The sequence below is a fragment of the Dasypus novemcinctus genome, chromosome 8 (assembly GCF_030445035.2).
Source record: "Dasypus novemcinctus isolate mDasNov1 chromosome 8, mDasNov1.1.hap2, whole genome shotgun sequence".
Taxonomy (NCBI): Eukaryota; Metazoa; Chordata; class Mammalia; order Cingulata; family Dasypodidae; genus Dasypus; species Dasypus novemcinctus.
In genome coordinates, this window is record NC_080680.1 from 47,381,516 (window position 1) to 47,525,694 (window position 144,179).

Consider the following 144,179-nt stretch of genomic DNA (forward strand, 5'->3'; position numbering starts at 1 on the left):
CTGGATACAACTCCAGTAGTGAACAGTAGGAGTGAGAGCTGATCTCAGTGGGAAGAACATCCAGTCTTTCACCATTAAGTATGATATTAACTGTGTGTTTTTCACACATGCACTTTGTCAGGACGAGGAATTTCTCTTGCACTCTTAGTTTGTTAAGATATTTTATCATGAAAGGATTTTGCTAAAAACCCTCTGCCTCTATTGAGATGATCATGGATGTAGTTACTGTCTTTTATTCTACTGATAAGGTGTATTACAAGTTTGATTTTTGGATGTTAAGCCTCCCTTGTATTACCCACTACCACCAATAAAACAACATCCTTCTTTATTAGCCTTTTAGTGATTTTCTCTGTTAATGGAGATAATTTAAAATTTCTAATTATGCTGAAGCTCAATATTTACCAAATAATAGGTCAATGAAGTAAATTAACATTTCCATGTTGAATTCTTGTAGCACACATTAAAATAATAAATTATACCTACATGAACCAATGAGGTCTTTTAAGTAGCAATTTTGGGGGGTGAGGGCAGGCTTTAAAAAGCTCTGTGGATCTGATATAAACCCGGCAATAAAGATGGCCCTACAGGGCAATGTGAGCAATGAATCTGTTAAAAAATACCAACCAGTATGTTAAAAGTTTATTTCAGTAACATTGTAAGGCAACAGTTAATCTTCAACAAGTCAATAAACCAGTGAAAAGAAATGGACAGACATAATCATTCTTCCTAAAGCTAAGTCTTCCTGAGTCAGCAGGCTAGCTTGTGACCCTCTCAGTGGCAGCATCTGATGGAATCTTATCATGCTTTATTTATATCTGCTAATTTTTGGGAACCAAAATGCTTCATACAACAATCATTCTTAGTACAGTAAATTTTAACAAAGAATTACTTTGAAATCACAATTCTTCTCCCTTGTCTGAAAGAATGTAATACTGTGCTACTTACAGTCAAATTCTTAGAAAATAATGCATTCATTAATGAGTTGTTATAGCTTGAAGAGATCCTTTCAGAATGAGTTATTCTAATAATCAGATATCCTTAAAAAAAAAACATCTATCTACTTCATTTACTTTGAGGTTGCTGATCTGATAGAACAGTGTGCTTATTAATAGAGCCATGAAAACTGTGTTTGATTACTTGACCTTGGGCATTAAAACAGCCTCCCAAATTATTAAGCATGCCCTGAACCTAGTGGGCATCTTGTTAATGAACTTCCACAATATAAAAGCTCCATAATGCTAAAGAAAACCAAAACAAGAGAATAGTTTGCATAAGAAAATATCACAAAGGCAAAAGGAAAACCATGATTATTACTGAAAAGACCTTACCAAAGGCAAAAATCACAGCAAATAATGTTTTCGATACAATGTCCTCAACACTTGAGATTTTGCTTTTTTCTAAAAATAATTTCTAGTAATCTATTTCAGATTAACCATAGAAATAGGAAATATGTCCATATTTTGAAATTCATTGAGATATTACTCTCACTTTTTCCTCCACAACTGTGATTCTACACACCCCACAAGCATTGTAAACTATATAAGACATGACAAATTCAAAAATCTCCTGGCCTAACTGATAAGTCTGGTAGGATCCAGACACTTGAGGCATTTGAAATTGGTAATAATCAGTTTCTAAGAAGTCCAGGGAGAGCAATGGCTCCAGTGAGCAACTAGTCAATGCATGTTATAGCCAACAATTCAGTACTGGCTAAAGCCCTGCTGTCTCCCTTTGATCCAGTTTTTACAGAGTCACAAATTAGGCAGGCAGTATAAGGAGCATGTTAATAAAGCACATTGGACATACTGTACAAGTAGCTTAAGAAAAGTTTCTTCTGCAACACACACTTTCCATGTTCTCGCTGTTCTGGCTGACCTAAGTGCTACTTTTCCAGGGAGGATTCTTCTCATTCTATCACCCAAGAGAAGTCTAAATCACTTTTTAAAATATGGCTTAAAAATTTCTTTTTTTAATTTATGCTTACTAAACTCAAAATGTGTCCAACTTTTTACATTTTTTAAATGGAAAAAAAAAAAAAACTTAGAAGAATTTACCACTGATCTCACCAAACCCCTTCATGCCAGAGCCAAGGAGTCATGGGAGAGTCTCAACACCACCAACAGCTTAGGTACAATGGTTTCATTCCAACAAGTGACTTCTTCAAGTCTCAGGAAAACCAGCCCCACAAGTAATTAATCTATTCAATTGGCCAGAAAAAAGACAAAAATAAGGATGAGGTACATCAATAAATTTATGTCCTAAAGGATTAACCTTGGGTAACAGAAGACTCCTACAAAAAAAAAGAGAATAAATATTTATAAAATACCCAGTCTGTCTATAAAATACCTCACTCCCCATTCTCCTCCTACCCCAGAAGAGCCACCATGGTGGCAGCTCAGTTCTCTGAGAAAGGAATTTAAGGTTGTGCACTGGTACTACCTTTTCAAATCTACTCCTGGCACAACAAATATTCTGAACATAAAGAGCCTGTGGAAACCCAGAGGAAAATGTAACTAGACAATAACCCACTTCTCAAATTGGTAAGATAAAGAGGGGCAACAATAATGTTTCAGAGGAAAACACTTGTCGGAAGCACAGTGAGTCACTGTTTGGCCCCGGGGGTGATATCACAGGGTCCAGGGTGTCAATACAGAGACATCAGCGCACTCTAGAGGCTGCCTGACGAGGCACAGCTTTTAGTGTTGCTGAGGCCTCCAAGGCCCAATGGTTCTTACCCAGTCCTAATTGCTGTCACTTTCCATTGAACTGCAGAGTTAGGTGTCAGGGGAATCACTACCCTGGTGAAAAATATTTTATGTACAACTGACACAACAAATGATCTTGGACTTAAATTGGAAATGAAAATTTTCTTACTAACAATGTGTGTAAGAATACCTTCTACATCTTTCATGATCCTGAGGAGACAATTATTAAAGTGGCTTGTTGGCCTTTGTCCATAAGGTCGTATAAAATTACATACATATGTAGTGGCAATACCCACATGTGCTTAAGTGCCAAAATACCAGCATTTTCAAGTGTCAAAAAACCATGCATCATGGCCCCACAGCATAACCCTTACAGTGCTTGGCCCTAAAGAGTTTTAACCCATAAAGCTCTTTGAATACATGCTCATTAAAATTCATTGACTTACGTCACAAACAGCCACATAACACATGGAGAAACCATGTCACATGTAGCACTCCACTAGGCATGTACTTAGAACTTATCCATAAGATTAAAACACAAAGAGATTATAGGTGCACACCCAGGCGGAGGGAAATGTCCAATCTGGGAACTTCTCCTTCAGAGCATCCAGCTGGGAGGATCTCTTGTCTTTTCCAAAGAAATAGTGGGCAGCTATAGCCACAGTGACAATTCCTTCAGGATTTTCTTCTGAGACCTAGCAGAAAAAATTAGTTAGTTCTTAAATTCCCTGATGCCTGAACGCTGAACCAAAGGCTCTTGCTAAAAACCACCTGGAAACCTAATCAAGGACACAAGCAATACTGAGAAATTCCCACCTGTAGTTCTATCCAGAACTGCCATGCAGAAGCCTGGAGTCCATGGGAGTAAAACACAAAGTAGTCTCCTCCTTTACTTGTGACCGGGGTGCCACTGCCAAGAGACCACTGTGAAAGCGATGTCCCTTTGTGGGTTCGGACATAGAATGACATATGACTTGGTCCTGCATAATAAGATGAAGAAAGAAAAGCTAAATTAATTTTAAAGAAAATATCAAGAAGAAAAGCAGTTAGCCTACCACCTAAAACTAGTTTTGAAGGTTTATTTCATGTATCTCTTTAAAGATCTCACTACAAAATCAAATCAAGCTCTGCCAGTTTGGATATTCTGTGTGCATCAAGAAGGGCAAATAATGAGGAAGAGCAGAAAAGGCACAGAATTTACAAAGAGAAAAACTGTGTTTAAGTCTTGGCCTTGTTATTTAATGGCTACAAGAAATTACCAATTTATTTAATCTCTGAGTCACATTTTCTTCATTTGTGAAATAAGATTTTTTTTGAGAGAATTATATTAGGAAAAGCATATTTCTTAAAGTGCTTTGGGAAACTGCCAAGTGCTATCTATACAAGTACTGAAAGAATGACTGGGGTTGCATTTTTTAGAGTTGATATTTACCTTCTTAAGTATTTTTTTCACTAGTTTTTCCCTTTTAGTCCTCACAATTTACCAATATGAAAAAAATAATCAGGGTCCTCTCGGAATCTAAAAACAATGGCGGTTGCCCCCGTCTAGGTTTCCCAAAATTTCATCCAAAAACAATACAGAACACCAAGAAAAACTAAAAATTAAAAGCCACACCCTCAGCCTAACTTGAAGAAAGAGATTCCTAAATTTCAAGATAACTATAAGTAAAAAAAATCTTATGGAACAATTTCTAATATTCCCATCTACACGTATAGCTGCAAAACTTTGTAACAAAGAAAGGTAGGCCAAGTAAGTCCACTGTAAGTCTGAAATTACTCCTGAAGTATGCAGTTGGAACGATGTTTACTGATAAGGAACTTAAAAGTACACATTTGAAGTGGTACTATGTAAAGGCAAAGATTCTGAAGGAAAAATAAGGTCAAAAAAGAAGGGAGAGGTACTGTTTGGTATTTGGTAAAGATAAAAAGAAACAAGAGGAAAAAATTTGGTTCTGCAAAACAAAAGCAAACCAAAAAACATGTAATCTGTCCCCATTCCCACCACCCAAACAAAACAAAATATTCATCAAAGAATCTAGCCTATAATAGACTAGCAGAAAAGGAAAACATTGCCTAGGAATCTTTTATAACACCTAATACCACAAAAATCAACATGAAAAAGTTAAACAGCTCCATACAGAGTTGTTATCAAGAAAAAAAAAGTCAGAAAATGATAACTGACACATCTCAACTGACAAAAATACTCCTGGAAAAAAAGAACCATGAAGCAGAAGAAAACTCAAAAAACTAGTTCAATGAAATCAAAACAAGCATTTGGGATTTAAAAAACAGAAAAAAAAAAAAAGTCCACCATGGATTAGGTATTCAAAATCTAAGAACAGAAGTAGGTAAAACATAGAGACAAATGAAGAGAATGACTGAACTCATAAAAGAAATGAAAGAGAAAGACAAAATTACCTCAGAAATGAAGACTAAATTAAAAGTGCCCAGGTCAGAATAGACTCAAATGAAAATTTATAATAACAGGCACATAAGAAAGGCAAGAAAAATATTGTGAAAATAAAGTGAGGGAAGTGGATGTGGCTCAAGTGACAGGGCCCCTGCCTACCATATGGGAGGACCCAAGTTCAATCCCTGGGGTCTCCTGGTGAAAAAGAAGAAAAGAAAGCATGCCCACATGGTGAGCCAGTGCCCACGTGGAGAGCCAAGGGCCTATGTGGTGAGGCAAGTGCCCGCATGGTGAACTGAGTGCCCACGCAGTGAGCCAGTGCATGCAGCAAGATGACACAACAAAGAGAGACGAAGGGGAAAGTCAAGATGAAGCACAGCAGAGACCAGGAACTGAGGTGTTGCAATTGACAGGGAACCTCTCTCCACATCAGAGGTCCCACAGGTCAAATCCTGGTGAATCCTAGAGGAGAAAGATGAGAAGACAAAAAGAGAAATAGATAAAGAAGATTACATAGCAAATGGACACAGCAAAAACAACAGGGTGGAGGATGGGGAGGGGAAGAAAAATAAAATAAAAGTGAGAGAGAGCAAGAAGTGAAAAAAGCCAGTGAGAACTTGGCCAAAAATGTAAGGCAGGTAAAAAAGAAATAACATTCATTTAATTGGTATCACTGAAGAAGAAAAACAAAACAATGGAATGCAACTAATATTTAAAACACTAATTCCAAGTAAACTTAACTGAAATGAAAGGACACCTGAATCTACACAGTGAGATGGCCCACTGGGTACCTTAGAAAATTAACCCAGAATGATCAACAGCAAGACAAAACTTAATAAACTATTAGATTTCAAAAATAAAGAAAAGACCCTCAAGTTCTTCAGTAAAAATACCTGTTTTAGTCAGCCAAAGGGGTGCTGATGCAAAATACCAAAATTGGCTGGTTTTTATAAAGGGTATTTCTTTGGGGTAGGAGCTTACAGATACCAGGTCATAAAGCATAAGTTACTTCCCTCACCAAAGTCTATTTTCACGTGTTAGAGCAAGATGGCTGCCAATGTCTGTGAGGATTCAGGCTTCCAGGGTCTTGCTTCTCGCTGGGTTCAGGGTTCCTCTCTTCCTGGGGCTTGCTTCTGTTTCCTCTGTGAGCTTACTTCCTAAGGCTCCAGTTTAAGGCTTCAGCATCAAACTCCAACATCAAAACTCCAACATCAGAAACCCTCATCTCTGTCCTTTGCCATGCCTTTTATCAAATGACAAGACCCAATCAAAGCCCTAGTTATAACTTAATCACACCCACGTACAGATCAGATTACAAACAGAATCCAATATCTATTTTTGGAATTCATAACCACATCAAACTGCTACATTCCACCCTTTGAATTCCAAAAAGACATTACAGGTGGCGGACTTGGCCCAGTGGTTAGGGCATCCATCTACCACATAGGAGGTCCGCGGTTCAAACCCCGGGCCTCCTTGACCCATGTGGAGCTGGCCCATGTGCAGTGCTGATGCACGCAAGGAGTGCCGTGCCATGCAGGGTTGTCTCCCACATAGGGGACCCCCATGTGCAAGGAGTGAGCCCCATAAGGAGAGCTGCCCTGTGAGAAAAAAACCGCAGGCTGCCCAGGAGTGCACCACACACACACAGAACTGACACAACAAGATGACGCAACAAAAAGAAACACAGATTCCCGTGCTGCTGACAACAACAGAAGCGGACAAAGACACAGCAAATAGACACAGAGAACAGACAACTGGGGTTGGGAGGAGAGGGGGAGGGAAGATAAATAAATAAATCTTAAAAAAAAAAAAAAAGACATAACAGTATTTGAAAAAACCTTAAACCAGTGAAAATGCAAGTACTAAATCATATCACAATCAACTTAAAGAAATACAGTTTGTCTTGGGGCAAAGTCCTGTCTGCTATAGACCTCTGAAACCTAGAAAACAATTCATCTATTTCTAATATGCAAACGGACAAAGGATAAACATTTTCATTACAATAGGAGAAATTGGGAGGGAAACATGAGTCATGGTTTCTCTACAGTTCAGTAGACCTGCAGGGAATCCTCTGTTTGATTTCAAAGTCTGGGAGTCATTCTTAAGAAGATGGTTTCTTCTCCTTGGGGCCATATGGGGACCCATCCTTTCCACATGTTTGCCCAAAGGCCATTTTCTTGGTTCCTCAGCAAGTATTTGGGTATTGACCAGGCTCCAGACCTCTCCCTCTAGAGTGTTGGGGTGATAGCCACACCTTACCCAATCTTTGGGTTAGGGTCTTTTTTTGTTTTTAAATGAAGAAAATAAATTTGTTATTTAACATTCATCCTTAAGTTACAATTATGTCAAAACAATCTGCTTCTAATGAAAGAAACCTCAGCAGTACAATTCTAAAACATACATTTAGTAAGAGCTTCTACAGTTCTGAATAAATTACATGCGTGATATACATTAACCAATAAGGAATACCAATATGAGAAATTCAGGACAGTTCTTTTTTTCTGCATGGAGAGTACTATACAGCACACACATACAATATAAACCCTCAAAGCAATGGTATGTAATAGGTAGTGAGAGACACTTAAAATAAGCAAATATAAAATACCTACAAACAGGTTTTTTTTTTTTTTAGGTAACAAAATATTTTCAGTCCTTGACACCTTCTCACACTCACCTAGCACCAGAGATGCAAGGACTTAAGAGTAAACATGTCCAATTTCATGCTTAAAACCTAAAGTACGCACTGAGTAGAAAATATACATTGTGATCTACTCTACATGAGTATGCAAACTTTGGGTTAGAGTCTTAACCCCCCTAGCGCAGTGATATGAAGACAACATTCCACCTAACCTTTAGCATACATAAAGTCTCAACTCTCTCAGAGCAATGAGTTCACCACCTGGCTTTGCCTAACCTTTGGCATAGAGGCTCAATCCTCTCAGAGCAAAAAGTTAACCACCTGGCCTTCCCTAACCTTTGGGGAACAAGTCTATCCCTCTCAGAACTGTGGGGTGCTGACCTTAATCACTCTAATCCTTGGGGAATGTGCTCCACCCTCTCTGTACCTTGGGGCAGCAAAACTCTCCCAGAACATCCAACAGGAACATCCACCTCTTCAACTGCTGGGGCAAACTCACCCTCTCTGTACACATGGGTGGGGTTCCTCTCTTGGCCCAAGGTGATGCCAAGTTCCAGATCTCAGCTTCCATGGTTTTCCTCTTAAAGCTGTTTCCTTCAATTTCTCCTATCCATACCCTTTTTATTCCAGGCTGACAGTGGTTTAGTTCATACAGCTCTCTCAAAAATCTTGTTGGTATAGCATGCAGGCAGCAGGGGTCCAAGGCATCAGACAGTAAGACTTTCCACAAGTCTTTCCAAGAGAACTGCATCTTCAATCTTGATTTACCAGTTCCAAGTTTAGTTAAGTCCTCCAATGGGACACTTTCATCTGGAAGCTTGATTTTCAGGGGCTTGGAATTTTCAGAATCAGTTTCTTTGTGCCTGACAGTTCAGTCCTCAGCATATCTCTTTTGTCTAGCATTTTTCTGTAAGTTGTAAGCAGAAGCCAAGCTGCATTCTCCAGGTTTACTTTGGAAATTTCTTCAGCTAAATGCCCAGGCTCACCATTTCCAAATACTATCTTCCATAAAACACCAGGAGTTAATCTTGCTAAGTTCTATGTAACTTTAAAACACGAATCAGCTTTCCTCCAGTTTCCAATCATAGTTTCATGGTTTACTTCTAAGGAACTCTTTAGCATCCATATTGGTTTCAACAGTCTCTTCAAAGCACAGTAGGTCTTTTCTTCCAAGCATCTCACAATTTCCCAAAAAAATCACCCCTTACCCATTTATAAAACTGTTTCAGCATTTTGGTAATTGCAAAAGCACTTCCCCACTCCTTGGTACCAAATTCTGTTAGCAGTCAGCCAAAGGGGTGCTGATGCAAAATACCACAATTGGCTGGTTTTTATAAAGGCTATTTAATTGGGGTAGGAGCTTACAGATACGAAGCCATAAAGCATAAGTTACTTCCCTCACCAAAGTCTATTTTCACATGTTGGAACAAGATAGCTGCCAACATCTGCATGGGTTCAGGCTTCCAGGGTTCCTCTATTCCAGGGTCTTGCTTCTCTCTGGGTTCAGGGTTCCTCTCTTCCTCGGGCTTGCTTCTGTTTTCTCTGTGAGCTTACTTCCCAGGGCTCCAGTTTAAGGGTTCAGCATCAAACTCTAACATCAAAAACCCTCAACTCTATCCTTATCCATGCCTTTTATCTCTGAGTCCCCAGCCACCAAGGGGTGGGGACTTAATGCCTTAATGACATGGCCCAATCAAAGCCCTAGTTATAACTTAATCATGCCCAGGTACAGACCAGATTACAAACATAATCCAATATCTTTTCTGGAATTCATAATCATATCAAACTGCTACAATATCCAATACTTCACAGGAACAAAGGAATTATACTAGCAATAAACCTTGCAAAAATTACAAAGCAAGGCAATAAATGAACAGCAATTTAAGAAAATTCAATGAAAGAAAGTGTGAGCCCCCAATTTTACACCTACCAAGTTATCAACCAAGTATGAAGGCTGTAGTAAACCAGTTTTAAACATAAAGAATCTCAGCATTCATGAACCCTTCTTTAGAAATCAAAAGGATAAGCTTATTCCAATCAAGAGATAACTGCAAAAACTTTAGCACAAGAACTGGTGGTGAGGATTCTTAATATGTATAAATATAATACTAAGACTAAAACAAACATAGAGATGAGGGTGGAAGCCTAATGTACAAATGTTACATGCTGTTGCAAAAGTAGAGAGGAAAAGGAGCAGGAAAGAGTATAGAGTATACAAACTATTGCAGAGGTGACAGGTGGGAGTTAAAGAACACCATAATAAACTGAGAAATATGGGAAGCAGATGTGGCTCAAGAGATTGGGCTCCCATCTACGATATGGAGGTCCAGGGTTCAATTCCCAGGCCTTCCTGGTGAAGGCAAGCTGGTCTGAGCAGACAGCTGGCCCATGCAGCAAGCTGGCCTGAGCAGAGTGCTGGCCTCAGCGGAGAGCTGGTGCAGCAAGATGTCACAACAAAAAGAGACACAGAGGAGAGACAATAAGAGATGCAGCAGAACAGGGAGCTGAGGTGGTGTGCAAGAGATTGAGTGCCTCTCTCCAAAGCCAGAAGGTCCCAGGATTGGTTCATGGTGGCACCTAAAGAGAAGACAAGCAGACACAGAAGAATGGATAGTGAAAGGATACAGAGAGTAGACGATGAGGGGGATGGGGAGAAATAACAGAAATAGAAAAAGGGCAAATAATAGGGAACAAAAATATAAATTTTAAATGCCAAAATTTTTAAAAATTAAAGAGCAATGAATACACATCTCATAAAGAGAGGAAAATAGCAAATAAAACAATACACATAATTATAAAGTACTGTGACAGAGTTGGGATCAAACTTATTCATAAAATAAGTGAACAGACTTAACTATTAAAAAAAAAATATTTTCAAACGGGCTTACAAATCCAGACCCAATCATATACTGCATTCAAGAAACAATCTGAAAGAGATTCAGAAAAGGTAAACATGAAGAGATGATGTCCTTCCATAAACTAGAACAAATGTAACATGATAAAGTGGTAAGAATGTGAAGAAGCATGGGAAAAACACAATTAATGTAACCTATAAACTATAGCTAACAGCAATACTGTAATATTCTCGCATCAATGCCAAGAATGTACTGTGGTATTAATGAGGAAAGGGTATGGAAAAAATATGCCAAATGTACTCTGTGGACCATAGTTAGTGGTAACAGTCTGATGATATTATCTCATAATTTGTAACAAATGTCCCATAGCAATGTAGTGTGCTGGTGGAGTGGTGGTGTGCAGGAATTTCAAACATGTACACGATTGTTTTGTAAATTCACAACTTCTCTAATAAAAAAAAATACATTTTTAAAAATGAAGGAATGGACAAGGTATTCCAAGCAAATGGAAACAATAAGAAAGCATTATCTGATGTTAGACAAAAGAGAATTCAAGGCAAAAATAGCAATAAATGTAGGGGAAAAAACAAACCAAGGATTTTTTTTAGGTACCAGGGGCCATGTATTGAACCTGGGAACTCGTATGTTGGAAGGTGGTCCTCAACCACTGAGGCACACTGGCTTCCCTGAATTGTCTTTTTTTTTTGCTTGTTGTTTGTTTTTATCAGGAGGCACTGGAAACTGAACCCGAGACCACCCATGTGGGAGGAGGGAGCGCAACAGCTTGAGCCACATCTGCTCCCCTGGCAAGGATACTTTTTTAATTCTAAAAGTCATGATTCACAATGAAGATATAAAAATTGTGAATATCTACACACCAAATAATATAGCAAACAATTTTTGAAGCAAAACTACAGGAGACACCAGAAGATTTATATATAGAGAAACACACAAATAAAAGATGTTAATATTTATTCCACTCACAGTACAAAACAAACAAAAAATTGAATAAAAAGAAAACACAGGCAATGTAATCAATAAAGTAGATTGCACATATAGGTATATATACACGTGTGTATGTATACACATGTATATCAAGCTCCTTCTCAGGCACATGCCACTGAATGTGTGGAACACATATAAAAGTAATTTATCAAATATCAGGTTCCCCAAAGAATCAGTAAGTTCTATAAAATGGGATAAATATAAAATGAAATAACACTCTTTGATCAAGATTCAATAAAACTTAAAATTATCAATACTAAAACAAAGCAAGGGAAGCAGACTTGGTCCAATTGATAGAGCGTCCACCTACCACATGGGAGGTCCACGGTTCAAACCGCAGGCCTCCTTGGCCTGTGCGGAGCTGGCCCATGCACAGTGCTGATGCACACAAGGAGTGCTGTGCCATGCAGGGGTGTCCCTCGTGTAGGGGAGCCCTAAGCGCAAGGAGTGCGCCCCATAAGGAGAGCCACCCAGCACGAGAGAAAGGGCAGCCTGCCCAAGAATGGTGCGGCACACACGGAGAGCTGACACAACAAGATGATGCTACAAAAAGTAACACAGATTCCCGGTGCCGCTGATAAGGATAGAAGCGGTCACAGAAGAACACAACAGCAAATGGACACAGAGAGCAGACAACTGGGGGTGGGGAGGGGGAGGCAAGGGGAGGGAAATAAATCTTTAAAACATTAAAATTAAAATAAATATATAAAATAAAACAAAGCAAAAAAAGTCCCTTCAAATGAGAATTTAAAAGTCTATTAAAACCTCATCTATGAAAGAGGAAATACAAATTAAAAATGCAATTGAAAAATATTAAAAATACTATATATAACAATCAACGGAATATATTTAAAGCAGTGTTAAAAGAAAAATTCATAGCAATAAACATTTTTTTCAGTAAAAATAATGAAAAAAAAAATGACAACTACCGATCAACCAGAGAAAAAGAAAAAGAATAAACAAAAAGAAAGCACAAGGAAGGAAACACTAAAGATAAAAGAAAAAATCAATATAGGACAGAACAAAGCACACCTAATTAAAAATTTTTTTAACCTGGTATTTTTTTTTAATTAACAAAATGGACAACCACTAGCTAATTTGATCTTTAAAAAACTGGGGGGCGGGGGGGGGAGCAGAGAAAACAAAATTATATAAAATGAGAAAAGAAGAAGGAAGATAACCATTTAAAAGGAGAAAAACTTTAAAAACCACAGACTATTTTGTAGACTTCTATGTAAATAAATTTGAAGACCGAGATGAAACAAATACTTTTCTAGGAAAATACAGATTACCAAAAATGAACACATTTACTAGTACAAAACCTAAACAGACCAATTTCCATAGAAAAAGTTATTAAGGAACTATTTTACAAAAAAGCACCAGGCACAATGGTATCATGGGGATTCAAACCAATTTTTCAGTCAGAAAGTTCTAATGTGCCATAGATTGTTCAAGGACACTGAAAATTAAAGAAAACTTTCTAATGCTTTTTATGAAGTGTAACATTGATACCTAAATCTGATAAAGACAGTAAAAAGAAAGAATATCACACATGAATACTGATGCAAAAATTATAAATAAAATCTTAGCAAACAAAATCCAACATCAAATTAAGAAAATAACATACTACAACCTAGTAGGAGTTATTCAATCCAGGTTGGTTCAATATTAGGAAATCCATTAATATTATACACTTATACACCATATTGAAAAATCTAAGAAGAAAAATCCTATAATTATCTTTACAGATGCAAAAACAAGCCTTTCACAAAATTAAACACCCACTCCTGATTAAAAACATTTGAGAAAATGGCAGAAATGGTAAAAGCACATAAAAGTATTTGTAATTAGCAGCACACTATATGGGTATGGCAGTGGTTGAAAGGGAAAGTTTAAGGTCATGTAAATCACTAGAAGGCAGGCTAAAAAATGACACATGGGACTATGTAGCATAGCAAACCCTCTCATGGAAAATGCATAAGGTTAATAGTGCATGTATAAGAAAGTTTTTCTCTGAAACAGAAAAAATGTACCTTAATATTATACAACATTAATATCAGGATGATATTTGGGCAAAAATACAATCAAAGCAATAAATGGACAATAGTGTATAGTAATATATTAATAACTTTCCATCAATGGTAAAAAAAAAAAAGTATGATAAGTGAAAGAAACTGGACAAAAAGTACTACATATTGTTGACTCCATCTATACAAAATGTAAATACAAATAGAGATGGAACTAGATTAGCAGTTATGTATGGCAAGAGAAGAACAGAAATTGAGAGGTAACTACTTAAGTAGAACGTTCTTTTTTTCTTCTTCTTTTGAAATGCTCTAATATTATGAAATAATGAATGCAAAGTTGTCATTATACCAAATGCCATTGATTGTACACTTTAGATGGACTGTATGGTTTATGAATACATTTCAACAAAATTGATAAAAAATTTTCAAGAAAATGAGAATTGATGGCTGTTTTTGTAACATAATACATATCTTAGTCTTAAAGCCAGTATTTTACATAATAGGAAAACACTAAAGACCTCTGTACCACTATCAGGAACAAGGCAAGGATGCCCATTATCTCTACAATTGTTCAACAATGTTCCAGAGGTATTAGCCAATCACAGAAAGAAATCAATTCTAGAGGCATAAGAATTGGGAGGAAGAAATAATACTATACTTGAAGATAAAATGCAGGGTCAACAAACCATGGCACAAGTTCTGTTTTTGTATGGCCCTCAAACTAATATTTTTAAAGCTGATTTAAAAGAAAATAAAGAAAAGAAAATGCAACAAAGATATATGTGATAGAGCTTACATTATTTACTACCTGGCTCTTTACAAAGTTTGTTGCTCCCTGGTATACCTACAGAAACCTAGAGTATCAATGATAAAAGATAAAACTAATGCAAAAAATGAAATAATTCAGTATGGTAGCAGGATATAAAATTAACATGCAAAAATCAATTCCCTTCATTAGGAAATACCTGTTAGAGGACATAATGGTAGAGAAAAACCACATAATAGCAACAAAGAGAATTAAACTCTCAGGAATAAACTTTTCAATAAATGTGCAAAACTTAAAAAAGGAATTTATAACATTCCTGAAAGACACAAAAGGACACTTAAACAAATAAAACAATATTCCCAGGTCATTAATAGGATGACTCAATATTATAATGTTATCAGTTGTACCTAATTTATAAATTTAAGTCTCCTCCACAAAATATCAATAAGCAATAAGCTTTATAAGAGTTAGACAAGTTGGTATTAAAGTACATAGAGAAAAATAAACACACAAAAATAGCAAGAAAAACACTCAAAGAAAATAAAGCTGCAAGGGAGCTTAAGTCTTGCGAACATTAAAACAAACTATAAAAGCTCTATAACTAAAAGTGTAATACTGATGCATGAACAGGCAAATAAGAGTTGTAAAATAGACCAGAAATAGACCCAGATACATAAAGAAATTTAATATATGATAAAAAGGGCACCTCAAATCATTAATAAATGCTGCAGGGACAACTGGGAAACCATTTGGACAAAGATAAATCCATACCTTATGTCACACACAAGAATATCCTTCAAATGGATGGTTCTAAATGAAAAGAGAGAGAGAGAGAGAGAAACTAACATACAAGTACTAGAAGAAAATATGGGTGAACTGTTCTTTGTCCTCAGTGTAGGGAAAAGCCTAACTATGGCCCAAAATCCAGAGGCAAAAAAGACTGGGTTTGCATGGTCAGAACCCACTATGAACAATCCAAAGACAACTAAAAAACTAGGAGAAAATATCTCCAGCATCTGTCACTGATAATATAAAGAACTATTAAAAACTGAGTGGGGGAGCAGATGTAGCTCAATAGTTGAGTGCCTGTTCTCTGTGTATGAGGTCCTGGGTTTAATCCTTGGTGCCTCCTTAAAAAAAAAAAAACAACCAAAAACTGAGTGACACCTCAGAAGCAATAAGCATACCTAAACACTTAGATCTTGGTTTCTAAATACCACTCTCCAGGGATTGATGAAGAAATGGCTGATTTATGGCTGAGGAATAGAAAACAAAAGGTTAAGTCCAAAACATCTGTAGTACCAGAAAGTAAGTGCTCAAAAAAGAACCACCAGTAACAAGATATTTTGACATTGTATAACCCCTGATAAGATGCACTGCAAAAGACACTTCTATGACATACTGGCCAAATAAGAATAATTTCTAACCAATCATGAGAAAACATTCAAGAAAAGGAAATTGAGAGAAATTCTACCAAACAACTGAACAATAATAAACAGATCAAGGCCATAAAGGAACTGTCATAGATTGGAAGAGATTAAGAAGATAACAATTAAACGCAATGTAGAAGGAAGCAGATGTGGCTCAAGTAGTTGGGCGCCCGCCTACACACGGGAGGTCCCAGATTTGGTTCTGGGTGCCTATTTTTTTTTCTTATTTCTTCCCCCTCCCCAACCCCACTGTCTGCTCTCTGTGCCCATTCACTGTGTATTCTTCTGTGTCTGTTATATTCTCATTAGGCAGCTCTGGGAACCCATCCTGGGATCTTCCGGAGTGGGAGAGAGGTAAGCATTCTCTTGCTCCACCTCAGCTCCCTAGTTCACCGCATCTCAGATTGTCTCTTCTCTGTGTCTCTTTTTTGTTGTGTCATCTTATTGCATCAGGTCTCTGTGTGGGCGGCAACACTCCTGGGCAGTCTGCTCTCCTGTGCGGGGCTGCACTCCTTGAGCAGGGGGCACCCCTATGTGGGGCAACACTCCTTGTGCATGGCAGGGCTCCACATGGGCCAGCTTGCCACATTGGCCGGGAGGCCCTGGGTATCGAACCCTGAACCTCCTATATGGTAGGTGGAAGCTATATCCATTGAGCCATATTTGCTTCCCTGTTTTTTTAAGATTTATTTTATTTCTCACCACCCCCTTGTTTTCCACTTGCTATCTGTTCATCTTCCTTGTTTTCTTTTAGGAGGCACTGAGAACTGAACCCAGGACCTCTGATGTGGGAAGGAAGTGCCTAATTGCTTGAGCCACCAACGCTCCCTGCTTTCGTTATATCTCTCATTATGTTTTTTCTGTCCACAGCTTTTGTTGTGTCATCTTGTTCTGGCAGCTTGCCGTATGTGTCCACACGTCAGTTTGCTGTTTTCTTTAGGAAGCACCAGGAACCTCTGCTTCCTGCTTTGCTGTGTCTCTCATTATGGTTTTTCTTTTTGTGTCTCATATTGTGTCAGCTTGCTGCGCTTGCCTGTCATGACAGCTCACTGTCTTCTTTAGTAGTCACTGGGATCCAAACCAGCAACCTCCCATGTGGTAGCAACCTCCCATGTGGCACACTTAAGCCACATCCGCTTTCCTGGTGCCTCCTAAAGAAGATGAGCAAGACAGTGAGCTGACACAATGGGCTGGTGTGGCAAATTGACACAACAAGATGACACAACATGATGCAACAAGGAGACACAACAAGGAAACACAAGGAGAGACACAATAAGCAGGGCGGATGTGGCTCAAGCAATTGGGCACCTCTTCCACATGGGAGGTCCTAGGTTCATTTCCCAGTGCCTCCTAAAAGACAAGCAGACAGAGAGCGCACACAATGAACAGACAGCAAGCACAAACAATGAGGGGGGAGGAGAAATAAAAATATAAATCTTTAAAAAAAAAACAACACAATATAGAACCCTAGAAGGGATCCTGGAAAATAAAAAAGGCCTTAAGGAAAAATTGGTGAGACTGAATAAGGTTTGTTGTGTGATTAGTAACATGTACAAATATTAATTTCCTTGTTTTGAATTAGACTACAGTTACGCAAGTTTTGACTCCATGATTAAGACATTACAACCTATAAATGGCCTCACAGTTCCTCATGCAGAGCTGCTTCAAATCACAGGCTTTCCACTGTGTGCTACTTTCAACTTCAACTATAAGATCATCCAAAAAGCTCTAGGCTTAAGCAAATGTTTAGGGTTGAGATCAAGGGAAAAAATAAAACCACCCTTCTCCTACCACCTCCCCCAAAAACCCACAACTAATCTCCAGAGATCCACAGCCTAAGGAAACCATATAATTTATCATCCTCACCAATATAACATTGAGAGTAAAAGGGGTAACATGTAGGCACCCTACACATACTGCTGAAACAATAACTTAAGTATCACCTTAAGAAGCTACAAGATGACAACAAATTAATGGAATAAAAGCAACAAATAAAATCAAAAGTCGAAAGTTGTTTCTTTGAAAAGATTAATAAAATTGATAAACCTCTAGCAAGACTAAATTTAAAAAAAATATAATCAAACCACCAACATCAGAGATGACCGGTGACATCACAACAGACGCCACAGACATTATAAAGACAACATGGGGCATTATTAACAACTGTATGGCACTACCCTTGACAACTTAGGAAAAAAATGTGCAAATTTCTTGACGAGCACAAATTACTTAAACTATTATAACAATAAATACAAAACCTGAACCCAACTTGGAGTTTCAGGAAGATGGCATTGGAGCGGGCAGGCAAGCTCAGCTCTTAAAGAAACAATGAAGGGCCAAAAGCTGTCGGAGGGACCTGTTTGGGGGCAGGCAGACCAGACAGTGCTGTGCAACTCCAAGCCATTTCCCAGCCAGTCAGCAGATGGTGCCTGTCAGAAAACCGTTTCCAGGAGGTGTTTCTTCTTGCTTCTCTGGCTCTCTCTTTTACCTCTGTATTCATTCCGTTTATAAAGAGAAAGGAGAGACTAGCAGATGTCACCATGTATGTGCCCTGCCTTGTGCCAGAAGAACCAAGGACTGCCAGCAGCCAGTCTTCAGGAAAACATCGCCTTTGTGATGCTTTGATTTGGACTTTTTCTCAGTCTCAAACTGTAAGCTAATGAATCCCCATTTTTTAAGCCAACCCATTCATGGTATTGTGCTTTAAGCAGCCTAGGAACACAACCAAGATAGTGTTTATTCTTGGAATGCAAAGTAAATTTAACAAATGAAAATCAATGTAATTTACCACATTAACAGATAAAAGGGTAAAAATCATACAATCATTTCAATAAACATGGAAAATGTCTGAATAAGTTTAATGCACATTTATAATAAAAACCCTCAGCAAACTAGGAAGAAAAGGAAATTTCCTCAACCTGATAATGGGCATCTACAAAAAAACCCTTCACTAACATCACACTTAATGGTTCCCCTATGATTAAAAACAAGGCAAAGATATCTGATCTCACTAGTTGTATTCAACATTGTACTAGAGGTACTTAAGCCAATGCAATTTGCATGAAAAAGAAATACAAGAATCAGGATGGTGGAGTGAAAGGCTTCAGGGCTCCAATTCCCTGCAGAAGTTTTGAACAGACAGCAATAACTGCCAGAAACATCTTTCTCAAAGCTTCAGAAAATAAAGGATGGTATTAACAGAGTAACAGAACAAGGGCCAAGTCAAGAAAATAGTCACCTAAACCTGGTATCATCTCCTGGCACCCTGACTGGCCCTTCCTCCAACCCTCACCAGCTCAGGGAGCCAACCTATTCTCCTGGTGCATGAATCCCTAGTCACAGTTCCAGACAGAAGAGAGTAACTCTCATGTACATACTAGGAACATGTACGTCTGGCCCCATCTATCTGGTGGTGACCTGAAGGACTCACAGTCCCAGAACTTGCCCTGTGTACAGAGGTGGTTCACCACACTCTCCTATAGAATTCTGTTGAAGATCAGTCAAGTCATGCTGCCTGAGGCAAGGGATTACTACCTGTCGGACATCAGTACAGTGCCCGTGACCACGAAGAAATTCTTTCCTAGGGAGGAAGGGACATTTGTATCTGTGTAAATGAGGGAATTCTTAGGGCCACACATATGTGCCTAAGATAAAAAGCATACACCGTAAGGATCAGGAAGGTCCCTACACTTTGGACTGGAGATATTCTCTAAACTCTTTGTATGGATAAGCCTTGACTCACACATGTCAATCTTCAAAGTCTGGGAGAGGTGGGAAGCAGATACGGATCAACGGACAGAACTTTCGCCTACCATCTGGGAGGTCCAGGGTTCGATAACCAGGACCTCCTGACCCGTGTGATGAGCTGGCCCATGTGGAGTGCTGCCATGCGCAAGGAGTGTTGCCCCACACAGGGGTGCCCCCCATGCAAGGAGTACAGCCCTGAACAGGAGAGCAGACCATCCAGGAGTGGTGCCACCCACATGAAGAGTTGACACAGCAAGATGACACAAAGAAGAGACAATCTGAGATGCAGGGAACTAGGGAGCTGAGGTGGAGCAAGAGAATGCTCACCCCTCTCCCACTCCAGAAGATCCCAGGATGGGTTCCCAGAGCTGCCTAATGAGAATACAACAGACACAGAAGAAGACAGTGAGTGGACACAGAGAGCAGACTTTGGGGGCGGGGGGGGGGGGGTATGGGAAGGGGAAAAAAAATCTGGGAAAGGTGTTCTCTTTTTTTTCTTTCTTTTTAAAAATTAGCTCCTGGCATTCAAGGGAAGCTGTCATAACCCTAGCTGTACACGAGTTTAATAAACAGATGTCTCAGAGCCTAAATTGCAGATACAACATGTTAAAATATCAAAATGTCAGGTTTCAGCAGAAGATTACAAAACATAAAAAGAAACAGGAAGTTATGGCCCAGGCAAAGAAGAAAATTAAAGTTAGAAATCAACAATGAGGATGACCAGACCTGGGACACACCAAAGATTTTGAAAATAATGATCCTATTTATGCTCAAAGAGTTAAAAGAAAACATGCACAAAGAACTGAAGGAAAACAGAAAAACAACAGATGAACAAAAACAAAGTATCAATAGAGAGATGAAAATTACGAAAAGGAACCAAAAAGAGCATGGTAACCAAAATTAAAAATTCCCAAGGGGGGTTCAACAGCAGATTAGAACTGGCAAAAGAAAGAATCAGTGGGGTTGAAGATAAGGTCATTGAAATCATCTAGTCTGAGGAGAAAAAAGAAAGAAGGAAAGTGAACAGCTTCAGTAAACTGTGGGGCACCATCAAGCATGCCAATATATGCATCATGAGAATCCAAGAAGGAGAAAGAAAGAAAGGGCCAGAGAGAATATTCAAGGATATAACTGCTGGCATCTTCCCAAATTTAATGAAAGACATGAATATACACATCCAAGATGCTCAGTGGATTCCAAACAGGATAAACCAAATAGACCTCACACCATGACATATTATAATCAAGCTGTTGAATGCCAAAGATAAAAAGAGAATCCTGAAAGCCATAGGAGAGAAGCAATGTATCACATACATGGGAGCCTGTGCCAATTTCTCATCAGAAACTATGAAGGCTGGGGAGGTGGGAACTTGGTTCACAGGTTAGAAAGATAAGGCTCAGCTCTCTCTAAAACAATGGACAAAGAGCCAGAGGCTGCCTTGGGAACCTGCTTTGGGGTACAGCAAACCAAGATACTGCTTCACAACTCCCAGGAGAGTTGTAAGACAAGCAAGCCAAAACAACTAATCACAACAACAAAGAAAGAGAATAAGAGGTACGAACTGTCAAAGTGAAACCTTACCACAAACACACAAAAACAACAAAATAAAACCACAGAACAGAGAGAGAAGCTAATCAACTGAATAAACCTATCAATATAAACAGATACTTAGACATCAACAAAAAATTACAAGCCACAATAAGAAACAGGAAGACATGGCCTAGTCCAATGAACAAACTAAAAACCAGGAAGGGATGCAGAATATTGAACAACTAATCAGAGATGTTCAAACAAATATCATGAATCAACTTAATGAAGTGAAGGAAGAGATTAAGAGTATTAAATCAACACTGGGAGAACATACTGAAGAAACTACAAACATACATAAAAAGATAATGGATATGATGGTGATGAATGGCACAATCCAAGAAATCAAAAATATACTGGAGGGAAGCGAACTTGGCCCAGTGGTTAGAGCGTCCATCTATCACATGGGAGGTCCGCGGTTCAAACCCCGGGCCTCCTTGACCCGTGTGCAGCTGGCCCATGAGCAGTGCTGATGCGCGCAAGGAGTACCCTGCCACACAGGGGTGTCCCCTGCGTAGGGGAGCTCCATGTGCAGGGAGTGTGCCCCATAAGGAGAGCCACCCAGTGCAAAAGAAAGTGCAGCCTGCCCAAGAATGGTGCCACACACACGGAGAGGTGACACAACAAGATGACGCAACAAAAAGAGACACAGATTGCCGTGCTGCTGACAACAGAAGTGGACAAAGAACATGCAGCAAAATAGACACAGAGAACAGACAACTGGCGGGGGGGGGGGAGAGAAATCAAATAAATAAATCTTTAAAAATATATATACTGGAAGCACATAACAGCAGATTTGAACAGGCAGAGGAAAGAATCACCGATGTGGAAGACAGTATATCTGAAATCAAACAGATAGTAAAACAGATAAAAAGATGGAAAAAACTCAGCAGGTACTTAGAGATTTGAATGACAACATGAAATGCACAAATACACAGATTATAGGCATCCTAGGGGGAGAAGAGAAGAGAAAGGGGACAGAAGGAATGCTGGAGGGAATAATGGTTGAAAACTTTCTAACCCTATTTAAGGAGATGGACATACATGTTGAGGGAGTGCAGCCCACCCCAAACAGTATAAATCCTAACAGGCTTACTCCAAGACATATACTCATCAAACTGTCCAATGCTCAAGACAAACAGAGGAATACTGAAAGCAGCAAGAGAAAAGGGAACCATCACATACAAAGGGGATCAGTAAGAATCAATGCTGATTTCTATCTGAAACCATGGAGGCAGTGGTATGATATAGTTAAGGTGTTAAAAGAAAAAAACTTCCAGCTAAGAATTCTCTATCCAGCAAAGCTGGCATTCAAAAATGAGGGAGAGCTCAAGATATTCAGATAAAAAAAATTAAGAAAGTACATCAATATGAAACTTACACTTCAAGAAATACTAAAGGAGGAAGAAATGGAAGAGACTGCCTTGCCACTGTACATACAGTTGATGAAAAACAAAACATCAAAAAAATTTTTATGGTATTTTTCATTTTTTAATACCCCAATTTATTTTTTACTTTTAGTTTTCCTAAATTATTACATATTCTATTTCTAACCTTTAACTTATCATTACTATTTCATTTTTCTATTAATTGAAATTGGCAATATATTAGACTTTATTTTTTAAGAAGTTTTGGATCAGAGAGGGGTTCAACTATGGCAGGGGAGAAGCACTGATGTGGGGTGTCATTGAGGGGAATGCATGGGTGGGAGGGAGTTCTCCAGGGCATGCATATAGGGTATACAGATGTTTGGATGTTTGTTGGGTATTGACATAGGCGGTAAAGTTTCACACGACAACTGAGGGAATGCTGACTTCCCATTCCAGGAAACTCTGTTGCAATTTCCAAGGGAACAGCAACAAGCCACCAAGTACAAGGGCAAGGACCAGTGAAGAAGGATGGTCCAATGATGGGCCCTTGATACCAATGACTATGCTATGAGCCTGTGTGCTTGAAATTTCAACTAGGCCTAGAGTTGCAGGGTGCGGAAAAGTTACCTCTTGAGACCCTCCATGTTGCTCAAATGTGGTCACTCTCTAAGCCAAATTTAGCATGTAAATGCATTACCTTCCCGCAGCATGGGACATGACTCCCAGGGATGAGCCTCCTTGGTGCCAAGGGATTACTACCAAGCACCAGCTGGTGATGCAACTAGAAAAAGACCTTGAATAAAAGGGGGAAATGGTAAAGATAAATGGATTTATGTGACTAAGAGACTTCAAAATGAGTTGGGAGGTCATCAGAGGGGTCGCGCTTACACACATCTCAGCAGGATCCCAGAGACAGCCCAAAGTAGATGCAATCCCAGGCAGTGGTGCTCCTGAGGGCTACTGAGACACCCAGGTCCTATGGTCATGACAATTGACTCTAGAGTTCAGTGCTTTGCCAGTGCTCCTGTGTTTGATAGAGTTGGACTCAGATATGACCTCTCTACTCATACCTCTTCTGTCACTTTTACAGAACCTGTGGTTTGCACTGGGGTTGGTGTATGCTCAGGAGATTTGAATCTCTGGACGGTCTATGTGCCAGCTGGGCCCTGAGCCTCAGCAGAGCTTCAACACCTACTCTCTGGTTCGTTGGACTTACCAAGGTCAGCTAACAGGGAGGTGTGGATGGTCAACCACTACACCAGGGACCCAACAGAGTCTATAGCTGCAAGCAGGAGAATTCCATCCATCAGCCATGTGGGATCTAAGCCCCTTCTTGATTTAGAGGTAGAGGTGCACATTGCCATCCCAGGGTCCTCAGGATGGAGAAATAAAATATGGATTAGAGTACACTTACTGGTATTCTACTGTAGAATTACTGTGACTCTAGCAACAGAAAAAATTATATCATTGATGTGGAGACAGCAGTCATGGGAGTTGCTGAAGGCAGGGAGAGGGAAAAAGAGGTGTGATATGGTGGCATTTTCAGGACTTGGAGTTGTCCTCAATGATACTGCCGGGATAAATGCGAGACATTATGTATCTTGCCATAACTCACTGAATGGACTGGGACAGAGTGTAAACTACAACATAAACTATAATCCATGCTGTGTAGCAATGCTTCAAAAGGTACTCATCAAATACAATGAAAGTACAATGTTAATGAAAGAAGTTGTCACTGCGGGAGGAGTGGGGGGGTGTGGGGAGTGAGATATAGGGGAATCTCTTATATTTTTTTAAGGTAACATTTTGTGTGATTTATGTATCTTAAAGAAAAAGATAATTTTTAAAAAGATAAAAGAAACACTAAAGGAGTTCTGCAGGTCAAAAAACATGAGAGAGAGTTGAAGGAGAGTATAAGATCTTAAAAAGATAAAAAGATAAATAAAAACAAAATATGGCATACATAAACCTAAAGAAAATATGGCTAATGTAAGTAATTCCTTGACAGTAATAACACTGAATGTTAATGGATTAAACTCACCAGTCAAGAGACACAGATTGGCAGAATGGACAAGGAAATAAGACCCATCTAGGGAGGTGGAGATGGCTCAACTGATAGAGCTTCCGCCTACCATATGGGATGACCTGGGTTCAATCTCTGGGGCCTCCTGGTGAAAAAGAAGAAACCATGCCTGTGTGGCAAGCCAGTGCCTGCACGAGTGCCTGCGTGGTAAGTCAATGCCCTGCATGAATGAGTCATGCAGCAAGATGATGACACATAAAAAGAGAGACAAGGGGAGAGTCAAGGTGAAGCACAGCACAAACCAGGAACTGCAGTGGCACAGCTGACAGGGAACCTCTCTTCCCATCAGAGGTCTCTAGGATCGAATCCCAGTGAATCCTAGAGGGGAAAAAAATGAGAAGAAAAGACAACACAGACAGTAAAAACAACAAGGCAGGAGGAGGGGAAGCAGAGGGGGAAGTAAGTAAATAAAAAATCTTAAAAACAAAAAGACCCATCTATATGTTATCTACAAGAAACCCACCTTAAACCCAGGGATGCAAGGAGGCTGAAAGTGAACACTTGGAATACAATTTTACAAGCAAATAATACCAAAAAAGGGAGTAGCTATACGAATACAGGACAAAATAGACTTTAAATGCAAAACTATTGTAAGAGACAAAGAAGGACACTATATATTAATAAAAGGGGTAATCTATCAAGAAGAAAGAACAATCATAAACATGCATCAAAATACATGAGGCAAACAGAAAAACTAAGTGGACATCAGATGCCTCTACAATTGTAGTGGGGGACTTTAATACACCATTATCACCATTAGAACATCTCGACAGAGAATCAATAAAGAAACAAAGACTTTGAATAATACATTAGAGGATCAAGACCTAACAAACATATGCAGAATATTACACCCAAATACAGAGGGATATACATTCTTCTTGAGTGCACATGGATCATTCTTGAGGATAGACCACATGCCATGCCACAGAACTCTCAATGAATTCAGAAAGACTGAAATCATACCAAGTAATTTCTATGACCACAATGGAATGAACTTGGAAATCAGTAAGGGGTTCAGAATCAGATTAGGCACAAAGATACGGAAGTTAAACAACACACTCTGAGACAAACAGTGGGCCAAGGAGAAAATCTCAAAAGAAATCAGTAACTACCTTGAAACAAATGAGAATGACAACACAACATATTCAAACCTATGTGATTCAGCAAAAGATATACTGAAATTCATAGCCATAAATGCCTACATTAAAAAAGAATAAAGAGCTAAAATTAAAGACCTAACTGCATACCTGGAAGAATTAGAAAAAGAACAGCAAACTAACCTCAAAGGAAACAGAAAGAAAGAAATAACAAAGATTAGAACAGAACTAAATGAAATTGAAAATAAGAAAGCATTAGAAAAAAATAAAAGCAAAAGCTGGTTCTTTGAGAACATTAATAAAATTGACAAATCCTTAGTTAGACTAACAAAGAATAAAAGAAAGAAGATGCAAACACATAAAATAAGAAATGAAGAAGAGGATATCACCACTGACCCCAAAGAAATAAAGAATACCACAAGAGGATACTTTGAGAAATTATATGCCAACAAGATGAGTAATTTAGAGGAAATGGACAAATTCCTAGAAACACACAAGCAATCTACATTGTCATAAGAAGAAACTGATAAACTCAACAGACAATCACAAGTAACAAGACGGAATTAGTCATCAAAAACCTCCTAATTAAGAAGAGCCCAGGACCAGATGGTTTCACAGGTAAAGTCTACCAAACGTTCTGGAAAGAACTAACATCAACCCTGCTGAAACTCTTACAAAAAAGAGAAGTAGAAGGAACATTGCTTAATTTATTCTATGATGCCAACATCTACCAAAGCCAAACAAAGATGCCACAAAAAAAGGAAAACTATAGATCAAATTCTCTAATAAGCCTAGATGCTAAAATCCTCAAGAAAATACTTGCTAACCATATTCAATAACACATCAAACCAATTATACACCATTACCAAGTGGGTTTTATCCCTGGTATGCAAGGATGGTTCAACACAAGAAAATCATTCAATGTAATACACTACATAAAGAGACTGAAAGAAAAAAATAACATGCTCATCTCTATAGATGCAGAAAAAGCATTCAACAAAATAGAGCACCCTTTCCTGATAAAAACATTACAAATGATAGGAATAGAAAAAACTTTCTCAACAGAATAAAGGGTATATATGAAAAACCCACAGCTAACATCATATTCAACAGTAAAATCCTAAAAGCTTTCCCTCTATGATCAGGAACAAGACAAGGATGCCCATTTACACTGCTTCTATTTAACAATGTGTTAGAAGTACTTCCTTGAGCACTTAGGCATCCAACCTGGAAAGAAAGAAGTAAAGATTTCACTATTTACAGATGACATGATCCTATACATAGAAAGCCCTGACAAATCGACAACAAAGCTTTTTTCTTTTAAAAGATTTATTCCCTTCCCCCCAGTTGTCTGCTCTCTGTGTCCATTTGCTGTGTGTTCTTCTGTGTCCACCTGTATTCTTGTAAGTGGCACAGGCAATCTGTGTCTCTTTTTTGTTGCGTCATCTTGCTGCATTAGCTCTCCATGTATGCAGCACCATTCCTGGACAGGCTGTACTTTTTTTGCGCTGGGTGGCTCTCCTTACAGGGCACACTCCTTGTGTGTGGGGCTCCCCTACACGGGGGACACCCCTGTGTGGCAGGGCACTCCTTGCATGCATCAGCACTGTGCGTGGGCCAGCTCATCACATGGGTCAGGAAGCCCTGGGGTTTGAACCTTGGACCTCCCAAGTGGTAGGTGGATGCCCTATCCATTGGGCCAAATCCGCTTCCCTACAACAAAGCTTCTGGAGCTTATAAATGAGTTCAGTAAAATTGCAGGTTATAAGATCATCATGCAAAAATCAGTATCCTTTCTGTACACTGACAATGAGCAATCTGAAGAGGAAATCAAGGAAAAAAATCCCATTTACAATAGCAACTAAAAGAATCGAATACCTAGGAATAAATTTAACTAAAAATGTAAATGACTTACAGAAAACTACACAACTGTTAAAGGAAATCAAAGACTTAAGTAAGTGGAACAACATTCCCTGTTCATGGATAGGAAGCCTAAATACCATTAAGATGTCTATACTACCCAAACTGATATACAGATTTAATGCAACCCCAATAAAAATCACCATGGCATTTTTTTTTTACCAAATTGGAAAAATTAACTATGAAATTTATTTGGAAGGCAAGAGGTCCCAAATAGCCAAAGACATACTGAAAAAGAAAAATGAAATCAGAGGACTCCACTGACTGACTTTAAAACATACTACAGGGAAACGGACTTTGGCCCAGTGGTTAGGGCGTCCGTCTACCACATGGGAGGCCCGCGGTTCAAGCCCCGGGCCTCCTTGACCCGTGTGGAGCTGGCCCATGCGCAGTGCTGATGCGCGCAAGGAGTGCCGTGCCACACAGAGGTGTCCCCCCGCGTAGGGGAGCCCCACGCGCAAGGAGTGCACCCATAAGGAGAGCTGCCCAGCGCGAAGGAGGGAGCAGCCTGCCGAGGAATGGCGCCGCCCACACTTCCCGTGCCGCTGACGACAACAGAAGCGGACAAAGAAACAAGACGCAGCAAAAAGACACAGAAAACAGACAACCGGGGGAGGGGAGGGGAATTAAATAAATAAAAATAAATCTTTAAAAAAAAAAAAAAACATACTACAAAGCTACCATGGTCAAAACTGCAAGGTACTGGCACAAGGATAGACAAAATGACCAGTGGAACCAAACTGAGAGTTCTGATACAGATCCTCACATATACAGTTGACTGATATTTGACAAGGCCACCAAGCCAATTCAACTAGGAGAGAATGGCCTCTTCAACAAATGGTGCTTGGAAAACTGGATATCCATTTCCAAAAAAAATGAGAGAGGAACACCATCTCACACCTTACACAAAAATTAACTCAAAGATCTAAATATAAGAATCAAGACCATAAGGACCTTGGAAGATAATATAGGGAAGCATCTATAGGATTTTGTATTAGCAAATGGTTTCATGAACTTTATACCCATAGCACAAGCAATGAAAAGAAAAAGCAGATAAATGGGACCTCCTCAAAATTAAAAACTTTTGCATCCTAAAGGAATTTGGCAAGAAAGTGAAAAGGCAGCCTAGTCAACGGGAAAAATATTTGGTAACCATATATCTGATAGGGGCCTAATATCCAGCATATATAAAGAAATCCTACACCTTGAAAATAAAAAGACAACCCATTTAAAAAATGGGCAAGTGATGTGAATAAACACTTCTTCAAAAAAGAATATAAATGGCTAAAAAGTACATGAAAAGATGCTTAACATCATTAGCTATGAGGGAAATGCAAACCAAATCTATAATGAAACATCATCTTACACCCATTAGACTGGCACCTATTGAAAAAACAGAGGACTACAAGTGTTGGGGAGGATGCAGAGGAATGAGAACCCTCATCCACTGCTGGTGGGAATGTAGAATGGTACAGCCACTGTGGACAGTTTGGTGGTTCCTCAGAAAACTAACTATTGAACTGTCATATGGTACAGCAATTCCACTGCTGAGTATATACCCAGAAGAACTGAAAGCAAGGACATGAACAGATACATGCACACCAATGTTCACAACAGCATTGTTCACTACTGCCAAAAGTTGGAATCAACCCAAATGGTCTTCAAAGATGAAAGGATAAACAAATTGTGATATACACATGCAATGGACTATCATTCAGCTGGAAGAAGAAATACAGTTATTAATACACGGGATAACATGAATGAATCTTGAGGACCTTATGTTGAGTGAAGCCAGCCAGGCATTGAAGGACAAATATTACATGGCCTCACTGATATGAATTAAGCAAATTAAGCAGGCCCACAGAGTTAAGAGTCTGGAAGACAGGTTTACAGGAAATAGAAAGGGAGAAGGAGGTTGTGAGCCAATGCCCACATGGGCAAAATCTATGATAAGGTAAAAGTGTGTAGTTGTACAGTGGAGGGGCATGACAGTGGTGCAATGATACTGTTGGGTTGGGGCAGTGCTGGTTTGTCAGGGGGGTGGGGTGAGGAGGTTGGGTTGGACTGTCCATGGAACTCGGGGGAGGGTTGGGGGAGGAAGCAGGTGAACACAGGGGATTGGCAGGTATATGGTTGAAACCAAAATGTTGGGAATGTTCTTTTGGCAGTATGGCAAGTAAGAGTTGCTGGTTTGGGGTGTTGGATGTGGGGGGCATTTGGCACAGGGTGGATCTGGGGCAGGCTTCTAGGGAGTGTCTGGGTATTCATCTTGCCATAGTGTATTATATCAGTTGGTGGAGAGCCACATGAATGAGCAACAAGGTGGTGGACTCCCATCCTGGGGAGGCCTGCTATGTTCTCAAAACAGAGGGACGGGAGTCTCTTGAGAGCATGAGTGGTGCCTAATAGGGGAGGACAGACCAGTGAGTCAAGCCCTCAGTGTTGTTGCAAGTAACTATGAATCTTGTCTCTCAAGGTGGTTGCCATGGGTCCCGAGGGGAAGGGGAGGGAGAAAAAGAACAGAAGGAACAGGGAGAATTTTGGGGATGATTGCAGTATTCTACATGATGTTGCTATGATAAACACAGGCCATGCTGAATTACATCAAAGTTTACAAAAGTATATGGTCCGAAATATAAACTATAATAGAAACCACTGACCATGGTTGGTAGCTATGTTTCAATATTTGTCTATCAGTTGTAACAAACATATCATCCACATATAAAATGTTATTAATAGGGGAAGTGGGAAAAGGGGAAGGATGTTGGGTAATTCGGAGTTCTCTGTATTTGGCACATGACTTTTCTGTAACCTAAAACTTCCTTGAGGACAAAATGAAAAGAGTAAGATGCTGGGGCAATAAACAGAAGAAAATGTCACTGTACGTATAGGACAACAGTTCTTACATTGATGAAAGGCAAAATGTCAAAAAAATTTATTAGTTTTTATTATCCCAAATTTTTATTTTCATTTTTACGTTAAAAAAATTTTTGTGTTTTATTTATTTTTAAAACTATCATTATTGTTTCATTTTCCTATTAATTATATTTGGCTATTTTATTGGCTTCATTTTTGAGGAAGTTTTGGATAACAGAAGGGCTACAACTGTGGCAGGGGAGGTTCATTGGTGTGGAGTTTCAGTGATGGAGGATACATGGGAGGAAGCTCACCTGGGCATATATATATATATAAGGCATATAAATACGTTCAAATGTTCATGGGGCATCATCACAGTGGGTGGAGATTCACACATTAACCGAAGGAATATCAAATTCCCATGCTGGGAAGCTCTGCCACATTCTCTAATGGATCAGTAAGAATCCCCCAAGTACAGGGGCAATGACTAGTGAAGGAGGATGGTCCATTGAAGGACCCTGGATACTGATGACTGTGCATATGAACATTTACTCTTGAAATTGAAACTTAGGATAATATTATAGGGTGCCTAAGAGTTGCCTCCTGGGAGCATCCTTCTTCCTCAAATGTGGCCTCTCTCTAAGCTGAACTCAGCATATAAGTACATTACCTTCCCTCCAGCATGGGACATGACTCCCAGGGATGAGCCTCCCTGGCACCAAGGGATTACTACTAAGAACCAACTAGTAATGCAACTGGAAAAAGACCTTGACCAAAAGGGGTAAAAGGTAAAGACAAATGAGTTTATATGGCAAAGAGACTTCAATGTGAGTCAGGAGGTCATTCCAGAGGTTATGCTTATGCATGGCTCTGCAGGATCTCATTGACTGCCAAAGGAGACAGTTCAGGGTAGACAGCTCAGGATTTTGGTGCCTTGTCAGTGAGCCCTATTTTGGAATTTATGTTCCCCAGAGTGACAGAGTTGGATTTAGTTGTGGTTTCCCTACACATGGTTCTTTTCTCCTTCTATTTGAACCTATAATTAGTACTAGAGGTGGTATGTGTACATCCAAGAGACTTAAATCTTTGCACTGTCCATGTGCCAGCTGGGTCCTGTATCTCAAAAGAGCTGCAACATCTACTCTCTGGTTCATTGGTCTCACCCAGGAAAACTAACAAGGAGGTGATGATGGATATCTACCATACCAAGGAACCAAGAGAGTCTACAACTTCAAGCAAGAAAGCCCCATCCATTGGCCCCATGAGATCGCAGCCCCCTCTCAATTAGAGGTGGAGTGGACATCACCATCCTAGAATCCTCAAGATTGGGGAATGAACTATAGACTAAGTAGACTTACTGGTATTCTACTATAGACTTACTGTGATTCTAGCAATGAAAGAAATTATATAATTGATATGGAAACAGTGAGGGGAGTGAGAAGGAGAAACAGGTGCAAAACAGGGACATTTTCAGGACTTGGGAATTGTCCTGAATGACAGAATTCAATGGGAGATTGTATAAACTACAACGAAAACTTTAATTCATGCTTACTAACAATGCTCCAAAACGTGTTCATCAATTGCAATGAATGTACCTCATTAATGAAGAATGTTGTTAATGTGGGAAAGTGTGGGAAAATGTGTGAGGTGTGGGGAAAGGGTATATATTAATCCCCTATATTTTTGATGTGACATTTGTGTAATCTAAGTATCTTAAAAAAACAACTATGAAGGGAAGAAGACAGTGGATGACACATTTAAAGGGCTGAAAGCAAAAAACTGCCAAACAAAATTTCTATTTTGACCAAAAATTCTTCCAGAAATGAGGGAGAGATTAAGACATTCTCAGATACACAAAAGCTGAGGAATTTCATCACCATTAGACTGGCCATACAAGAGATACTAAAGAGTGTTCTGCAGGTTGAAAGGAAAGGACAACAGACAATAGAATAGTATGAAGAAATAAAGATCTCTGCTGGAGATAAAAACACGGGTAAATATAAACGCCCATACTACTGTATTTCAGATTTGTAACTCCATTTTTTAATTTCCTATAGTCAAACAAAATTCAAACAAAATGAAATAATAATCAGTGGCTTTAGACTACTAATGTACAGGAACATAATGTGTGAGAAGAACTATAAAAAAGTGAGGGAAAAAAGGAGTATAGGAAAACTGTTTTGGTTTCAAAGCAAATGAGAGTGCTACAGATTTAGGATGTTAAATTTAAGCCCCATGGTAACTACAAAGAAAGTAACAGAGAATAAGTAAGCTCACAGAGATAGAAATTAGAATACAGGCTGCCTGGGGGACAGCAAAGGAAACGAGGAGTTAGTAATGAAAAATGGGTATAAGGTTTCTGTTTAGGGAAATGGGAAAGGTTTAATAAGAGAAGGTGATGCGGGCACTGCAACATAATGAATGTGATCAATCCCACTAATAGTATGTTTGAGAGTTGCTGAGATGGAAAAGTTTATGTTCTATATATATTTCCACAATATAAAAAAAAAAGAGTAACTAAAGAGACAATGAAAATTAAGGTAAGTACATGATCCCATATGGGATCTTAACAAGGGAGAAGGCTCAAAAAGACATTATTGAAACATATGAAAAATATCAAACATAGACTGTAAGCTTTACAATCAGTGTAAATTTCTTTACTTGATAATTGCACTTAAGGTGGATACACTTACATGACTATCCTCATTCTTAGGAAATGTACATGGCAGTATTAGGGGTTCAAGAAGCATGGTGTATAAAACCCACACTCAAGTGTTCAAAAATGGATAAAATCTATCTAAAACATAGATAAACAGACAGAAGGACAAACAGACAGACTGACAGAATGATAGATAGAATGATGGGCCAAATGCAGCAAAATGTTAAAATTGGTAGACTGGTTATCTGGAGAGACTGGGGTATATTGAAGTTCTCTGTATGGGGTTTGTATTTTTTTTTTTTTTAACTATCTTGTAAATGTGAAAGTGTTTCAAAATAAAAAGTTAAAAAAAAAAGAAACATAAGACATAAAGTTTGGAAAGGAAAAAGTAAAGCTGTCTTTATTCCAAATGGCACTGATGGCTATGGAGGTAATCCTAAGGAGTCTATTAAAAAACTACTAGAGGGAAGCGGATGTGGCCCAAGTGATAAGGCCTCTGCCTACCATATGATAGGACCTGGGTTCAATCCCTGGGGCCTCCTGGTGAAAAAGAAGAGAAAGCGTTCCTGCACAGCAAGCCAGTGCCCATGCAGCGAGCTGAGTGCCCATATGGGCACCCATGCAGTGAGCCGAGTGCCCATATGGTGAGCCGATTCCCACATGAGTGCCCGCGTGGTGAGCTGAGTATCTGCGCAAGTGCCTGCATGGTGAGCCGACTGCCCGCGTGGTAAGCCAAGTGCCCACATGAGTACCCTCATGGTGAGCCAAGTGCCCGCAGAGCAAGCTGAGTGCTCATGGGGTAAGCCAGTGCCTATGCAAGCGAGTCACGCAGCAAGATGATGATGCAACAAAAGAGAGACGAAAGGGAGCGTCAAGATGAAGCACAGCAGAGACCAGGAACTGAGGTGGCGCAATTGACAGGGAACCTCTCTTCACATCAGAGGTCCCCAAAACTGAATCCAGGTGAATCCTAGAGGAGAAAGAAGAGAAGAGGAGAGAAAAAGAGAAACAGAGAAGATCACACAGCAAATGGATGCAGACAGCAAAAACAGCAGGGGTGGGAGGGGAAGAAATAAATTCAATAAAAAAAAACTTCTAGAACTAATAAGTGAATTTATCAAGGTCAGATAATATGAATAAAAGTACAAAACCAACTACATTTCTATATACTATCATCAAGTAATTGGAAAGTAAAAATTTAAAAAATACTACTTACAATCACTTCAAAAGCAAAAAACAAAAAGAAACAAATTTTAGGAAATATGTACAAGATTTCTACAATAAAAACTATAAAACACTGCTATGAGAAATTAAAGAAGTCTTAAACATATGAAGAGAAGATTTTTGTTCATAAATTGGAAGGCTTGATATTGTTAGGATGTCAATTCTCCTTAAATCAATCTGAAGAGTCAATGCAATCACAACAAAAATCCCATCAGGCTTTCTTTGTTAGAAATCAAAAAACTAATTATAAAATTTATATGGAAATGCCAAGAACATAAAATGGCCAAAGCAATTTTTAAAAAAACACAAACAAAAAAGAACAAACAAGAGTTAGAAGACTTGCAATATCTGACTTGAAGACTTACTATAAAACTACTGGGAGTGGATGTGGCTCACGTGGTTGGGCACCTGCTTCCAACATGGGAGGTCCCGGGTTTGGTCCCCGGTGCCTCCGAAAAATAAAAAAACAAACAACAGGCAAACAAATGAAAGGGCTGGCTCAGGAGAGCTGATGTGGCTCAGTGGTTGAGTGCTGGCTTCCCACATACGAGGTCAGGTGTTCAATACCCGTCACCTCAAAAAAACAGTTTTTGAAACTGTACAGACATATAGTAATGAAACAGTAAACTGAGTTGACGAATAGACCCAAATGTATACAAAATGATTTTTTATAAGGGCACAAAGGAATTCAATGGGGAAAGTCTTTTAAATAAATGGTATTAGGATAACTGGATATCAAATGGAAAAGAAGCCTTGACCCTTACATTATACTATATACAAAATTTAATGCAAGGGGGATTACAGACCTAAAAATAAAGGAAAAAACTATAAAGCATCCAGAAGCAAACCTAAGATTCTTTCTTTAAAGCAAGCAGGTAAGGAGAAAACTTATGATTTGAAAGTATTTTTGACTTATGAAAATCCTAGGCAATTTTCTAAAATGTGCACAATATATAGTACAGAAAGTGAACAGTGGCAACAACTTTTAAAAGTGAAAATATCAAAAGGACTGTCATTAGAAAGAAAAAGATGGGAAGCGGACTTGGCCCAATGGACAGGGTGTCCGTCTACCACATAGGAGGTCCGCAGTTCGAACCCTGGGCCTTCTTGACCCGTGTGTAGCTGGCCCATGCACAGTGCTGATGCATGCAAGGAGTGCCGTACCACACTGGGGTGTCCCCCATGTAGGGGAGCCCCACGCGCAAGGAGCGCGCCCCATAAGGAGAGCCGCCCAGTGTGAAAGAAAGTGCAGCCTGCACAAGAATAGCGCCGCACACATGGTGAGCTGACACAACAAGATGACGCAACAAAAAGAACACAGATTCCTGGTGCCGCTGATAAGGACAGAAGCGGTCACAGAAGAACCACGCAACGAATGGACACAGACAGCAGACAACTGGGAGGGGGGATGAGAGGGGAGGGGAGAGAAATAAATAAAATATAAATCTTTGGAAAAAAAAAGAAAGAAAGAAAGAGAGACCATTGTTTGCTCATTTTTAAAAATACCCATAGGCAAGTAAACTCTTAGAGCTTCTGATAATGAGACAAACTGCCTATGTCTTGACATTTGTCCTTCTCTTTTCTCCAGCAAAGCTCAAACTCCCTATTAAGTGAGAAATGCCCAGATGGGCTCCTTTAAGACTATAATGGCCAAATATAACAATTAAACACATTTCAAGTGCCCAGTATGTGCCAGTGATTATATTAGGCAAAAGGAATAAAATAAATAAATAACCCATCTACATCTGCCTGCCTTGAATTCTAGGGGAAGACATAGGCATGAACTACGTAATCCTGATACAATGTGGTCACTGCTACAACAAACGTGGACCAAGTGAGGAAAAGGTGAAAGGATGGGTTCCTCAGTGTGTAGGAGAAGAAAGGGGAAGAGAGTTAGAGAAGTTTTTATATTTTGCCAAGCAGAGAAGGGCAGAGTTTGGGTGAGAGGCAAGTAGGAAGAAAAGACCAGTCACAACAGGGATGAGATTGTGTAACAGGGAACAAATGAGCAGTTGTGAACAGGCTGTGTAGCAAGGGGAGTGCTGAAAAACAGCTTAAAATACATACAGATGCCAGACTACTGAAGACTTAACATTCTCCGCCAAAGACTTTGGGCTTTTTCTACAGGCAACAGGAAATCAACAAAAAACAATTTAAGTAGGGAAATGACATGATCAATTACATAAAGTATATCTTAAAAAGAACGCTTAGAGATCAAGATACTAGCTGAGAAATTAGGAGAACTAACTATTGGTCTTAAATATGGAAAAGGAAATAAAATGCCAAGAAGGGTCAAATGTTATTATGGACCTGTCTGACAATGGACCAATATCTGATACTAAAATTTTTCAATAAGGTTCTTTAAAAATCATAACCAGCCTCAACTATTTGCTAGTCACTATAATAAATGTAGGGTGAAATAAAACACTTATAAACTTATAAAAAGTTTAATAAGAAGTGAAGAAGGTATGAAAAATTGTCATATGACTTACCTGTTGCCTCAAAGGTCAACTTTATAGAATCCCAGGGTGTCTGTTCTTTGGATATAAGTCTGAAATGAACAGGATCTCCTGGAGAAACTTCTGGAGCAGGAAGATACCAGTTTTTCCTATTTGGAAAGGTAACTTCAATATTTAGAATACTTTATTACTTGATAAACAATGTCAACTCACTCCTTTGAAGCCTAGATTACAATATAATAAAACCTCAAATTTAAGAACAAAGGAGTTAATTACATAACCTTGATTCTACTACCATTCTATTTCTTCTCAGTCAATCCTTTACTACCAAATCTTAAAATCTTCCCAGAAATGAAACAAAAAATTTGAGATTGAGGCTTAACTGCTGTTTGATACATTAGCTAAGAGGGCCATCCTAATTACTTGGGTCTCCAAAAGAAAGATTTCTTATATTTGAGAAGGCAAGACTTCTCTACTGTGTGCTTGCTTTATCCTACTAAAGAAAACCTTGGTAGTGATTGAAAAAAAGACTATAAAGGGCACTTGTGTGCTAAGGATAGCAGTTTAAAAGTAGTGTTAGGTCTTGAGAACAAACTACTTCCCAATTAAAGTAGAAAAGTAATGAACCAACCTGATCAGAAAGTGCACTGGAAGATACCATGGGAAACCACAAAGGGGAGCTGTCTCCTCACAGTGTGCTCGAATGGTGTCATTGATCTCAGGAATGTGAGGTGTGATGTGAGATATTCCAGTATAATCAAACCCATTGATCCATATCCCAGAGTCTTGTTTAACTACATTTCCATCCAAGTCATGAAATGTTCTAGTTATATGCTGAAAAGAACAAGATTGAATGAAAAACTACAGTTTCATTTCACCCACATCTCCAGCCCAACTGGCAAAAATGAGTGAGAATGACAATACCAAGAAACAGTGTAGAAAGAGAGTAATAGGAACCCTCAGGCACTGTTGGTGGGAGTGCATGCTGGCACAAACACTTTAAGAAATTGTTCAGGGGAAACGGACTTTGGCCCAGTGGTTAGGGCGTCCGTCTACCACATGGGAGGCCCGCGGTTCAAGCCCCGGGCCTCCTTGTCCCATGTGGAGCTGGCCCATGCGCAGTGCTGATGCGCGCACGGAGTGCCGTGCTACACAGGAGTGTCCCCCGCGTAGGGGAGCCCCACGCGCAAGGAGTGCACCCATAAGGAGAGCTGCCCAGCGCGAAGGAGGGAGCAGCCTGCCGAGGAATGGCGCCGCCCACACTTCCCGTGCCGCTGACGACAACAGAAGCGGACAAAGAAACAAGATGCAGCAAAAAGACACAGAAAACAGACAACTGGGGGAGGGGAGGGGAATTAAATAAATAAAAATAAAATCTTTAAAAAAAAAAAAAAGAAATTGTTCAGCACTAACCAATAAAGTTATCATGCACATACTTCTCAAGTCACCAATTCCAGTCTTGAGTATGTATCTTACAGAAACTCACAAGTACAAGAGTATTGATAAAGTATTGTTCATATTAGCAAAAAACGGAAAACAATCCAAATGTCCACTAAGAGTGGAGCAGATAAACTGGGGCCTCATTTGCAGTGAAAATTAATCAAAACTGACACAAATCAACATGGATTCTTACATATTGTCAAGCAAAAAGAAGCAAGCCACAAATGAATACTTATGGCATGGCTCTATCTGTAAAAAGTTAAAAAACAAGCAAAACTATAGTGTTGCTTAGGGATTCATATATATGTGGTAAAATAGAAAAAAGTAAGATAATGATTAGCCCAAACTTCAAGATAGTATGTGAGTACTTCTTTGGGGTGGGGTGGAGAGATCAAAGAGTTAGGATGCAGAAGGACACATTCAGGGTTTCTAAGGTACCACAATGTTTTTTCTTTTAAACTGGTTGTTAGATACAGACATAACTCTATTTAATATTTAAACTTCATATAAACATTTTGAAAGCCTTCCATTTCCAATGTAAAAGATATGAATGCTAGAACTCATTTTAGATAAGGATTAAAATACACCCTAAATATATATAATATATACACACACACACATATACACACATACTTCCCCCTTTCAGCATGTTATATGAAGCTCATTTATATGCAGACAGAAACAGGAAATACAGCTCACCACTAGATGACAGACTTGTGCCTAACACAATTCTACGAAAAGACACAATGCTCCATTCAGAATAGTTTTATTAAGAGCAGACACCAACCTGAAGAATATCAAATAGGAAAATAAAAAAGGATTGCATAGGGTAGGGGTTGGCAAATTATGGCCCAAAGGACAAATCGGGCCGATTTTTGTATATAAAGTTTTACTGGAACACAGCCACACTCATTTGCTTACATATTAGTTTACTCTCTCTGTAACAGAGACCATATGGCCTGCAAAACCTAAAACATTATCTGGCCCTTTACAGGAAAGGTTTGCCAATCCTGACATAGGGGAAGAAGAGAACCTCAAAACACATCAGAAGAACAGGAGTTTCTCCTGACAATTATAAAAATTAGCAAGTTATTGGAAACATAATGAATTGTCTACAAACTAGACATTCTTCACTAAACGTTTGGCAAATTATAACATTTTTCACATAAAACATTATCACTTTGTCCTCCACGACTATAAAGCAGGAAAATTTCACCCTTTTTCAAAATTTCCTCTCTGATACTGAAGTTCGAGTATTATTATTATCTAAGGACAAATTATCTAGATTAGACTCCTCTGACTTTTCTGTTAGGCCACTCCACTACCTGTAACCAAAAAGATACCTAAAAATGAGGCAGCTTAAGTCCATTTTACTACTTTATAGCACCAGCTCTAAAAAGTTTGGAGAAAAACTTGAAATCTAAAGAAAGTTCTAAATCTCACTCTAAGTATTATATTTTCATTATCTCACAGTCCTTTGAACATTATCAAAGAGCTATTGTGTTAGCATTTTTAAATATATTTTTTATTTTGCCAGTTGATGGAGTTCAGAATTTTACTCAGCCTGCAGTCATTTTTATAATCATATTAAAATTTCTAAGGCTCATTATGAATATTTGCTCTTGTTTTTCAAAGTAAGTGCATTTCTATACTTTGAAAAAGAGAGTTTTCCAATACTGTCTCTTGGGAGAAGTATGTGGAGCTGATAAGAATGTCTGTTGATTATCAGTCTTTTCCTCACTGCCTTATACACAAGCTGAGTATAACTAATTAGGTCAACAGTAGAAAGATCAGTTGGGTTTCCTGCTGACAAGTGAAGCTGAAAACACAAGAGGTTTTCCTTTCCAGAATCTCAAACAGTTTACTCAAAACTACTCTTACCTGAAGAAACACTCTCTTTGGCTTCGGATTAGCAGGACTGGAACTATATGGGAAAAAAGTTCCACTGCACACAAGGAGGAATGTGACAGTACATACCAAAGTTAAAGTTAGCATGGTTTTTTTGGTGCTTTTGGCAAGGTAGATGAAGTTAATCTAAAACACAAAAATAGAAAAATTTTAAATACAGACCGCTGACACAAAGGTGTCTTTAACTGCGTTTATTTTAAAATAGGTATTACCTAATAGACAATGAATAAAATTTACCAGCATGTTCTTACATATGCCAATACCCAGTAAACAAAGCACTAAATATAGGGGATTTCCATCACAAATAAGCACCTAGATAAATGTTAGATGCCTCCAATATGTCATGATGGTGCCTCTTCTGACAGCCAGGCAGAAAGGAATAGAGAGAAATGATATTATGAGCAGTGTCTCTGTGCTTAATAAGCCAAGGGAATGCAGGAAGGAGATCTATCACCAACCAAATCATTACATCGCTTTGCTTTTGATCCTATCAATGCCCTAAGATAGTTAACACTGCACAGCAGCTACCATGTAATTGTACCCAACATTATGACCTCAAGGCTTTCACTAATAACCAGTGATAAGCTTTTTTTTTGCCTTTATTTTTTTAATGTTACATTAAAAAAATATGAGGTCCCCATATACCCCCCACCCCCTTCACCCCACTCCTCCCCCCATAACAACAACCTCCTCCATCATCATGACACATTCATTGCACTTGGCGAATACATCTCTGAGCACCGCTGCACCTCATGGTCAATGGTCCACACCATAGCCCACACTCTCCCACAGGCCACCCAGTGGGCCATGGGAGGACATACAATGTCCAGTAACTGTCCCTGCAGCACCACCCAGGACAACTCCAAACCCCGAAAATTACCCCACATCACATCTCTTCCTCCCACTCCCTACCCCCAGCAGCCACCATGGCCACTTTCTCCACACCAATGCCAAATTTTCTTTGATTACTAATCACAATAGTTCATGAATAGAATATCAGTAAGTCCACTCTAATCCATACTCTATTCCTCCATCCTGTGGACCTTAGAATGAGTGTGTCCACTCCACATCTATATCAAGAGGGGGCTTAGATTCCACATGGATGCTGGATGCAATTCTCCTGCTTTCAGTTGTAGGCACTCTTGGCTCCCTGGTGTGGTGGTTGACCTTTTTCACCTCCATGTTAGCTGAGTGGGGTAAGTCCAATAAAACAGAGTGTAGGAGTTGCAAGCTCTGTTGAGGCTCAGGGCCTGGCTATCACATGGTCAGTCCAGAGATTCAGGTCCCCTGGGTATACACTAAACCCCAGCACCAACTACAGATCCGGTTAAAGTAACAGGAGAGATTTGTGGACAAAGATCACATCTGAGTTAAGCTTAAGCAGACCCATTTCAACAAAAGTCAAAATGCATTATGCTTTTATAATGTGCCAAAAAGTTGGATTCATCTAAACTAGCACTTAGACGCACCTTCAAGACTTTGTCTGTGGACCTACACATGCCAAAAAAAAACTGCATTACATTTAGAAACAGGCACTTTAGGTGATGAGTTAACAGATGCCAACGAAATCAAAACCAAAAATCTAAATTTGGGGGTGGTAAAAGTGAGTTGTTCAGTCTCCAGGTGGGCATCCAGAAAATCCTAAACATGCCAATATTAACTTTTTAATTGTAATGAAATAACAGGATTAAAAATCTATAAAGAACAGACACAACTCACAAAATATGTCCACAGATCCCTCCCTTTGGAGTTCTGAGGGAGACACTTCACTTTGAGAAATGACAATCTATCCGGCTCCCCTCTTTCCCTTCTCCCATTCTTTACTAGGGTTAATAAGTACAGAAGTAAAGAACAAGAATATTTTTGAGAAGCAAATCTTTTAGAGATGAAAATGAAAAATTAAGCAAATATTCATAACCTACCATATAACTCTACTATGTAAAGTTTAAAGGATTTCCTTCTCTATTGTGGAATAATGTCCCATCCAGGGAAATCTCCAGCAAAACAGCACTGGTCTTGGATCAAAAATCTTAGGTTTGCACTCTGTGAGGACAGATATAACACAAAGTATCCCAAAACTTAAGGCAGTGAGTTAGCAAAACAAAATTTGTCATCCTGTCTGCCTGTGTTTCTCCTAATAGTCGCAGTACTTAAAATGTGGCTTAATTAGAACATTTTCAGATCTCCTGTCAGGTAATGATGAGCTTTCCCGCCACTGGAAGGCTAGTAAAATTAGGTAGAGAGTCTTTTAGGTAAAAAAACAAACAAACAAACAAAAACCACTTCATTTGGATAATGCTGCAGTTATTGTATTCTCAAGCCAGCTATTACCAATTTAAGCCTAAAGTTATCCTAAATCCTCAGTTTAAAGCAATGGTTTCCACAACCAGATTCCCTCTTCTCCAAATCACAAGTCTCCCTCTTCTGCCTCTATGGCAGTTTGAAATTATTTTATGAATCCCAAAAAAAGAAAGATTATGTTTGTGACCTAATGCATTCCTGTGGTGTGAGACCCTTTCAACTGGACTACATCAGCGAGGCAGACTCAGGTTGAGTTTCTGCCCTCTTGCTGGGCCTGATATAAAGGCAGACACAAAGAGAAACAGACACAAGAAAACGGAGCCACCATATCTGATACTGCCAGGTGAGAGAAAGGACTCCAGTTCTGCCCACATATGAACTTCAGGAAAGAAGCCCCCAAGAAGCTCAAATTGCTGAGGCCCAGAGAGAGATATGCCAGATAACTTGCAGCAGAACTCAGAAAGAAAGCAGAGCAGCTGAGACTGATGGAGGAGGTCTGGAAAAAGACACGCCCTATGCCTGGTTGCCCTCAGCTGAGCTCCGGGAGATGGTAAATCCCATCTGCTAAGATAGGCAGCCATCTTGCTTCAACAGAATCAAAAGTAGCTGACTTTGGTGAGAAAGTACTTCTGATGGTGCCTCAATTTGGACATTCCACGGCCTCGGAATTGTAAGCTTTCACCCCAAACAAGTTCCCTTTTTAAAAGGCAACCCAGAGAAGATGGTGGACTAGAAAGACACAAGAATCTCTTCTTCTCCAGAAAAATAGCTAGAGGACAGGCTGAAACATCCTGGAAAAAGATATTCTAGGGTTTAGGACACAAGGCTAAGGCTGGACACCACCCAGAGGAAAGAGGGACAAAGGAGGGGAATCACAAGGCCAGAACTGTGAGTGGAAACCAGCTGACACCCTCCCCCACACTGAAGACACTTTAGAATACTTAGGCCTCTAGGCCTGCACCTATGGACAAAGGAAGTTCCAGGGATCCACCACCCCATTAAGGGGGGGAGAGAGGGACACAGCCTAAGGCTGACTCAGTTTCTGACCCACAAATTTGGTCTGCTGTGTCTCACCAGCCCTTCCAGGCCAGGGAGAACCACTCCATGGCTTGCCCTGAAAGCCGGCCCATGAATGGAGAAATCTGACCCTCTCAATCTAACTGGGACTGATGGTTAAGGACGCCCCTCCCCAAGAAAGGGAAGAGAGAGGGACACAGCCTAAGGCTGACTCAGATTTTGACCCACACATTTGGACTGCTGTGTCCCAGGAGCCCTTCCAGGCCAGGTGGGGTCACGCCATTGCTTGCCATGGGAGTAGGCAAGGGGCTAAAAAGATACGACCCTCCCAATCTTCTCTACTAACTGGGATTATTATTGAGGACTCAGAGGGGAGTGGAGATATTTCCTACCCAGGAAAAGGGAGGAGACTGCCAAAGAAGACTGGAGAACTATCTCTGAGAAATTTTAAATTACAAGCTTCTTAGTCTCCAAGCAGGAAGCTCTATCACATTGATCCCGTCTCTTTTGCAAGGAACACACTCCGATGAGGCAATGAACTGAGATCTGCTGGCAGACTAAGGAAGTGCATATGAGAAGATTAAAAATAAGTAAGAAAGGCTTCTTCTGGACTTTATAGTTTCCCTCTCCAAGTCCCTAGGAATTGGGTCTGCAACCAATTACTGGGTCCAGAGCCCAGTGTTGAGCAACTAGCAGGCACAATCCTGAAGATCCAGGTCAAGCCAAGAATAAAAAGCAGTGGTAACACACAGCTTCCCACCACTAAATCCCTACAAAAGAGAAAGAAATTGAGCATTTGACTAAACTACATCCTAATCAGATGCCTAGTAATCAGCAAAAAATTATGAGCCATACTAAGAAAATGGAAGACATGGCCAAAGAAAAAGAATATACAAAAGCCCCAGAAAAGAGATAGGATTTGAGAGAGCTAATTATCAAGATGCACACAAATTTCCCAAATCAAATTAATGAGTTGAAAGACAATATGACTAATGAAGTAAATGATATTAAGACATTGAGCGAGCGCAAATAAGAACTTGAAATCCTGAAATAAAAAGTAACAGAGCTCTTGGGAATGAAAGAAACAATAGGTGAGATGAAAAACACATTAGAGGCATATAAGAGTAGACTTGAAATGATAGAAGAATAAGTGATACCAAAGACAGAACAGATGATATTGAAGAGAGAGAAGAAAGAAAGAAAGAATGGAAAAAATTGAACAGGACTCAGGGAGTTGAATGAAAACATGAAACGCAACAACATACAAATCATGAAAGGTCCAGAAGGAGAAGAAAAGGGAAAAGAGGCAAAAAGAATATTTTAGGAAACATTAGCTGAAAATTTCCAACTCTGATGAAATAAATGAACTTAGATGTCTAAGAAGCATACAATACTCCAACCAGAATTAATCCAAATAAACCTACTCCAAGACACATACTACTCAGAATGTCAAATGTCAAAGATAAAGAGAAAATTCTCAGAGCAGCAAGGGAGAAGCAAACCATCACATACAGGGGACGTCCAGTAGGTCTCAGTGCAGGTTTCTCATCAGAAACCTTGGAGGTGAGAAGATAGCAGTATGACGCAATTAGGATACTGAAAGAGAAAAACTGTCAACCAAGAATTCTTTATCCAGCAAAACTGTCCTTCAAATATGAAGGTGAGTGTAAAATATTCATAAACAAACAGAAACTAAGAGTTTGGAATAAGAATCCACCTTTGCAGGAAATATTAAAGGAAACCTTAGAACCTGAAATAAAAAGACAGGAGAGAGGCCTGGAGGAGAGCGCATTAGAAAGAATACAGAAGGAATAACCGAAAGACTGAAAAAAGACAAAAATAAGATATGACATATGAAAACCAAAGAATGAAATGATGGAAGCAAATAAAGCATTTACAGTAATATCACGGAATCTGTATTGATTTAAACTCGCCAACCAAAAGATACTGGTTGACAGGATGAAAACATATGAGACATCTATATGTTGCTTACAAAAAACTCACCTTAGACCCAGGGACACAAACTGGCTGAAAGTGAAAGGTTGGGAAAAGATACTCCATGCAAACAGTAACCAAAAAAGAGCAGGGGAAGGCTATGCTAATATTGGACAAAACAGACTTGGGTTGCAAAAAAAGTTTTAAGAGATACAAAAGGCCATTATATATTAATAAAAGGGACAGTCCTCCAGGAAGATATAAGAGTCATAATATCTATGCATCTAACCAGGGTGCCCCAAATTACATGAGGTAAACTCTGACAAAACTAAAGGGAAAAAAGACATCTCTACAATAATTGTTGGAAACTTCAACACCCCAATCACAATCATTAGAAAGAACAACTAGACAGATCAACAAGGAAACAGAGAACTTGAACAATATGATAAATGAGTTAGACCTAACAGACATACAGAACAAAGCATCCAAATTCAGTGAGTCATACATTCATTTCAAGCGCCCATGGATCTTTCTCCAGGATAGACCACATGTTAGGGCACAATGCAGCTCTCAATAAAGATAAAGATTGAAATTATACAAAGCACCTTCTTAGATCATAATAAAAAGTGGAAATCAATAATAGGAAAAAAGTAAATTTGCAAATGTGTGAATGCTGAGCATCACGCTCCTAAATAATCAGTGAGTCAAAGAAGAATTTGTAAGTGAAATCAGTAAATATTTTAAGACAAATGAAAACGAGAACACAACTTATCAAAACTTATGTGATACAGCCATGGCAGTCTAAGGAGGGAAATTTTTAGCCCTAAAATGCTCACATTAAAAAAGAAGAGCTAAACTCAAATATTTAACTGAACAACTAGAGAAACTAGAAAAATAATAGCAAGCCAATCCCAATGCAAGCAGAAAGAAAGAAATAATAAAGATTAGAGCAGAAATAAATGAAATTGAGAACAAAAAAACATTACAGAAAATCAATGTAGCAGTTTGACATAATTGATGAATTCCAAAAAGAAATAATGGATGATGCTTGTAATCTGATCTGTATCTGGGCATGACTGACTTACGATTAGGGCTTTGATTAGGCTGCATCATTAGGGCATTGATTCCCCACTCCTTGGTGGGTGGGGACTCACAGATAAAAGGCATGGGAAAGGATAAAGTTGGAGCTTTTGATGCAAGGCCTTTTAATGTTGGAGATTGATGCTGAAGACCTGGGAAGTAAGCTCACAGAGGAAAGAGAAGCCAGGCCCAGGAAAAGAGGAACCTTGAGCCCAGAGAAAAGCAAGCCCAGGAACGTAGGAACCCAGGAAGCCTGAACCCTCACAGCCATCGGCAGCAATCTTGCTCCAAACAGACTTGGTGAGAGAAGTAATTTATGTTTTATGACCTGGTATCTGTAAGTTCCTACCCCAAATAAATACCCTTTATAAAAACCAACCAATTTCTGGTATTTCACATCAGCACCCCTTTGGCTGAATAATACAATCCTCAAAACCAAAAGCTGGTTCTTTGTAAAGATCAATAAAATAGACAAACCCCTAACCAAACTAACAAAGAAAAAAAAAAAGAGAAAATGTAAATAAATACAACTGGAAATGAAAGGGGGAAAGTTACGACACCACAGAAATAAAAAGGATCCTAAGTGGATATTATGAGAAACTGTATGCCAACAAACTAGACAACCTAGACGAAATGGACAAATTCCTAGAAATGTACAAACAACCTACACTGATGAACTATATAATAAATGAGTTTAGCAAAGTGGCAGGATACAAGATCAACACGCAAAAACCAGCAATGTTTTTGTACAATAGTACTGAACAATCTGAGAGGATATCAGGAAAAAATTCCATTTACTATAGCAACCAAAAGGCTCAAATACCTACAAATTAATTTAACCAAAGGAGTACAGGACCTATATGCAGAAAACTACAAAACATTGCTAAAAGTTTAAAAAGACCTAAACAAATGAAAAGGCATTCCATATTCATGGATTGGAATAATAAATATAGTGAAGATATCAATCCTACCCAGACTGATTTATAGATTCAATGCAATACCAAACAAAATTCCAACAGCCTACTTTACAGACTTAGAAAAGGCAATTACCAATATCACTTGGAAAGGAAAGTGCACCCAAATAGCCAAAAGCATTCTAAAAAATAAGAGCAACACGGGAGAAACTTCACTGCCTGACCTTGAAACAAATTACAAAGCTAAGTGATCAAAACAGCATGGTACTGGCATAAAGACAGACACTTTGATCTGTGGAATAGAATTGAGAATCTGGAATAAGGTCAACTTGATTTTGACAAACCTATCACGCCTATGTTAACAGGACAAAACAGTCTCTTCAACAAATGGTGCTAGGACAACTGGATATCTATAACCAAAACAAAGAAAGAGGAACCTTATCTCACTCCCTATACAAGAGTCAACTCAAAATGGATCAAAGACCTACACAGAAAAGCCAGGAACATAAAACTACTAGAAGAAAACATAGGGAAACATTTTCAAGACCTTGTAGTAGGTGGTAGTTTCTTGGACCTTATACCCAAAATAGATAAATGGGACCTCCTCAAAATTAAACACTTTTGCACTTCACAGGACTTGGTCAAAAGAGTGAAATGCCAGTCTACATAATGAGAGAAAATATTTGGAAATCACATGTCTGATAATGTTTTGATATACAGCTTTATAAAGAGATGTTAAAACTCAACAATACAAAGACAAATGACCTGATTTAAAATGGGCAAAAGACTTGAATTGACGTTTATCCAAAGAAGAAATACATATGACAAAAAAACACATGAAAAAATGCTCAACATCACTAATGATTAGGGAATGCAAATCAAAACTACAATGAGATATCATTTCACACCTAACAGAATGGTCATTATTAAAAAGACAGGGAACTTCAAGTGTTGGAGGATGTGGAACGAACTGAACACTTATATTCACTGTTGATGGGAATGTAGAAATGGTACGGCCACTGTTAAGGACTGTTTGGCAGTTCCTAAAGAAGTTGAATATAGACCTGTCACATGATCCAGCAATACCACTACTGTGCATATACCCAGAAGAACTGAGAGCAGTGACACAAACAGACATCTGCACTCCTATGTTCATAGTGGTGTTATTCATGATTTCCAGAAGTTGGAAACAACCCAGGTGTTCATCAACAGATGAATGGATAAACTGTTGTTCATTCACATGATGGACTATTATGCAACTCTAAGAAGAAATGGAATCGTAAAGCATATGACAACATGGATGAACCTGGAGGACATTATGTTGAACTAAGCAAGTCAGACACAAAAGGACAAACACTGTATGATTGCATTACTACAAACCAAATACATTGTATAACATATTGTATGACTCAAAAGAAATTTACATGTATCCAATACATGTAGTTGAGAAAAGTATGTTTTTATTCAACTGTATTCCTTTTATTTTTTAATTACTGTTTATATTTTCAATTATTAAATGTACAAAATAAAGTTTTAAAAAAAGCAAACCCACTGTGAGCAGATATGGCTCAAGCAGTTGAGTGCCTGCCTCCCACATGGGAGGCCCTGGATTCAGTTCCTGGTGTCTTTGGGGGGAAAAAAAAAAAAAGCAGACAACAAGCAAAACAAGGAGCAGACAAAAAAACACAAAAAAACAACAGGCAAAACAAATGAGCAGGGAGCGAAGTGACTCAAGCAGTTGAGCTCCAAGCAGACAACAAGGAAACAGAACGAAACAACAAAAAAAGCCAACCCATTTCTGGTACTTTGCATCGGCAGTCCTTTGGCTAACTAAAGCAGCCTCTTCCACCGATCTTCTGAAGTTTGGTAAGGGTGATAAATGAAATGGCAAATACAGAGCAAAAGAAAAGGAAAAAGAAAAGGGAATGGTCATAAAAGCGACATGTTTGGATTCCAATGTCAATCACCTTTCCAATTCTATTTCTGTTTTAAATGTTGCCTCTTATGTCACCCTAGGTTTTGAAAAGGGTGCAAAATAATATGAAGGGAAGCATGAGAACAGACTATGAGATGTCCAATGAGTGCTGGACAACAGAGCTGTTTCTCCCTGAGAGTCTCCTCCTCTGAACCCATTCCTAACAGCTGTTCAGCCTTAGTTCTCATTTAATCAACACAACTATTAAATGAATGGCCCCAGCTGGGAGTAATACCAGGTAACCAGTCAAATGATCACCTGACAGGAATTTAATTGCTTTCTAGCAAATATATTTAATAAATCCTCAGAGACTGAAAGACAGGCTTTCAGAAGCATGCACTGTGGTTCAATTCCCCATTACCCAAGAAGAATGGGCTCCCTCTATTAATAAGCCTCTCTCTTTAACACTGCTACACATAAATAAGAAATGATGGAGAATGATAATCAACGGCATCAAGAAGCAGCAGAGATATTTCACATTATAATGGAAATTAAGTGAGATTTTATTTACAGGGTTCCAAGACACACTCTTCTCTCTTAAAGCTTTCCAAGCTTTCCATACTTTAGAGATGTTTTCATCTTCCAAAGCAAAAGATTCCAGGGTTCACTTTGTCCCCTTCCATAGAGTCAATGCAAAAGAGAATAAATATCCTACATTTTGGTCATATTTCCCTCAGTGACTAAAATTTAATATATACACTGGGCGGGGGGGGGGGGGCAGTTCATAACTTAGCTGACTTTAATTAGACCCTAATCTACGGATGATGAAACTCCACTTTCTCCTTTAATCCCCACAACAGCAAACTCATCTGTTAATACATACAGAGGGTATAAAGGTTGACTAATAAAACCAAAAGAAGTAAACCCTGCAGGCAGGAAAGAATATTTTGCAATTTTCCATCCATTATCATTATCAAAGGATTTAATCATCATCAAAGGTAAAATGGTTGGAATGCCCAGATTTCTTTTAGGACTAGTATAGTAGAGCTCAAACAATAGTGTGCCTAAGAGTTTCTCTAAGGAAGCGGATATGACACAAGCGATTAAGCTCCCACCTACAACATGTGTTGTACAACAGTTTCGGTTCCCAGTGCTTTCTGGAGAAGACATGCAAGACTGCGAGTTGGCATGATGGGCAGACACAGCAAGCTGAGAAGAGAAGAGCAAGCTGACACAAGATGACACAACAGAGACACAAAGAGGAAAGACAATGAGAGACACAACAAACCAGGGCGTTGAGGTGGCTCAAGCAATTGCACACCTCCCTCCCACATGGAAGGTCCCAGGTTCAGTTCCTGGTGCCTCCTGAAGAGAAGACAAGCAGATACAGAGAGCACATGACAAATGGACACACAGAGAGCAGACAGTGGGCGCAAATGAGGAGGGGATTGATAAATAAATAAAACAAATCTTAAAAAAAAGTTTCTCTACAGGGTTATATATGCAAAGTCACATATACAGAGCTTTACTGGCTATTTAAAGGACTTTGATAGATAATGTTGATGATGCATGATATTCTCCCTATCTGTGTTTAGAACCTAGCCTCCATATGAGGTGAATTTTACTGTATCAATATGAAAAAGGTCACTATCATCTCCATGGAAAAAAGAACTATAATAAACTCATAAGCTGCATTTTCTATTTGGTGCTCCATACTCAAATCTCAAGAGTTTACACCTAAGGGTATTCAAAAAGTACTTCTTATTCTTAGGCATTCCAATGAAAAAGAGCCACAAAACAGGAAACTGCCTCCTCTAGATGAGCCCAGCCTGAGTCTAGAAGTGTGTGAAGACATGCTAAGAGCAGAACTCTGTCTGGGGCTTACTCTGACAACCAAGGGTGTGGTTTTAAACTCTGCACCTCTGTGTTTTGGAGAGTTATGAGAGAAGAGAGGAAAGTGTCGGTGGCTCAAGCAATTGAGCTCCCGTTTACCGTACTGAGACTCAGGTTCAATCCCAGGGACCTCCTGGTAAAAAAGGACAAAAGGTGTCCCAGACCTGTGTGGAGAAGTGCGGGCCCCCCAGGCCCTTGTGCCACAAAGAGACACACCAAAAAGACGATGCCATCAGACAGAAAAAAAAAAGAGAGAGAAGAGAAGCAGGGACATCAGAGTTTGGCTTCTTCCTACAGTAAAATGAGTAATGACAAGGCCTGTGATACTCTTTTATTACTTGGTAAATAAATAAGGCATGTTTGAGGGTCCTAAGTGTACGTCACCCAAGACGACAGACTCAACAAGTGAACTTTCACATGCTAGCAGCAAGGTAGCTGCATGACAATGGAAAAGCCTCATCAGAATTACTCTTCCTTCATTAGTTCCAACAGCACTAATAAAACTACTATGTATATATTAATATTCACCTTTAAGTAGTAAGTTCAAAACACACTACTAGGAATCACTCAAAAAGTTCACCAACAGGCAACCTCTACCAATTCTTACTTGGTATACATTGTACAAATACACATTTAGGAAGTCTGAAAAGCTATTTGAAAAGAATTATTAGCAAAAGGTTTGGGATGATGGTAAGGCAAAAACAAAATAGCAACCAAAAAAAAACCACCATTCTACAGGGAAGTGGATGTGGCTCAATCGATCGGGCTCCCGTCTGCCATATGGGATACCCTGGGTTTGCTTCCCGGGGCCTCCTTGTGAGGGCAAGCTGGCCCGTGCCCATGGAGAACTGGTGCAACAAGATGACGTAACAAAGGGAGGCAAGCAGACACAGAAGAACATGCAGTGAATGGGCACAGAGAGCAGACAGCAAGCAAGCTGCAAGGGGGGGATAAATAAAAAATAAATCTTAAAAATAAAACAAAACAAAAAAAACATTATACATTATCTTACCGTACTGAATAAATAAGATAAACAACCATTCACTACTTCTTTTGATTAAAAGGTTTCTCATTTACAGAAAACTTTTATGAATACTTATATATACTATATGTATACTACCTGCACACAACTTTATAATTACACAACACAATTCATGGAATCTAGTATGGCTAAACTTGCCACACATCCATATTTTTAAAATGAAGAAAAACAAGAAAAAAATATTTTCCTTACAAAATAGGAAGACAGAATCATTGTACAACCAGCCAGGATGGATGCCAGCACAACATCAGGTGGGATTTCTGAACCACTCCTCCCGAGGATAGGGGTAAACATCTCAAATACTGCCCAGATGAGGTACAATGCATAAAGGTACGGAATAAACATCCCCAAAAAGTAAAAGGCAATAAATTTTCCTCTGGCACCTAGGGAAAAAGAGAAGGAAAGATATGAAATTCTACAATCACAGAAAGATTTTTACAATACTGGTATACCTTGGCACCTCACAGAATTTAGGTTAGAGGGGACACATGCCCTTCTGGTACATGTTATCCAGTGATATAAGACACTTTAACTCAGAGAGGACACAATAAAAATATGAATTAAACAAAACGCATAAGCAATATATTAGCAGGTATTCACAAAGACAATAATGAGATACAGTATAAAGTATAAGATAACAGTCTGTCTTATCTGAAATTTAAAAAAAAAGAAACAGTAACAAAAAGCCTACCCAATAAGATCAAAATAATAAATAATCATTCCTGCAAACTTTATCTTAAATATTTTAAGGTATATTCTCATTTGTATCAAAACTAAAAATACTCTACCATGCTCCTTAAAGTCCTTGTGCACAAAAAGCTTTGTGAGCAATGGAAACGCTACCCAGACAGCACTAATAAACGCTGAGCAAAGTCCTCGATAAGTTAGAGTTATAAGAAAACCACAATGCACGAACAGAGAGATGTCAAAAAATACTTCTCCCAGATACTGGTCACTAGCATTCTGAAAGAAAGAAAAATATACAAGGTGTTTCATTCACAGGTCATTCATAAAACTCTTTTATTATAACCTAATTTCCATCAATCAGGAGAGCTACCTCTTGTTTGAAGCAGAGCCTACCCTTTAAACTTTAAACACTGACAAAGCTACCCCCTATCATGAAGTAATAAATTCAAATTGCTGCAGAGGAAAGAATATTACAGGATAGAGTGAAAACAATACTTGTAGCTAATCTGCACTCTTCCTCCACAGGGCTAAAAACAACCTTTGGGAAATGTTCCAAAATAGATACTATCCTTGTGGAAGGCTGTTAGGGTACAGTCTTTCAGAGCTCTGTTCTAATCCCTGGCAGAAGAAACAGCTGTGGGGGGAGGGACGACTCTGGCATACACTGGCTGTCTGAAAATAATGGAGGTAAGAAAGATTTCCCCCTCTAATTCACCTAGAAAATATCTATTTCACTGTCATTCATTTCTAGTCCTATTTTTTCATTACTTATTTTTTATTTTATTTTTATCAAATTTACACAGTTGAAACAATAGCATTATTCTCAATCATCACTGATAATTTTGGAACCCTGTCTCCTTTCCCTCTTTTTCCTTAACAATGTGTCTTTAACACACATGCATGCTTTCAGAATCTGCACTGACAACACGTAGGTAAGAAGAAAAAAGTAAAGGAAAACTGAAGATAAAAATCAGCTTTAAGTTCAGTATCTTTCAGGCAACAAAACTGTGTGTTAGTGCTGTGTGTCAGACACTGCCTAAGCACAGGGGATAAAGCAATGAACAAAACAATCCCTGCCCTCTTAGTGTTTATAATTCAGTGGAGAACAGAGATATGAAAACAACATGAATAACTAGGTAAGCCCAGAGAGGGATGGCAGAAATCAAGAATAATTACAAAAACAGCATGTTCAGCAGCAGCAAGAAGGTTGTACTCCAACAACTGCTTTGCTGTCACCATCACCACAAACACTGCTTATGGTGATGGCCCAGAATTCATAACCTCTTTTGAATTCTGCAGTGCAACCCTCAGAATACGAAAACTTCCTGAAATTAACATAACTCTCAGAGCTAATTCTCTGTAAAAATGTAGAATACTTTTGATAACTCAAAAAGCCAAATGCAATCGCTCCCAGGAAACAACAAGAAATCAATGAATATGTCTAACACTTACCACATAATAAAATCTTTTTGCGAGGGTGTGCACAAATATTATTTTGACTACAGATGCAGCTCCATATAGACAAACGGAGACATAGAAGTGGTTATACCATGAGAGAGACTGTCCAATAAGGGAGATGAACACTGCTATAATGAGAACAGTAACAAGGCTAGTGAACCAGCCTATCAGAGTTATGCCAAGACCACAGAAGAAGTCCTTCGTGTAGTTAGTAGCTGATAAAAAGAAAAAAAATTTGAGATCACCATAGTCATAAAATCAATTATATAACCAGTTGGTAGAATTAATGAAACAAACATTAAAACAAAATAATTCACCACTATAAATGAAAAGTATTGAAATTCCCTAGAGTTAAAGCTAAACACTAGAAAAGGTCACAGGGAAAGTATCAAAGAAAAATTTTCAAGTAACATTTACTGAGTGTCTATGGGTACTAAGGATTCAGAAAGAGACATCTTCAGATACATTCCTGATTAGGGTGGTAGGAAGTCTTAATCTTCATCACCTTTGGGATGCTTTCTGAATCAAAATACCAGCAAGTATGGAAGGCAAAGTTCCATATAAATCTTGCCAAAAAAAAAAAAACCTAAGGGAAGAGGAGTATGGGAGAAATAACTGGGAATTGGTACCAAATACTTAATCTTGTAACAGCACATATAAGACAATGAAATATTTCAATACAAGGAGGCCCATTTAACCAGTAGTTTGTTTATACATCAAACAGGGTGCTGCTATTAGTCTGTGGTGTGAACAAGACTTTTAATGAGACTTTTCATTGAAAGTCAATCTGAACAAACCATTTTTCAATAGCTTCTATATGGTTCTTCTATAGAGTACGTAAGTACATAAAAACTGGCAGCTTCACCAAAAGTAAAATTATAATGAGCCTACTAACTTGATACTCATTTAAGAATTTTTTACAATTATAAGTCAGGTATTTTCTTAGACTATTTACTTCTCTGAAAGACAGAAGCAGAGTGACTAAAAAACTTCAAGTAAATCCTACACCTACAATTGTATTAATATTTGCAGTTTTAGAAGAAAATACTTACTCTTACGTTTGGGCTGCAACAATTTTTTGCCCAGGTACAAAACAACCACCATTACCACCACGTAATTAATTATTGAGCCAACGCGACAAGGGTAGGCAATGACAAACAGGCCAAGCACATCGAAGAATACTGTATTTCCATGCTGATACTTTGAGGAAGAAGCCAGCATATCAGATGTAGCTAGGTATTTAAGAACTGCTAAAATGTTGTCACCTATTGGTAAAGAAAAGGCAAATAAGAGCGAATAAACTATTTGAATGTAATTTTCATGTACAACTATATGGAGAAATAAACCCATCCAATGTTTGAGTAAAGAAAAAGCTTCAATATGAAGAGAAATAGCTATTGACCATCCTACTTCTCTTCACAACTTTTATTCCCAAAAGTCTCACATAAGGTCCATGACCTCTATCTACATTTCCTCTATTTCCAAGCTCAGCTAATATACTTTGGCCTTTGTCCTCTTCCCTCCATTAGAACTTTCTCTGTGATCAATTGTACCTTCCCTGTTAACAAATTCAATGGGTTTCTTAGTCCCCATGCATTGAGTAATTCAGTATTAAAGCAACAAAGACTCCTCTTGAATTTCACAAGGAGAGACATAGCAGTGCTATGGAAACAAATTATGGGGTTTTAGGGAGTAAAGGAAGTATCTCTGAGGTAGTGATATTTATAGCTCAAGGAAGAACTGTAGCTAACCACACAAGGGAGAGATTTCCAGACAGAACTGTGTGAAGGTCCTGAGGAGAGAAAGAGACACAGAAAAGTCCTGAATGAGAGAGAGAGATGTAAGCAGAGCCCTATCAAGCAGAACCTGGCACATCAAACATCTATAATAAATATTAGTTACATCAATGAATGAATAAATTTGAACTTTAACGGAAGCAGTAAGAAGATTTCAATGAACTGCACTTCTCTTCCTTTCACTTCTGAGATACCACATATGTTTTACCATTGGATTTTTTTCACTGTCTGCTCTGTTTGGTTGGTTCACAGACCCTCTACATCTATATGTCTGTAGAACTCAGTCTTTTTCTCTCCGCTGCCACTCTTGATGAGGGCTGTCTTCCCTCTTCCCAATTATGATTACCATTCCCCAGCCAACTAGGTTTTATATTTTGCAATCATCTTTACTGCTATCCATCAGTAAAGTTTTGCAGAATTTTTTTTTAAAGATTTATTTCTCCCTCCTCCCTTCCCCACACCCCAGTTGTATGTTCTCTGTGTCTATTTGCTGTGTCTTGTTTCTTTGTCCCCTTCTGTTGCTGTCAGCAGCACAGGAATCTGTGTTTCTTTTTTGCTGCATCATCTTGTTGTGTCAGCTCTCTGTGTGTGGCGCCATTCCTGGGCAGGCTGCACTTTCTTTCGCGCTGGGCGGTTCTCCTTACAGGAGCGTGGGGCTCCCCTATGCGAGGGACACCCCTGCGTGGCAGTGCACTCCTTGCGCGTATCAGCACTGCACAGGGCCAGCTCCACGTGGGTCAAGGAGGCCCGGTGTTTGAACTGTGGACCTCCCATGTGGTAGGCGGATGCCCTAACCAGTGGGCCAAGTCTGTTTCCCAAGAATTTTTTTTTTGAAAGATTTATTTTTATTTCTCTCCCCTTCCCCCCCACCGCCCCCCACCCCCCGCCCTAGTTGTCTATTCTCTGTGTCTATTTGCTGCGTCTTCTTTGTCCACTTCTGTTGTTGTCAGCGGCAAGGGAATCTTTCTTTTTTTTGTTGCGTCATCTTGATGTGTCAGCTCTCCGTATGTGCGGTGCCATTCCTGGGCAGGCTGCACTTTCTTTCACGCTGGGCAGCTCTCACTTCCGGGGCGCACTTCTCGCGCGTGGGGCTCCCCTACATGGGGACACCCCTGTGTGGCATGGCACTCCTTGCGCGCATCAGTACTGTGCATGGGCCAGCTCCACACGGGTCAAGGAGGCCCAGGGTTTGAATCGCAGACCTTCCATGTGGTAGACAGACGCCCTAACCACTGGGCCAAGTCTGCTTCCCAGTCTTGCAGAATTTATATTTAAGATGTGTCTAATTCACATTCTTCTCCTTTCATGTCTCTCTTCTGTCATTACTTCAGTCTAGGTCCTCATTACTCTACACTTAAAATTACTATAACAATTTTTCAGTAGAATCTTGACTTGTAGCACTCTCTCCTCCACCATCCACTCCACAGAGTAGGAACATTTAAAACCATCTTATTTGTTCATTTACACACTCATTGATTCCTTATTTCCTATAACATATTCCTGCTAGTTTCTAAATCCTCTACAAATTTTCTCTGCCCTACATACTTCTACCTCATTTCTATTTCTGAAAATACGTATTTTATTATAGTCTCAGTTTACTAACACCCCATCACCACACATACACACACTCACACACACCATACACATGTTATACTCTTAAAGATTCAGTATCAGTTCACTTCCTCTGACTACTCCAGATCTCTCTTTAATTCCCTTGCCCATGCCCCTCCTCCAACACCTGTCCTATAATCCCCGCTCCCTTAGCGGCTCTCACCACCCATCCTTGGATCAATACATTTTCTCCTACACCTTGGCAAAGTGCCTAACCAAGTGCATTGGTATCACTTCCCATTTATAGTTTTCACTCTTCTCGCTCAGCAATCCTACCCTAACACTCCATCAATCCCCTTTCCCGTTCCTCACAATGAATATTTCTGTATTCTTAACTGCTAAAGTAGACTCCAAGGCTAAGACTCAAGTCCTGATTTCTCCAACTCCTAAGCCCTAGCTCATTCACATCCCAAACTGTCTCCCTAATACACAGGCCATGTAATAGTTAATAGTTTACAGATCATCCCTAACATTTCATCTTATCAAATATCAAAAGTCTAAATTAGAATACTAACCAGCTCTTTGAATGGAATCTGTTAGAATTCTGTCCGCTGTGTCATACTTGGTGTGATAAATGTATCCATTCTCAATAAAAGCTAAGTCTATTCCTAAGACATATGAAGAGAGAGAAAAAAAGTCATTTTGCTTTAAAGATCAAAATTGCCTTAGGCCTATTTGTTTAATGTGTTACATACCTAAAAGGCAAAATGTCATAGTAGTGGCAAAATTGCTTTACCACATTTATGAATGAATGAATGAACTCTCTTTCAAATTTATACAAATTACACAAATTCTTGGCACATAATAAATACATAATTATTGAAGGAGAATACCACTCCACAGAGAGGGAATACACATCATGCAGCAAGGTAGGGGAGTGTTGAGTTTGGGGGGTATATTAATTCTTTGCAATCTACATTCTTGCCAGACCAGAGCCAAATTTTAACTTCAAATAAGCAATACAAGTTGCCAAGGGAATTGGCAAAGCAAGATAATAAAATCAAAAACCCCTGAAGGATCTATTACCATCTTTCAGGGGTGAATTGCTAAACAGTTCTCCCCTGTTATTCTATCACACTGTGGGGAAGATGGCATGTTACAGAAGTGACAAGCATTTAAATTAGCATGGAATTTAAAAGAAAGCAAAAACATTAGGAACACTGTGTAAGTGCATCAGAGCGTACAGTTTTCACATAGAGCATTTACACTCAGAAAATGCTGTTTACAAAATCCAGATAATAAAACTTGCGTTTTATAAATCAGTGTCCCACAATAACCCATTAAACAACTGTCAAAATACCTGGAATGTTCCCAAAATCTCTGTAGATACGGAAGTCAGTATCTGAAGGAATGATTCCACTCTGAAAAACCTCCTGAGCTACAACAGAAGCAAAAGGGTGTTTGGCTGCTGAAACATAAGCTTGGACCAACCAAGGATTTTCGGGACCTGATAGAAAACATGACAACACAATACAAGGTTAATTTGGTAGTTTTTTTTTTTTTAATACACCTAAAATATTAAGAGTGGTGATTTGAGGAGACAGGTCCAGATTTTATGTTTTTAATCTTTTTTTTTTGTATTTTTCAACATTTTTAGAATGAAAAAAAAATCTTTCATAAAATCAAAATTACTTTTAACTTATAATAAGCATGAAAAATTTAAGCTTGAAAATGAAAGATATTTAGTAAGTCTATTCATACTAAGATAACTATTATTTTTATATCTTTAATTTTCTTATAAACATGGAATTATGCATAGCTGTGCTCATAGGGTAAATATACTCTGTACATTGCTCTTTCATTTACCTATTAAATGCATTTTCCCATATTAAATGTCTTCCTTTTAGTACAATTCCAACTAGGTATTACAATGATAATTTAATAACTGCCTAACAGCATTCTGAATATACCATAAATTTCCTTACTATTGTTACTAATTTTTAACATTAATAATTTCAAATATATTATCATTTTCATGCACATACAGCTTATTTTTCAAATTTGAGTGTTTTTCTTAAGATAGTGAGATGGATGGTATTATTCAATCCCTGAAAGAGGACTGATTATACATCCTCAACTCGTGGCACCTAACTTATAATGCCTCCCCACAGGAGGAGTACATGTCTGTGATCACCATCTTGACTTTAGGTTGGGCCACACAAATTGCTTTGGCCAACAGACTATAAGCAAAAATAACATGAGCCTCAAGCAAACAGATTTTTAAGACCCATTATTACAAGGCTTATCCCTCTCTAACTTTGGCTATGAAAACAACACATCTCTGCTGGAGGATTCAGTCTGGTCCAGAACAAAGAAAGACACATGGAACACAATAAACAAAGAACATAACTACAGTTACCCAAGAACCAAAATGTAATGTCTACAAGAAATAAATCTTTGCTGTTTTAAGATACTGAGATTTTAGAATTGTTTATTAAAGCAAAATTTAGCATAGTTGAATGATATAGACAGAACCAGCTGCAGTTCTGGGAATATAAGAATATGAATGTTTTTATATTTTAAAAGCAGATTACTGAGTTGCTTTCTTATAGGAAAAAAAAACATAAAAAAGAGAAAACACAATAGAAAAAGACAGAGAGGTGCTCCCAATACTGGAGTTATCAGATACATATTTTAAAAGAAATATGATTAATATATTTTTAAAAACAGCTGATAGCAAGAATTTTATGAGATTAATGCTATCTATTCAAAGTAAGACTCTGGGAAGCGGACATGGCTCAAGTGATAAGGCCTCCACATACCATATGGGAGGACCCAGGTTCGATCCCTGGGGCCTCCAGTTGAAAAAGAGGAGAAAGTGTGCCTGAATGGTGAACCAATGCCCACGTGGCGAGCTGAGTGCCCACACGGTGAGCTCGGCACCCCACAGCGAGCCAAGTGGCCATGTGGGTGCCCACACAGTGAGCCGAGTGCCTGCACGCTGAGCCGAGTGCCCACATGGGTGCCCATATGGCAAGCCGAGTGCCTGCATGGCGAGAGCCAAGTGCCTGCACAAGTGCCCGTGTGGTGAGCTGCATGCTGAGCCAAGTGCACATGCAGCAAGCCAAGCCCACATAGTGAGCCAGTGCTCATACAAGTGAGTCATGAAGCAAGATGACGATGCAACAAGAGAGACGAAGGGGAGAGTCAAAGTGAAGCACAGCAGAGACCAGAAACTGAGGTGGCGCAATTGATAGGGAACCTCTCCCCACATCAGAGGTCCCCAGGATCAAATCCTGGTGAATCCTAGAGAAAGACGAGAAGAGAAGACAAAAAGAGAAACAGATACAGAAGATCACACAGCAAATGGACACAGCAAAAAAAGCAGGGCAGGGAAGAGGAAGGAAAAAAAAAAAAGAGTCAAATTTTCAGTCCTAGGACTGAAAACATTATTGATGTTAATAATTTTAATAGATTGATTTAATACAAGGTTAAATACAGCAGAAGGATTATAGATCAATAGAAATTGAGAAGCAAAGAAAAAAAGATGGAAAATACTTGATACGCACATAAGAAATGTGTGATATAGTGATGAGATCTAACATATAGGTAACTGGAATCCCAGAAGAGGAAGACACAGAATGGAGAAGTAATATTTATAGACACTATGGCTAAACATTTTCCAAAATGCATGGAAAACATCAAACCATGGATTCAATAAGTTCTACAAACCTCAAACAGGATAAATATAAAGAAAAACCATTTAACACCATAATCTTTGTTTCTGAATATCACTCTCCATTAAAGGAACCAAGTCTCCTAAGAGAAATGGCTAATTCCAGGTCCAAGGCTGGGAAAATATAGAATAAATCAAAATATCTTATGCCAGAAAGAAGTGCTCAAAAGGACTATCAGGTACACATCAAAAGGATACTGGCTTAATTGGTACTGAGTTTCTGTTTAGAGTGATGGAACAGTTTTGGTAATGGATGGTGGTGATGGCAGCACAGAAATGTGAATGTAATTAACAGCACTGAATTATATATTTGAATATGGTTAAAACCAGAAATATTAGGTTATATATATTACTGATATAAAAATCTTAAAAAGCAAACAAACAAAACCATAGGACTGTACAATACAGTGAACCCTAATGACAACTTGAACTATAGTTAAAACAGTATAAATATAATAATGTTTCATCAACTGCAAGAAAGGTACCACACTAATGTAAAGTGTTAATAGGGAAAACTTTGTGGGGAGGGGGTATATGGGAACTCTGTATTTTCTGCATGATTGTTCTGTAAATTTTCAATTCCTTTAGTAAAAAAAAATAAACAACACAGGCACCAGTTTCAAGGTCAAAATTGTGAGATGCAGCTAAAGTCATCCTTGGGAAGATATTTATTTAATACATACATTAGAAAAGATTATAGACTGAAAATAATTTAAGCCAGTGGTTCTCAAAGAGTGGTCCCAGAGCAAAATAAGAGCAGTAATAGCAGCACCTGAGAACTCATTACAAATACAAATTCTCAAGTCTCACCCCAAACCTATGGCATCAGAAAATCCAGGAAAGGGGCTCTGCAATCCATGTTTTAACAAGTCCTCCAAATAATTCTGATGATAGCTCCAGTTTGAGAACCACTAATCTAGGCATCCACTTCAAAAGAAGTTAGTTAAAAACAAACAAACAGCATATTAAATCCAAAGATTATAGAAGGAAGGAAACAAAGATAAAAAATCAAGAAAAATAAGTACATAATAAAGAAAACACAAAAGTCGATTCTTTAAAAAGAATAAAATTTATACCACCACTACCCCACCTCAGGGAATATGAAGTTAGAATAGATCAGGCAGGGTACATCTCTCTCATAAAACAGAGAAAGGGAATCAGACATAGGACTTACTTCTCTCCCAAAAAATAGCTGGAGGACAGGCAGAAACAGCCTGGGGAAAAACGGTCTAGGGTTTAAGACACCAGAGGAAGTGTGGACATCACCCAGAGAAGAAAGGGACACAGGAAAAGAATCTCAACAGAAAGGCTGCAGGCACCCATCACCCACCCTTGGAGCAGACAGCTTTGAATAGACCAGGAAAGGAGAGAGAGAGGGCACAGCACAAGGAGCATAAGGCTGATTCAACTTTGGGCAAACAAATTTGGTCTGCTGTTTCTCACAAGTCCTTCCCGGCCTGGTGGGACGGCACCACTGTTTACCTTGGGAGCCAGCAGGGACCTAAAGAGACCCAACCCTCTCAAAACCACCCCTACTATACTGGGGCTGGTTACTGAGCATACAGATGGTTGTGGAATTGTTTCCTAGCTGGGAAAAGGGAGCATACTGCAGGCAACCATGGAGGACAGTATCTGAGAATGTTTGATTTGTGAGACTCTGAATATCCCTGAGGCAGGATCCTCTGTCACACTTGTTCACATTTGTGTTGCAGGGAAAACACTCCAACCAGCGTTTGAACTGAGCAGTCCGCTGAAGAGTGCCATCTGCTGGCAGACTAAGAAGTGCATGTGAGGAAATTAAAAATAAATAAATGAGGCAAGATGGCAGCAGAGTAAGGAGCTCCTAGAGTCAGCTCCTGCTACAGGGCAGTTAGCAAACACCCAGAGCTCTCTCGAGCTAGCTGAAGCACCTATTTGGGGGCTCCAGGAGGCCAGAAGAGCATCCTGCAACATCCTTGAAGGAGTGGAAGGAGGAGATACCCATCTGCAGAGAAGACTCGTAAGTAGAGCACTCCACACAGCGGAAGCTGGTGTCCGTCCTCCACGGGAGGCACAAGCCACCTCGGGAGCTGTTTCGTGGCTGGAATCGAAAGCTCCACTTCCCCAAAACAGAGCAGGAAGGGACGATTGGGCACCAATTTCAGCTATGACGAGGAAATTCAGGGGGCTACAGTATAATCCTGAGAACAGCTAAGGTTTGAGCCTGTCCAGAAAGAGGCTGGGAGCCGCCATCTTAACTCTGCACCTGGCACAAGGGGAAGCAACGTGGACTGAAAATCCCAGTGCTGGTGGAGACCAGCTTCTTCCCATCCAGATCATATTGCAGCTCTAGCCTAGACCCTAGTGCCACCTTTAGGAGGGAGAAAGCTGCAGAGACCTGTGCCAGCCTCTCTGGGAAATTACCAGCCAAGCCGCGGAGGCTCTGGCAGCACAAGCGACCCCAGGCACTATTCTGTGGCTAGAATTAGAAGCTCCATTTCCCAAAAACAGGGGAAGGGGAGACGGTTGGCTGCCGATTTCAGCTATTAATTGGTAGACTTGGCTAAGATAGAACCCTGGGAACAGCTGGGGTGTGAACTAACCCAAGTCAGAAAGAGGCCATTAGCCACCATTCTGACTCCACCCCCAGCCTGAGGGGAAGCCGGGCTGACTGAAATGCTCAGTGTCAGCAGGAACCAGTTTCTGTCATGCAGATCAGCCTGCACCTTGTGTGGGCTTCAGTCATGCTTCTGGAAGGGAGGAGGCTGAGGAGCCTTGCACCAGCCTATACAGGTAACTGCAGGTAACTTTGGCTGGAATAGACTGAAATTCAGAAGTATACGAGGGCAACTGTGGTCATCTTGGACCTGCACTGCATAGATTGCTGCCCACACCTGCAGCTCCATCCCTGCCCCAGGCAGAGGAGAAAGGGATGTGAAGCTTCATCAGTCTCTCTGGGCAACTACAGTCTAGCCCTGCACTTGGATTATTCCACACAGCTGTGACTCTGTCCCTACCTCTGGCAAAGGAAAAAGTTGGGAGAAGTGAAATAAGGGCAGCTTGAGTCTCCACAGCTTACAACACCAACTACATGCTTGGCTCCGACTGTACAACCAGCAAGGGAGAAAGGATAGGAAGCCTTAAACTAAGGAGAAAAACTGCACCCAGAATAAATACTATAGTAAGCCAGATGCAAAGACACCAACAAAAAATTACAATCCACACCAAGAAACAGGAAGCTATGGTCCAGTTAAAGGAAAAAGGTAAGCCTTCAGATGACATAAAGGAGTTGAGACAATGAATTATAGATGTTCAAACAAATCTCCTTAATAAATTCAATGAGATGGCTAAAGAGATTAAGAATATTAAGAAGACACTGGTTAAATGTTAATAAGATATCTATAATGATAAAAATTGTAAGTCTTGACTAACAAAATTACTATAAGTCTTTTAAAAAACTAGTTTTCACCTAGATTGAAATGAATAGTTTATTTTTCTTCATAGGATAAAATGAAGGATGTAAAACTTAAGTGAATACTAAAAAAGGTTAAAAATTTGTGGGAATGCTGACTGAAATTTACTAAGTTTTTTTCTAAAAGGTATGTTTTGTCCTAAAGTAGGGTGGCTAATTTTCATAAACTCTTGGAACTTAAATGCAGGTGGCAAATTGAAGAAGGTATTGTGATAACTTTAAGTAAGGGAATGTTTTCTCTGAAGGTAAAATTTGTCTTAAAATTATAAATAATTATAAAAATTTTAATAAAGCATTGTTTAAATTAAAAAAAAAGAAGACACTGGATGAGCACAAAGAATTTGAAAGCATACATAGAAAAACAGATCTTATGAGAATGAAAGGTGCAATAAATGAAATTTTAAAAACACTGGAATTATCTAATAGCAGATTTGAGGAGACAGAATAAGGATTGGTGAGCTTAAAGAAATGGCCTCTGAAAGTGGACATACAAAAGAACAGATGAAGAACGGAAAAAATTGGACAAGGTCTCAGGGACCTAAATGACAGCAAAAGGCATGCAAACATGCTTGCCATGGGTGTCCCAGAAGGAGAAGAGAAGGGAAAAGGGATAGAAGGAATATTTGAAGAAATAATGGTAGAAAATTTCCCAACCCTATTGAAGGACACAGATATCCCTGTCCAAGAAGCACAATGTACTCCCATCTGAATAAATCCAAATAGACCAACTCTGAGATACATACTAACCAGAATGTCAAATGCCAAAGACAAAGAGAGAATTCTGAGAGCAGCAAGAGAAAAGCAATGCATAACATATAAGGGATACCCAATAAGATTGAGTGCTGATTTCTAATCAGAAGTCATGGAGGAAAGAAGACAGTGGTCTGATATCTTTAAGATACTACAAGAGAAAAACTTCCAGCCAAAAATCTTATATCCAGAAAGACTGTCTTTAAAAAATGAGGGTTAAATTAGAATATTCACAGATAAACAGAAACTGAGAGAATTTCTAAGCAAGAGACCAGATTTTCAGGAAATACTGAAGGGTGTGCTAGAGCCTGAAAAGGACAGACAGGAGAGAGGGGCCTGGAAGAGAGTCTAGAAATGACGATTATATCAATAAAAGGAACTAAAAGTGTCAAAAGAGTGGTTAAAACAAAATATGACAGATAACTCAAATACTCAGGAATAAACTTAACCAATGATGTTAAGCACTTGTATTCAGAAAACTGCAACTCAATGCTAAAACAAAGCAAAAAAGTCCTAAATAACTGGAAGAACAGTCCATGCTCATGGACCGGACGGCTAAATATCATTAAGATGTCAATTCTACTCAAATTGATATACAGATTTAATGCAATATCAATAAAAATTCCACCAGCATTTAAGAAAAATTGAAAACAGATCATTAAATTTATTTGGAAGGGTAAGGAGTCCTGAATAGGCAGAAACATCATAAAAAGGAAAAGTGAACCTTCATCTCCAGACTTTAAATCATAATACCTACCTATAGTGAGAAAAACAGCATGGTACTGGCCTAAAGACAGACACAACAGACCAATGGAACCAAATTCATGGTTCAGAAACAGACCCTCACAGGTATGGTCAAGTGATTTTTTGACTAGCCTGTCAAACTCACACAGCTCAGTCAAAACATTCCATTCAAAAAATGGTGCTGAAAGAATTGGACATCCATAGCTGAAAGAAGGAAAGAGGACCCTATCTTATACCTTATCCAAAAATTAACTCAAAATGGATCAAAAAACTAAAAATAAAAGAACCATAAAACTTCTAGAAGAAATTATTTGAAAATATATTCAAGACCTGTTGGTAGATGGTGGATTCTTAAAGGAGATAAGAGAAGGACTGAGTGGACTATTGATGTTGAATGTACATAGTTTTCATTAGCTTTACTGTAAAAGTGTGGAAATGCACAGAGTGGATGGTAACACACAGTGAGTAACAGCTAGTTTATAAATGGGGATGTGACTGAAAATGGTAGTCTATATGTAAATGCCAACTGACAGAATGCTAGAGAATAATCTAAGAACTGGACAGCACAATATACCAAAAGGTGGATGAAATTGTGGTTGATGGTACAGATGCAAGAGTGTCCTTTGTTAGCCAGCGTAAATGTATATCACTACTGCAGGGTGTTGGGAATGTGGAGAAGCATGGGAAAAATACAGCTGGAGTGACCTATGGACTGTGGTTAGTAGTAATAATATAATATTCTTCCATCTATGCGAAAAATGTACTGTGTTGTTACTGAGGCAGTATGGAAAATGTGAGCCAAATGTACACTACGGACATGGTAACAATCAGATGATATTATTTTATCTGTAGCAAATGACTCACCACATTGTGGTGTGTTGATGGAGGGGGTGCTGTTTGGGAATTCTGCACATGTCCATGATTGTTTTATGAGTTTACAACTCCTGTCATAAAAAAATATATTTAAAAAATAATAATAGGGTGGGTTAGAGAAAAACACACCAAATGTAAGATAAGGACCATGATTAGTAGTAAGATTTTGACAGTGTTCTTTCATAGTTTGTAACAAATGTCTCATGACAATGCAAGGTGTTGGTGGAGGACAGATGTATGGGACCCCTGTATGATGTTATGCATGTCTGCTTTTTAAGTTTGCAACTTTTACTATACACTTAATTGTTTACGTATGTTCATATATAAACGATATAAAGATAATAATAGGACTGGTTGGGGGAAAAATACTTTGTTCAGTAGTATATTTTGACAATGCTCTTTAATCATTAGTTAAAAAGGTTTAACAACAACGCAAATTATTGGTGGTAGGGTGAGATGTTATATATGTTTATTTGATGTTATATATGCTTATTTCGTAAGTTCACAACTATTATTATACTTATTGTTTATGTGTGTTTATGTATGAGTGATATATTTCAATAAATTTTTTTTTAAAAATTTAAAATAAGTAAGTAAATAAATAAATAAATGACAGGGGGTTTTGGGCCTTTATAGCCCATCTCCCAAAGGCCTTTGGGAAAGGGTCTGCAACCCATTACTGGGTTCATGGTCCAGATTTGAGCAACTACACACGGACAATTCAAAAAAGGAGAACGGGGTAAATCAAAGGACAGCAGTAACACGCAGTGTCCCACCACTAAATCCCCAGGCAAGTGAGAAATGAGCATCAAAGTAAACTCACCATCATAAGATGCCTAGATATCAGCAAAAAATTACAAGTCAAACTAAGAAAATGGAAGACATGGCCCAAGCAAAGGAATATATCAAAGCCACAGATGAGACACAGGTTTAGAGACAACTAATCAACAAGGTTCATACAAATCTCCTAAAGCAAATTAATGAATTGAAAGAAAATACAGCTAAAGAGATAAAGGACATCAAGAAAACACTGGGCGAGCACAATGAAGAATTTGAAAACCTGAAAGGAAAAATAACAGAGGTTATGCAAATGAAAGACATAATGATGAGATCAGAAACACATTAGAGATATACAAGAGCAGACCTGAAATAACAGAAGGAAGAATAAGTGACAGAGAAGACAGAACAGCTGAAACTGAAGACAGAAGAACTGAGATTAAAGAATGGAAAAAACTGAGCAGGGGCTCAGGGAATTGAATGATAACACAAAGCGCAAAAACATACATATCATGTGAGTTCAGAAGAAAAAAGGGAAAAGGGGCATAAAGTGTATTTGAGGAAATAATGTTGAGTGAAGCAAGCCAGACATAAAAGGACAAATACTGTATTATTGTGCTATTATGAACTTAATACACTGTGTAAACTCATGGAGTTAATAATTAGAATATAGGTCACCAGAAAATAGAATAAGGTAGAGAATGGAAAGCTGAGGGTTAATCTGTGCAGAATTGGTGAAAAGGCTGTTTGTAAATCTTTGGATATGAATAGAAAAGGTGAAAGCACATCATAGTGTGTGTAACTCAAAGAGTTATGATATGAGTATGAAAGTGTTTGAAAGGGTAAATCTAAGGTCATGTATATTACTAGAAAGAAAGCTGAAAAATGTAACATGGGACATATAACATAGTGAAACCTCACTTGAAATACGAATATTGGCGATATTGCATTTCTAAGACTGTTTTTACAAAATATGAACAAAAATAAACAGGAGAAAAGGAAATAAAATAGCAACTCTGTATGGCAAGAGAAGCAGAGATTGAGAGGTGATGAGGTGTTTGTTTTCTGTTCATTATTGGAATAATAAAAATTCTCTAAAAATAATTGAAATAAAAGAGGAGTTATGTGAGAGTACACGAGGATGAATATAAAACAGCTAATATTACACCAAAAACATATAGGGGACGACAGACTAATAATGAAAACCATAAGACAAAACATAGGATAACTAAAAAATTTAGAAAACTGTACAACCTAAAGTATGGACCACATAGTAAGCACAAATGTTACCTTGTTTGAAAATTATAGTTTCGGAATCTGTACATCAGTTTCAGGAAATATGATATGAATAAGTTAAAAGATTATTGCTGTGGAAGGGAAAAGGTTTTATGGTGGATCTGGGGAAATACTGTATAATGTATATATGAATTTTGGTGATCTAAGACTCTTCTGAAGCTGACATTATGTTGGGATTCACTTTACGGGAAGTTTTGGATCACAGAGTGGTTCAACAATGGCAGCAGAGGAATACTGATATGGGATGTTATTGACAGGATATATATGGTTGACAGGGAGTTATACAGGGCATATGCCCAGGGTATATGGTAATGTCTATATATACTCATAGTGGAAACAATTAAAAACAACAGCTGGGGGGGTACTGGGCTCCTGGCCGGGGGGTCACTATTATGGGCCCTGGGAGAGCAGCGGCAATCCTCCAGGTGCAACGGCAAGAACCAGGAAGGAAGGAGGGCCCAACAGTGGGCTCTTGATACTAATGGCTACACTTTTGAGCCTATGCACCTGCAATAAGAACAAGGCCTAGAGTAGCATTGTGCCTGGGGGTTTCCTCCTGACAGCCTTCATGTTACTCAAATGTGGCCACTCTCACAGCCAAACTCAGCGTGTAGATGTGATGCATTCCCCCCAGCGTGGGACACAACACCCGGGGATGAGCCTCCCTGGCACCGAGGGATCACTACCACATACCAGCTGAAGAAGCAACTAGAAAATGACCTTGAATTAAAGATTCAATGCGGAACAGCAGAATATACCTGTCTACATATAATAACATGACTTCGGGAAGCGGTTTGACCTAATGTAAGGGGGAAATGGAAAGGAGAAATGAGATTATAAGGCTGTGAGTCTCTAAAAAAGAGTCTGGAGGTTGTCAGAAGGAATACCCCTATGTACAACTGAACTGAGTCTAAGAGACAGATAAGGTAGATACAACCCCAGGTATTGGTTCTTTTGAGGGATAAAGAGACCCACGGGTTCTATGGTCATGGCAGAAGGGGTTCACTGCCATGACAGATGGCCCTTCTTTGGAGCTGGTGTTTCTGCGTGATGGAAATGGACTCAGAGGGGATCTCTTTTCACAAGACTTGCATGCTACTTTATTGGAATTGTAGTTGGTGCTGGGTTTAAGATATATGTAGGGGATTTGAATCTCTGGACTGATAATATGACACCCAGGCCCAGAGCCTCAACAGACTTCAGCTCCTACACTTTGACTTATTGGACTTACTCCACTCAGCTAACATGGAGTTGAAGAAGGTCAACCACCACAACATGGAGCCTAGAGTGTCTACAACTAGAAGCGGGAAGAGTGCATCCAGTACCCATGTGCAATCTAAGCCCTCACTTGACATAGGTGTGCAATGGACACAACCAATCCAATGTCCACAGAGAAAATGTGGAATGGGTGTGGGAACGGTAGCCATGGGGGCTGCTGGGTGTGGGGAACGGGAGGAAGAGATGAGATGTGGAGGCGTTTTCGGGACGTGGAGTTGTCCTGGATAGTGCTTCACGGACAATTACGGGACACTGTAGATCCCCCCAGGGCCCACTGGATGGAACGTGAGAGAGTCTGGGCTATGATGTGGACCATTGAATATGGGGTGCAGTGATGCTCAGAGATGAACTTACCAGGTGCAATGGATGTATCACGATGATGGGAGAGAGTGTTGCTGTGGGGGGAGTGGGGGCGGGGGCGGTGGGGTTGAATGGGACCTCATATATATTTTTTAATGTAATTAAAAAAAAAATAAATAAATATTAAAAAAATAAAAATAAAAAATAAAAAAAAATAAAAATAATTGAAATGATGGATGCACAACAATATGATTAACTGAATACCACTGATTGTACACTTTGGGTGGATTTTTGCTTTCTTGCCATGTATCAATAAAGTTGATTTGCTTAAAAAAAAAAACACATTAGAGGCATACAAGAGTAGACTCGAAATAACAGAAGAAAGAATAAGTGATATAAAGAAAGAACAGCAGAAAACTGGAGAGAAAAAAGATCAGAGGCCTGAGAATTAAAAAGCGCCTGGGAAGCGGATTTGGCCCAATGGATAGGGTATCTGCCTACCACATGGGAAGTCTAAGGTTCAAACCCAGGACCTCTTGACCCATGTGATGAGCTGGCCCACACACAGTGCTGATGTGTGCAAGGAGTGCTGTGCCATGTAGGCATTTCTGTGCCCCCCCGTAGGGGAGTCCCACAAGCAAGTAGTATGCCCTGTAAGGAGAGCTGCCGAGCACAAAAAAAGTGCAGCCTGCCCAGGAATGGCGCCGTACACATGGAGAGCTGATACAGCAAGATGACGCAACAAAATGAGACACAGATTCTGGGTGCCGCTGACAAGAACACAAGTGGACACAGAAGAACACACAGCAAATGGATACAGAAAGCAGACAACTGGGGTGGGGGGGGCAGGGAAGGGGAGAGAAATCAATTAAAAAAATAAATCTTAAAAAAAATAAATAAAATTTTTAAAAGTGCCTGTAGTGTGGGGAGGGTGCCAGAATTTGCTGCTGCGGCTCTTAACTCACAGTTTTGCCTTAACAATTCTTTTCCTTTGCCCCTCTCTCCTCTGGGCAATGTCCAGCCTCCCCCTCGTGTCCTAAACCCTAGAACATTTTTTTCCAGGTCATTTCTGTCTATCCTCTGGCTATTTTTCTGGGAGAAAACAGAGTCCCACATCTCTCTAGTCTGCCATCTTCCCCAAAATCTTCTAAGAATTCTTCATCAGGCAAAACTGTCCTCCAAAAATGAGGGAAACGGATGTGGCACAAGCATTCAGGCACTCTCCTTCCATATGGCAGATCCCAAGTTTGGTTCCCAGTGCCTCCTAGAGAAGACGAGCAAGGCAGCAAGCTAGCATGACAGGCTGGCACAGCAAGCTGATGCAACAAGCTGATGCAACAAGGAGACACACAAGAGGAAACACAATGAAAGACACAACAAAAGCAGGGGGTGGAGGTGGCTCAAGTGACTGAGTGCCTCTCTCCCACATGGGAAGTCCTGGGTTTGGTTCCTGGTGCCTCCTAAAGAGAAGATGAGCAGACACAGAGAGCACACAACAAACAGAAAGCAGACAGCAAGCACAGTTGGGGGAGGGAATAAATAAATGACAGATAAACAAAAACTGAGAGTTTGTCAACAAGAGACAGGATTTGCAAGAGATATTAAAGGGTATACTGTAGCTTGAAATGAAAAGACAAGGGTGAGAGGCTTGGAGAAGACTGTATAAATGAAGATTATAAGAGTAAGTAAAAAGGTTTTAAGAAAAAGGGTTAAAGACAGACAATATTAAGATGTGACAACAGAAAGTCAAAGGATAAAATGGACTAAGTAATGCATTTACAGTAATAACACTGAACTTTAATGGACTGAATTCTACTTCAAAAGACACAGACTAGGGGAAGAGATGTAACTCAAGTGGTTGAGCACCTGCTTCCCATGTACAAGTCTGAGGTTCGATCCCCAGTACCTCCTAAAAACAAACAAACAAGCCAACTCTCATTGGGGAGTGGATGTAACTCAGTGGTTGAGCACCTGCTCCCACGTGTAAGGTCCTGGGTTCAATTCCCAAAACCTCCTTAAAAAAAAAAAAAGATATAGACTGACAAAATGAGTGAAAGAAATATGGGCCATCTGTATGCTGTCTACAATACACCTACCTTAAATGGAAGGACACAATCAGGTCAGGCTGAAAGTGAAAGGTTTGAAAAAGATATTCCATGCAAATAGTAATCAAACAGATCTGAAGTAGCGATATAAATAAAGGACAAAAATGTTAAAGCAAAACTGTAATAAGAGATGAAGAAAGTCATTACATATTAACAAAAGGGACAATAGACCAAGAATAAATAACAATAATAAATATTTATATACCTAACCTAGGAGCCAAGAAATATATGAGGCACAAACTGGCAAAATTGAAGAGAGAAATAGACACCTCTACAATAATAGTTGGAGATACCACTTTCAGCATCGGCTAGAACATCTAGACAGAAGATAAAGAAACAAAAAGCATGAATAATATGATAAAATAGCTAGACCTAAAAGACACAGAACACTATGCCCCAAAACAACAGGACTTACATTCTTCTCAAATGCTCATGGGAATCTGTCTCCAGGAAAGACCATATATTGGGTCATAAATCAGGTATGAATAAATTTAAAGAGATTGAAATTATACAAAGCATGTATTCTGATAATGGAATGAAGCTGGAAATCAATAAGCTGAAAAGAGAAAATTCGTGAATATTTGGAGATAAACAATATACTCTTGAATAAACAGTGGGTCAAAAAGGAAATTGCAAGAGAAATCAATAAGAAAACAAGAACATAACATAGAAACCTACAGTTTAAATCAAAGGCAGTACTGAGAGGGAAATTTATAGCCCTCAATGCTTACATTAAAAAAGAAAGAGCTAAAATAAAAAACCTAAGCACATCTGGAAAAACTAGAAAAAGGACAGTAAACTAATTCCAAAGTCAGCAGAAAAAATGACAAAGATTTAGAGCAAAAATAAATGTAATTGAGAATAAAAAAACCACAGATTTAACAAAATAAAAGCTGTTTCTTTGAGAATATCAACAAATTTCAAAAACCCTTAGTCTAACAAAGAAAAAAGGAGAAAAGATGCAAATAAAGAAAACCAGCAATGAGAAGAGGGATAATACCACTGACCCTGCAGAAATAAAAGAGATCATAAGAGAATATTGTAAGAAATACCATTGTTGTGGTGGCAGTGACCCATGGATGTTCTGGGGTTAGGGAGAGGGAAAAACAGGTGTAACAGTGGGGCAATTTCAGGACTTCAGAATTATCCTGAATGACATTACAACAACAGATAAAGGCCATTATATATCCTGCCACAACCTACAAAGTCAAATGAGAGAGAATGTAAACTGCAATGTAAACGATAATCCATGCTGTGTGGCAATGCCCCAAAGTGTGTTCATCAATTGCAATGAATGTACCACACTGATGAAAGATGTTGCAAATCTGGGAAAATGTGAGAGGTGTGGGGGTAGATGGGAATTCCCTACATATTCTGTAACATTTATGTAATTGAAGTATCTTTAAAAAAAAAAAAAAGTGAAAAAAAAAAAAAAAAGAGCATATTATGAACAGCTGTATGCTAACAAACCAGACACCATTGATGAGATGGACAAATACCTAAAAATGCATAAACAACCTACACTGATCCTAGAAGTAACAGAAGACCTCAAGAAACCAATCACACACAAAGAAACAGAAATAGCCATCAAATACCTCCCCCAAATGAAAAGTTCAGGACCAGATGGTTTCACAGGTAAATTCTTCCAAACATTTAAAGAAGATCTAATACCAATCTTGCTCACCCTCTTCCAAAAAACTGAACTGGAAAGAATGCTACCAAACTCATTCTATGAAGCCAACATCACCCTAATACTAAGGCCAAATAAAAATATAACCAAAAAAGACCTAAATAAATGGAAGACCAAGTTCCCCGAAGAACAGAGAAGCAAAAGTCCTAAAAAAATACTTGCTAAATGAATCTAAAAGCACCAAAGCAAGTGGGTTTTATATCAAGTATACAAAGGTGGTTCAACACTACAAAATCTAGTGTCATACACCACATTAATAAATTGAAGAAAAATTACATGATAATCCCAAAAAATCTGCAATAAAGTTACCAGAACAGATGACTTCAGCAAAGTGGCAGGATATAAGATTAATATGCAAAAATCAAGAGTTTTCCTATGCATTACTAATGAGCAAACTCAGGAAGAAGTCACAAAAAATATTTCATTTATAAGAGTGAATTAAAGAATCAAATATTTAGAAGTAAATTTAACCAAGGACATACAGGACCTGTATTCACAACATTACAAAACATTACCAGAATAAACCAAAGAAGACCTAAATAAATGGAAGAACATTCTGTTCAAAGATTGGAAGACTAAATATTATGTCAATTCTACCTAAACCGATTTAAAGATTCAATGCAATCCCAATATAAATTCCAACAGCCTTTTTTGCAGAAATGGAAAATCCAATTACCAAATTTAACTAGAAAGTAAGGGCCCCCAAATAGCCAAAAATATCTTTAAAAAGAAGAATGAGGTTGGAGGATTCTCATTTCCCAACTTTAAAGTATATTACTTAGCTATCATGATAAAAATAACATGGTACTAACATAAAGGTAGACAGACTGGTCAATGGAATTGAATTGAGAGTACAGAAATATACCTTCAATATATTGTAAAGTGTTTTTTGACAAGGCTGTAAACCCAAGCAGCTGGAGCAAAAGACTCTATTCAACAAATGATGCTGGGAGAAGTGGATATCCACAACCAAGAGAATGAAGAGGACCCTTGTCTCACTCCCTATATAAGAATCAACTCAAAATGGTTCAAAGACCTAAACATAAAAACCAAGACCCTAAAACTGCTAGAAGAAAATGTGGGGAACCATTAAAGAAATCTCATGGTAGGTGATGTTTGCTTGGATCTTACACCTAAAGCATGAGCAACAATAGAAAAAAAAGATAAATGGGATCTCCTCAAAATTAAACCCTTGCAACTCCAACGACTTTGCCAAAGGGTGAAAAGGCAGCTGACTCAATGGGGGAAAATATCTGGAAATCACACATCCAATAAGGGTTTAAAATCCATGATATATAAAGAGATGCTACAACAATAAAAAGACAAATGACCCAATTAAAAAATATGCAAAAGTTCTTCTAGCAATGGAAGAACTTGTATCATTGATATAAAGACAGTGGCCACCAGAGGTTCTGAGGGAAGGGAGAGAGAATAACTGCAACATGAGGGCATTTTTGGGACATTACACAGCATCATTCCCACTGCTCTACTTCATATCTTTAGTTTGTGGCATCAGTGCCTCCAGGAAACAAAAAAGGGGGAACAAACAAAGAGGAATGAGAAAAAATAGTGAATACTGTTACAGAAACCAAGAAGAGAACTGACCACTGAATTTTGCAATGTGATCTTTTAAAAGCAGATTTGGTGAGGTGGGGAAACTAAAGCTATATAGAACTGGTTCAAGAATAGGAGAAAAGGAACTAGGGACTGTGACTACAGATAACTCATAAGGAATTTTGCAGTAGATGGGGACAGAGAAAGGGGGCATCATCACAGGAAAGCTTTCTCCCAGAAGACTGACGGTCTGGGGCAAGCTGCCACCTGTCACATGGCAATGCACATGGCAGGCTCTCCCAGCTTCTCTTTCTTCTTCTGGGTTCTGCTGACTTCTAGCTTCTGGCTGCTCCCTGTGGCTTTTTCTCTTTCTCTATGATCTTCCCTATAAGGTTTAGGGTAATAGGATTAAGACCCCTCCTAACTCGGACAGGTCACATTTAACTGAAGTAATCTCATCAAAAGCTTCTATTTACACAAGGGTTCACCCCCAGAGGAATGGACTAAGTTTAAGAATATGCTTTTTGGGGAAGAAGATGTAGCTCAAGCAATTAAGCTCCTGCCTACCATATGGGCGGTCACTGATTTGGTTCCTGGTTCCTCCTAAAGAAGACAGCAAGCTGGTGTGACAGGCAGGTGCAGCAAGCTGACGCAACAAAAGACACAAGTAGGAAAACATAATGAGAGACACAACAAAGCAGGGAGCAGAGGTTCCCAGTGACTCCTAAAGAGGCTGAGCAAGACAGCGAGCTGGAGCGACAGGCAGGCATGGCAAGCTGAAGCTACAAGATGATGCAACAAGAGACACAAGAAGAAAAATACAGTGAGAGACACAACAAAGCAGGGAACAAAGGTGACTCAAGCAATTAGGTGCTTTCCTCTCATATTGGAGGTCGTGGGTTCAGTTCCTGAAGCTCCTAAAGAAACAAAGAAGACAAACAGCAAGTGCAAACAACAACAGGGTGGGGAGAAATAAATATTTAAATAAAAATTTTTTAAAAAGACCACGCTTTTCTGAAGTACATAGCTCAGAGCCATCATAATCTGTCCTCTGGACTCCAAAAAGACAAGTTCTTTCTACATGCAAAATACAGTATTCCATCACAACATCCAAAAAGCCTTAAGTCATTTCAGTAACAATGCCAAGAACAAAGTCTCATCAAAATTGGTTATGGATGTGGTCTGTCCTGGGGTACAATTCCCCTCTGTGGATCTGTAAAACCTAGAAAACAAGTTATCTACTTCCAATATACAACGGAGGGAGAGGTATATAGGATAAACATTCCCTCTTCAGAAGGGTGAAATTTTAAAGAAAACAGCGGCCACAGGTCCCAAACAACTCTGAGACCCAGCAGGGCAAACTCCACTAGATTTCAAGGTCTGAGAGTCATCTATGGCTTCATGTTTTGTCCTCTGGGCCCCACCCTTTTCTAAGCACTTACACTTCTTCTTAAACACTGCGGTGACTCTCTGAGCACAGCGGTGGCAACCAATATCTTTGCAAACTCTGGGGCATGGGCCCCATCATCTCTAAGCACTGGAGTGGCAGCACTCTCCCTGAAGAAAGGGGCACAAAGCATGCCCCCTCCAAGTGCCAGGGCAGATGGCCTTCCCCTTCCAAATGCAGGAGTGAACCAGCCCTTTCCACGGACATGGGAAGACCTACTCTCTTGGCCCAAGGAGAACTCTTCAGTCCAGACCTCAGTCTCCATGGTTCTGTCCTTGAAGTCATTCTTCCTTCAACTTGTCCCTTCTCTGTCCCTTTTCATCCAGGCTGTCAGTGTTTCTGCTCATAAAAATTCTGCAAAAGCTTTGTCAGCTTTATGGGCAGTTCACAAGGGTCCAAACCATCAGACAAAAAGACTTTCCAGAGTCTTCCGGAATAACTGTGCCTCCAATCGTGACTTCCTGAGATGGCTGGTTTGATCCATGTTCACTTAAACCCTCACATGGATTCCTATTCTTCAGGGACTCACTTTCTAGAAGTACACGGATATCCCTGATAGTGTTGCTTCTGACCCTAGTCTCAGAACACACTATCTGGATAGGCTCAGAATTTTCCAATCAAGTTTTGGTTTTTCTGTGCAAAACAGTTCACTTCTTAGCTTATCCCTTTCCTCTTTGATTTTACTAAAAGTTGCACAGTATCTTGGTTTCCCAAAGGGCTACTAATGCAAAGTACCAAAAATGGGTTGGCTTTTATAACGGAGATTTTATTTAGGGAAAACCTTACAGCTCCAAGGCCATGAAATGTCCAAATCAAGGCATCAGCATATTTCTCACCAAAGTCAACTACTGATGAATCCTGGTATTGTGACATGTGGCGAAACAAGATGGCAGCTGTTCTCTGCCGAGGTGCCAGCATTCCCCTGTGGTGGATCAGGCATGTGACCAGTCTCTTCAGCCTTGACTGCTCCATGGACCCAGCCCCTCTTTCCATGCCCAGGCCTCTTTCCATGCCTCTGTGCCCTACTGGTTCCAGACTCCAGGACCTCTCTCAGGCTCTAGGGCCTTCTCTGTCTTCCTGTTGTCCTCTCTCACATGGCAGGGTGAAAATAGCAGTCTCCTTTTTCTGTGTATTTCTGTCTCCATTTATATGAGGCTACAGGTAGAGGGGGGAGAGCCAACCTGAGTAGTCCAATCTAGTCCAATCAAAAGCAATCAAATTAAGTGATCTCATCAAGGTCTCTTAACCGAAATAATGCAAAGGGTCTCACACTCATAGGATTGGATTGGTTTAGGAACTTACTCTTTTGGGATTCAAAAAAAATTTCTATTACAAGCAACCGGGCTGTACCTCCCACACTTAGCTTGGAAATCTCTTCAGCTAAATACCCAAGTTCATCACTTGCAAGTTCTACTTTCAATCTGACATCAGAATATAATTTTGCCACGCTATCTGCCACTTGATAACAAGGGCTGCCTATCTTCCAACTTCCATCAACATATTCATCGTTTCCTTTTAGAACTGTATCTGAAGTACCTTTAGTGTCCATGTTTATACTAACAGTCTATTCAAAGCAATCTAGGTTTTTCTATCAAGCACCTCACAATTCTTCTCGCCTCTACCCATTACCCTATTTCAAAACCATTTCCACATATTACATATTTACAATAGCAGCACCTCTCTGTGGTTCCAAAAACTTTTTTCGTTTCCTGGCTGCCAAGGGAAATACCATGCAGTGGGCTGGCTTAAACAATGGGAATTTACTGGGCTCACAGTTTTGAGGTTAGAAGTTCAAAATCAAGGCATCATCGAGGTGATGCGTTCTTCCAGAAAAGTATGGCATTCTGGGGCTGGGTGCCAGAGAAATTTGGTTATTGGCTTTTCTGTCACATGACAATGCACATGGAAGCCTCTCCTAGCTTCTCTTTTCTCTTCTGGGTTCTGCTGACTTCTAGCTTCTGTGGCTTTCTCTCTACATATAACCTTCCCTATATGTCCTTGAGTAATAGGATTGAGACCCATCCTAATTCAGCTGGTTATACTGTAAATGAAATACTCATCAAAAGGCCCTATTTACAAGGTTCCATCCCCACTGAAATGGACTGAGTTTAAGAACATGTTTTTCTGGGGTGCATAGCTCCAAGGCACATAGGGTATGAGGTAGTGTCAAAGCGGTTTTCTTTAAGATGGTTATAAAAAAGCATATCTGTGCACTGATGGATATGATCTTATAGAGAGGGAAAAATTAATGATGGGAAAGAAAAAAAATTAATGTCACCATTTATATAAACAGTCTCACCTATTCATGGATCTTAAATTTGTTCTCCATTTTTTTACTATTAAAAAGCAAGGGGGAAATGAACTTGGTCCAATGGATAGGGTGTCTGCCTACCACATGGGAGGTCCCCGGTTCAAACCCCAGGCCTCCTTGACCCGTGTGGAGCTGGCCCATGTGCAGTGCTGATGCATGCAAGGAGTGCTGTGCCATGCAGGGGAGCACCACACGCAAGGAGTGTACCCCATAAGGAGAGCTGCACAGCGCGAAAGAAAGTGCAGCCTGCCCAAGAACAGCGCCGCGTACATGGAGAGTTGACACAACAAGATGACGCAACAAAAAGAAACGCAGATTCCCGGTGCTGCTGATAAGGATAGAAAGTGGTCACAGAGGAACACGCAGCGAATGGACACAGAGAGCAGACAATGGGGCGGGGGAGGTAAGGGTAGAAAAATAAATCTTTAAAAAAAAAAAAGAAAGAAAACTTCCTAAGTAAATGTCTCTCCTGAAGTGGTAACACAGCACTAGAGAGTGCAAACTGTTTTTACTGAAAAGTTTCCAGGACAAGATAAGTGCTATTGTGCAGTAAAAAAGAGTGCCTGTAAGGAAAAATAAATAGGACAGAGTGTTCTGGCATACACTCTCAACAGAGCTCCAAATCCAGGTGGACCTTTATCCCCTTTTAGTCACAATATGGAAGCATCACTAAACAACTTTTTGAAAGTCATCCCCATAAGAAGCTAGTGTTTTGTAGACAGCAGCATCTGGAAGTGAAAGAAATAATTAGAAAGGTATTGAAATTTCTTGTGGCCCAGGAGCCACAAGAATAGATGAAAAAATATCTTAGAAAAACTCAGAATAAAAGAGGAAGATAAGCCCTAGACATCTTTTGTAGGGTGTCGCTCTAGAAAAAAAAAGTAAATGTGAAATACGGGGAATTAAAGAATGAGTAAAATATTTAAATTGTCTATGTATTGCTAACCAGGCATAAGTCTATTATTGCCTTATTATAAAAGCAATCATTGGCACTGCAAAAATTTAAACAATATAGAAAAACTATAAAATGTGGAAGTAAAGCAGTAATGACAATTCTGGTCTTCTTCAATTCATAAGGCAATGCAGCTCAAATTGTTTTTACACACCGACCCCATCCTCGAATCCAGTTTTACAAGTGAATATTCCCCATCTGTCAGTGATAATTATTAACAATTTATTTTATTCCAGATAATGCAATTATTTCTAAAAAAGTTATGCCACTTCAGAATTTTATGTAAATATCTAGATTTAGTGAAAAGAGCATAGAGTTTGAGACAGTCAGATGAAGCTACAGCGCTCAGTCAAAAAGTATAAATAAAGAAACTGACATAGGTCTGGATCTGACTAACTTTAGGTAAATACAGTTTAACCATGTTGGACTACATATATGTAAAACATTAATATATAGGCATAGTAAAAACCAGGAAGGGTATAGGCTATACCCTACCATGGATTTTTCTCTGGGTGACAGAAATAAAGGGCAGCTGCTATGACAATAAATTAAAACCAGGGAATTATGGGAAGATGCAGGAAGGAAGATGCAGAGTAGGAAGCTCTAGAAATCAGTCCCTCTAGCAGAACAACTATTAAACAGAAAGGAGCTGTCCAAATCAACTCTTTTGAAACTAAGGAATTCAGCAGAAAACTATACAGCATCCAGGAAAGAGCAGGAGGATGAGGCTGATAAACTGCAGTAAATACCAGTGAACTGCTCGCTCCACATGGAGGTTATTATCGCCCATTTCCTACTCTCACAGCAGTCAGCAGTGGAGTCCAGCCCCTGGCGGAGCCTGCTACTGCCAGAGAAGGATATAAAAATCTAATTCTCCAAGATATGGAGGTGAAGGGGATATGGTCTTATCACAGATCACCGTTTTCTGATTAGCTACTTCAGAGACCAACCACTGTTCCAACTAGGCCCAGACAAAGGTAGCGGAGGAAACTTAGACAGTACATTTCCTCAGAGCTACAGAGGAAGGTTGAAGGGCTGCATTTGCTGGGCAGGTACAGAATCAAGAAAGCACAGCTTTGGGGAGTCATGGAAGAATCTTCTGGCGCCCCCCCCCCCCACACTCCTTTTGTGCGTCCCTATCCTAGCTCCGACTGGGAAAGACAAACTTGCAAAACTCCTTTCCAGCATGTCCTATGCCCTTCAGACAAAAGCAGCTTGAGACAATTATTCAAGAAATAATTTAAGAGGGAGGCCTGGGGCAAATGGTTACCTGCTTTAAGTCCTGCAGTGGAACACCCAGGAAAGGAAGGGCTGCCTCTTGGGAAGCAAAGGACACTTTCAAACTCCTGTAAACAAAGGAACTCCTAAAGCCACTAGCAAGCACAAGACCAGGACAATACACAGGACCAGAAAACACTGGGAGGACCCTACACTTTGAATTCACCTTGGGCTGCACTTCCTGATGGGAGGGCTGAACTCTCAAGAATACCAGCCAAGGCAAGGTCAATATGCAGAGACAGTGAGTGGTTTCCTTGGTTTTGTTAGCTCCTAACACTCAAGAAAATCTCTGTCATTATCACTCACTGTATACAAACTCAAGTAACAGATATCTCAGGGAATAAATTCCAGAGTTAACACTGTATTAAAATGTGTGCAACAAAAGATTATAAGACAAACAAACAGAGACTAGCCGGAAGGAAGAGGAAAAAAATTCAGAAAAATCAACCAAGACCAGTCTGTGAACACACTAGACAAAGACTTTAAAGATGCAGAAATTTGAAAAAGGAGCCAAACAGAACTACTGGAGTCAAAGACCACAATAAATGAATGAAAAATTCCCAGGAGGGTTTCAACAATCAATTGAAGCTAGAAGAAGAATCAGTGAACTCAAGTGAGATAGTTGGAATGAGTCAGGTTGGGAAGCAGAAAGTAAAATGAATTATAAAAGTCAAAACAGCCTAAGAAACTTCTGGGACACCATCAAGCATACCAATATACGCATCATGGGAGTCCCAGAAGAAGAAAGAGAGAAAGGCACTGAAGAAATAGTCAAAGAAATAATGACAGAAAACTTCCCAAACTGAGCAAAAGACACTGAATATGCACATTCAAGAAGCCCCAAGAACACCAAAAAAGAAACCTGAATAGATATATGCCCTGACACATACTAAATAACTGACAAATGCAAAGGATAAGGAGAGCGTTCTGAAAGCTAAAAGAGAAAATTATTATATACAAGGAAGGTGGATTGAAGTAATTACAGTGCTGAGAAGAAACAACTGTCAACTAAGAATTCTGTATCCAGTGAGATTTTCTTTCAAAAATGAGGATGAGCTCAAGATATTGCCAGATTAAAAAAAAGGTAAAGGAGTTCATCACCACTATACCTATTCCACAAGCAATGCTAAAGGGAGTTCTTCAGACAGAATGGAAAGGACATTAGACAGTGGTTCAAGGTGGCATAAAGAAATAAAGACCTACAGTAAAGGGTTTCCATTTGGGTAATTATAAATGGCAGTATTATGGTACTGTATTTTTGGTACATAACTCTACTACTTACTTCCCAGAGGTGCTAAAATTCAATGCATAAAAATTATGAATCTATGCTTTTGGATATACAAACTCCTCCAAAAATCCAAAAGGAGGGAATACTCCCTAATTCATTCTATGAGGCCAATATCACCCTCACATCAAAGCCAGAGAAAGATACCACAAGAAAAGATTATTATAATTTCTTTTGACTATAGATGAGAAAACCCCCAACAAAATACTAGCAAACTGAATCCAACAGTACATGAGAAGAATTATGCATCATGATCAACTGAAATTTATCCCAGGTATGAAAGAGTATTTCAACATAAGAAAATCAATTTATGTAATACACATTAATAGACTGAAGGAAAAAGGCATATGATCATTTCAATTGACAGAGAAAAGGCATTTGACAAAATCCAGGGACACTTCTTGATAAAAACACTTAGAAAACTAGGAATAGAAGGAAACTTCCTCAGCATGATGAAGAGTATATATGAAAAACCCACAGCTAACATCATGCTAAGATTGGGAATAAGACAAGGATGCCCACTGTCACCACTCTTATTCAACATTGTACTGGAAGTTCTAGCCAGAGCAGTCAAGCAAGAAAAAGAAGAAGTAAAACTTGCCCTGTTTGCAGATTACATGATACTATATATAGAAAATCCTGAAAAATCCACAAGAAAGCTCTTAGCGCTAAAAAATGAATTCAACAAAGTGACGGGGTACAAGATCAAAACCCAAAAATCTGTAATGTTTCTATATAATAGCAATAAACAATTAGAAGAAGAAATCAAGAAAAATATTCCATTTCTCCATTCAAATACATAATTCAGTGCTGTAAATAATGTTCACAATGTGGTGCTACCATCACCACCATCCATTACCAAAATTTTTCCATTGTCCCAAACAGAAACTGTACGTTTTAAGTCTTAGCTCTCTCTTCTCTACCCCCTTTCCATCCCCTGGTAACCTATATTCTAGATTCAGACTCTATGTACTTATTCTAATGATTTCATAATTAAAGTCCCTAAACTTCACGTAAGTTTTCTCATTTTAATTCATGAAATGATTATCTAAAATAATTTATATCATAATCACCCACAATGGATAAAAGAAAGTTCATCAGCTATGTGACAATCTGGTCACTGGTTAAGAACAAAGTCTCTGAACTTGGTATACTACGTTCAAATCTGTGTTCTGCCATTTACCAACCATGAGATCACACCTTAGGCAAGTTACATTCCCTCTTGCCTCGTGTTCTCATCTGAAAATGAGGGTAACAACAGTACTTACTCCTCACATTGATTTGATGATTAAATGACTTGATATATATAAAATGCTTTGAACAACTGGCCATATAATAAGCGCTCTACAGGTATTGGATGCTATTAATGTTATTATATTAAAATGTTAACAAAGACAAAGCTTAAACCAAAGAATATTCATTTCACTGGAGAGATTACTAAAGTTCAAAAAATTTCCACTTTTATGAAAATAAGAATTCCATTAAAATGGAAAGAAACAGAAAACAGAGGGAAGCAGACATGGCTCAACTAATGGAGTGTCAGCCTACCATATGGGGGTCCAGGGCCTGACCCATGTGCTGAGCTGGCCCACATGCAGTGCTGTTGCACGCAAGGAGTGCCATGCCATGCAGGGGTGCCCCCGTGTAGGGAAGCCCCATGTGCAAGGAGTGCGCACCACAAGGAGCCGCCCTACATGAAAAAAAAGCGGCCCGCCCAGGAGTGGTGCCACACACACACACAGAGCTAATGCAGCAAGATGACACAACAACAACAAAAAAAGAAATGCAGTTTCCCAGTGTGGGATAATACAAGCGGACGCAGAAGAACACACAGCAAATAGAGAGCAGACAAGGGGGAGGGGGGGAATAAAATAAATCTTTAAAAATATATATATATATGTAGAAAACATAGCCTCACATACCTGTTTGGAATACAAGCTCTTTCCCTCCTACCCCTGCTGCCTCCAGGTTAATGAATGCACGAATCAAGCTAGCCCAGGGGTGCTGAGTAATGAAACCATGACTAGCCTTCATGAGAAGAAAAGAAAACAAATACAAGTTAAACAATCTTAAATCATCAAAGTCTTTATTTTTATTTTAAGGACAGAACAATTTTGATGAAGGAATATGAAAACAAAAAATAATCTTTTTTTTTCAAAGGCAGTACCTAAATTAGATGTCCTTTGTTTCTGCCTATATGTATAATGGCTATGTGCAGTGTGCCAAGTGGAAAGTCACCCAACACCAGAGGCAGTCTGACTACCATGAGTGGTGCCAAACAACATCCTTGGTGTGAAACCATGTGAAAGAAAGAGCAGAAGAGAACAGAAGAGAAAGGAAAGAGAAGGGAAGGGAAGATTAACATGGCTGGGCATTCCATTCAAGCTGTGTGTCTGCCTCACAAGATCTCTGAAACTCAGGTGTTAAAGAAAATTGGAAATGGAGTACCTATGCCATCATCTTTATAAATCAAACACTGCCAAGACAAGTCCTGAGTTGGGATTTTCAAATACTGAACAGGTCAGCTGGATTTTGAAAGCACCACCAAACACAATATTTAGTTTCCGTATCATTTTGATACTAATCAAATAAAAAATCAAAATATTGTTAGTTATTACTACTGTTACTACTATTATTGTTTCATTGTTATTCAAGCTTAGTATTTAAAATAGCAAAATCCCACCTGCAAAACATTTTCCTCAGCACCATTAAACAGAAATATGACAGCATGATGTAAGGCTTCTGAAGATGTTGATAAGACATGAAGGACTTCCAGCATCACTGAACAGCTAACTGCATCATCACTGGCACCTTAAATTAGAAAGACAGATTTGCTTCTCAGATTTTAAAACCTTTACTGCAGGGGCTCGCTACCTTTTTTGTTCCATGGACCCATTTGCCAGTCAGGTGAAAACCACGGACCCCTTACTAAGTCCACACTACACTGTGTATTATTTATAAATAATCACACCTGTACCAACACATGCCCACAAGAATAGTGTTTTTCTGAATTTCAATTCAAGCTCATGGACCCCTGGTTAAGAAACCGTGCTTTACTATATGACCCATTATAGCTAGGAATATAATTTTCTCACCAAAGACACATTCTAAATAGCTGCATGATCAGAAACATAGCTTTGTCTTCCTCAGGTGACAATTACAGCCACTGAGGAAGCTCCATAAGGGCAAGGACCTTTATCTGGTTTGCCTCCTGACTTTATTCTCCATACCTAGAACCGTCTCTGGACCACAGTAGTTGCTTAATTAATATTTGTTGAATAAGTCAACCAGGTGACACCTAAAGTAATACTGAAAACTGGGATTTTCAGGAACCCAAGGCAATTTGTTCCGTTCTTATTCTTTTTCTACACCCTCTGTGATTTCTCATTTCTGGTGTTCATAGCTTCCTACATCATCCTACTGTAACCCTCTCCATTCCTGCTTGTTTTCTGGCCAAAATCTGAAAAGCTGCAGATCACTCCATATTAACAAGAGGTCAGTTTGGATGGTTTCACATATTTAAGTCTTCTCCAAGGGAATCATGTGCTAAAACAAGTACAAAGACACCTAAACTGATAAGACACAGGGAAGGGGAATGATACTGACAAAGGAGAAGGACTTAGTCAAATCAATTAACTGCTTAGTTTAGACACTTTAAATATTAAAGGTTAATGTATAGATGACTTCAGAGCTTTGAATTTTAAAAGTATTCTAAAAGGCAGTTAAAGAAAATGATTAGATATTTGATATGAAGGATTATTATTAGTTATTTTAGGTGAGGTAACTGATGGCATTATGAACATACCAAAAAAGGAGTACTTATCTTTTAGTAATGTAGAATGAAATATAGAGGAATCAGTATAGCTGAGATAGCTTCGAAATAATCAAGGGGTAAAAAGGTAGAGGTAGAGAAGAAACAAGATTGAACACTGGTTGATAACTTGAAGACGGATGATAGGAATATAGGGGTTCATTAAACAATTCTCTGTACTTTTGAAGAGATTTTAAATTTTCCATAATAAAAAGTTTAAAGAGTAATTGAAGTAATTAAGTAATAACCCAGCCAATAGCAATGCTGGGTTTACACACTGGAAGAAGGGTATGATGTAGTTTAGCATGGGTTTTACAGTAAGAAAGACCTGGAAGAAATTCTAGCTCTGCCGCCTTACCATTCTCACACTATTTCCTGTTTTAGAAGACAGGCTAATGATAACATCCTCACAGGTTTGTTGTGAGCATTACACAAGATAATACATAGCGCCTGGCATGTGCTAGGCATTCAATATTAGTTTTTCCTTCTTTTTGCAAACTTAAGGTGCAAACTTAAGTTGCAGCCAGCTAAAATGCTTGTTTTGTTTCTGTTAAAACTCCAGACCCCATTCCTACTCAAGAAGAAACTACTTATTAGCTATTACTTGTTTTGGTAGTGATTATTGGCTTATATTTTCATCAGGGAATGAAAGTAATAATGATCTAATTACTACCAAGTAAAAAGTATATACAACTGTAAGTAAAAATTACCACTTTCCAGAAGCCAAATGAAATATTTTTTAACTTTTAGACTGTGAGAACTTTAACTTACAAAGCACATAATATTTTTCTTTTAAAAATGATTTTTTTTTCTTAAGGGTAAGAGATAAGGAAAATTGAGAGAGACATCTTTATAGGCTTGATTAAAGTTATACTGTTTATCTTCCCTTAGCTGAATGGTTCTTGGTGTCTTAGGACAGAGCTAGAGAAGGCTCAAACATCTTTAAGACAGTGATGGAAAGCTAAAAAAGACAGGTTCATTAAAGGTTGGGTGGTTAACCAACATCCCTTTCCAATTAGAATTAACCCTGAAATTGCAGCTATCTCTTAAACAACTCAATGTCTCTTCTACACAGAACCACCCTGTAGACCCAGGAAGATATTTAAGGCTTTTCTTGAGGAACAGTGCTTCTAAATGGTATCAGTTCCAGAGTCCCGGATATTGTGCTGAAAACATTAAAAAAAAAAAAAAATCCATGTTTCATTCAATAAGTTTATCCAATAAAAGGATTCTGGCAATAGTCTGACAAACATGTGAAACACTATTTTTAACAATTTATTATTGATAGGAATTTCCTTGGGATTGTTGATAAAGGTATTCTTACAAAACTTTAGTTTGTTAAAAACAGGTTCAGCCATTCTTTAATTATCAGACCCCATATATGCAATTTATAACATTTGACAGTTTTTTTCCTGATACTTGAACATACATCTTACTATATAATTACCTTAGGTAGCCATGGTGTTGATGGGTCCCTTCTCAGAATTTAAGCATTATAATAGGGGGCATAAGATGACAATTTATTTCATTACTGTTTTGAAATCGACATTTGTCATTTCCCCAGCACTTAAGAAGGTATTTTTTACTTTATACAACAGATGAGTGTATACTATTTTAAAAAGCAAGTTATTTTCTAAATGTAATCTGCAAGCTTTCTAAATAAAGATATCTAGGAATCACCATCAAACAAATCAATTTTACTTTATATTTCATGTAACTCTAGATGTTCACATTGGGCCTGCTTCAAGTTCGAGCAATCTGTAAGTATAATATTAATAACAGTTAACAGCACTAAAAACCAAACAAGCAAAAAAGTATTTTCAGTGCCAGGCACTGTTTTAGTGTTCTACTTGCATTTGATCCTCACTTAAACCACTGAACAAGTCCATTAGGAAAATACTATAACTATTTCCATTTCATAGGGAAGAAACTGAGGAGCAATGAGATTTAGTAATTTGCCCAAGGGAGCATGCCCTCTTAACAACTATAATACTCTCCTTCCTTTCAAAGAACTGACTGTTCAGGAAACCCAGCATCTGGTCCCAGTTCTACCTATGATCAGCTAAACTTATTCCTGTGCAAATGAGGGGATTGAACCGATACTATTTCAGGTCGTGCCTAGCTCTAAAATGCTGTGATTCCACTGTAAAATGTTACTATTGTCTATTCTTTCCTATTTACAATCTCTTTAACTAGTGAAAACATTTTCTGAGAAATCTTAATTTAAAAAAAAGGCAAGTTCAATTTAGGGAATTCTCATTCATTCAACAAGTATTTATTGTGTCAGGCACTGTCCTAAACATCAAGTCTTAAATTTTCAGAGTAAGAATTATAGATTATGAGATTCTCTAACAGTATGGTACCCATAATGGACCAAAATTCTCACTTTGCTGGTCAACAAAGTTGTGGTAAAGATGCCCAAATCCCAAGTTCCTCGAGGACAGGGACTAACCCTTTGTACCCAAAGCCCTGTATAATTCTCAGCTGAGTAAACGCTTAAAGTGGCAGAACCTAATTCCAGAACACACACTGCGTGGTAACTCTAATAAAACTACTTCATTCTACCATGTTTTGTCATTTAGCGGCTAATGTTAAAACTAATAAAAATAATGCAAAATTAAAACACTTGAGAGAATACTGAAAGGTTAGATCCTAAACTAAATGATAATATTCTAATTCTCCTGCCTTCCATCACAATGAAGTTTGTTGGAGAAAATTGTGTCCCACAACTGCCCAAGAAATTTAATAAACTTTCTGGGCTATAATAACTTCAAAATGACTAAAGCATCATACATACCTGGTGAGTTTGCCACTGAGTCAAAATGACAATTAGCCAGGATGGCATGCTGGGCTCCATCTCTGGGTTCCAGCTTTACCACAACATTAGTGATGTTGTCATAATAGCTTGTAAAACCTCCCAAGAAGTCAATGCTAAAGGAGCCTGTGGGCCGTTGTACATCTACTGAAATCTTGTGAATGCTGTTGCTTTGAAGTTCAATCAGTTTAATCTGTTCCAAAAGGTAGTGCACTGTCAGAATTTCATTTTCTGGACTTCCTGTAGTCCTGGGACCAATGGATGTTATATGCTCAAGATAATCCCTGAAAGTGACCAAATGAATGATGATGACAAAGACTTGCTAGGCTTAAAACTAACATTTAGCACAGAGCAACTTTTCCACTAAATTCCCCTCCCCCAACCCCTACTGCAAAACCTTTCACCTTTGACTTCTTTATAACAAAGACTGCCTTTTATTACTTCAGGCACCCTGTGAAAAACATCTGTAATGTCCCATCATTTCATTTTGGGGTCTGTGAGTTGATCCTTTCAGAGTTTTCTCCACCCATCCCACTACCAGCTTCTCCCAATCCCTCTATCAAGCCAATACAAAGACTAAGGATTATATTAAAACTGTGTGACTGCTGAAGGCTGGACAGAACAGATTACAACTTCACTGAGTCACACTAAGGGAGAATTACTGATTCTAAGTATTGCCAGCTGAAATCAGTAAGCAACGACACAATTAAGTCAAGATGTTAAATGTGTAAAGAAAAATTTTTGAATGTAAAGAATGGACATAGCCCTCCTTGTGTGCACACAAGGACTAATAACTTCAGTTCAGGACAAAATGAATTCAATTTCCTAACACAAACAAATAAACGTTTTGGTCTTTTCACTGCATTCCAAGCAGGAAGAAGGGGGAGTGGGGGCTGTGTTCCAGAAAGTCCTTAAGAAAATAAACTTTCAGCACTGTATTTGAAGAAAAAGTTTCACATAACAGTGGCTGTTAAAAACTTTTTCTGCTAACTTATGATTTTATGAGTTTTGCCAGAGGTTACAATCCTTCTGGTCAAATCACCTTTCCTAGCACACCTAAAGGTGTTTTTGGTTTTTGTTTTTAATTGGAAAAAAAAAAAAAAAAAGTCAAAACTTGGAAAGCCACTACTAATCCAAGAGCCCACTAACAAGTTTCAGGGCTCTTGAGAACTTCTGAAATTGTGTGAAAAAATTTTGAGTGTGGGGTCTTCCATGAAGAGATTTCATAGCTTTCAGATTTGAGGACTATAACCTCAAAAATGCTCAAGACCACTGCACTATTCCCTTCTAACAGCCCCCCAGAGAGCGAAATTATACAACACAAATTTCACTATCATTCAGTTCATCTGGAAAGCAGGAGGAGCTGACCAAGACAAAAAGTGGAAATTGGTCCGGGAGATGAGAACACAATTAACAACCAACATCTGCAGGTACGGCAGGAAGGAAAGGAAAGGCGCAATCCACCCCGCCATCCCCAAGCTACATCACGAGTTTAACACATCACAGGCAGCTCGGACCTCAGAAGAGGAAAAGGCCGAGCCACCCCACACTACAGGCGGCCGGGGCGGGCCCCGGCGGTTCCGCAGGGAGGGTGCACACAGATGCGGCGCCCTGAGCCCCAGCAGAAGCCGCCAAGGGACCGGCGGGGCGGGAGCGGCCGGTACCTGGCTTGGCGCGCGTCGAACTCCCCATGGCGCCCAAGGGCCCCGTGCAGCACGAGCTGCTGCAGTGAGAGCTGCACGAGAGCCCGCAGGGCAAGCAAGTAGAGCACGAGCCCCAGCGCCGTGTGCGCCTCGGACAGCCCAGTCCCCGCGCTCGGACTCGCACCGCCGCCGCGCCCGGGACTCCGCTTCCGCGTCCTTGAGCCGCCGCCGCTCGCGTCCACCAGGAGCCCCTGCGCCGGGTACTCCCTCTCCGGCGCCGCTGCCTGGCCCTCACGGCGTTCCCCTACGCCACGATGCCGCCTCACGGCCGCCGACTCCGAACCCCAATCCATGGCCACGAGCCGCAGCCGCCAGCCCAACCGACACAGCCCGCGACAGCCCCGCGAGCAGCCGGGGCCACCGCAGCGCCTCCTAGTGAGCGGACGGAAACTGCAGAGGGCCAAACTTGTTCTGATTGGCCTGTCCCGCGGCGTCACAACTCAGCTTCTTCCGACAGATTGCCGCCAGGTACTGGCACGGCCTGCCCCGTATGGGCGTGGTGGGTGTGACTTTGGCTGAGCTTTCCTGCCAGGTGTGGGACAGAATTTCCAAATGAAAGGAGAGTCATAGACCTAAAAACATGCAGCGTAACGCAATGGAAGTGGGAGAGCTCTTTTAAAAGAATGCATGTGGCAGATGAAAAGGGCAGTGGCCCAGCTTTGGTAAAGAGTGCTAGACCAACTTCTGAAAGAAGTGTGCTGCTGGTTCTTAAGATTAGAAATAGGGCTGCACAGAGGAGGCCCAGTGTAGGAGTTTGATATCGTTATGAATTCCAAAAATAGATATTGGATTATGTTTGTAATCTGGTCTATTACTGGGCATGATTGAGTTATGATTAGGGCTTTGATTGGGCCACGTCATTAGGACACAGCAAAGGACAGAGTTGAGGGTTTTTGATGTTGGAATTTAATGTTGAAGCCTTAAACTGGAGCCAGGATAAGAACACAGAGGAATAGAGATGAGTGGTTAGACAGGGCAGAAACCCCTGGGAGAGAGACAGAGCCGTTTGCCTGATAGTCTATAGCTGACCTTGTGGAGAGAGGCAAAGCCTAGAGAGCCTCATAGTCTATAGCTGACATTGTGGAAAAAACTGAGGCGCTGAGCCCAGAGAGAAGCAAGACGGTGGAAGGGAACAACCCAAGAAGCCTGACATCTGCAGCCACCTTGCTCCAAAACGTGAAAATAGACTTTGGTGAGGGAAGCAACTTATGCTTTATGGCCTGGTATCCGTAAGCTCCTACCCCAAATAAATGCCTTTAATAAAAACCAACCAATTTCTGGTATTTTACATCAGCACCCCTTTGGCTGACTGATACACCCAGCCTCATACTTTCACTTATATTGTCTCTCTCCATCTCCAAATCTCTGTGACTTAACTAGCACTACTGCTGTCTTCATTTAGCAGATGAAGAAAAAAAACTATTATTTATTGGATATCTGCTATGAGTCAAACCGTGCTAAGTGCTTTGTATACATTATCTCATTTAATTCTAAGACCCCCTAGAAAAGAAATACCTTTATTTTCATTCATGAGTGAGGATTTAATAGGTGCAGATGTTAACGCTAACCCCATAGGCTCCCAAAATAGGGACCAATGTTCCAGTACTAAATAAGGCACTCTATAAATTCGGGTTCAGAAAAGTTATTCCTCCCTCAATGTCACCCTTAGTGGTAAAGGGTAAGGTAGAGCCTTGATTTTGGTGTAAATCCTGACAGTCATCTAGACTTCTCTCTACCTGCTGGCACCATGTACCTCTCTACTTGAAAGTTCTGTGTCTCCCAGCATGGGGTTGCTGCAATAACATGACAATTAACCTGGAGGCCAACTGGGAAGGCGTACTGCAGGATTCTGACTTAGCACACATCTCAGGTTTAGTACAATGCCCTGTGGGTTTGTTTCCACCTATCCCTCAGACCTATCTGACACTAGGGAGCCCCTCATTCTCAGCTCTCCAGCCACACTGGCCTTCTTTCAAAGTCCATCTTCCCTTCTACCACACCATCTTTTCACAGGCTGAGTTACCCGGAATGTTCTTTCCTCTTCTCATTGTCTAGTTAACTCCTATTCATCCTCCACATTTCAGCTTAAGTGGTACTTCCTCCAATGAGAATCACCTAATCTAATTAAGGCAATTTTCCTTATTTTATTATTCCTCTCATAGGGCCATGTATCCATGTGATTCTTAAATGTCTTACTCGTTAGACTGTAAGTGCCGTGAAAGCAGGGACAATGTCTATCCTAGTTATTCATCACTGAATCCCCAGTGCTTATCTTGTCCCTAGCCCAAGGTCATTACTCAATATATTTACTGAATGAATATATCGTCTTTTATAAGAACCTTCTATCTTGCTATTCTCTTCCCCAAAACAAACAACCATTCCACTATCTTTGGAAGATAAGACTTCAGAAATGACTCCACAGCACCACGGCAAGATGTGGCAGTCTCTAGTTCCTAGAAGGAGAGCACAAATGTCTCATGATCTTGTATGCTTTACTTATTTTATGGTGCTCCTTGCAGGACTGAGTGGGTATCAGAAAACCTAGGAAAAAGCTGTAGTGCTTAGGAGCTGTGTTACTGTATATTAAGTGTCTCCAACAAAATCCAGTGAGAGGCAGTGTGGCAGCCTGGCTGTTAGAATCTAAAGATTATTGATTTCCTGGGCCTGGTACCCTGCATACACATCACAATATGCAATACAATCTCACAGAATGCCAGTGTTCTTATCTGTGATAATGGAGATAATGCCTGCCTTAAAGGAGGATTAATTAATTAATGAGGATTAATTAGCTGTTATATAGCACATAAGTCCTTTAAATAATATTTCCCCAAATTTTCTTTATTATACAACTCTTTGCAGATCGAATTAAAAGCTATTTTCCTGGGGAGTGGATGTAGCTCAGTGGTTAAGCACCTGCTTCCCATATAGGAAGTCCTGGGTTCAATCCCGAGTACCACCTAAAAAAAAAAAGCTATTTTCCTATATGATAATCACAGAGCCATCTGTGGCAGAAGTGGAACGATTGTAGTTGGCATCTTGGAAGGCAGTTTTTCTCTGAACTTGTACAAACTATGGTATTAACATTTGAATATTTCAAAGCTACCTGTATAAGTTGGGTATCTATTCTTTATCAGATACTGATCAGGATGGTGGAAACATAGAGAAGACCAAAAAAGTCATTCTGCCTTCATACATAGGGCTTACATTTTAATAGGGCAGGGTGTGTGTGTGAACAGGATGTCAGAGCTAAGTGCTATGAAGAAAATATAGCAGAAAATCGAGAGTGACAAAGGCTGTCATTTTATGTAGGGTGCTAAGGGACAATCTTTCTGAGGAGGTAATATTTGAGTCACTGAAGGAAGTGAGGAATGAGACTACGTAAGTCTGGAGCAGGAATGTTCTAGGCAGAGGGAAGATCAGTGCAAAGACCCTGACCTGGGATGTTCAGAAGGAACCCGAGTAAAGCATGAGCACACTGAGTAGGTGAAAGTGATAACAGGATGAGGTCAGAGAAGTAGACAGGCCCATGGCAAGGACTGCCTCCCAGGCCACAGCAAGAACTTTGGGGGATAATTTCCAGCAGAGTCACCACATTCTCTAACTTGGGTTTTATAAGATCTTGTCTTGGGCAGAGTAGGGTCTTGGCCCTGGTTAAGGAGCACAATGACCATACCTAAATAACATTGGTTAATAAAAGACTTTGATTCTACACTCTGGTTTATTGGACTTACCCCATTCAGCTAACATGGAGTTAAAGAAGGTCAACCACCACACCATGGAGCCAAGAGTGCCTACAGCTGAAAGCAGAAGGATTGCATCCAGCATCCATGTGGAATCTAAGCCCCCTCTTGATATAGACGTGGAGTAGACACAACCAATCCAAGGTCCACAGGATGGAGGAATAGAATATGGATTAGAGTGGACTTACTGATATTCTATTCATGAACTATTGTGATTAGTAATTGAAGAAAATGTGGCATTGGTACGGAGAAAGTGGCCATAGTGGCTGCTGGGTGTGGGGAATGGGAGGATGAGATGAGATGTGGAGGCATTTTCGGGACTTGGCATTGTCCTGGGTGGTGCTGCAGGGACAATTACCGGACATTGTAGGTCCTCCCATGGCCCACTGGATGGAACGTGGGAGAGTGTGGGCATGATGTGGACCATTGACCATGAGATGCAGCGATGCTCAGAGATGTATCCACCAAATGCAATGAATGTCTCATGATGATGGAGGAGAATGTTGCTATGGGGGAAGGAGTGGGGTGAGGGGGTGGAGGGTATATGGGGACCTCATATTTTTTTAATGTAATATTTAAAAAATGAATAAAGACAAAAATAAAAAATAAAATAAAATAAAAGACTTTGATAATGCCTGCCCTCTGAAGTGTTTGTAGCCATTTTTTGATCTGTAAGGTTATTTATGTAGAAAGTAGATTACAGTGAATTGAAATACATACTCTTATTTTCACTTACCAAATTGGTAATGTGGGTGAGACTGGACATGAAAGTCTTTGGCTGCCCCATCAGGTGAGACAATGATTACTGGGGTTGAGTGAGTTCATCTGGCTAAGTAGGTTATTATGTTTCTGTTATGTGTCCTTCCATGACAAAGTGAGACCTAGATTGATCATCAGGCAGAGAGGGATCCCATGTTCCTTCTGTTTTGCCATCTCTCCAGCATTTCCTGGTTATTTGGCCAAGGTGAGTGGAAGGGCATGCAAGCTGCCATGACTCAAGTGAATTGCCACCATTTTTATCTTCCACACAGGTCTTTCCATAGCCTATGAGCATCCTTCTTTGGCAGAGGGGATACTATGGTACCTGGTGATGATTCCCTAGGACTGGGTTTGGGATGCCTTTTACCTGAAGTTACAGCCAAGATTGAAAGCAAGGTAGGAGCCAAGCCAATGGGTGAGAAGAGAACCCAAAACAGTTGCAAAAGCTAGAAGCAGATGTCCAAAACTGAAGGCAGAGAGAGTCAAAAGCTTGGAAAACTAAGAACACAGGACCCAAAGTACAAAAGAGATCCTGCATAAATACCAGGGACAGGTGCTGTTGCCAAAAGCAGGATTTCTTGCACTAACTGAGGTGGTGTGAAGGTGGTCCAGCTTTGTCTAAAGGACCAGGAATGGAGCTCATATCCAGGTGTTTTGTTTTCTTCCTTGTTTCCATCCCTTAAGGCTGAAGCTGGGACCTCAAAGCATTGGTGGACAATTGGTCTTCCTAATTAGAAAGTTCTCCAATGTAACATTTAGGGAACTGGTGACAATGGTCAGTTGCTGGAGCACCTACAACAGTCCAGGCAGCCTGGGAGCTGACAGTCTAGACAGGAAGCCCCTTAGCCCAGATCTGTAAATCTGCTTTTCCTTCAGAGCTTATCTACCTTTGCAAACTTTGGACCTTGGGGAGAGTGGTAATGGTGCACGCTCTTATCAGCCCTGCAAACTCCAGGATGGTCCTTCTGTCTCTCCAGGACTCCGCATTTGCTAGCTGAATCCACCAAGTCAGAAAACTTTTTCATAGCCAATTACAAGGGAGATTCTCTATTTTGCAAGAACTTATCACATTGAAAAAGGTTTTTTTAAAAATCATGATATGCACTTCTGGCAAAAGTTTAATAGGATAGGCACTTTTATATGATGCTGGGATGATACATATTGGAATGACCTTTCTGGTAAGGAATTTGGCAAGATGTACCAGGAGTCTTAAAAGAGTTCACACTTTCTGATGCAGTAATTTCTCTTGTAGGAATCTATCAAAGAAGTAATTTTAAAAATAAAAGTGCAAGAGAATGATCATCATAAAAACTTAGATACTGTGATCTAAAACTTCTGTGAAGATAAGCTTAATAATTAGGGAAAAAAAGAAAGGATGTAGACACTGAGGAAAAGACGGAAGAAGTTGCCTTGCCAATTTGCATACAGGGTAACACTTATTGCAGTGATGGAAGGTAAAACATCAAAAACAAAGCTTTTAAGATGGAGTTGAAGGAGGACAACCACCACACCATGGAGCCTAGAGTGATTACAACTGAAAGTGGGAGGATTGCATCCAGCATCCAGGTGGAATCTGAGCCTCCTCTTGACATAGAGGTGCAATGGACACAACCAATCCAATGTCCACATAGAAGAGGTGGCATTGGATTGGGAAAAGTGGACATGGTGGCTGATGGGTATGGGGAAAGGCAGGAAGAGATGAGAGGTGGAGGCGTCTTTGGGACATGGAGCTGCCCTGGATGGTGCTTCAGGGGCAATCACCGGACATTGTAAATCCTCACAGGGCCCACTGGATGGAATGGGGGAGAGTATGGGCCATGATGTGGACCATTGACCATGAGGTGCAGAGGTGCCCAAAGATGTACTTACCAAATGCAATGGATGTGTCATGATGATGGGAATGAGTGTTGCTGGGGGCGGGGAGAGGTGGGGTGGGGGTGGTGGGGTTGAATGGGACCTCATATATATATTTTTTAATGTAATATTATTACAAAGTCAATAATAAAAAAAAAAAAAAGAAAAACAAAGCTTTTGCATTTTTAAATTTTTTGATACCCCAATTTATTTTACCTTGATTTTTCTAAATTAATATGTATTCTATATCTAACCTTTAAACTCATCACTATATTCCATTTTACTATTAATAGAACCTGGCAATATATTGGACTTCATTTTTGAAGAAGTTTTGGATCACAGAGAGGTTCAACAATGGCAGGGGAGGAATACTGGTGTGGGATGTTATTGACAGGGGACACATGGTTGGCAGGGAGTTCTCCAGGACATATATCCAGGGTACATAAAAATGTTTGGATATTTTCATAGTGGTTACAATTAAAAATAACAACTGAGGGAGTGCTGAGTTCCTAGCCATGGGAGCTCTATCACAGTCCCTGAAGGAACGGCAACAATCCCCCAAGTGAAATGGCAAAGACCAAAAAAGAAGGAAGGTCCAACAATGAGCCCTTGATACTAATGACTATGCTTGTAAGCCTGTGCACCTGAAATAAGAACAAGGCCTAGAGCTGCAGGGTGTCTAAGAGTTACCTCCTGAGAGCCTCTGTGTTGCTCAAATGTGGCCAGTCACGAAGCCAAACTCAGCATGTAAATGCGTTGCCTTCCCCCAGTGTGGGACATGACTCCCAGGGATGAGCCTCCCTGGTGCCGAGGGATTACTACCAAGTATCAGCTGATGATGTAACTAGAAAATGACCTTGAATAAAAGGGTCAACTCAGACCAGCAGAATATGTCAATCTGCATATAATACCAGGAGTTAAAAATGCATTCTGACCTGAATAAAAGGGGGAAATGGAAAGGACAAAGGAGTTTATATGGCTATGAGTCTCCAAAAAGAGCTGGGAGGTTATCAGAGGGGTTGCCCTTATGCACACTTGAGCAGAATCCAAGAGATGGATAAAAGTAGATGCAATCCCAGGTATTGGTTCTTCTGAGGGCTGCAGAGACCCACAGGTTCTGTGGTCATGGCAGATGGAGTTCAGCGCCATGTCATTTGGCCCTACTTTGGAGTTTGTGTTTCTGTGTGATGGAGCTGGACTCAGATGTGATCTTTGTGCACAAGCCTCTCCTGTTACTTTTATTGGAACTGTTGTTGGTGCTGGGGTTTAATGTATACCCAGGGGACCTGACTCTCTGGACTGACCATGTGATAGCCAGGCCCTGGGCCTCAACAGACTTCAGCTCCTACACTCTGGTTTATTGGACTTACCCTGCTCAGCTAACGTGGAGGTGAGGAAGGTCAATCACCACACCAGGGAGCCAAGTGTGTCTACAACTGAAAGCAGGAGAATTGCATCCAGCATTCATGTGGAATCTAAGCCCCCTTTTGATATAGATGTGGAGTGGACATGGCCATTCTAGGGTCCACAGGATGGAGGAATAGAGAATGGATTAGAGTGGACTTACTGATATTCTATTCATGAACTATTGTGATTAGTAATCGAAGAAAATGTGGAATTGGTGTGGAGAAAGTGGCCATGGTGGCTGCTGGGGGTAGGAAGTGGGAGGAAGAGATGTGATGTGGGGGCATTTTCGGGACTTGGAGTTGTCCTGGGTGGTGCTGCAGGGACAGTTACCGGACATTGTATGTCCTCCCATGGCCCACTGGGTGGACTGTGGGAGAGTGTGGGCTATGGTGTGGACCATTGACCATGAGCTGCAGCAGTGCTCAGAGATGTATTCACCAAATGCAATGAATGTTTCATGATGATGGAGGAGGTTGTTGTTAAGGGCGGAGGAGTGGAGTGAGGGGGGGTATATGGGGGCCTCATATTTTTTATGGTAATGTTAAAAAAATAAAGAGGAAAAAAAACTTAGTATGTGGAAACTACTTCAACATGTAGAATAAAGGAGACTTCAGGGAAGGTGGTAGATTAGAAAGACACAGGACTGACTCACTTCACTCCCAGAAAAATAGCTAGAGGACAGGAAACAGCCTGAGGGGGAAAAAATGGCCTAGGGTTTAAGACACCAGAGGAAGGCTGGGCACCATCCGGAGGAGAGAGGAACACACAAAAAGAATCTTGACAGGAAGACTGTGAGTAGAAGCTGCAGCTACAGCCACCAGGGCCCTTCCTCCCACACTCTGAGAGGAGAGCTTTGAATTCTCCAGTCTTTGGCCATTGGCTATGGACAGAAGGGGCTGAGGAATCCACCTCCACAGGAAATGGGAGAGAAAGGGATGCAGCCTAAGGCTGATTCAGCTTTTGGCCAACAAATTTCATCTACTGTGTCCTATGAGCACTTCCAGGTCGGGTAGGGCCACACCATGGTTTGTCTTGGGAGCCGGCAAGGTACTAAAGAGATCCAACCCTCTCAATCACCCTCCCTACTGAATGGGACTGGTTGATGGAGACACAGAAGGGAGTGGAATTATTTCCTACCCTGGAAAAGGGAGGGGGCTGCTGGCAAAGGTTGGAGAAGAGCATCTGAGATAGTTTGAATGGCCAGGCCCTGAACAGTCTCAAAGCAAGATTATCTGCCACATTGTTGCAGTTGGAGTTGCAGAGAACACACACTGACCAGGGTTTGAACTGAGAGGGCTATGGAAAATCGCCATCTGCTGGCTGAGGAAGGAAGTGCATGTGAGGAAATTAAAAGTAAATAAATAACAGGGTTTTTCCGGCCTTTACAGCCTGCCTCCTCAAGACCCTTGGAAGCAGGCCTGCAACCCATTACTGGGTTCATAGCCCAAATTTGAGTAACTAACAGAGACAGTCCTAAAGACCTAGAACAGGTTGAACCAAGAATCAAAGAATGGCAGTAATACACAGCCTCCTGCCACTAAATTCTATGAAAGAGAGAGAAATCAAGCATCAGAGTAAACTCACTATCATAATCAGATGCCTAGACATCAGCAAAAAAAATTACAAGCCATACTAAGAAAATAGAAGTAATGACCCAAGCAAAGGAATATATCAAAGCCCCAGATGAGACATAGGATTTGAGACAACTAATCAACGATGTTCATACAAATCTAAAATCAATGAGTAAAAAAACAATATAGCTAAAGAGATCAAGGATATTAAGAAGATGCTAGAAAAACACAAGAAAAAAGCAAAAAGATGAAAAAGAAGAAAAAATGACAAAATTAAAAATTAAAAAAACTGGGTGACCACAAAGAAGAATTTGGAAACCTGATTTAAAAAATTTTGCTATTAGTTCTAGCTAGAGCAATTAGACAAGAAAAAACATAAAAGGCATCCAAATAGGAAAAGAGAAAGTAAAATTCTCACTATTTGCTGATGACATGATCCTATATTTAGAAAATTCTGACATGTCTACAACAAAGCTGCTTGAGCTAATAAATGAGTTCAGCAAAGTGACAGGATACAAGATCAATGCAAAAAATCAGTTAGCTTTCTATACACTAGTATTGAACAATCTGAGGAGGAAATCAGGAAAAAACTTCCATTTACAATAGCAACAAAAAGCAACAATGGTCAAAACAACATGGTACTGGCATAAAAATAGACACATTGATCAGCGGAATAGAATTGAGAGTCCAGAAATAAACCCTCACCTCTTTGGCCAACTGGATTTGGACAAAACTACCAAGTCCATGTTACTAGGACAAAACAGTCTCCAACAAATGGTGCTGGGAGAACTGGATATCCATAGCCAAAACAATGAAAGAAGACTCCTATCTCACTCCCTATACAAGAATCAACTCAAAATGGATCAAAGACCTACATATAAAAGCCAGGACCATAAAACTAGTAGAAGAAAATATAGAGAATCATCTTGAAGACCTTGTCATAGGTAGTGGTTTCTTGTATATTATACCCAAAACACAAGCAACAAAAGAGAAAAATGGATGAATGGGACTTCCTCAAAAATTAAACACTTGCAATTCAAAGGACTTTGTCATAAGGGTGAAAAGGCACCCAACTCAATGGGAGAAAATATTTGGAAATCAAATATCCAATAAGGGTTTAATACTCATGATATATAAAGAGATGCTACAACTCAACAATAAAAAGACAAATGACCCAATTAAAAAATAGGCAAAAGACTTGAAAAGACAATTCTCCAAAAAAGAAATACAAATGGTGAAAAAACACATGAAAAAAACGTTCAACATCACCAGTGATTAGGGAAATATAAATCAAAATGACAATGAGGTATTATTACACACCTACTAAAATGGCCATTATTAAAAGACAGAAACCTACAAATATTGGAGAGGATGTGGAGAGATAGGAACACTTATTCACTACTGGTGGGAATGGAGAAAGGTACAGCCACTGTGGAGGCTGTTTGGCAGTTCCTAGGGAAGTTGAATATAGATTTACATGTGACCTGGAAATACCACTAGTAGGTATATACCCAGAAAAACTGAGAGCAGTAACACAAACAGACATTTGTACACTGATGTTCATATCAGTGTTATTCATAATTGCCAAATGATGAAAACAACCCAGGTGTCCTTTAACTGAAGAATGGATAAATAAATTGTGCTGTATACACACAATGGAACATTATGCAGCTGTAAGAAGAAATGAAGTTGTGAAGCATATGACAACATGAATGAACAAGGAGGACATTATGTTGAGTAAAGCAAATCAGACATAAAAGGACAAATACCACATGACTGTGCAGTTATGAACTAAATATGTTGTGTAAACTTATGGAGTTAATAATTAGAATATAGGTCACCAGAAGGTAGAATGAGGTTAGAGAACAGAAAACTGAAGGTTGATCTGTGCAGAATTAGTAAAAACATTGTTTGTAAATCTTTGGAAATGAATAGAAAAGGTGAAAGCACATCATAGTGTTTCTAACTAGCAGAGCTATTATAGGGGTATGACAGTGGTTGAATGGGAAAGTCTAAGGTCCTGTATATTACTAAAAGGAAAGCTAAAAAATGTAATATGGGACTGTATCATAGTGAAACTGCATGTGAAATATGAATATGGGTAAGAGTGCATAGATAAGACTTTTTCTTTAAAACTAAACAAATGTATGTTAATACTGCAAGTTATTAATATCAGGCAAAAAATAAAAAAAAAATTATACTAAGTAAAAGAAAGCAGACACAAAATACTACATATTGTATGATTCCATCAATATAAAATGTAAACATAAATCAATTTATAAAGATGGGATTAGATTAGTGGTTATGTAGGGTTGGGGAAGGAAAGAGGGATTAAGAGGTGACTGCTAATGGGTGTGGAGTTTTTCTTTTTGAAGTAATAAAATTGTTATAAAATTTTTGGTGATAATGAACACACAACACTGATTATAATAAAAGCCATTGATTGTACACTTTGGATGGAATGTATGGTATGTGAATATGTCTCAATAAAACTGCTTTATAAAACAATAAAATTTTAAGAAAGGAATAAAGAAAAGGGCAAATATACTAGAGTATGTCCAAAGTGTGGAACATCAGGTAATATTAAATACAATATTATAAAATCTATTTAATAACCTAGGGAAAATATTCACATTATAAATATTAAGTGAAAGGAAAAATAAAGATGTGAATTTGACTATAAAGAAAAATAATGTATGAGTATTATATGTGGAAGGAAATATACTAAAGCAATAACAGTGATTCTGGGTGATTTTTCTTTCTTCTTTATTTATTTCTTTATTTTCTATCCTTTATATGGTGAGCTCAGCAGTGATGTAAGCTTAGGCTCCAGTAGCCCCGTGCTGAGGAAGGCACTTATCTGTGGGAAAACATCATTTTAAAACTTAGGAAAGCAATTATAAATTGATTCCAACATGGATGGGATCCAACAGGAGAAAGCAATGTCAAAAGATTAATCTCTGCACTATGCTTCTCAGGAATATTTCTAGACAAAAAAAGTTTAAGATAAAAATTCAGCAGTTAATTACTGAAGCAATTTTATTTTTTTTTCTATTCATTCTTTTCTTTATTAGAGAAGTTGTGGGTTTACAGAACAATCATGCAAAGAATACAGGATTCACATACACCATTCCACCAACAACACCTTGAATCAGTGTGGAACATTTGTTAAAACTGATGATAGCTCATTTTAAAAAATTTTTTATTGAAATATATCATTCATACATGAACATGCATAAACAATAAGTGTATAGTAAAGATTGTGAACTTACAAAATAAACACACATAACATCATACAGGGGTCTCATACATCACTCCTCCACCAACACTTTGCATTGTTGTAAAACATTTGTTACAAACTATGCAAGAGCATCATCAAAAAATATTACTAGCAACTATAGCCTATTATACGTTTGCTGTATTTTTCCTCCATGCCATCCTACTTTTTAAAAATATATTTTTTATTACAGAGGTTGTGAACTTGCAAAACAGTCATACACATGTGTAGATTTTCCGTACAACACCCCTTCACCAACACACCACACTGTGGTGGAACACTTGTTACAGATTATGAGATACTATCATCAAACAATTACTACCAATCATGGTCCATAGCATACATTTGGCACACTTTTTCCATACACCTCCATTTTCAGCACAAATGTCTTTGGCATTGATGCAAGAATATTACATTATTGCTGTTAATTACAGGCTATAGTTCACATCACTGATAGTTTTCCCATGCTTCTCCACATTCCCACCACCCTGCAATAGTGATGTACATCTGTTCTGGTTCACAGAAGGACATTTGCTTTTGTACCCTCAACCACAATCCTCATCCACCTTTGGGTTCATTGTATTATTCAGTTCCTAGATTATTCTTTAGCTTTCTTTCTATGGACATTTACTTCCCAAGACTACCCTTTTCAGCCACAATCCCATTTATAAACCAGTTACTACTCACTACAATGTGTTACCATCACCTCTATCCATTTCCACACATTTACAGTTAATTAAAACTTCTACATACATTAAGCATCAGTAGTTCTTCTCAACTCCACTCTTATCTGCTAATAACCTCTACTCTTGGTTTTAACTCCATGTGTTTATTCTTTGTATTTCGTTCATATTAATGAGACCATGCAATATTTGTCCTTTTGTGTCTGGCTTACTTTGCTTAGCATAATGTCTTCAAGAGTCATCCATATTATCACATGTGTTCCAATTTCATTTCTTCTAATTACTAAAGCATAGTATTCCATTGAATATATTTACCACATTTTGTTTAGCCCTTCATTGGTTGATGGACTGACCCGGCCCGCAGGTCAAACGAACCGGCACCTGAAAGAGGGAGTGGGAATTGGGGGACAAGAGGCAAGAGAAACGGAGACAAGACAGGATTCTGATCAAGTCTCCGTTTATTGAGGGTAGAGCATCAGAATATATACTAAGGGGAGGGTATTAGCAGCAGATGATAGGCTGATGAAGCGGCTCTTCCATGTAAGGCAACAAAATGCTGTTACACCACTTGCTATAGGTTGTGAGTCTTCAATGCTGGTCATGGCTTCAACATCTTGTTGCGCAGGCGCAACACTTTTTGCCCGGGAAACTGGGGAAAGGGGAAGAAGAAGGCGGAAGCACAAGGGTGGAGTAGGCGTACTTATGAAAACCGCCATGTTGCTGGAGACCGCAAATGCACGTAGCTCTGGGCGACTCCCCACAATGGACACTTGAGTTGTTTCCATCTTTTGGCAATTGTGAATAATGCTGCTATGAACATCGGTGGGCAGATGTCTATTCATGTCATAGTTTTTAGTTCTTCTATGTATATATCCTTGAAGAGGAATTGTTGGATCATATGGCAGTTCTATATCTAGCTTCCTGAGGAACCACCAAACTGTCTTCCACAGAGCCTGCACCATTTAACACTCCCACCAACAGTGAAGGAGTGTTCCTATTTCTCCACATCCTCTCCAGCAATTAATATCGTCTGTTTTCTTAATAGTGGCCATTCTATGCAGTGTTAAATGATATGTCATTGTTATTTTAATTTGCATTTCCCTAATAGCTAATGATATGGAACATTTTTTCATGTGGTTTTTGGCCATTTGTATTTCCTTTTTGGAGAAATGTCTACTTAAATTTTTACCCGTTTTTAAATTGGATTGCTTGCTGCGACGGCTTGCTCGGTCGGTAGAGGTGGGGTCTGGCTGCGGACGAGGGGTCGGTCCAGCTTAGGACGAGGGGTCGGTCCCACTTGGGACCAGCGGTCGGTCCGGCAGCAGACGAGGGGTCGGTCTCACAGGGGTTGCGCGGTTCGGTTGACGGGGTCGCCCGGCGAAGCCGGCGATGAAGGGGTCGCCCGGGGAAGCAGGCGACGAACTGGGGACAAGGGAGGCCAGGCCCTTGTCAGGGGCTCTCAGGACTGGAGGGCGCACTGCAGAAGAACTACCGCGGAGACAAGGTAAACACGCAAGTCCACTTTATTGAGGGAGAGGCAACAGTTTTATAGGGGCTGGGGAAGGCTGATTGGTCGAAGCCACGCCCTGTTCTGATTGGTTGCCGGAGAAAGGTCAGTGGGCGGTACTGGACGGGGGAGGGGCGGTGATTAGGGATTGGCTGTCACTGTTGCTGGGGGAAGTGGCAGGGTTTAGGGATTGGTGGCTGCTGTTGCTGGGGTGGAGGGCAGACTTGAGTTTCCCGCCCACACCTGGCTGTTGCTGCTGTCGGGGGAGGGGAAAAGGGCAGACTGGAATTTTCCGCCCTGCGCCTGCGCAGGGAGAAAAAAGGCATCGTGTGGCGCTATCTGGGAGGAGGGGCGGCCGCGGAAGCGTGGCTGCCGAGAAGGGGAGACCCGAGGGCACTCTGCGCCCATGCCGAGCTCCCTTCAGGGGTGGTGGTGAGTCCGACCAGCCACCCTATTATGGGGGCAGCGGCTTGGCCTGCCGCGGCTGCTCCCCCGCCAGGCCAGCAAACCACACTTCAGCCTGAGGGGTGACCGCAGCTTGCTCTTTTATTGTTGAGTTGTATGATCTCTTTATATGGAATAGAAATCAAACCTTTATTGGGTAAGTGGTTTCCAAATATTTTCTCTGATTGAGTGGGCTGCCTTTTCACCTTCTTGATGAAGTCCTTTGAATAATGGAAATGTTTGTAAGTTTGAGGAGGTCCCATTAATCCATGCTGTCTTTCATTGCTGGTGATTTTGGTGTAAGGTTTAAGAATCTACCACTACCACCAGGTCTTGAAGATGATTCCCTACATTTTCTTCTAGGAGCTTTATTGTATTTCCTTTTATATTTAGGTCTTTGATCCATTTTGAGTTAATTTTTGAATAAGGTATGAGATAGGGGTCTTCTTTCTCTTTCTTTTGGCTATGGATATCCGGTTCTCCCAACACCATCTATTGAATAAACTGTTCTGTCCCAGCTGGGTGAGTTTGAAAGGCTTGTCAAAAATCACTTGGCCACAAATATGATGATCTGTTTCTGAACCATCAATTCAGTTCCATTGGTCTATGTGTCTGTCTTTATGCCAATATCATGCTGTTTTTACCACTAGCTAGGTAGTGATATTATTTAAAGTCTGGAAGTCAGAGTCTTCCAACTTTACTTTTCCTTTTTTAAAGATGTTTCTGGCTTTTGGGTCTCTTACCCTTCCAGATAAATTTGATAACTGCTTTTTCCATTTGTTCAAAAAATGCTGGTGCAATTTTTATTGGGATTGCACTGAATCTGTGTATCAGTTTGGGTGTAATTGATATCTTAATGATATTTAGTCTTCCAATCCATGAGCATGGAATGTTCTTCCAATTATTTAGGTGTTTTAAAATTTCTTTTAGCAATGCATTATAGTTTTCTGAATACAAGAGCTTTACATCCTAAAGCTTATTCCTAAATATTTGATTCTTTCAGTTTCTATTGTAAATAGAATTTTTTCCTGACTTCCTCCTCAGATTGTGCGTTACTAGTGTATAGAAACACCATAGATTTTTGCATATTGATCTTGTATCCTGACACTCTACTGAAGTCATTTATTAGCTCTAGCAGCCTTGTTGTAGTTTTTCAGGACTTTCTAGATATACAATCATATCATCTGTAAATAGTGAAAGTTTTAGTTCTTCCTATCTGATTTGAATGCCTTTTATTTCTTTTTCTTGCCCGATTGCTCTACTTAGAACTTATAGTACTATACTGAACAGTGGTGACAGTGGGCATCCTTGCCTTGTCCCTGATCTCAACAGAAAAGCTTTCACTCTTTCACCATTGAGTGCAAGGTTTTTCATATTTGGACATTATCACATTGAGAAAGTTTCCTTCAATTCCTTTTTTTGTATTATTTTTATCAAGAAAGGATGGTATATTTTGTCAAATGCCTTTTCTATATCAGTCAATAAGATCATGTGATTTTTCTTCTTTGATTTATGAATGTGATGTATTATGCTGATTGATTTTCCTGTGTTGAACCACCCTTGCATGTCTGGTATAAAACCCAATTAATCATGATGAATAATTCTTTTAATGTGTTGTTGGATTCGATTAGCAAGTATTTTACTGAGGAATTTTGCATCTGTACTCATTAGAGAAATGGGTCTGTAATTTTCTTTTTTTGTAATATCTTTATCTGGTTTTGGTATTGGGGTAATATTGGCTGTATGGAATGAGTTTGGTAGCATCACTTCTTATTCAATTTTTTTGGAATATCTTGAGTAAGATTGGTATGAAATCTTCTTTCAATGCTTGGTAGAACTCACCTGCGAAACCATCTGCTCCTGGGCTTTTCATTTTGGGGAGTTGTTTGATGACTGTTTACTTGTGATTGGTTTGTTGAGGTCTTCTATTTCTTCTAGGGTCAGTGTAGGTTGTTCGTACATTCCGAGGAATTTTTCCATTTCATCTACATTGTCTAGTTTTTTGGTATAAAGTTGTTCATAGTATCCTCTTAAGATCTCTCTTTTTTCTCTGGAGTCAATAGTAATGTTCCTATTTCATTTTGCATTTCATTTATTTGTATCTTCTCTTGTTTTGTCAGTCTCCCTAAGGGTTTGTTGATTTTGTTAATCTTCTTGAAGAACCAACTTTTGGTTTTGTTAATTCTCCCTATTGTTTTTTTGTTCTCGATTTCATTTATTTCTGCTCTGATCTTTGTTATTTCATTCCTTCTTCTTGCTTTGAGATTAGTTTGCTCTTCTTTTTCTAGTTCCTTCATCTGTGTAGTTAAGTCATTGATTTTAGCTCACTCTTCTTTTTAAATGTAAGCATTGAGGGTTATAAATTTTCCTCGCAACACTGCCTTTGCAGCATTCCATAGGTTCTGGTGTGTTGTATTCACATTGTCATTCATCTTGAGAAATTTATTGATTTCTCTTGAAATTTCTTCTTTGACCCACTGATTTTTTAAGAGTGTGTTGTTTAATTTCCATACACAGGTGGATTTCCCCTTTTCTGCTGCTTTGTTGATTTCCAGCATTATTCCATTGTGATCAGAGAAAGTGCTTTGTATAATTTTGATTTTTTTGAATTTATTGATATCTGCTTTTTGACCCAACATATGGTCTATCCTGGAGAAAGATCCATGAACACTTGAAAAGAATGTATATCCCACTGTGTTTGGGGTGCAGTGTTTCGTATATGTCTATTAGGTTTAGTCCATTTATCATATTATTCAAATTCTCTGTTTCTTTATTGATCCTCTACCCAGATGTTCTATCCAATACTGAGAGTGGTGTATTGAAGTCTTGAACTATTATTGTAGAGATGTTTATTTCTCACTTCAGTTTTGCCAGTATTTGCTGCATGTATCTTGGGTCATCCTAGTGAGGTGCATATGTATTTATAATTGTTATTTCTTCCTAGTGAATCATCCCTTTTATTAATATGTAATGTCCTTCCTTGTCTCTAATAACAGTTTTGTTTCTTAAGTCTATATCATTGGATATAAGTATAGCTACCCCAGTTTTTTTTTTTTTTTTTTTGTTACTGCATGCATGGAATATCTTTTTCCAACCTTTCACTTTCAATCTATTGGTATCCTTGGGTCTAAGGTGAGTCTTTTGCAGACAGCATATAGCTAGCTCATATTTTCTTATCCATTCTGCCAGTCTGTGTCTTTTGATTGGGGAGCTTAATCCATTAACACTCAATGTTATTAAGTAAAGGCAGTTCTTATTTCATCCATCTTGATCTTTGAGTTTTATCTGTCATTTTATTTTTGACACTTTTAGTTGCTTTTACTGATACAGTCATCATTTCTAGACTCTCATCCAAGCCTCTCTCTCCTGTCTTTTCTTTTCAGGCTGTAACACTCCCTTTAGTATTTCCTGCAAAGCTGGTCTTTTTGTTATAAACTCTCAATTTCTGTTTATCTGTGAATATTCTAATCTCATCCCCATTTTTAAAAACATTTATTTATTTATTTCTCTCCCCTCCCCCCCACCCTGGTTGTCTGTTCTCTGTGTCTATTTGCTGCGTCTTCTTCTTTGTCTGCTTCTGTTGTCAGCGGCACGGGAATCTGTGTCTCTTTTTGTTGTGTCATCTTGTTGTGTCAGCTCTCTGTGTGGGTGATGCCATTCTTAGGCAGGCTGCACTTTCTTTCACTCTGGGCAGCTCTCCTAATGGGGTGCACTCCTTGCACGTGGGACTCCCCTACGCAGGGGACACCTCTGCATGACACGGCACTCCTTGCATGGATCAGCACTGCACATGGGCCAGCTCCACACGGTCAAGGAGGCCCGGGGTTTGAATTGTAGACCTCCCATGTGGTAGATGGACACCCTAACCACTGGGCCAAGTCCGCTTCCCTCTCACCCCCAGTTTTGAAAGATAATCTTGCCAGATATAAAATTCTTGGCTGGTAGTTTTTCGCTTGCAGTATCTTGAATGTATCATACCACTGCCTTCTTGCCTTCATGACTTCTGATGAGAAATCAGCACTCAATCTTATTGGGTATCCCTTATATGTTATGCATTGCTTTTCTCTTGCTGCTCTCAGAATTCTCTCTTTGTCTTTGGCATTTGACATTCTGGTTAGTGTGTGTCTCAGAGTTGGTCTATTTGGATTTATTCAGATGGGAGTACATTGTGCTTCTTGCACATGGATATCTATGTCCTTCAATAGGGTTGGGAAATTTTCCACCATTATTTCTTCAAATATTCCTGCTGCCCCTTTTCCCTTCTCTTCTCCTTCTGGGACACCCATGACATGTATGTTTGCACATCTCTTGCTGTTGTTTAGTTCCCTGAGACCCAGTTCAATTTTTTCCATTCTTTTCTTCATCTGTTCTTTTGTATGCTCACTTTTGGAGGTCATGTCTTTGAGCTCACCGATTCTTTCTTCTGCTTCCTCAAATTTGCTGTTATATACATACCTCCAGGGTATTTTAAATTTCATTTATTGCACCTTTCATTCCCATAAGACCTGCTATTTTTCTATATATGCTTTCAAATTCTTCTTTGTGCTCATCCAATATCTTCTTAATATTCTTAATCTCTAGCCATCTCATTGAATTTATTAAAGAGATTTGTTTGAACATCTAAGATTACTTGTCTCTACTCCTTTATGTCATCTGCAGGCTTATCTATTTCCTTTAACTGGGCCATATCTTCCTGTTTCTTCATATGGATTGTAATTTTTTTTTGGTGTTTTTCATCTGGCTCACTAGATGTATTTATTCTGGATGTAGTTTCTCCCTTTAGTTTAGGGTTTTCTTGCCTTTTCTCCCTTGCTGGTTGTATAGTGGGAGCCAAGGGTGTAGTTTGTGCTGTAAGCTATGGAGGCTGAAGCTGCCCGCATTGTCCCAGGAATTGATGAGTCTTCTCCCACCTTTCTTCTCTGCCAGGGGTAGGGACAGAGCTTCAGCTGTGTATAATAATCCAAGTTGGCCAGGACAGGACTGTCTGTAGTTGCCCGGAGAGTCTGATGAAGCTTCATACCCCTTCCTCCCCTACCTTGGGCGGGGATGGTACTAGTTGTGGGCAGCAATCTAGGTCATGTGGATTCAAAATGACCACAGTTGCTCAGGTAAACTGGCATAGCACTAGACCCTCCCCTACAGGGGGTGGGATTGGACCTTCTGGAGTGCCCAACAATCTAATTTGTGTGGGCCAAATATGCCTGCAGTTGCCCAGAGACTGAGAGAATACTGTCCCTTCTGCACCTTAGGGGTGGAAACGGAACAACAAATGCCCAACAGTTCAGTCCCTGTAGGCTGAAAGTACCCACCATTGCCCAGAAGGGCTAAGGAAGCCCCATGACCCCCCGATCCTAGTGGGTGGTGGGGGTGGTTCTACGGGCATCCAACAGATTCAGTCCCTGTAGACTGAGAATGCTTCCCATTGTCTGGAGAGGTTGAAGAGAAACACCAGCCCCCTCCTATCCTATTAAGACATGGGTTTGGATCCATGGGCACCCAACAGTTCAGTCCCTGTATGCTGAAAGTACCTGCTGTTGTCCAGAGAGGCTGTAGAGACACCAGACCTCTAGATTAGGATGGGCACTGGCCTCTGCAGTGTGACTTGCAGCTTCCAAGAGAGGTGGTGCATGCATGTCCCTCCTGCCAGAGGTGGGGTTGGGGTTTAGGCTAGACCTGCAATCCGACCTGAGAGGAAAGAAGCTGATCCTTACAGCACTGTGGTTTTCAATCAGCCCCACTTCCCCTCATGCCAGGGGTGGAGAAAAAATGGCAGCCACTGGCCTCCCTCTGACCTGGACCGGCTCAAAGTATAGTTGTTCCTAGGTTTATACTTCAGCCTGCCGAATCCACTAAATGGTAGCTGAAATCGGTGCCACAGTGTCTTCCTCCCCAGTTTTTTGGGAAATGGAGCTTCCAACTCCAGTCGTGGAATGGCTCCCAAGGCAGCTTGCACCATGGGCACTGACTCAGGAATCCTCTCTGCAGATGGGCAGTCCCTCCTGCCACACTCTCAAGAATGTTGCAGGAGACTCCTTTGGTCTCCGGGGGCCCCCAAACAGGTGCTTTATGTAGCTCTGGGTGACCACCAATTGCCCTGTATCACAAAACGACTCAAGGAGCTCCTACTCTGCCGTCATCTTGGCTTCCTCCCCAATAGCTCATTCTTATAATTGTATTATTAAAGTCCATGGTTTAACTTAGGGTCCCCTGTGTAGTTCCATGGATCTAAAAAAAATTATTCTGTTACCATATATGCAGTCTTACATTTCCCCTTTTAATCATATTCAGTATGTAGTTCAGGGCTAGGGCTATTACTTGTGTTGCCGATGTTGTGCTACCATTCCCATCATCCATTACCAAAATACTTCCATCGTTCCAAATAGGAGCACTGTACAATTTAAGCATCAGCTTCCCATTTCCTATGCCCACCCTGTCTTCTGGTAACCTATAGTTTAGATCATGACTCTCTGAGTTTGCTTATTCTAATTGTTTCAAATCAGTGAGCTCATACAATATTTGTCCTTTTGTTTCCAGCTTATTTCACTCAAGATGATATCTTTAGAGTTCATCCACATGTACTGGAACTTCATTCCTTTTTAATGAGGAGTAATATTCCATCTTATGTATACACCACATTTTATTGATCCATTTCATCAACTGATGGTCACTTGGGTTCCTTCCATCTATGGCAATTGTGAATAATGCTGCTATGAACATCAGCATGCAAATATTTTTTGAGTCCCTGCTTTCAATTGGGTAGTGGGGCTGCTGAGTCACATATCAGATCTAAATTCAGCTTCCTAAGGAACTGCCAAACCGTCTTCCACAGCAGCTGCTCCGTTCTACGTTCCCTCCAGCAGTGAATACGTGTTCCTATCACTCCACATCCTCTCCAACACTTGTTATTTTCCTTTTTAAAAAGATAGCAACCATTTTAATGAGTGTGAAGTGGTATCTCATTATATTTTTGATCTGCATTTCCCTAATAGCTAGTGATGTTGAACATCTTTTCATGTGCTTTTTAACCCTTTGTATTTCTTCTTTGGAGAGGTGTCTATAGAAATCTCTAGTCCGTTTTCAATTGGGTTGTTTTTCTTTTTATTGTTGAGTTGTAGGACTTCTTTTTATATTCTGGATATTAAACTCTTATTGGATATGTGGCAAATGCACTGTGCAGAGTTTTCTCTCTTTCTGGGCCTCTTTCATGTCCTGGACTTTTGTTTTTTAGTTGTTGTGGAGTTCCTCTGTTAACGGGAGTTTGGCTGTCCCCTGTTTCCCAGGATGCAAATGCTCTCTCCCAGGTGTCTGAAGCAGGAAGGTCTTTGTCTCAGACTATCTGCCTCCAAGGCCTTTGTCCCAGATGGTCTGCCTTCCTTAGTTTCTTACATTCCTTTCGTAGTCTCACACTGCTTTTGTCTGGAGGGAAAATTCTGGGAGGGGAATCACCCCAGAGAGGACTTTCCCAGGTGGTCTTTCCCAGCCAAGCAGAGCCAAGGGCCCATGAAGGGGCCACCGACCAGCTCCAAATTGTGAAGTGTGAAGGGGGTGAGGAAGGGTGCCCAAACCTCCTCCAAAGCTGAGTTTTCCTGCCCTGCCCAGCAGATGCAGCCCTTCAGGAACTTTTCACTGAAGCCCTGAGGAAGCTCTGTGACTTTAAATCTTCACTGCCTCCACCCCTGTGTGGGGAGAGTTGAAACAATGACTGACTCAAGTTGAAACAATAGCTGACTTCAAAGTTGGAACCCAGCCATCTGAATTTGCTAATCAAAAGTTGTGATCAGGGAAAAGGACTTGGCCCAGTGGTTAGGGTGTCCGTCTACCACATGGGAGGTACGCAGTTTAAACCCCGGGCCTCCTTGACCCGTGTGCAGCTGGCCCATGTGCAGTGCTAATGCGCGCAAGGAGTGCCATGCCACGCAGGGGTGTCCCCCGCGTAAGGGAGCCCCACGTGCAAGGAGTGCGCCCCGTAAGGAGAGCCGCCCAGTGTGAAAGAAAGAGCAGCCTGCCCAGGAATGGCGCCGCCCACACTTCCCGTGCTGCTGATGACAACAGAAACGGACAAAGAAACAAGACGCAGCAAATAGACACAGAGAACAGACAACCGGGGGAGGGGGGGATTAAAAATAAACAAATAAATCTTAAAAAAAAAAAAGTTGTGATCAATGATGGGCTATACTTCCCACCCCCCACCCCCACCCCCACCCCCATTTTGGGGAAGAGGATTTTTTTGTCCCTTTCTGTCACAAGCCTCTAGCCAAGGACTGGATGCCTTGGTGGCATGCCTGAAGAATGGGGATCAAGCACTGGTAATTGCTGCACAGAGAGCAATTTACCTTTTTTTTAAAAAGATTTATTTATTTATTTATTTCTCTCCCCTTTGCACCCCACCCCGGTTGTCTGTTCTCTGTGTCTATTTGCTGCGTCAGCAGCATGGGAATCTGTGTTTCTTTTTGTTGCATCATCTTGCTGCGTCAGCTCTCCCTGTGTGAGGCACCATTCCTGGGCAGGCTGCACTTTCTTTCGCGCTGGGCGGCTCTCCTTACAGGGCGCACTCCTTGCGCGTGGGGCTCCCCTACACGGGGGTGTCGACATCCCTGCGTGGCAGGGCACTCCTTGCGCGCATCAGCACTGCGCGTGGGCCAGCTCCACACGGGTCAAGGAGGCCCGGGGTTTGAACCACGGACCTCCCATGTGGTAGACGGACGCCCTAACCACTGGGCCAAGTCTGCCGCCAGCAATTTACTTTTATCTATCAGCCTCTTCCTCTGGCTCTTCCCTGGATGCTGTACAGTGTTCTTCTAGCCTCTGGAGTTTCAAAATAGTTTTTAGGCAGTTCCTGCTGTTCAATAGTTATTTTGGTGGAAGGACTGAGTCCTGGAGCCCCCTTCTCTGCCATCTTCCCTGGAAGTGGCCAGGGACTGAACCCAGGACCTCGTATGTGGGAAGCCAGCACTCAGCCACTGAGCCACATCAGCTTCTCTGACTTGGATTTTCATTTATTTTCTTGTTGTTTTTGTTTTTTAAGGAGACACCTGTACCTCCCTTGTGGGAAGCAGGCACTCAACTGCTTGAGCCACATCCACTCCCCCCAATTTTGTTTTTTTTTTTAGAGAAATTTTCCTTAAGAATTATCATTCTAGGGAAGTGGACTTGGCTCAGCAGATAGAGCACCTGCCTACTGCATGGGAGGTCCACAGTTCAAACCCAGGGTCTCTTTGACCCATGTGGAGCTGGCCCACGCGTAGTGCTGATGCGCTCAAGGAGTCCCGTGTCACTCAGGGGTGTCCCCCGCGTAGGGGAGCCCCATGCACAAGGAATGTGCCCTGTAAGGAGAGCTGCCCAGCACAAAAGAAAGTTCAACCTGCCCAGGAGTGGCGCCGCACACAAGGAGAGCTGACGCAGCAAGATGACACAACCAAAAGTGACACAGATTCCCGGTGCCACTGACAAGAATAGAAGCAGACACAGAAGAACACACAGTGAATGGACACAGAGAACAGACAACTGGGACAGGGAGGGAAGGAGAGAGAAATAAATAAAAATAAATCTTTAAAAAAAAAAAGAATTATTCTTGGGAGTGGATGTGGCTCAAACGGTTGAGTGCCTGTTTCCCACATGGGAGGTCCTGGGTTTGGTTCTTGGTGCCCCCTAAAAACAAAACAACAAACAAACACAAGCAAACAAAAGAAAAAAACCAACTCAGGGTTGCTTATGTGGCTCCGTGGTTCAGTGCCAGCTTCCCACACATGAAGTCTGGGGTTCAATTCCTGGCCCTGGTAAAAAGAAAAAGGGAGGAAGGGAGGATGGAAAGGAGGGAGGAAGGAAGGAAAGAAGGAAGGAAGGAGGGAAGGAAGGAAGGAAGGAATTATCATTCTTTAAATTCACAGGAAGTGGATATGGCTCAAAGCCTGCCACATGGGAAGTCCATGGTTTGGCTCCCAGTACCTCCTAAAGAAGACAGTAAGCTGGCACAATGGGCAAGCATGGCAAGCTGAAAGAACAAGGTAATGCAACAAGAGACACAAGAAGAACATAATGAGAGATACAACAAAGTAGGGAGCAGAGGTTCCCAGTGCCTCTTAAAGAAGATGAGTAAGACAGCGAGCTGACGCAACAAGATGACACAACAAGAGACACAAGAAGAAAAACACAATGACAAACACAACAAAAGCAGGGAACAGAGGTGGCTCAAGTAATTAGGGGCCTCCCTCCGACATCAGAGGTCCTGGGTTCAGTGTCCGGTAACTCCTAAAGAAACAAGGAAGATGAACAGACAGCAAGTCCAAACAATGCGAGGATGGGGAGAAATAAATAAATAAATAAAATAATTTTTTAAAAAAATTAATAAATTTAACCTGTCACCTGGGAGAAGGATCAGTGCATATACTTTTAGATGGCTATGGATTTTTAATTCTCTTTCCCTTGCTTCACAGTTCATTAGAGGGAAAGAACCCAGGAACCCAAAAGACTAGGGATTCGAGGGTCACATATCCAGAGCTTTGTTTGCATTTCTCCAGTGGGTTACTTGCACAGGTGAGTTAGGACAGAAATGGGTGACTCATACGTTTTGGGCCAGGGCAAGCTGACTCCTGAGAATTTGCTCCATGCTAAAGCTCAATTGTTTTTAGTCTGCTAAAAAATTAATGATCCTGTGCCCTGCCAGAGCTCGGCGCACGGAGGAGTGCACATCCATTGACCCCATCTCTTCCTCAGCCTTCTCTAAGTTGCTGCCTCTTCCAGCAGCCCCCTGAACCCTCCTGCTCAGCCCTAGACCCGTTTTACTTGGCCTGTGAGCCGTGTGACCGTCTCTAGGTCCTTGCTGCCCCAAAATAGCCTCTGCAACTGCTACTTTTCCAAGATGTGCAAAGGAGAAAAGAGACAACTGTGCATCATGGATAAAAATGACAAATTTAACTCAAAGTATGGCCTGAGGGCTATGTAACATGAGAATCACCTAGGGACTTGCTAAAAAATAAATCATATTCCTGTGTTCTGCGCATCTACCGAATTAGACTCTCTGGACGTAGGGAAGGCCCTGGGATTCCTGTGTAGGCTGAAATGGTAAACCACTACTGCAGTTGAGGGCCTTCCGTCTTCGGTACCCATGTCCAAGGTGCCATGGAGGCCAGCTATGAATGGAGCCTGGGCCAGAGAGCCCTTCCTTCACCTTGCGGAAGGCTGGGTCAGCTCTGCCTCCTTCTCCCTCCCTGCTAATCCTGCCCCGACGTTCCCACCAATGGCCAGAGGAGCTCTCTAGCAAATTGCCACACCACTTTATAAAACAGGGATGTGAGAGGCATTGGTTAAACACATGGGCTCTGCACTCAAACCACTTTAGGTTGTTGCTATGGTACTGCTAAACAGCAGCATAATCTCAGGTGAATTACTCAGCCTTACTGTGCCTCACTTTCCCCATCTGAGAAGTGGGGCTAATGGGGTTGTTGTGAAGCACTATACATGGAAAGTATCTACCAGGGAGACCTGGCACTTGGTAAGGGCCCATTTGTGTTATTGGTACTGTTGTGTGGTTTTGACATTCATCTGGGTGGCATAGAGGTTGAAGAGATAAAATACCTCTGAGTCCCTGACTCTGCTTCCAAAACCTCCAGCGACTCCTTTGCAATTGGTTATGTGGGTTAAGAGATATAGAGAATTCTAAGCCAAATTATTTAATTTATTTATTTATTTATTTATTTTTGGATTTTATAAAGGGTATTTATTTGGGGTAGAAGCTTACAGTTACCAGGTCATAAAGCATAAGTTACTTCCCTCACCAAAGTCTGTTGCCCCGTGTTGGAGCAAGATGGCTGCTGACATCTGCCAGGGTTCAGGCTTCCTGGGTTCCTCTCTTCCCCAGGCTTGCCTCTCTCTTGGCTCAGCTGCTCATTCTCTGGTCTCTGCAGCTGCAAACTATCAGGAAGTGGCTTGTCTTTCTTCCTGGGGCCTTCTCTCATTCCTTATGACCAAGATCCTCTGTCCTTACTTCCCGGGCTCTAGCTTGAAACTCCAGTCAAATTATTTTATAGCAACTATTTTTAAGTTGTTGAAAGGCAACTTGCAATCTAAGCCTGTGAAATGACATAATTTCACTTAAGAGTGAAAGTGCTTAATTGTCAAGTGTTTGTTGATTTATATTTCTACCTGAAGTGCAAGTTGTTTAATCAGTGTTATTACTGCTCTACTCTCCCCACCCTTTCAAATACACACAACCACATCACTCCTGGTACATACCACTTTAATGCTACATTCCTGGTGAAGGGTCTTGTTAAAAAAAACACCTTTTTTCCTCTCTCATCTCAAACTTGTCCCTCTTGACACAGCAATCAATGAGCAAAAAAAACAGAAGTACCAAGAATAATTAATTTATTTCTAAAAATAATCAAAACCTATTCACACTATAGTATTCACAGTTGACTATAGTAAATAAAATTTTTAAGGAATGTTCAGCTTCAGAGAAAGATGCTAGAACAAATTGAGTATTTCAGTCAAGCAGTTTCTTCCTGTTGCTATTGTTACATAATATGATGATAATGATAAACGCCTTGGATTTCAATAGCCTTTTATTTCCAAGCAACTCCAAGCTCTACATTAGGATTTCTGTTCTGTTGTTTTGTTTTGTTTTTTTAAATCAATAAACAGATCTGTGGCAGAGATGCTGACTCTTTAGAAAATGCAAAGAAAATAGCTTAATTCATTGCCTAAAATTCTTCCCTCCTCCTCCCCTCCCCCTTCCTACCCCTTCCTCTTCCCTCCCTCTCCCCTCTCCCCCTCACCCTGCTTTTTTTTTCCTGTCTATGTCCATTTGCTGTGTGATCTTCTGTATCACTTGCTCTTTTTGTTTTCTCTTCTCGTTTTTCTCGTCTAGGACTCACCGGGGTTTGACCCTGGTGACCTCTGATGTGGAGAGATGTTCCCTGTCAGCTGCACCACCTCCGTTCCTGGTTTCTGTTGCACCTCGCCTTAACTCTCCCCTTTGTCTCTTTTTTGTTGTGTCATCATCTTGCTGCGTGACTCACTTGCACAATCACTGGCTCACTGCCTGGGCACTAAGCTCACCACACAGGCACTCAACGCAGGCACCCAGCTCGCTGCACAGGTACTGGCTCACTATGCATATTGCGTAAAATTTTTGAGACCATTTTCCTCCCAGATGATCTTTTGTGGTTGTAACCTCTCTTAACACAAGTAGGTGTTCAAATATCCCAAACGAAGGCAAGGATATTTTAAAAATTTATTCCCCCCCACCCCCCGCGGCTTGCTTGTTGTCTGCTCTGTGTCCATTTGCTGCGTGCTCTTCTGAGTTTTTGCTTGTCTCCCTTTTTTGTTGCGTCACCTTGCTGAGTTGGCTCTCTGCTGCACTTGCAGGCCGGTGGCACTCCGCAGCGACTGGGCCGGTGGCTCTCTGCAGTGTGCGGGCGTGCCTGCCTTCACAAGGTGTCCCTGGGACATGAACCCAGGGCCTCCCATGTGGTAGACGGGAGCCCAACTGATTGAGCCACAGCTGCTTCCCAGATAGTTTCTAATGGTCTCTGGCAAGGCTTGTAATCCAAAGTAAGAGATTTAGAGACAAAAACCCAAGTGATGAATAAACCCTTATTATTCAAAAGTACAATTGTGTCCTCAAGAGGTAGTTGTAACCTACTTTGGGGCCACAGAGCATTTACATAACATTTCCTGACATGGGCAGATAAAGTAAATTCTAAAAACAGGTCAGGTTGGGTTTGTAGGGAGTGATGGGCCTGGAGAGCTGTGACCCTGAGCCCTACCTAAATAGTAGTTGCAACTATTGCTCTGTGGGATTTGAAGCTTAGGGAGCCAGATCTTCTATGATTTATCGCACGCAAAAAAAGACAGAAGTTCAGATATTTTCGTGAAACCTCCTGCTTTGTTAATGTTGGAAACTCATTTAAAAAGAGAAGACCTTTGAATGAGCAAAAAAAAAAAAATAGGTCTGCAAACTAGATCCCACTGGCGGGAAATCTGCCAGGTGAAATCTCTGAACCCTCTACTTTAAGCTCTCAAAGACACATTTGCTAAATAAAAAACATTTCCCTGATTGGGAATCACATTATCCATGGGATTCTCATCTCTCAATTTAGAGGGATTTTTAGAATGCTAGACTTGGTGAGACACAGCTGGCTGGGCCTTTTTCTTCCTCTCCCTCTTGAGAGGGACGCCACTCCTGCCAATGCCTCCTGCTCCCCCACCCCGACTTCCAGCCGCCGCTCTATTCAAAGGAATAAGTAAGGGGACCCTTCCTGAAATTTTCGCTGAAGCAGAGCTGAAGATTTCTAGCTGTGAAAAAGATTCTGGCCTGGATTCTTGCCTCTATGCCTATCCCTACATGGTACAGTGTTGAATTCACTGGGGCTGTGACACTAAAATGCACAGTTACTGCCCCATCCCGTCCTTGTAGAGTTCGCACACGCCTGGGGTTGTGCAGCTGTATTTACTCTCCCCATGTGTCCTATGGGGAGGAAGGAAGGGAAGAGCAGGTGTGGGGATTAGTTCCACCACCTTGGCAAGGGCATGGTTCTTGCTTCGGAGCAAAAATAGCTCTGTCCTTGCTTATCTCTGCAGAAACTGTCTCTTTTCACTTGACGTTTGAAAACAGCTTCCTCTTGCCTTTCTGCCTTTAGATAGGATGTGAGCCTAGGGACAAGGTTTCTTGTTCCAAGACTAAACATCCTTGGGAAATTTAACTTTAACCACTGCCCTTGGCTGAATCAAAAATACATGATATATAAGCAAGAGAAATAAAGTAGACGAGGCCCTCCCTGCATATCAATTTTGGTGTGTGAGTCTTTCATTCCCCCCGGCAAGCAGGGAGTGAATGGATTTAGAAGAAAGCCCACAGCTATGGAAAACATAGAGCATTCCTCAACTGTGCAGGCAATACCAGTAGCTCAGACCTTGGACTATCTTTTTTCAGTTAGCTCAGACTCTTAATTTGAAGTGTAATCCTCCATAAACTACAAGGCGATTTCTAAGAGCTAAGACTCAATCCTACAAACTGATGCTGACTAGCAGGAAAAGCTTCTTCTCTTAAAATTAAACACACTGTCCTGGAAAACACTGACACATCCTAAATCCCTAGTCTCCTTTTCTGCAGTTTTCCATTTCTTTCCAAGCTCAAATATACGTGGCCAAGTAGCTGGATCCCCAAGCAAGGGAGATTAAATTCAATCTTTGTGGAGCTTCAGAGAAATCTCTACTGTCAGCCTTTTTGAGACCTGCCAAGGAGCCACCTCAATCAAACTGGAACAAACTCCTTTAGAAGAAAACCTGGCAACTTGATCTCAAACCTTCTCCACCTCATCTTGTTTATAGAGGGGAGGAGTTTTCAACTTTACTGTAGTAGAACCCCATAAATATATTTCCAGTCCACACACTGGTTTCTGGTTGTGTAAATGCCAACTTTTCCTTTCAGAGATCCCCTCCTGACTACAGAGATAAAAATCAACAAATAAGAATGTGCTACCTTAAGTTATGGCTGGTTGAGCCTGTTGGCCTTCTGGTTTTTTCCAGAATGCAAGATGCGCCTGGGTGGCTTCACGGGGTTTCCTGCTGACGCTGATGAGGACAGCACACCCACCCTCCACTTCACGTGTTCAGGCTCTCCTTTGGATCCACGTTGGGTCTTTGAAACTTAAACTCATACTTGCTCAGCCTAATATCTGCAATCCTGATATTTAACTTCTGTTTCTGTTTTCATTAGACAACGTGCACTGTTCATTTTGTTATTATGGTTTTTAATTTTCAAATCATTGTCGATTTTTAAACTTTTAATGCCTCTGACCTGTGACCCAGGGAAGATTTGACAATTGTTTATATACTTAAAACACAAGTTTCTTAAGGTTTGGGGCAGAGGGGAGGAAGGAGAGAAAGAGAGAAAGCAAGAGAGTGAAAGAATAACTTTTAAAATTTCTTTATGATTTATCCTCTCGTTTCTCACTCACAGAACAACTCCTAGTTGATTATTCAGGCTCTCCCTCCTGTGGATAAATCACACACACCCTTCATCTCTCTCCTCTCCCTTGGTTTCCAGCATCTTTTGTGATTTCTACCAGAGATTAGCAAAGGGAAGGAGGGAAGAAAACACTCAAATTGGTTCTCTTTGACTATGCCAAAGAGAGATTGTTGTTCAGGTCTTACCTTGGCCCCTCTTAGAGCAGACAATGGAGTCAGCTCTCCCAGAAGAAAACACCTTGGGAGAGCTTTTGGGCATTTTTTTGTGAGGAAACTTCCTTGAGTGAACTCTCTGATCCTAAGGAGGGTCATCCTACCGGCCTCTGAGGAAAAGTGAGGACTTAATAGAAAATGAGGGACTCTGAGTACGTCTGAGGAGATTGTCTGCAACCATAAGAATCCTTGACACTTGGTATAGGGAATGTTCCAGAAGAAGACAAGAAATTAGTGAAAACTCCATTATTCAAGCCCTCACTGTGTTTGAGACAGGAAGAAAGAAAGAGAAGAATCCACTCTGGAATATCATACAGGCCTGAGTGGGCAGATATAGTAGGTCAGCATTGATGAAAATTGATTTTGCATAGGAATTGCCTGGGGATTTAAGTCTAGAAGGCCCAAAGTAGGAAAGTCTACATTTCTAAGAGGCTCCCTGCTAAAGCCTTGCTGCTAATTTACAGACCACACAGAGTGAAGCACCATGGTAGAGTATTTTGGGAGCCAGGGAATAGCGTAAAAGTGAAGTGAGGTGCAGGATCAGTCTTTATGCACTTTCCATTAAGGCAACAGGTGAACAGTCCTACAGGGAAGCAGCCAAGAGTAGGTCAAGCCACTCAGTGGCAGAATCTACTATTTGGGCTCAAATTCTGACTCTGCCACTAATTTGCTGTGCCATGTTGTAAAATTCATTTCATCCTTCTGTGTCTCAATTTCCTCCTCTGTAAAAGCAGGGTTAATAAAACCTACCTTGGCCATATCACAGGGTTACCCTGAGATAATAAAACCTCCCTTGGTCATATCACAGGGTTACCCTGGCAATTAATGAAATAGATATAGTGAAGTTCCTTGTAGCCACCAAAGTACTTTGCCAATGCAAACCATGTTTATTATGTCAGATAGATTCCTCTTGGCAGCATTGCAAAATTTCACCCATGAATGAGTAACAGCCATCTCTAATTACATTTCCCTGAGAGCTGGATGAGCATCTACTCTTGAAGTTATGGAGAGGAGAAGCTAATATTTATTTCACTGTCCTTCAAAATATTTGCCAAATATTTGTTTGCTGGTGCATGTCCAAGGGACTTTGCTATCCCTGTAGTTCATCAGTCACTTCATTTGTTTTATTGGAAGATTATTCTTCTCTGAAAGGCTGAAGGACTTATTTGTGTTGATGGAAACACTCCTTTTCTATTTTGGGCTATCTCACATTTCACCTACATTCTTGGGCAGAATTGTTGATTTTCCGGTTTGACATGGAACTAGAAGCCCTTTCTTTGGGGAACTCCAAATGGCTTGCAAAGGTGGAAACAGGAGACAGCAAGATGGACCCTCTACCCCTCCTCAGCCCCATCCCCCAGCCCCCAACCACCAGACCTTTCTATTGCATCTGAGGTAATAAAGGGCAACAATGGAAAATTACTATCAGATAGTCCCTAACCAGTGTGGAGAAGCACCAGCCCAAGGTTTGGTGTTGGAAGACACCAGATGATGGGAGACCCACTTGCCAACCCTCCCCTGCACAGTTCCCACTAAATTGTAGTTTTCAACCCCTGCTTTGCATAAGGCAGAGCCAAAGAGGACTTTGGAACTTACAAGTCCTCATTTACCTGGGGGGTGCGGGAGAAGGGAGGAGCCCAGCCTTAAAGCAGCCCCAGCAGATGACTCATAGGAGCCCACCTATCACTCCCATCTTGAGTGTGTACTTTGACTCTACATTAAATTCTCTTGCTATTATCTGACTAGTCCTTGAATTCTTTCTCACATCTGTGTCAGGAACCCTCCTACCCTAGGTTAAGGTCTCTTTCCAAACCCTCCCAGGGCCCCATTGACATCACATCTGCTCAGTTCCAATGCACAGGCATGCACAACAGGCAGACCTCAACTACCAAGCACTGGGGAGCGGACTTGACCCAGTGGATAGGGCGTCCATCTACCAAATGGGAAGTCTGCGGTTCAAACCCCGGACCTCCTTGACCCGTGTGGAGCTGGCCCACGCACGGTGCCGATGCGCACAAGGAGTGCCCTGTCACACAGGGGTGTCCCCCGTGTGGGGAGTGTGCCCGGTAAGGAGAGGCACCCAGTGCGAAAGAAAGTGCAGCCTGGCACCACACGCACGGAGAGCTGACACAGCAAGATGACGCAACAAAAAGAAACACAGATTCCCATGCCGCTGACAACAACAGCAGCGAACAAAAACAAGGGCACGCAGCAAATGGACACAGAGAACAGAAAACTGGGGGGAGGGGGGAGAGAGAAATAAATAAAATTTAAAAAACAAAAAACAAACAAAAACTACCAAGAACTCCCAGGGATGGGGGCTCTGGTTAACTGAAATTTCTGTTTAGCCCTTTGTTATCCAGAAAAGATGTTTTTGTTTTGTTTTTTCAGTTCTTAGAGCTAAAGTTCTCTCTAAAGTGTTATTTACTACCTTAACTAGGAGTGTATACTGAACAATTAATGTTTTTTGAAAATTAGGATTTTACAACATCTGAGTCATCATCTTGAAGACCCTCACTGATTATGCAATGACACTAAGGTGTTGATGACAGTAGAAAGCACCCAAAAGGAGTTTTCTTTTAGTTAACCCCCTAATTTTTCTCCTTTTATGAGTGACATATTTGAGCATATACCACATGCCAGGCAGGCACATGGAGTAATTAAACCAGTTTTATCAGTGAGGAAATTGAGGCTTGAAGAGTGATCTAATTTACCAGAGGTCACACAGATAATAAATGGCTGAGGTAGGATTTGAAGATACATCTCTGTAGTAGGCAGAACAATGACGCCCCAGAAACGATCATATCTTAATCACCAGAACCTGTGGCTATGTTACCTTGTGGCAAAAAGACACACTTACACCTGCATGACAATTGCAGGTGTGATTAAGGATTTTGAGATGAACAGATTATCCTGGATTATCCAAGTGGGCCCAATGCACATGAAATTGCCCCAAGCACCAAGATAAGGGAAGGGACAAGGGACAAGGGACAAGAGCACTTATAATGGAAAGAGGAAGGAAGGAAAGTCAGAGAAGGAGATGTGACAATGGAAGCAGAGGTTGGAGTCATATGGGCCACAAGCTAAGACATGTGGGCAGCTTCTAGAAGCTGGAAAAGACAAGGAAATGGATTCTCCCCTAAAGCCTCCAGAAGAAATGCAAATCTGCCCACCCATTTTAGACTTCTGACCTGCAGAACTATAAGGTAATAAATTTGTGTTGTTTTAAGCCACTAAGTTTGTGGTGATTTGTTATATCAGCAAGAGGAAACTAATACAGTCTTTGTGAATCTGGAGGCTGAACTCTTACCCACTGAGCTGAATGGCCTCTCTCCAGCCCTGAAATGCCACTTGTTGTTTGATTACTGTTGTCTGAAGCTAGAATTCTGTTAAATGGAGATTGCTATACAGGGACTAGAAAATTTATTTATATTGGGAATTATCACTGAGGCTAGTTGAATGCCATATTTCTAAAAGAGTGATTAGCTGTGGACTGGTTTAGAAGGACGTTAGTTTGAATGAAGGTGGAGGCCAGAAAGAGGAGGGACTTATATCACTCACAATGATAAGATTGGAGGATGCTGATCTAGAATAGGAAAATGGAGAAGCCACTCCAAGTTTCAGGTTTGGAATCAGACGGCCTGTAGGAAACAGAAGGGACCTTAAAGATAACAGCCAGCCCCTTTATTTTATGGGTAAGGACTTTTGGCCCAGGGAGAACTGACTTGCCGAAAGTGCATAGTGAGTCCTGGGCTGGAACTATAATATAATAGAGCCCATACCCACTCCTGGCCTCAACTCACTTTTCTTACCTTGACACTTCAGTGGCTTTGTCTACAATGATTGGACATTACATATAAACAATGTCAAGGTTCAGTCACTGCTCAGAAGCTATGTTAGATGTCCTCAGGTCATTAACAGATGTCCATACTTCAGCAAGTTGTCCTATTATATTTAGATAATAAAACCTGTGCTATTGGAGGTAGACTTGGTCCAGTGGTTAGGGCATCCGTCTGCCATATGGGAGGTCCGCGGTTCAAACTCTGGTCCTCCTTGACCCGTGTGGAGCTGGCCCATGAGCAGTGCTGATGCGTGCAAGGAGTGCCGTGCCACGCAGGGGTGTCCCCTGCATAGGGGAGCCCCACGCCCAAGGAGTGCACCCCGTAAGGAGAGCCGCCCAGCGTGAAAGAAAGTGCAGCCTGCCCAGGAATGGTGCCGCACACATGGAGAGCTGACACAACAAGATGATGCAACAAAAAAGAAACACAGATTCCTGTGCCACTGACAACAACAGAAGCAGACAAAGAAAAAGATGCAGCAAATAGACACAGAGAACAGACAACCGGGGTGGGGGGCGGGGGGATGGGGAGAGAAATAAATAAATAAATAAATATTTTTTAAAAACCCAAAAAACCTATGCTATTTTATAAGGAGTTTATATCTGAGCTACATGGGCTATAAAAATAAATTATTCTGTTGTACCACATTGTTGGCATCTTTAGTTTCTGCAGAGGTGCCAATGATTGGCAATGGTAAGTTGGACTATCTGCCTGCTGGTTCACGTAAAAACCCACTCCACAAACTGACACAAGATCAAAGAAACCTAGCCAAAGGGCACTTCTCTACCAATGCCCCAGCAAACAGGCTTTTGAAATTAAGGAATCCACAGTCCCAGGATATCCATGGTGGGTTTGTGCATTTCAGTCCAGCCACCTGTAAGCACATACACACATACAAATAAATATGCATACCTGGTAGTCACAGACATACTTAATCCTTTCTAGTTTCTTGAATATGATTTCATTTTCAATTCAGCTGAGTGCCTATTATGTACCAGGCCTTGATCTAGGTGCTAGGGATACAAAGATTATTAGGCTCCTGTACCTCACCTGGTGGAGCTTCCACTCTAGTTGAAAGTCAACTGGAAATTCTCACAACAACCTGAGATGTAGGTTCAGTAGATAATTTCTCTAACCATTTTACCAATGAAGAAATAAAACCAGAAAGCTAAAGTAATAGGCTGAAGGTCACACAGCCTGCTATTAGCAGAGCAAACTAGAGCCCAGGTACTCCCCCTTTAAACTTTGTGAACTGGTATGAATCTGTGGATCAGGTGCATCAGAATTATCTGGGGTTCTGGTTAAAAACAGTAGATTCTCTGATCTACTGAGAAAGGTGTGACTGGGGAATCTGAATATTTAATAAGCTTCTTAGGTGACTCTGAGGTACAGTCAGGTTTATAAACCTGGCACCGTGTCAGTGGTTTTCTACTCCAGCTGCACTGAAGAATTACCTGGGGTAGTTGGGAAAAAAAAAATTGCTGGGCCTGATCTCAGAGGTCTATATTCAGTTAATCTGTGCCCAGGTAATTTTATGTTTTTGGAAAGTTGCCCAAATGATTATAAGGTGCAGCCAGAACTGGAAACCCTACCGTTGTAAACAGTGGTAACAGATACTACACCTCAAAGTCAGGGCAACCCCCCAGGTAAATCAACCCTATCATCTCCAATTCTCCTAGCTTGGGGGCTCAGAGGGGGCTTGGAGGGAATGGAGAATGAATGAGGAACAGCGTTGCTTCCCCTGAGAACCCCAGGACTTTGGATTAGCAACCTCATCCACGACCAACCAGGAGGGAATGCCCAAATGCTGAAGTCTCCCCCAGATGACTTATTCCCAATGATCCCACACAGTGTGCCCTTTTTGAGGCCCCTCAGGAGATACCTCTGCCGTCCTGGTATGAAGCAGAACCTCCGGAGTATTTGTATTTTATGGATATGGTGAATCTTGTAATGTATTTTATTTTGTTCTGTCGGTTTTGAAGTTCAGGATCAGATCTGAGAATCATCTTTAGCAGTTATACAGCACCCTATGGCACACATTTTGTATGACTTTACCCATGGCCAGACCTTATTTTCCTATCATAGTTTTTCCTTTACTGGTTCTGTTTTGTTGTTTGTTTTCATTTTTATTTGTTTGCTTTTTTTAGCTTTGTCTTATATATATATCTTAATAAGATGCCTTAAAACCATTTTTTATGTAAGGCAGGATGCAGAAAAATTAATAACAGCAACAGAGGGATTCCATTCCTCACACTGCCGCATGTTTGGTATGTGGGATAGAAATCCTTCCCTCGTCAAAGCCACAGGGCCGTCCCAAATGTCAGGTTTTTTTCCACATCCCTTTTCTTCTTCCTGCCCCAAGGATGCTCTCAGAGACGCCCTTTCAGTGCTGAGCTCCCATGATGGCCTTATTCGTTCTGTAAGAAGCCGTGCTCTCCTGGTTAGGATACCCACCTGTATGGGGTCCAAAGGCCCAGTTTATGTCTGTTTCTAAATGGGGTTCAGCCTTGAGAAACAAGGGCCAGGAAGCTGTAGAAAGACAGGCAGATGGGAGTTAAAGGCTCTGGCAGGGATCCTGAGCAACGGCTCTATGACACCTGCCCCCCTCCAAGATTTTCCAGGGAGCATTCTTAAACTTGAGAATGCTTACTGAAAAGCAGAGGATGAAAAAAAAGGCTCTTGATTCAGTCTTATCAAGTCTTATAGAGGTCACATTCCCAGGCACCTGGCAGGGTGGGAGAGGGTAGAGAGTGGATCTAGAGGGCATCCAGAAAATATCCAGGTCATCATCCCTTGTTATTTGTAGACTTGAGTGAGATCTCTAAGGGATATGCTCATTTTACGAACCAGTCATTCACTCATTCACTTGTTCATTCATTCATACATTTATTCATCCAGCATCTATTGTGTACCTAGCACTGGGCTATGCACTGTGATTTGCATGGTAGAGGCCTAAGTTTAGAAGATACAGTCCCCATGCTCTAGAAGCTTACAGTCCAGAAGGGAGAGCCAACAGTCAGCTGACAACTCCTGAGTACCTCCTACATTCCAGACTGTTTTAGGTGTCCAGGATACAGCAGGACCCAAGACAAGTCTCTGTGCTGATAGAACTTAGAGTCCAGAGCAGAAGAAAGATGAGTGAAGGAAAAAAGAGACTCAAAAGTTTAATGGGGTAAAATTGTGAGGCAAGTGAGATGCTGGAGAGTTGCTCAAATCACATTATGGAAGATGGTCTTCTCTGCCCTCATGATGGCCTTGAGGTCACAGGAATGTTCAACAACAATGCACACACTCTACATGCTCAGCACCAAGTGTGCACACACAGTAGAGGTTGGATGGATGGATGGATGGTTTGATGAACACACAGCAAAACCTATATTCTCCACACTTTGTGGAGACTGGGCTGACTCTAAGCTGCGGTTCCTTCTACTGACTGAGGCTAGGAGCTCATCAGGTCTCCACTGTGTACCTGGCACTGTTCTAGGTCCTCTCATAGACATGAACTCATTTCATCCTTCCAAGAACCCTGAGAAGTGCTACTACTTCCTACATTTAATGGATGAGGAATGTGAGACCCAAAGAAGCTTAGTAACCCATTTGAACACCATGGCTGGCAAGAAGCTAAATAGTGCCTTGAATCTAATGTCTCTGCCACCAAGTCAGGTCCTCTCTCTGTTCCTTTTTCCATTTTGCTGCTTCTTCTCTTTTTCTTTTCCTAATTATTAATAGTAGAAAGGAAGTCTTTTTGAAGCAGTATGTCCTCAATTCTAACCAGCCCTCGATGGAAGCCTCTCATCTGGCAAAGATGCTGCTTTTGTTTCTGTAACTTCTGGGAGCTATTGCTACCTTCTTGGAAGTGCTTCGCTCTTTTAACCTTTCCTATCCCACCTACCATTTTTATACCTCAAAAGACTCTACAGGGTAGTTAGGGGGAAGTTTTGAACCCCATGACAGATGAATAAACACAGGCTCAGAGGATTTAATGACTGAGGATGCAGCCTTAGAAACACGATAAGAAAGAATCTGTAGACTCCCAATCTCTTTTTCCTGGTATAAGAATGACAAATAGGCTATATTTTGAATTGAGAGCAGGATGCTGAGGCTAACTTCAGGGTCAATGGGAAAGAGATCTGCAATTGATTAGAAATGTCTCCATGGGTAGGGAAAAGGGTAAATGGAGGCACAAGTGCTTGGCATTTACTACCCTGACTTACCATAACTGTTTCATAACTTTATGTTGAAGAATTATGTGAATTCTCTTATGTACTAGGCCTGGCACATAGTTGATGCTCAACACAGAGAGGTACTACCATTTATTGAGTGACTACTATTTATCAGGCACTGTGCCTGGCTACACAGCTACATTTATAGTCATTCAGGTTGACCATAAATATTCAGATTCAGCTAAACTTAAAATTAGACTTAGATCTAACTTGGAAGAGCAAATCTCTTTGGTACACAGCTCTCAATATCAGGATTAAAAGCACCCCAACAAAGCTTTCTTAGGAGGTGAATATACTTAAATTAAGCTTGTAAGGATAGCACTTATATATGGAATAAATGTAACTGTTGGTACTTTAGGCACAATGTTTACCAGTGAGCACAGTGAGGCAGGAATTCTCGTTCATTCTTTGTATGTCTCCAACGCCAGCAGTACACATTGAAATCGAATGAATGAATGAGTGAGTAAATGAAGAGCTATATGCTGATAATTTAAACAAGGAGATGTTAAATTCCCTCTCTGTAGTGGCCAAGAAAACCTATACCTTTTGTCTGCACTTTTTAAAAGCACTCTTAATATGGACACTTTTGATTTCTAAGAAAATATGAAGGGTGATTACTTTCTGCATATAATTGTTTATGTGGAAGCATGCAATATGATTACAAATTCCAGTGAGTAAATAGCTTTAAGGAAGGTCAAAGAATCGACGTGTCCTTCCAGTGTCCAGACGCCTGAGTATTATATCTGCGACAACAGCCTCTGTCCTAGGGAAAGGACAGAGAGTCTGGGGCTCTAAGTCAGATCACGGTATTAGGTGAGAGCTAGAGAGAACCACTGTGCCTGAGACACTGATTCCAAAGTGTGGGTATTGCTTGGCACAGGAAGCAGAAAGTGGAACAACCAGACTCATGCACGTGGAGAGCCTGCGCAACACTGAGCTTACTCCATTGGGATACCATCCCGCAGCTCACCCCGCCCGCTGCGGGAGACGCTGGGATGCGGCATTCATGCTGGGAGAACAGAGGGCAGGGTGTGTCAGGTGCAGACTCCGAAGCAGTTTCTCAATCTAATTCCTCCTTGAAGTCCCCAATTCCCAGGCGTACTGGAAGTAAACCTCATTAAAAGTGGAGTCACCAGAGCCCCGCCGCTCTCTGTCTCTGCCGGTCATTGCTGAGGTCCTTGCCCTCTTGGCACCTTTGGGGGGGCTGGTTCTGCTCCCAGGCTGCCAGGCAGCGGGGGCCCACGAGTCTCTTTGCTTCCCTGTGCCTGGGGGAGGCCCTGTCGGCCTGGACTCCTGCAGGGGTCCGCTCTCGGAGGTCTGGCCTGGGAGGCAGAGCCCAGGGCCCGTTCTTGGACAAACCAACTTCATCACTTCCCTTCTCTCTCTCTCTCTTTTTTTTTTTTTTAACCCAATTTTAGGCCAGAAATTCTAGTCTGGGAGAGAGGGGGCTTGGGAAGAAGCTGTGCTCTATACCATGGAGCTTCTCTCCATTCCCTGAGAGACAACGAACACATGACGGCCTCGTTGGGTGTGTGTGAGTGTGTGTGTGTGTGTGTGTGTGTGTAAAACCCAAGGAGAAGTAAACTACCAGGGAGGAAAACAAATCATCATTAAGTCAAAATATTTCCAGCACGCTCTCATGGGTCTTAGGTTGTGCTAGATTTGAGAAGAGATAGTAAAACTTCGGGAAACATATTCTAGTCTCTTTCTACTCAGAAATCATGGATGAATTTTCAAAGTCAGGCTTGCTGATATTTTACTTAAGGTGGAATTCAGTACTATCTTTAACGATGAGGAAGCAGAACCTAAGGATTCAGAGACAGATCCTTTTGAGCCAATTTCTGTTTTGCATCTGGAAACCCAACTCCTGGGACAATGGAAATACCACAGGCATCCTGTAAAATGGGAATGAGAAACCCAGTCGGAAATGTGGCATTTCCTAGCCTGGGCAGCTTCAGTGTGTGTGTGCACTTCAGTGCAGCTGCAGTAGAGGTCAAAGACAGTACTTTTGTAGCAAGAAACTCTGCAAACACCAAATGTCACCATCCAGTGATTTAAAAATATGCTGTGCTATAACCTGGAACGTGGCAAAGTCCAAGGATTGCCTTTTCAAGACCATCCACATTTTTATGACTAAACCATAGAAACACAGATATCTCATTTTCACTTCCTGCATCAAGACAACTGTTGTTTTTGCTGAGTTAATAAAATGGAAGTGATAAGAACGGTGGGGCAAATCCTTCCCTACTCAGCAGGGACAATAATGAGGGTGTGTCCAGCTCAGAAGAGGGCTGAGTGCCCGGCTGGCCTTCTTCAGGACACGGTTCCTTCTCCCTGGCCGGGTACAGCCACATGCTAGCAAGTCCCATTGTTGATCAAGTTTGCAAGGACAACAGGGAAGGTCATACCTGTCCTTCAGAAGCAGGTGGAGCTTCTTGGAGCCTTCAAAACATAATAGTAATGAATTAACTTTCTTATCACAGAAGGCATACTTATTCATCATCAAAACAGCACATTACTTCTATTTTTCCAGACATATATATATGAGGCTATTTTTTTTTAACAATAAGGGGATTATTCTATTTTATAACTTGCTTTTTTCCACCTTACAATTCTGCATGGACACTTTCCTGTGCCAACAAACATTTATCTGCATCATTTTTAGTGATTGAATATAGTATGTTGTGTGGATCTACCATACTTTACTTGAAATCTTTCATCAGACATTTAGATCATTTATAATTTTTCATTTCTATAAACAACCCTGCTGTAGATATCCTTATAACATATATTTCTGTTGTCTACACCCATTTAAAAAAAAAGCTTGATAGATTTTGCCACAATATATTTTTCTACTAACATTGTATATTCTCTCATGTACTGTGGTATCACATTTTTGTCAATTAGATTGCTGGAAATTGTTGACTGCTATTTTAATTTTATATTTTATTGACAAATGAGGCTGAAAGTTTACCTCATAGGCTTGTTGCCTGAGTCCATTTTCAAAAGGGGCAAATATCTCTGAGTGAGAATTATGTTCTTCTACCCTCTTCTAATATTCACCTACTGGTACTGGACTTCACTGTTTACCCAGTTAGGCCAGGAAGTGGGTGGCCGCTACGGAGAAAAGCAGACAAAACTCCTCATTAGGATCCTGTTCTAGCACTTCAAAACAATCACAGAAGAAGAACTGAAAGCTTATTTATATGTGAGTAGAAGTTATTTACAGCATTTTGGCTGAGTTACCCTTCCTAGGAGTATTTACATTAAACACATATAAAAGGGTTAAACTGAAGGAACAAAGCCAGCAAAATACGGATACTGACCAAGGGATGTAGAAATATTTGGGCAGGAAGGGTGGTTGAGGGGTGAAGGTGAAAGAAGCCAACCATTCCAGAATCTGTGAAAATTATAGCACCTTCCTTAGCAGGAGGTGGGCTGGCCTGGTGGGAGGGTGATCACTGGACAAGGAGGCTTGTTTCAGTATTGACCTCTGTACTCCCAGAGCCTCATTTCTGGACTTTGGTTAGCAGGTGCCCTGCGGAATTCCGTGCAATTGATTGATGGCTAATAGCTGTGTTGATGCTAAGTTCCAGTGCAGTAGTATGATGTTAAATGAACACGCTAGCACCTTTTCTGCAAGAGGTCAGGCTACTTCACATATAACACAGGATCCTAAATTTTGACCCAATTACATTTCTCCTGTGAGTTGGTTCAAAGGAAAAAATTATGGGAAAAAGCCTATATTCATGAAGATGTTTTTTACAACATAACTGACCAAACACCAGGAAATGGGTTAGTAAATTTTGGTACATCTACTAAAATTGATCATTAGGATTTAGGAAAACGCTCTTTTATATTAAGGTAAATGAAAAAGCTGTATGTATATATAAAACCATATATATAGCATAATCCCAATTATTCTTTTATATATATATACATACAAATATATATTCATAATCTATATATATAAACGAAAGAGTCTAGAAGGAATACAATAGATAATTACTAAGGGTTATATCTGGGTTCTGAAATTCATAATTATTTGAATGTAAAAATTATTTTTTATTTTCTTTATTTTGCCTTTTATACGTTTTTGGCAATAAACATGTATTATATATAAATAAAGTTTTTTCCAAAGAAATTATAAGCATATTTATCATCATGTGGTTGTGTAGAATACACATGAATAAAAGCATATTTTAAACATTTAGGAGTGCTACTACACATACACATATTAATTACACACGGAAAAAATGCTAAGGGAATTCATGGTTTGTCAGTATTGATTGTGAGTGAACCCTTTTTCCATATCAGTTTGCATTAGTGTTTGGACTATGTTGTCTGCAGAACCGTTCCCAGTTAGTGTTTTAATTTTTAAATAGAATGTTAAGGTATTATTAAAATAGGTTTGGGTCATTTCCTCTCTGTCTGGGGCTTCACGCACCTCTGCAGCGCCTGGAGGCCCTGCAGGAACACTATTAATAAAGTTGATGATGGATGATAGCCAGAATTGGTACATCACTTGATGCCCTGGAAATCATTTAGCAAAATATTATCTCACCTCTCGCTCAACCTGAAAAACTGATTTAGGTCAAGGACAGTTGAACTTGTAATTTAATAAGATTAGAGATATGGAAAATCAAGGAAATCTGCAATCAGAATTTGACAAGAAGTTAGCTAAACCCCAAGAACCCGACTTGAATTAATAGTGTTATTAACTTTCTTCCCCCCACAAATTAGACCCGCTGGTGATGAAAGCCACGGAGACGAGATGATGAGACGTGGAGGAGGGGCTGGCAAGAGGGAACACGGCGCCCGGATCCAGGCAGCCTCCCCTGCTCCCTTTCTAGCTGTGGGACCTTAGACAGGTTAAGCCTCACGGCCCCATCTGTTACATGGGCTACAGAATGCATTGTTTGAAAACCCACCGAGCTCATTTCTTTTTTGTGTATGTGTGCACTGAGTGTGTTTATTACATGATTGTAGTTGTCTTCCTTATTTCCCACAAACCAGGAAAATAGTGTTGTTGTTTCTTTTTCACTTGAGAATATGGGATTCAAGAGAGTGGTAACTGCCAGCTCGTTGGCTTATCTGAGGGCCCCTGCTACCACTGCATGTTAGGGAGGCAGGAGGCTCCTAGGGCAGGGGCCGGAGAAGCAGGGGAGGGCAGGGGAGGGCAGGGCGATGGGCGGGCTTCACTTACCTTGCAGTGTTGCCATGAGTCATTGCAGTTGACTGACCCCTCTGATGAGTTTGTAATAAAGACAGAATAAGGGTTGAGTGGAAATTCACATCCCTGAGAGGCTGTTAGAGCAGAGTGGCTGGGAGGCTAGATTCTAGGCAGTTTGCCTGGGTTTGAACCCTGTCCCTCCACTTCCTAGCTGTGGACACTTGGGCAGGTTACTTAACCTCCCTATTTGCCAGCTTCTTCATCTACTAAAAAGGGATGATAATTAGAAGTATTAGGTATTCAGGAACACAATATATATAACCTACTCTCAAAGGTGCAGAAAAGAGATAAATGGATAGACATGGAATGACATGGAAAATGTGGCAAAAAATTAAAAGTCGGTGGATCTGGGTATCTGTGTGGGGGGTAGGTTGGAATTCTCTCCATGGGTTCTGTTATTATTTTTGCAAATGTCCTGTACATTTGAAATTATTTCAAAATAAAAAGTTAAAATACACTCACATACACACATGCACATACACACAAAGGATGATGATGATGACAGTACCTATTACCTTACAGGGTTGTTTTGAGGATTAAAGGGGTTTTGTATGTAAAGCATTTAGAACTGTGGCACACACAAGGGCTTGCTCTTATTATTAATTACACTTGGTGTGAATGAGTGGACTTGACTGCTTCAATGGAAAGGATGTTGGAGATCGCATATTTGCACCACCTTATAGTTCACACCGTGGACAGGCAGCAGGGAGCTTCAAAGAGAGCCTTGTGTAAGCTCACATGTCAGGAAGGGACAGGGAGGCCGAGAACCTTGGTGCTGGCCCCTCAGTCCTTTGTATCCCGGAGCAGTCGCACTCGTGGGTTCAAGCAAAGGTCTCGCCTGGATCTCAGCTGTCAGCTCGTTAATTGCAATCTCACCTCTGCTGGACCCAGGAATCTGTACGGTCCCTACCTAGACCAGAGCAAGGGCAGGAATAAGGCAGGTAAAAGGATCAGCAGAGTTACCCCCAGGGGTTTGGGACTCCAAATAAGGTTAAAGGCCCTATGATGTGAACCAATGTATATGAGGTGCAGAGGTGCCCAAAGATGTACTTACCAAATCCAATGGATATGTCATGATGATGGGAACGAGTGTTGTTGGGGGGGGGGGAGAGGGGGTGTGGGGGGGTGGGGTTGAATGGGACTTCACATATATATTTTTAATGTAATATTATTACAAAGTCAATAAAAAATAAAAAAATTAAAAAAAAAAAAAAAAAAAAAAAAAAGGTTAAAGGCCCTGGTTACTCATTTGGTGCCCAAAGCCCCCACCCAGCTAAAGATACCACCCGGCCCTGGAGGGGGAAACGGCAGGCGCCAGGCTCAGTCAGCCCTGGCATTCCAGGGACGCAAGCACCCTGAGAACTGGCACTCTGGGGGAATAACATCACAGAGGAGGGGGACTTGGAATTATTGCTGCTAAAGGCCAAGAGCAAACATCAGAGAAAGAAATTGGATTTTCTATAGGAAAAAAATATTCCAATAGTGTTAGGGTCCTGATCTTTTATATGTTACTATTTAACAGAAAAAATGCCAAAATTTTAAAAAGTGAAAATACTTATAAATTATTTAGAAAAGACAGGAAATATAATGAAGAATATTAAGTCACCAATTTTGGGTGCTTCTTGGCCATTTGATTATGCATATATATATACTACTATGCAATTTAATGTCATTGAGATTATAAAGTATATAAAATTTTATAGCCTGTTTTTCACATATTATCCCATGGACTCTTTACTGTATCACTAAATATTCTTCAAAATATCCTTTTTAAATAGCTATAAAACATTATATCAGATGGATGGGCCATTATCCTTCAAACCATTACTAGACATTTAGGCTATTTCTAAGGTTTGTTTGTTTGTTTGTTTTATGGTTCTGAGTACTGCAGCCCTCGCTTTTACACTGATCTATGTGTGTACATCTCTGATTATGTCCTGAGGTTGAAGTCTTAGACATCAACTTACAGAGGTTCTGCATTCTCCTACCACTGGGTTGAACTCAAAGCTTTCCTTCCAGGATCCTTCAGGAATGAGGAGGAGGAAGGGCAGGGACAGCAAAACCCTTACCGGATGTTGTGCTAAAAGCTGAGGATCTTAATGGGGATAGGCTAAAAACTCTGGTGTCTGCTTTGGTGGATTCTGCTACATTAGAAACCCAACTCAAATTACCTGAAGCAAAAGGGGAATCAATAGAAGAATATTGGGGTATCTTATGTAATCATAAGAAGGACATGTAACCAACCATGGTAGGAGCAGGGACACAGCTGGGCCTCTGAGGAAATGTGGACCAGCGACTCAGAGACGAGAGAACATCCTCCAACCCTTGCAAACCAGCTTCTCTCTGCCTTAGCTTCATTCTCTTTCAGTCCAAACCAGCATCATCCACCAGGGAATCAGGGCCACAGCCTGCTTCTGAGCAAACACATAAGCACATATCCCTCAGCTTTCACCACTGAGAGAGTGGCGAAAGTGCTGATGCATTTTCTTGTCCTGAGTTTAAAAGTCCCAGGATCCAAGGAGTTGAAGGAACTAGGATGGGAGGTATTGGGCACCAGGTGTTTTGTTGTTGTTTTTGTTTGTTTACTGTTAAACTCTTGGTGAAACTGTATGACAAAAAGGGACTTCTGGGAAGATGGCAGACTAGAAAGACATGGGACTCTCTTCTCTCCCAGAAAAATAGCCAGAGGACAGGCAGAAAAGCCCTGGGAAAAAATCTTCTAAGGTTTAGGACACCAGGGGAAGGCTGGGCACCACCCAGAAGAGAGAGGGGCTAAGGAAAATAGTTGAGATGGCAAAACATGAGTTAAAAACTGCAGCTGCATCTCTGGCATCCTTCCCACCCTACAGACACCTTTGCATTCTCAGGCTGCTACAGACAAAGGGGGCCCCAGGAATCACCACTACCCCTCCAGAAAGGGGAGAGAGAGGGACACAGCCTAAGACTGACTCAGCTTTTGAGCCACAAATTTGTCTGCTGTGTCCCATGAGTCTTTTTCCTTCTCTACTGAACAGGACTGGATGTTGAGAAGAGGGGAGTGGAATTATTTCCTACCCAAGAAAAGGGAGGGGGCTGTCAGCAAGGGTTGGAGAACTGCATCTGAGAAAGTTTGAATTATGATATGCTTACCCTCCAGGCAGGATCCTCTATCACACAGACCTAGTCTACATTGCAGCAAATACATTCCAACCAGGCACTGAACTGCCAAAGAGTGCAATCTCCTGGTGGACCAAGGAAATGCAAATGAGGAAATGAAAAGTAAATAAATAAGAAAGGCTTTTTCCAGCCTTTCCAGCCTCCCTCCTCAAGGCCCCAGGAAGTGGGTCTGCAACTCATTACTGGGTCCAGAGCCCAGACTTGAGCAAGTAACAGGGACAATGCTAACAATTCAGGTTGAGTCAAGAATCAAAGAGCAGCAGTAACACACAGTCTCCCACCAATAAATACCCACAAAAGAGAAAAAAATTGAACAACTGAATAGTCCCACCACCCTAATCAGATGCTGAGACATCAGCAAAGAAATTACAAGCCATACTAAGAAAATGGAAGAAATGGCCCAAGAAAAGAAATATACCAAATCTCCAGAAAAGACACAGGATTTGAGACAATCAACAAGATGCATGCAAATTCCTAAAATCAAATTAATGAATTGAAAGCCAATATGGCTAAAGAGATGAAGGACATCAAGAAGACACTGAACAAGCACAAAAAATAATTTGAAAACCTGAATAGAAAAGTAACAGAGCTCATGGGAATGAAAGACACAATAGGTGAGATCAAAAACACATTACAGGGTAGTGTACATGGCTCAACTGATAGAGCGTCCACCTACCATATGGAGGGTCTGGGGTCAATACCCAGGGCCTCCTGACCCATGTGGTGAGCTGGCCCACTGCAGTGCTGCTGCGCACAAGGAGTGCCATGCCACGCAGGGACACCCCCATGTAAGAGTGCCCCACATGCAAGGAGTGCATCCGTAAGGAGAGCTGCCTCACATGAAAAGAAGCGCAGCCTGCCCAGGAGTGGTGCCACACACATGGAGAGCTGATGTAGCAAGATGACGCAACAAAAGAGACTCAGTTTTCCAGTGCTGCCTGACAATGCAAGTGGATGCAGAAGAACACACTACAAATGGACACAGAGCAGACAACAGGGGGAAAGGAGAGAGAAATAAATAAAAATAAGTAAAAAAAAAAAAAGTGGCTTAAAAATTTTTTAAAAACCATATTACAGGCATACAACAGCACACTTGAAATGATAAAAGAAAGAATAAGTGATATAGAAGACAGAACTGCTGTAACAGAAGAGAGAAAAGAATGGAAAAAATTGAGCAGGGGCTCAGGGAGTTGAGTGGTAATTTGAAATACAACAACATACGTGTCATGAAAGGTCCAGAAGAAGAGAAGGAAAAAGGGGCAGAAAGAGTATTTGAGGAAATAATAGCTAAAAATTTCCCAACTCTCATGAAAGAAATGAACTTACATGTCCAAGAAGCATTGTGTATTCCAATCAGAATAAATGAAAATAGACCAACTCCAAGACACATACTATTCAGAATGTCAAATGTCAAACATAAAGAGAAAGTTCTGAAAACAGCAAAGGAGAAGAAAACCATCACAAACAAGGGATACCTAGTAAGACTTAGTGTGATTTCTTACCAGAAACTATGGGTGAGAAGACAGTGGTATGATACAATTAGGACACTGAAAGAGAAAAACTGCCACCCAAGAATCCTTATCAAGCAAAATTGTCCTTCAGATCTGACTGTGAGTTTTAAATAATAATAACAAACAGAAATTAAGAGAGTTTATAAAAAAGAATCAAACTTTGCAGGAAATATTAAAGGAAGTCTTACAGCCTGAAAGAAAAAGACAGGAGCAAGAGGTTTGGAGGAGAATATAGAAGAATTACAACAGAAATGATAACCAAAAGAGTAAACACAAAAACTAAACAAATGAAAATAAGATATGACATATGAAAACCAAAGAATAAACTGGTGGAAGTAAATAATGCATTTACAGTAATATCATTGAATGTGAATTGATTAACTCTGCAATCAAAAGATATAGGCTCACAAAATGGATAAAAAAACATGAACCATCCATGTGCTGCCTACAAGAGACTCACCTTAGGCCAGGGATAAAAACTGGTTAAAAATCAAAGGTTGGAAAAACCTTGCAAACAGTAACCAAAAAAGAGCAGTGGTAGCTATACTATAATATCAGACAAAACAGACTTTAAATGCAAAAATTTTTTAAATATACAGAAGGCCTTTATATATTAATAAGAAGGACCATCCACCAGGAAGATATAAAAGTCATAAATGTCTATGCATCTAACCAGGGTGTCCCAAAATACATCAGGCAAACTCTGGCAAACCTGAAGGGAGAAACAGACATCTCTACAATGATAGATGGAGATTTTAACATGGAACTCACATCATTAGATAGAACTAGACAGAAGATGAACAAGGAAACAGACTTTAAACAACATGATAAGTGAGCTAGACCTAATAGACATATACAGAACATTGCACCCAAACTCAGCAGGTTATACATTCTTCTCAAGTACCCATGGATCTTTCTTCAGGCTAGAGCTCATGTTAGGCCACAATGCAGGTCTCAATAAATAGAAAAAGATTGAAATTATACAAAGCACCTTCTCAGATCATAATGGAATGAACCTGGAAATCAATAATAGACAATAAATAAATAAATTCACAAATGTGGGGAGGCTGAACAACATACTCCTAAATAACTAGTGGACAAAAGAAGAAAATGTTAAGTGAAATTAGGAAACATACATTATGAAAACATATGGGATACAGTGATGACAGTCCTGAAAGGGAACTTAATACCGTTATAAATGTCTATACTAAAAAAGAAGAAAAAGCTAAAACCAAAGATCTGACTGAACAACTGGAGAAACTAGAAAAAAAAAAACCAACGAAACAACAACAAACCATTTCCAAAGCAAGCAGAAGGAAAGAAATAATAAAGATTAGAACACAAATAAATGAAAACAGTAACAAAATCAAAAGCTGGTTCTTTGAGAAGATCAATAAAATTGACAAACTCCTAGCTAGACTAAAAAAGAAAGAAAGAGAAAAGTTGCAAATAAATAAAATCAGAAATGCAAGGGGTGAATTTATGACTGACTCCACAGAAATTAAAAGATCATGAGAGGATATTAGGGAAGTAGATGTGGCTCAAGGAATTGGGCTCCCATCTACCACACAGGAGGTCCAGGGTTTGATGGCCAGGGCCTCTTGGTGAAGGCAAGCTGGCCTGTGTGGCAAGCTGGCCCATGCAGAGTGCTGGCCTGTGCAGAATACTGTCCTGTGCAGGAGTACTGCCCCACTCAGAAGTGCTGTGCTGTGCAAGAGTGCTGCCCCATGCAGGAGTACTGCCCCATGCAGGAGTGCTGGCCTGTGAGGAAAGCTGGTACAGCAAGATGACACAACAAAAACAGACACAGAAGAGAGATAATAAGAGACACAGCAGACCAGGGAGCTGAGGTGGCACAAGAGAGTGATCACCTCTTTCCCACTTCAGAAGGTTCCAGGATCAGTTCCCAGAGCTGCCTAATGAGAATACAAGCAGACACAGAAGAACACATAGCAAATGGATGCAGAGAGCAGACAGTGGAGGGAGGGGGGAGAAACAAATAAATAAATAAATCTTTTAAAAAAGAGAGGATATTATGAGAATCTGTATGCCAATAAACTAGACAACCTAGACGAAATGGACAAATTCACAAACAGCTTACACTGATGCTACAAGAAATAAAAAACTTAAGCCAATCACGTTTAAAGAGATTGAATTGGTCATCAAAAATCTCCCAAAAAAAGAAAACTCCAGGACCAGATGGCTTCACAGGTGAATTCTCCCAAGCATTTCGAGAAGAATTAATACCAATCCTGTTTTAAATTACTAAAAAATCAAAGAGGAGGGAAATAAACCCAACACATTTTATAAAGCCAACTACCCTGTAGCAGTTCGATATGGTTATGAATTCCAAAAATAGATATTGGATTATGTTTGTAATCGGTCTGTACCTGAGTGTGATTAAGTATGCTTAGGGCTTTGATTAGGGCATTGAGTTCCCACCCCTTGATGGGTGGGGACTCACAGATAAAAGGCATGGAAAAGGACAGAGTTGGGGGTTATTGATGTTGTAGTTTTGATGTTGAAGTTTGATGCTGAAGTCTTAAGCTGGAGCCCCAGGAAGTAGGCACACAGAGAAAAGAGAAGCAAGCCCTGGGAAGAGAGGACCTGAGCCAGAAGAAGAACACAGAGGAACAGAGATGGCTCCTTAGACACAGCAGAAACCCCAGGGAGAGAGACAGAGCTGTTCACCTGATAGTCTACAGCTGACTTTGTGAAGAAAACAGAGGAGTTGAGTCCAGAGGAACCCAGGAAGCCTGAACCCTCATAGGCTTTGGCAGCCATCTTGCTCCAACACGTGATAATAGACTTTGGTGAGGGAAGTAACTTATGCTTTATGGCCTGGTAACTGTAAGCTCC

General features: G+C 40.4%; 1 protein-coding gene across 2 annotated transcripts; it reads right to left on the bottom strand.

The window, feature by feature from the left end:
• Nucleotides 1–624: 624 nt before the first annotated feature.
• On the bottom strand, nt 625–92,320 carry ERMP1 (endoplasmic reticulum metallopeptidase 1). 2 transcript variants are annotated; one of them, XM_004457385.4, is made up of 15 exons: nt 91,896–92,320; nt 90,214–90,515; nt 86,289–86,416; nt 85,528–85,633; nt 59,139–59,285; nt 58,354–58,446; nt 55,484–55,696; nt 54,426–54,646; nt 53,075–53,249; nt 52,479–52,669; nt 40,163–40,315; nt 37,473–37,675; nt 36,875–36,990; nt 3,522–3,685; nt 625–3,400 (listed from the first exon to the last, which is right to left on the bottom strand). In XM_004457385.4, the coding sequence occupies exons 1-15, from the start codon at nt 92,225–92,227 to the stop codon at nt 3,236–3,238; spliced, it is 2,709 nt and encodes a 902-aa protein (XP_004457442.1). In that variant the 5' UTR covers nt 92,228–92,320; the 3' UTR covers nt 625–3,235. The 2 variants fall into 2 exon arrangements, with proteins under 2 accessions (XP_004457442.1, XP_058157810.1); XM_058301827.1 differs by lacking the exon at nt 40,163–40,315 and having other exon boundaries at nt 91,896–92,305.
• Between the last annotated feature and the right edge of the window lie 51,859 nt (nt 92,321–144,179).

What these genes read in the sequence shown, in the direction of transcription:
- ERMP1 (XM_004457385.4), bottom strand. Translation starts at nt 92,227, where the DNA reads ATGGATTGGGGTTCGGAGTCGGCGGCCGTGAGGCGGCATCGTGGCGTA. An exon ending in GTTGCAGCCCAAACGTAAGA is followed by an intron (nt 54,647 to 55,483) that starts GTAAGTATTTTC and finishes TCTTTTTATCAG; the next exon opens with CTACTAACTACACGAAGGAC. An exon ending in CAAGGACTTTAAGGAGCATG is followed by an intron (nt 52,670 to 53,074) that starts GTAGAGTATTTT and finishes CTTTTTCCCTAG; the next exon opens with GTGCCAGAGGAAAATTTATT.